The 144,179-nt window shown below is 38.5% G+C and overlaps 3 protein-coding genes across 6 annotated transcripts in view; 2 read left to right on the forward strand and 1 right to left on the reverse strand.

The window, feature by feature from the left end:
* The first annotated feature begins 24,098 nt into the window (after positions 1-24,098).
* Positions 24,099-117,103, forward strand: trps1 (trichorhinophalangeal syndrome I). Of its 4 annotated transcripts, none has more exons than XM_063013196.1 (6): positions 24,099-24,148; positions 30,759-31,077; positions 60,673-61,499; positions 65,242-66,314; positions 78,426-79,023; positions 116,930-117,103. In XM_063013196.1, the coding sequence occupies exons 2-6, from the start codon at positions 31,065-31,067 to the stop codon at positions 116,978-116,980; spliced, it is 2,562 nt and encodes an 853-aa protein (XP_062869266.1). In that variant the 5' UTR covers positions 24,099-24,148; positions 30,759-31,064; the 3' UTR covers positions 116,981-117,103. The 4 variants fall into 4 exon arrangements, with proteins under 4 accessions (XP_062869266.1, XP_062869258.1, XP_062869251.1 ...); XM_063013188.1 differs by having other exon boundaries at positions 24,123-24,152; XM_063013181.1 differs by lacking the exon at positions 24,099-24,148 and adding an exon at positions 24,495-24,566.
* Positions 117,104-128,118: 11,015 nt separating this feature from the next.
* On the reverse strand, positions 128,119-136,226 carry LOC134301285 (uncharacterized). The gene is made up of 3 exons (XM_062985939.1): positions 134,943-136,226; positions 133,686-134,543; positions 128,119-128,340 (listed from the first exon to the last, which is right to left on the reverse strand). Exons 1-3 carry the CDS (start codon positions 136,224-136,226, stop codon positions 128,119-128,121), a joined length of 2,364 nt encoding a protein of 787 aa, XP_062842009.1.
* Positions 136,227-141,160: 4,934 nt separating this feature from the next.
* LOC134301295 (zinc finger transcription factor Trps1-like) overlaps positions 141,161-144,179 on the forward strand; it is a 14,861-nt gene continuing 11,842 nt past the window's right edge. The window contains exon 1 of the mRNA XM_062985949.1: positions 141,161-141,166. Coding sequence (XP_062842019.1) covers positions 141,161-141,166 — 6 coding nt within the window. The remainder of the gene's footprint in view (positions 141,167-144,179) is intronic.

Consider the following 144,179-nt stretch of genomic DNA (forward strand, 5'->3'; position numbering starts at 1 on the left):
GTTCATTTAAATCACAGATTAATCAGTCAGGCAATGAGGTACAGCCAATGGTACAGGACATAAAATGAGATGAGGTGAGTAGTTGTGTAGTAGATTACACCAGGCCATTGGTAGAAAAAATGACCAGTCTTGACTGGAATATTGGATTACAGTGTGGAATACTCACAACAGAAAACCACAAAACATATTTAAGCCTAAAAAGTAGGATCATGGCATTTTTTTCTGGCAGGAAAGGTAAAAATAGCTCTCGTCCCAACTAAAGGTGAGATAAAACTTACTTCCAGCAGAATGGATGAGAGAAATATGGGACATTTCTGCAGGTGACAGGAAACTGCAGATGCTGCGTCTGCGATCAGTGAGGAAGAGGCCCCAGATGATGCCATATGTATTTTTTTTTTTAGTCATGTAGAAATTGCAAACACAAATCCCATTGCTGCTATATCATAATGCACAATACAGCCGTATACAAGTGAACTTGAAACTGTCTGGGTGCTAATAAATTACTACCTTATCTTGATCATTCAAAATAACAATAAGACACAGTCAACACTTTCTCTCAACAGACCCACTTTCTAACTTCTTACCTAGCCTGTTTAAAAACCATGAATTTAAATTTTATTTAAAAAGCAATGTTTTTATTTAGAGAAGTTACCACAAGGTTCTGGTGCTAAACTGCTAAATGGCCGCTAGAGTGCAGATCCCAGCTCTTACTTTTGACTTACCAACAGTCATTGGCCTCCCTAGCATGACATAAGTATGGTTAATGCAGGCACACCCATCTCCTATAAACAGGGTCCTTGGTCCTTTGTTAACTTTGGTTGATTTTTAAAAAGTGTTTTACTGTCCAAAAACACCCTGATGGAGGGAGTTCATTTAGTATTCGGCCTGCAACCTACTTGTTCATACATGGTTTAAATACTTTGGTTCATTTGCATGATCCATTTAAAGCTAGTTTGGGAAAGGGCATCATCATTACATGTGTTTGCATAAACACAGTCAAGATGAACCACATCATATTTACATAACTGCATTATATCATGTTGAATGTGCAGAAAAACTGTAAAATGTGTAATAAAATGTTTTCGTCTTATTATTATTATTTTTTTTTTACATTGCTTGCCATTAAACAACCATTTGTGTGAAGTATTTTGTTAAAGCTGAACATTTACCATCAAACACTGGGCGCAAGGCAGGAATACCCTAAACAGCTCGCCAGGCCATCACAGGGTTTCACCACTCTCTTCAGTTATAGCCAGTCATGCCTGGTCGGCCATTAGAATGTTGTGGTGAGCTTAGAGTTTTTGAAGAAGTATTTTGATAAATTATTTATAAGCACAATTTAACAGTCCTAAGTCATATTGTAACTTTTTCTTAATGTGAATTTAGTTCTGCTCTTTTTTGTAATTGACCATTTAGATTGTATGAGTTATAGCTCTAAAAATTCAGTTCATAAATACTAGAAATAACAGAAAACAAACATATACACAACATACCTGTCAAGTCTCCAGTTTTGGCCGGGAAACTACCGTATTTTACCCCTCTTTCCCGCCGTCCTCCCGTATTAGTATTTTCCCGTAAATTTCCCGTATTATATTATAATTTTAAAAAACATTCCTGTGCCTCTCCAAACTGAAATGTCACTAACCTCGCGAGAACTGCCACCCAGGCTGCTGCAAGTGGCAGTTCTCGCGAGGTTAGTGCGGACAGCGGGAACAAACCTGGAACAGGAAGAGATGGATGGATGCAAGGAGAGAGAGGGCATTCCTGCCAAAAAAGTGTTAAAGGATGCAAAGTCTGCAACAACTCTGTATAATAAGTCAGTGAATGCCAGAGAACCACATGAGTGAACATGAGATACTAAAAATGTGTCATGAAAATAAAATGTGTTTCATATGTGTATATATGCTGAAAATATGTAAAATAAATAAATGTGCTTCAATTCCCTTTTGTGTTTTCATTTAGGCTGTATTATAAGAATAACATATGTAGGAATGTCCACAGCATTTCAGTGTCAACAAAGGTAGGCCTATCAGATTCTGATCATCTAATTGTAGTTTGTAAGTGGTTCACAGGTGGTTATTTTAGATTTCTTGTAAACCTGTCTTAAAATTTAAGGGATACTGAACCTCGGTTGGGCTGGTGAGACGGCTCGAAGCGCGCGGCGGAATGTTTCCCTTATTTTTAAATCCAAAACTTCACAGGTATGATACACAATAACTTATATATCACCTTGAAAAAATAACTAGGCATTGTCTACATTATAATTAGTACTTACTAAGGACTCTGGATGAAATTTTGGCCAGCTAGGTAGGAGTGCTGCTTGGAACTTTTGAACAATATTCTCAGTGATGTCTTAAGGAATGCTCAAGGTCTTAGGAACCTTTTATCTATTGCCCTTTTGTGCCAGTTCCTTAGTTTTCACCACTGTTGTGTCACACCTTGAACACATCTCTCCCTCCCAAAAAAAAGATGTTGTACTGAAAATGAAAAAAGTTCAGCACAGTACTACAATGTAGTGTAGTGGTGCATGCTAATCCAAAGAACAGCTGATTAGACTTAAATCTTAATTAAGGCCAGGGTTGAGGTCTGGGTCCAGATTGATTTTGATCTGGAACACATGTCACACAATCTTGCACTAAAATGCACGCGCACACACAGTCAATTTGTATTTCCACTCATTTGTGTATTACTGTAGCTTAAAAGCTGGTGAAACCAAGCATTGTGGATGCCACAACATTTAAAGCATTTCACTTACAGTATATTATATAACTGATTTTATACACCTGTTAGTAATGAATGTGGCTGAAACACCTGAACTCAATATTTGTTTAAATAAATGATATTTATTTTATTTAGCATTTAGTTGTTAACCAAAGCCAAATACTAATTACAACTTTATTTGGGCCATTGTTTTATGTTTATACATAGACTATGGTAAGATTTTTTTTCATAATGGAGAGCACTTAGAGCAAGAAGACACTTATAATGTGTAGAATTATCAAGGGTCGTATCAGCTATCCTGGAACCCTTTATAATTCAGTTACAGTCTGCAGGGCCTGGAGAGTTGGCCTGGCAGCTCCTTAAGCCCCCCTCCCAATCCCTTCTGTGCGTCAGACAGCTACGAGCATATTTTCTGCATTAGCACGAATATGTGCCTCCACCACCAGTGAGGATTCTCCCTCCTGATGCACTATGATGACCTACACAAGGAACTATTCAGTGTGCATGGGTCACCTATGCTAATGACAGCCTTTTCGAGCATGAGCGAGGCTCTCTGCTGAATCCTCTCCTGATATGGAGGCACAGTCTCTGTTTCTGTGATGCTGTTTTCTTTCACACTTTCAAACAAACACAAGCAAAGGCATTACTAGTAGTTTAAATGATTTACAGAGGCAAGAAAGCTACCTTGATTTTTCTAATAATTACTGTAATATTACTACAATTATTGTAATGATTTTGATGAGTATTGGGTGTGTGGTGTCATGTCTAAACAGAAATTCTGCCTTGCATTTAGTGCCTACAAGGCACCTGACTCACCACAAGCCTTCTCAGGATACAACAGTTTGTAAAGATAAATTAACTCATGAACTTACAACTAAATTCATTTGCAGATGTGATTCCAAATATCCACCACTTGGTGTCTGTTCACTTCTGAGAATATTCAGTCCCAGTGTCTTAAAATGAAGGGCTAGTATTCAGGGGCGATTCAATGCACGGGCTTACCTGGGCTTCAGCCCAGGGGCCCCGAATAATTGAGGGCCCCGGATTGGCTGTTTTATTTTTTATTTATTTCGTTAATTATTTTGGTTAATAAGGATGGGGAAGCTTACAAACCAATGATTATTCATGTTTCTGACTGTTGATTGGCCAGATAAACGAGCTGCTGTAATTCTGATTGGTGGTTTCAGTTAAGCAACGTGAACATTAGAGCTAGTATGTGAGTGACATTCAGCTCAGCCAATCAGAATGCAGCACCAGGTTTATACATGTGCGTTCGGACGTTCTGCAGTTAGTTTTGTATATGAGGCTCACATTATGGTCCCAGCATTGAAGTTCGGGTTCTGGAACTAGGCAGTCTAAAGTGTTGTAACGCTCATTGAAGTCCTGACTAAACAGTTAAAGTGACTCTACCCTGTCGTGTGTCTTTATTTCCACACCTCCACCACCGCACAGCAAAAGACCCATGCATCCCCACCAGACAGCGGCTAGGTGAGCAAGTGGCTAATGCTAGCGGTAAAGTAAAAACAAAAACAGTAAAAAAAAGTAAAAACACGACAATATTTTCGTTAAGTAAAATATAAAAATAACTAAAAGACAATGAAATATCAGAATACATGTAATCACAATACACAGTGAGTGCACAGCAAGGGATTTTGGGAATCTGTGTAACCTGCTTAACGTTACTAGTCCTATATATAGAGGAGGGCCCAAAATTATTTTTTGCACTGGGGCCCACGAGCTCCTAGTTATGCCACTGAACTCTGTTGTCTTGCGTTTTGTACTGATTTTATGAAAACTATACGTGGGGGCCCACAACCAGCCGTAGCCCCTGGGCCCACAGGCAGGTTAAATCGCATAGTATTACATGTATGTGTATTCCATGACAGAAAGTTTAATGGGATGCTATTTATTGTGGTGCTTTGCCCCATATGTTAGCACAGTAGCCAAGCGTAGTGATTGAATAGTATGACAAATAAAACACTGCTGCTTTATTGTCCTTGGGAATTTGCCAAATGCTAAGCAACCATGCCTTTCCTTAACTGGAACACTCAGCATAGCAACTAAGCCATAATGATCAATGAATTTGCTCTTTAATTGCTGTTAAATTTTAAACACAGTTCTAGATCTGACTACATAAAGAGAGAAAGATGAGAGGAGACTGAGATTCATTAAGACGTCTAACCAAATGCCTCTGCTAATCTATTCCCTTGATTTATCACTGCTGAATTATTTCATATTTTATTGTGTCCTTGTGATTTATTTTGATGAACATGAAGGCAAGTGTCTATATTTCATATCCACCTTGTTTTACCAGAACAGACAAATACACATCACAATACCATACACCAATTAGGCATAAGATTATGACCACCTTCCTAATATTGTCTTCGTCCCCCTTTTGCTGCCAAAACAGCCCTGACTTGTCGAGGCATGGACTCCACTAGACCCCTGAAGGTGTGCTGTGGTATCTGGCACCAAGATGTTAGCAGAAGATCCTTTAACTTCTCTAAGTTGCGAGGTGGGGCCTCCATGGATCTGACTTGTTTGTCCAGCACATCCACACAGATGATTAATTGGACTGAGATCTGGGGAATTTGGAGGCCAAGTCAACACCTCAAACTCGTTGTTCTGCTCCTCAAACCATTCCTGAACCATTTTTGCTTTGTGGCAGGGAGCATTATCCTGTTGAAAGAGGCCACAGCCATCAGGGAATACCGTTTCCATGAAAGTGTGTACATGGTCTGCAACAATGCTTAGGTAGGTGGTACGTGTCAAAGTAACATCCACATGGATGGCAGGACCCAAGGTTTCCCAGCAGAACATTGCCCAAAGCATCACACTGCCTCCGCCGGCTTGCCTTTTTCCCATAGTGCATCCTGGTGCCATGTGTTCCCAGGTAAGTGACGCACACGCACCCGGCCATCCACATGATGTAAAAAAAAACATGATTCATCAGACCTTCTTTCATTGGTCCGTTGTCCAGTTCCGATGCTCACGTGCCCATTGTTGGTGCTTTCGGCGGTGGACAGGGGTCAGCATGGGCACCCTGACTGGTCTGTGGCTATGCAGCCCCATACGCAACAAACTGCAATGCACTGTGTATTCTTACACCTTTCTATCAGAACCAGCATTAACTTCTTCAGCAATTTGAGCTACAGCAGCTCATCTGTTGGATCAGACCACACAGGCCAGCCTTCGCTCCCCACGTGCATCAATGAGCCTTGACCACCCATGACCCCATTGCCAGTTTACCACAGTTCTTTCCTTGGACCATTTTTGATAGATACTGACCACTGCAGACTGGGAACACCCCACAAGAGATGCAGTTTTGGAGATGCTCTGACCGAGTCGTCTAGCCACAATTTTGCCCTTGTCAAACTTTCTCAAATTCTTGTGCTTGCCCATTTTTCCTGCTTCTAACTCATCAACTTTGAGGATAAAATGTTCACTTGCTGCCTAATATATCCCACCCACTAACAGGTGCCGTGATGAAAAGATAATCAGTGTTATTCACTTCACCTGTCAGTGCTCATAATGTTATGCCTGGTTGGTGTATACATTACACATATAGATGCTTCCTGATTCTGTTTTAGGATGATTTACACTGTGAATAATTTTCCTTCCAAAACATTAATTCTGTTTAGATTTTGGGTGTTTGGTAAATCTGGTAAATTTCATTCTGGGCTTTGGCTTATTGGCCTCCTGCAAAAATCAATTACATCCAAGCTTCAGCTCACAGCAGGTAAACTTAAAGTCCTTTTAAGCTTTATTGTGGGTTTCCCTCGGGTAATCTGTTTTTTTTTTAACAACTTCCAAAATATAGAAAATGGAATAGCTACTTTTAATTGGAGACTCAACTCAACCCTGACCAGGATGAAGTAATAGGCAAAAATGGTTGATGGTCAAAGCACTTGTGCAAATGTTGGTAGAACCAAATATATGTTCAGGAAGGATAATGACTGTAATGGAAGGTAGAGAAGATAGTCTGTAACATTATCTAACATTAGATCCCAAGCAAATTCATTTTCAGTGGAATAATAAATGGATTAGGTACATGATTTTTTTTGTGTCCAAGTTTTTTTTCATTTTAAAAATAATGTAAGAAATAATAGATAAATAGCACATGATTCTGCAGTGCTTTCTTCATGTGAAGACAATGCATTGATTTATCTTCAGTAATAGCTTAGATATTGCTCCAGTGCTTATCCCAGAACCACTGGGCACAAGGCAGGACACTCTGGACAAGGCACCAATAAATCACAGTATTAATGTATCACACCCTCTCTCAATAACTAGGCACAGTTTAGAGAAGCAACAAACCTGGGCCCATATAGCTGTATGGCACCAACACACACTACCTGATAATACCTCGCATTGATAAATAAGGATTTTTATATATGATTTAGGTCATGTATTGGGTCATGTTTGTATTGGGTATTCCACTGTGAGCAGCCAATTTTAAATTGATTCAAATCACCCTAGGATGTTTAAATATTTTATTTTGGCATTGTGTATATAATATATATTCATTTAATATTTTAAAGCCTATCACAAAAACACATTGTATGAGGCAGGAACACACCCTGGATATCAGTCCTACACATGGACCCACATGGACCTCACACATTTTAGAGTAGCCAATACCCTTTCTGGCTTATTTTTGAGAGGTTACATAAAATCAATATTAATAGAGTTAGGAAAACAATGCTAAACTTGACATAGTAACTGGAGGCAGCACCAGCTGTATGTGCTTATGGGTTTAGTCGTGTTAAATTCATGTTGTAGTTATTGCAACATTATTTATGTCTAACATTATTTGTCAATGTTGATTATTTTGTTTCCAAATCAACTTTTGCCATCAAGAAAAAAAGTTACATGGGGAAATGTGAAATGACTTGTCAATTCAAATATTCAAGGCCTGATCATTATCTCAAACAGAAGAGCAAGAATATTTAATGTTTTGAAATGACAGATCTTTGTAATAAGTTTTAGAAATAATGGTTTAGTGCAATATTGTCTGTGTGACCCTTTAGTTGTTTTGCAGCACAATTATTAAAAAAAAAATGTTAATCTTTGTTTAAAATCTGTTTAAAATTAATTTGCATGACTTTTTTTCTTATTTATCTATTTTGCTTCTATCGTTTGTATCTCACATTTTGTTGTGACATTTACTATCTCAATTTGATCTTATTTTAAACTATGTTTAATTGTTAACATACACATATCAGAAACATGTACAGTGTAATCACAAAAGTGAGTACACCCCTCACATTTCTGCAAATATTTCATTATATCTTTTCATGGGACAACACTATAGACATGAAACTTGGATATAACTTAGAGTAGTCAGTGTACAACTTGTATGGCAGTGTAGATTTACTGTCTTCTGAAAATAACTCAACACACAGCCATTAATGTCTAAATAGCTGGCAACATAAGTGAGTACACCCCACAGTGAACATGTCCAAATTGTGTCCAAATTGTGCCCAAATGTGTCGTTGTCCCTCCCTGGTGTCATGTGTCAAGGTCCCAGGTGTAAATGGGGAGCAGGGCTGTTAAATTTGGTGTTTTGGGTACAATTCTCTCATACTGGCCACTGGATATTCAACATGGCACCTCATGGCAAAGAACTCTCTGAGGATGTGAGAAATAGAATTGTTGCTCTCCACAAAGATGGCCTGGGCTATAAGAAGATTGCTAACACCCTGAAACTGAGCTACAGCATGGTGGCCAAGGTCATACAGCGGTTTTCCAGGACAGGTTCCACTCGGAACAGGCTTCGCCAGGGTCGACCAAAGAAGTTGAGTCCACGTGTTCGGCGTCATATCCAGAGGTTGGCTTTAAAAAATAGACACATGAGTGCTGCCAGCATTGCTGCAGAGGTTGAAGACGTGGGAGGTCAGCCTGTCAGTGCTCAGACCATACGCCGCACACTGCATCAACTCGGTCTGCATGGTCGTCATCCCAGAAGGAAGCTGACGCATAAGAAAGCCCACAAACAGTTTGCTGAAGACAAGCAGTCCAAGAACATGGATTACTGGAATGCCCTGTGGTCTGACGAGACCAAGATAAACTTGTTTGGCTCAGATGGTGTCCAGCATGTGTGGCGGCGCCCTGGTGAGAAGTACCAAGACTACTGTATCTTGCCTACAGTCAAGCATGGTGGTGGTAGCATCATGGTCTTGGGCTGCATGAGTGTTGCTGGCACTGGGGAGCTGCGGTTCATTGAGGGAAACATGAATTCCAACATGTACTGTGACATTCTGAAACAGAGCATGATCCCCTCCCTTCGAAAACTGGGCCTCATGGCAGTTTTCCAACAGGATAACGACCCCAAACACAACCTCCAAGATGACAACTGCCTTGCTGAGGAAGCTGAAGGTAAAGGTGATGGACTAAACCCAATTGAGCACCTGTGGCGCATCCTCAAGTGGAAGGTGGAGGAGTTCAAGGTGTCTAACATCCACCAGCTCCGTGATGTCATCATGGAGGAGTGGAAGAGGATTCCAGTAGCAACCTGTGCAGCTCTGGTGAATTCCATGCCCAGGAGGGTTAAGGCAGTGCTGCATAATAATGGTGGTCACACAAAATATTGACACTTTGGGCACAATTTGGACATGTTCACTGTGGGGTGTACTCACTTATGTTGCCAGCCATTTAGACATTAATGGCTGTGTGTTGAGTTATTTTCAGAAGACAGTAAATCTACACTGCTATACAAGTTGTACACTGACTACTCTTAAGTTATATCCAAGTTTTATTTCTATAGTGTTGTCCCATGAAAAGATATAATACAATATTTGCAGAAATGTGAGGGGTGTACTCACTTTTGTGATACACTGTATGTAATTGGCAGTCTTGGAATCTTGGACTGAATGGTTAAAATGTAATTATTTGTCAAGAAATAATTACATACATCAAATTAGACTGTTAATTTAACTGTATAGAAAGTTGTATAATGTTTAGCTTTTTGACATGGCCTCCTAAATCCTTGTTAGTAGTTGACCTTTACTCTAGCTGGTGACTTTTCTGTGCTCATGTAAATATCACTAGTTTGACTGCACCAATTAAAAATCCATAAAAAGTGTCCTCCCAGAGTGAGAATAAATACAAACTGTTACTTTATACTGAGGGGTGAAAAACATAATCCATCAAAAGTAACATCTGCAGTGTATTATAACTAGTGGAACATGGGGGACTCCTTGACAGTGGACAATGTCTAGCAGCTTTTTATTTATGGTGGAGCCGTTTTGTGGTTTTTTTGTGTCATTTATCACATGTGGCCATCTGGAGAATTAGTTTGTTTGCATAAGGGGACATACAATTTACCCCTGACTTTAATTGTAAATATTGTCTACTTTGCTCAAGAAAGATGAGTCAGTTTTAAATTTTGACTTGTTAAGATTTTTCACTCATAGTGTTTGAGAAGATTGTACTTTTCTTGTCTGTCTCTCTGCAAAGATGCTTTTAGGAAATAATGCAGAGCAATAAAAACAACATTGATAGATAGATAGATAGATAGATAGATAGATAGATAGATAGATAGATAGATAGATAGATAGATAGATAGATAGATAGATAGATAGATAGATAGATAGATAGATAGATAGATAGATAGATAGATAGATAGATAGATAGATAGATCTGAGTCTTATCTATAGTCTTCTGGTGCATGCATAGCATACAAAAATGTAGGAATTTATTATTAGTTATTATGAATTATTATGAATTTTTATAAATTGTTGAACAGTCTGATTGCAGTTGTAAGGCAAGATTTCCTGTAGTGTTCAGTCCTGCATTTAGGAGGAATCAGTCTATGACTGAAGGTGCTCTGTCGAAACACCTCCAGGACATGAAGTGGGTGTGAAGGGTTTGTGATTATCGAGTTAAGCTTTGTGAGCATGAACTGAGTCCTGTTCAGACCCCACTATGGAGCTGGGCTTCTTGATAAGTTTGTTTACTCACCCCAGCAAACCACTCCAAAGAAAAGAGCACTGGCCACCACAGACTGATAAAAGGTGCACAAAAGGGGACATACAAATAAATTTGCCCAGAAATTCATTTACATTGCTAGAATTTATAGTTTCATAAGATATACATTTGCATGTATAAAACTATTTAACTTTTACCTTAAAATGTAAATAAGCATAATTAGGAGGGTGAAGAGTTTTTGCCCCAAAACATGTACAATTTCAATGTATATATGTCTATATATATATGTTATATATAATATATAACTATTACTTAGTTATAGAAAAAAAAACAGTGGCGGAAATTATTGCAAAATAAAAAATACAAACATACAAATGTATGTAAAGTGTATTTGACTGGAGAAAAGAGTCTTTTTATTAATTTAAAGTTTTATTTAAACTAAATGTCTTTTAAGGTGAACCAAAAAACAAAACACTCAACACTTATAAAACACATTGTACTACTGGCAAAAATATTCACTATAATGGAGGCTAAGAGCAAATGATTAGCTGTAATGGGCATTGAGAAACAGGCATAAATAGACATAGCGACTAGACAGACCAAAGTGCTCCCTGAATTGGGACCAGGTCTTCATGGAATGTGATACCACAGGATTCTGGTAGAACTGAGGAATTTGTAAAGACAGAGATGGGCAAAAAAGAGCAGATGTAGCCTGGCAGAAATATCTGAAGCAGATGCATTGTATCAGCAATATTATAAACTTTTGTTGTTACTTGCCCATATTTAGACATTTGCTCAAGTCAGATGGCTTAAGTCTTTGAAACATGAGCACAAAAGCTGGAGTTGTATTATTATAACACTAATAGCACCTTTGGCTGTCGTTCTCTGTTACTAGATGCAGTAAAGATGTCTGGATGGTAGATAGAATGTATATGGAATTTCTTAACCTCCCGCAGTGTCTGAATGTTTCAACAAGACAGAGAAAGCAACAAGCCTGTGAGTTGATCTGTGCTATGATTAAGTATAAGTGTTCTTTAAGTGCCTATCCATCAGTTACAGTCACATGGGTTTATATGAGGACAGTTTTTAAAGAAACATTTTAAATTTTTATATTTTGTTGAGTACAACTCTCCGTCTATGCTCTCATTAGGAAAAGAGAAGAGGCATTGGGAGAATACAGGGGTACATATGGTTTTAGGCATATTTGATGCTTTTTTTCAGTCCCATGCAGACGAATGTTCAACAGTTGACAGGTCTGTGGAGCTCTGAAAGCAATTTGGCTACACCTTATGTTCAGTGCCTTGCGGTGTAAAATGCTCTTGGGTTTATTTGAATAATTCAAATGGTGTTTCTGACCTTTTTAGCAGGTCTGCTAAAATCATCCCAGACTATTCAAAAGTGGTTACAATTCCCAGCATGTTAATTATATAAACTCTGTGTAGCTCTAGTTTAGCAGTCCTAACAGGACAAGCTATTTTTTTTTAATTTTCTAGTTCATTTTTAATGGATAAAGTGTAATAGATGAATAATGTCTCTTACTATGTGGTTTTCATGCTGAGTTTACCTGCACACACTTTTTGTGGCACATGCATGGAAGTATTAGCAGAGTTTTGAGAAGATAAAAAGCTGCAGTATTGACTATTAAGGAAAGCAAAAGGCCAAATATATAAATTTATGGAATGAATTTGTACTCAGACTTTATGGGGCAGTGTTGTCTTCTTAAGTTTGAATATTACATAAGTCAGCATTGATTGCAACCCTCAAATACATTTTCAGTTGCAAAGGCTTTGGTAACACTATACTTAAAATGAATGTTTATTAAGCTACTTGACATTTACACAAGCTCTTAATGACAGCTGACGTAAAGCTGCATAAACATTTAGAAAAGCTTAATCCCAAAGACATCAGTTCTCCCCAAGATTAATTTGATTCCCATAACTCCTCATCTGTTACTTGTCAGGTAACAGATCTTTGTTAACACAAGTTTGCTTTTGACACTTTATGGTGTGTTTAACATGATTTAGTTTTATTGCTCTGTAAACTGTGTAAATGTGACAGTAAAGAAACTAAGGAGACAGTAAAAGCAGAGAAACAATCATTACTTTTTCAAGCCATTTTAGTTTGTAAGCAAGATAAAGCTACACACTATATAAGACTCATTTATGGTTGTACAATATTTTTATTATTCAATAATTAACAGGCACATTTACAAAATGAAACATGGTAAGGTGGTGAGGCTTAAAGAGTGAGATCTGCATAGCAGCATGTATCCTGTGGACCTGGCTTTGATCCTTTTTGCCAGTCACTGTGAGTAGTTTGGATTGTTCTCCCTGTGCCCATTTCTTTTGGTACCTCCAATTTCCTCCTTAAATTGCCCTTAGAATGACACCCTGTCTAGATTGTCCTGCTTGGCCCCAAAACCACCACTACACTGATGGAAATGGTAGTGAAAAAATAGGTATGTTGGGAAATGTAATATCATTTAATTTTTTTCACTTACTGTTTTAACCTGGTCAGGGTAGTGGTGTCACATCTGTGCCAGCATGCCACTCTCTAGTCAGAATACATAATCTACTAAAAAATAATATATCCCTAATCTAAATGATCACTGATATGTTTGTTTTCGAGTAAGAAAAACTATATACAATAATATGATTTTCAAAAAATATGATTTAATTACATAGTGTGGCTGCAGTGTCAGAGCCAATCAGCATCAGACATTATTTTCTTCTTTTTATTATTTTTTGGAGGTCTGAGTGTTCCATTTTAACCGCTGTTATGAGGCAGATGTTTAAAAGAAACTCCTTATTCTTGAATCCGATTTGATCTTTACATACAATTCCACTAAATCAGGATTTTCAAGTGGCTAGACTAGCCCAAAACAGAAAGTGTGTCTTTCATTTAGTCATGTCTTAACTCATCTATAGATTTTTGTAAGTGCTTAAATTAAGTTTGCTCTCATACAGACGTTTTTAGAAAATATATGTCCTAAATTACAGAGTTAACCAAAGATTCTTTGTGAACTTAAATTCACTCAGTTCTACAGTAAGTTCTAAATATTTTGCAGTCTGCAGAGTTCTTGTTGATTTAGTCAATGTCAATAATTATTTTATTTCTGCATGATTACTTTTAACAGGAGTGAGCGTAGATTTTTTAAATAATGGCAGTAAGTTAACTACTTGGCTGTAAGATGATTTAGTATTCTCTGAATTCCAGACTAAATAAGAAAATCTCTGTAAGCTTAGAAGCTCACTTTATAACATGGTAAACATTAAAATACAAGTTCATTTATTAAAATGATTTGTTCTGCATTTGCCATTCCACAAAATAAACTGGAAGTTTTGCAGTGGTCACCTATTGGTGTTTTATTTCTATGTTCATGCTTGTTAAAATTAGACGTGCCTTTCTTCAGACAGGCAATTTTCACAAAGTTCCAAGTTTGATTATAATCATGGATTTGAAACTGAGCTGGGACTTTTTATTAGGGTGCACCCAAGTGCAGACTGAATTAAAGAATGTTCATATTATTATTATTATTATTATTATTATTATATTAATATTAAATGTTCACTTTAACATCTAAAATCAAACTGTTACACAGATTCTTATTTTCAGTTTGTTAAAACTTTAAATGGAAAGCTGTACACCACCGAATGCAAATGTTTATACTTAATTATTATTTATTTATTTTTCTTATTCATTTTTCCTATGTCTGCACGAATGAAACTGTGCTCAGATGGAAAACTTTGTACTGTACATTTCTTTATTTATTTAAACCTAGACTGATGGCATTGCTCCACTTTGTCACTCAGTCTCTAACTATTCTAACTATGGTTAGAAAATAGGCCTCTAAATTCCACACATAACACAATAAGATCATGTTTTCTAGCTAATGGAAATGACTGGTTTTAGCAGCATACAAATACCAAGTTTTCCATCCATGTTTTTGCTATTAAATAAAGAGAATGTGCAGTGGGAGCTGCACTAGCAGGCTTTGATCTTTGCCTCATGTCACTGTCTTTAAGGAGTTTGGTATGTTCTGTGTGGGTTTCTTCCAGTTATTTTGCTTTTCTCCCACCTCCTAAACACATAGCAGAAGTCAGATTGTCTACTCTAAATTGCCCCTAGGTACACCCTTTCTAGGCTATATTCCTATATTGTGCCCAGTGTTTCTGTTCAGGATCAGAAGCAGTTTGAAATAAATAACAAGTGAGTGTAATGGTTTAGGATAACCAATGTTACTTGCATTGTAGCAATGGTCCAAATCCACAGAACATCCCACACAGTCATTTTAAATATGGAATAAACACTGGACTAGAATACTCTTGCACTAATTTACAAGATAAATTAACTATTCTTTATTGACTTTAAATGGCCATTACACATTACTAATTCTGACAGCCTCCCTATTGTAAATTATTTCTGCATGCTCGTGTGGCATTCTCCCTTCAAATTTCCTGTACTACAAACTAAAGATGTTTAATAAATGTAATTTTGATTTAATCTGTGCTTTAAATAAAGTCATTATAACAAATTATTCTTTGTTATACTTTGGGCTAATTTTATGGAAGGATTAGTTTTCAATTAGTTTGTATGGTAATTCTTATTTAGTCACTGTTTGATCAGTAACAAATTCATCCTCTTCAAGTTTGCAGTCCAGATCACATCCCAGAAACAGTGGCAGAATGAGGAAACCTAGTCTCGACAGGTCCCAAATCATTTTAGGCATCGCACACTCACCCACTCAGTCACACACATCTAGAGGAAATACAAAGTTGTTCATTCACACACTGCCAGGTTTTAAAAGATGGTAGGAAACCAGTGTACCTGGATCTCAGGGTCTCCAATTACATGACCAGGACAAAATGACATATGGTTAATGGCACGGTGTTGTGACAGGGTTGGTTAATGTCTGTTAATGCTGAGTCACTTTAAGGCTCGAGAACAGGGACTTCTAAATTCCTTTTAGTATGAAGATTTTCTGTGCTATTTAAATCTGAAAACTGAGAAGGCCACTCCAGGATAGTCCTGGACTGATTGCCTAATCAAGCTTTGGTTGACTTGGAAGTGTGCTTAGGATCATTGGGTCTTGCTGGAAGGTCAAATTATTAGAATGGTTTAATTTTACCACAGAGGGCAAAATATTCCTCCTCAAAATTCATTGGTGTTTCTGTGAATCCATAATGGCAGTCACACTGTCAAGATTGCCAGTTCCTACAGAAGAAAAAACTACAATGTCTACATCATCAAACTGTACATCATCACTGACCCACCTACATACTTGACCATAGGGATAGTATTCTTTATAAGCCATAAGCTTATTTTAGTTATAAGCCTAGCCCTTGTTGCACCAGTCTTGCACCAGCCTTTCTTGCTAATCCATATGGCCAAACAGTTCCAGTTTTAAATTGTCACTACATGTCCGAGAACTCTGCAGGCCTATCCAAATTCCCTCTGGTGTAATGGCTGCCACTGACACATTTGTCCCAGCTTTCATCAGGTCGTCATGTAAATATTTTGCAGTAATATGAAGGTTTTTCTAAATTGTCTTGATGAGATTGTTAAAGCCTCTGGATTAAACTTCAAGGTCGTGGAAATCTTCTTATACCTATTGCCCTTTTGGTGCAATTAAAGTATCTCCTCTCTTAACTTTTGCGCTCTGACTTAAGCTTTCAAAGACACTGGGATATGCGGATAAAGAATTTAATAGCACTGTACATGTGTATATGTATATATGACAAATAAAGGCATTCTATTTGCCTTTATTAAATTAGATTGGATTAGATTAGATAGGATTTTGAGACATCTCCTTAGTTTTTTTATCCAGGGTGCAACACACCTTTAACACATCTCTGAGTGGTGTTTATGTAACACATCAAAGCTAAAGCAAATTAATGTCTTTTTGAAGTTCCCAAAGGTTTAATAATGTTGTGACCCAACTTTAGGTCAGTGGGTTTTAAATAATTTTAAGCAATATTACTTAAGGGTTAAATGATTGTGACATGGCTGTATTGACAAAATATCCTGCTACAGTAAAATATTACATCATTTATTTACTTTGTTCATTTGCTGTATTGTTTAAATTATAAAGACATTTAAAGCAAAATCTAGCTCTGCAGAAAAGTTTGGAGTTATTTCTTATTCAGTTTGTGAGGTTAAATATCTCTGATTATATATTGAACAATATCTTTATATCTTTAATAACAGGCCCATTCTCTAGAAAGTGAAATGAATATTAACTTTTATTTCATTTTAGTTAAGAATAAAACAGGATGTTGACTTATTTAATAAGTAGATAGGTATAATTTTACTAGTCACAGCTTTGATTAGAAAAAAAAAACTTTGAGTAAAAAGCTTCTCAAGGGCTAATGGCCTGTTCTAAATATGACACAGAGAGACGGAAGGCTATACTGAAACAGTACCAAGCTCAGATAGGTGACAGTGGTTAGGCAAGCTTGCCTGGTCTCAAATATGCCTTGCAGGGTATTGCTCCCCAAACTAAAAATATTTCAGTGACGACCACATCATGGCATGATATCTCTTAAGAGAGATAGACAGCTTTGATTTCACTCACAGCATTTCTTCTGGCCTGCCTTATAGCAATAAGAGATTATCGTAGGGGGAGAAGCAAAGCTTTAAAAATGACTTTAGAGGTAAAAGTAGATCCCTGGTGAGCTTAAAAAATATTCTTGGAAAAATGTCATCAAATACACAACATTTTTCCATAAAATGCTATTTTTAAAGCCTTCCTGACTGCCTACTGATGTCCTCTTGTACTTGTATCTTGGGTTGTTAATGACCAAAAATGTTTTCTCCTTTTTTTTTCCTTGTCACTGATGCATTTGGCTTGCTCATTTGAGGACAAGACCTGGAGCTTTGTAAAGCTGTGGACAGGGTTGCCTGTTCATCACAGGACACACACACACAAACACCACACACACACACACACACACATTTAATCACTCACACAGAGCAATTTTAAGAGCTCCAGTTGGCCTGACTGAATGTCTTTTGGACTTATGGGAGGAAACCAAAGCAACCCAAGAAAACCCATGCCGACACATGAAGAACATGCAAAGTCCACACAGAAAGGACCCTGACCTTAAACACCACAAGTAAATTAGGGCATAATAAGTCTTATTTTTCTGCTGTAACTGATCTTTATCAAGTGCATGATACAGCAAATGATAAAAGAAAGTGAATGGTGTAGTATTTAAGAGTAGAAGGATATTTTGTTGATATTGCCATGTCACTATTAAACCCCAACATAATATTGCTGATGCTAAATCCTACTGCTAGTCTGTAAGAACTAAATCTGTATTATTTCATGAATTAACTATGTTGTAGGCATTCATTTAAGAATTGGCATATGTTAAAATAATCAATAATGTTAGTAATGTAAAAAATTCAATATGTTTCAATTTTGCATTAAATATAGTTTACAAGTTATTGCTTGCTTTTTAATTTACTTTTAACTGCCTTATCTTTTTGGAATTGAGTTTGGTTGCACATGATATTGTTGTGTCGCACAGTTCCAGCAACCCAAGTTAAATCTCTGATTCTGGTTAAATTGCTCACATACAGCTAATTAACATTGTTTAATGTCAGAACTTTACAAAAATATATATATTTTTTTACAGAAACATTTGCATCAAAAGACCAGAGAAAACTTGACCAATTACATCACAGCGTTTATACCATGCTACTAGAGAGGTCTCTAACTCAACACTTTATAATCAGGGGAATAGTATAACCTAAAAGGTTCATGGTTTATCACTTTTATGCAAATTATAAGACTGTGAAATCACTCTTATATCCTCTAGGTTTCCACTAATCCTGTATTCTTTTGAAGAGTAATACTAATTATTTAAAATGGTAAAAAAAAAAATATATATATTGACATTTCATAATAGATGTACTGATTTAAGGATGGGCTCAATAAAAATAAGTTAGAGGTGTAACAATCACTAAAAACCAGAGATATGCATTTAGGTTTTTTTTTTAAATAAAGGTGTTAAAGAAAGTTCTTAATGAAATGGCATTGCAAAATATATTTTAATTTATTTTTTTGTCTTTTGATTACTTACTAAATGTTTAATGTCTTTAATAGCACATTTATTAAACTTATTATAGTGTCATCCGTAAAAGTATCTTTAGAGAAACCAAATATAGTTCTTATCAAACCTTTTAAATTGCAGCAAAAAGCTTATTTATTGCATTTTTATTTTAAAAATAATAAATTCTGTTTAAAAAGTGCACATTTTGTTAAAAGTGTTCATCCAGTGTAACTTTTTAATTAGTGTTTTCGGTAGCAGTTAATTTCATTAGTCATGGGATTTTTTTAAAGAAAGGAGACAATTTTAAGGTTTAAATAATTTTTATATGTGCAATAGTTCAAATAAATACACAGCAAATGTTTTCTTTTTTTTCTTTTCTATTCAATCAACAAAGAAAAAGTGTATATTCTCACTGGAGGGCTGGAAAAACCTGCTGCCCCACGCTCCATTTGATTTTTCCTCTCACTAAAATATTATTTTGAATTCTCCTTGAACAAAGATGGAGTCATTTATGGAGACTAAAAAAGCACTTATATTTGCAGAACTGTACTGGAGGCTTACATAGCATTTATATTAAATTAGTGATTTAAGTCTTATATATACGTATTGTAAAAAATAATTTTAGATGCATTTTGAATCTACAATAATCCACTTGACGTATTTATATTTTAAAATTGTATGAAGTAATTTTTCAACAGGATCAATAATTTCAGGACTACAGTCATGAGCCTAAAGTTATTTTTCTCTTTCAAAACATTTTAACTAATCTGTTGCTGTGCCTACATTAAATACAGTTGTTAAAGATTATACTATTTTTCATTCACATGGTAAAGTTGGATTTTTTTTTTAATATTCTGTGGTCAGATCACATGACAGCATAAATTAAACCCAGCTTAACCATCAGAAATGTTGGTGGAAGGTTTGCTGACTTGCACTTGCCATCTTCAACATAATGCAGTACTTTGTCATAATGTACATTTCAGTTAGCAAAATACTTTTAAAATGTATAATTTACCATCAGCTAAATGTATATGTGTTTTCATTGCATATGTTATTGTTACAATAATGTTAGAACGCAAAAATGCATAAAATGAATAATTTTGATGCATTGAAAATGTGTTAATGTGTGTTAATTTAAGTAACAACACTAATGTCATATAAGCAGCAAGATTTTGCAGTCATATGGTACTTTTATTCTGATTTTTCATTTAATACAATTCATTATTAATATATTTTTTTCATTTTTGCATGTTCATATTTATGTTAAATAGCAAAAAGTAAATAATTGTACATTATTTATATGCATAAAACATTTTTATTTTTTACTAATACACTACTTTGCTCTTAATGTGTGTTTGGTTGATTGTTTCGTGCCAATTAACATTTAACATTGTTTTTTAATATTTAACATTGATGTGTTAAATTAATTTCCATGTAAAAATTTCAAATAATATTATAACATAAATGACTTTGTGTTACACTCTTAATAGATTACATTTTGTGCTGCCATTCTTGCCAGTATTGTATAAATCCTGGTTTGTTTTATCGAGTCATAAATTGATGTATTCCTGAACATGCATTTCAGGCAGAATTATGTAATTAAGTGGTCTGACTGAGCTATGTGTTAAATGTATTTTTTATTTATACAGCAGACAATGTATTTTAGCTCACAATTTGAATATGTAAAAAATAGCTGTCTGATAAGAGCTTAAGTCACTGGTACAACCATACATATTTAAAACAGGCTAGTGAGGTTGCTGGTTTTCAACCCACCAGTAAAATCTCATTCCACTTGTTAATCAAACAAAGCCTCTGGCTGGATGGTATTAAAACCTGCAGCCACACTGGCTCTTTCTGGATAAGAGAAAACACCACTAACCAAAGTGCTGTAAGTGTGGTTTTGCTATTTGTAAATGGAGATTGGGGCTGTGCATACTGTGCAGCTGAAGGTTAAGCACACTCTTCCACTTGTTTAATCAGTTAGCCTTGCTCCTAAAACGACTTGTTGTATCGGGTAAAGCTCCTGGCCAATTTACATGACATTAAAGCAGTTTGTAGCTGGATGAAAGTGAACTCACGTATCAACTGAAAGGGACATAAGACATAAAATTCCCAGTAACCAGATTTTATTTGTATGGTGGGTTGTTCTCAGCACTACAGTGAAACTCACAAGACAGTGACATACAAGACAATATATAGCTAATAGCATTCTATGTTCAGATTAGCATCCACTGATAAACAAATAGAAGATTAAGATACGTTGTGCTTAAAAAAAGAAAATAGCTTTAATGTCTTGCTGCAGGTTTTCTCCTTTTAGAGAATCCGTCTAATTATGCACCATGTTATCTGAAGCTAAATTTGGACAAAAGAAGTATTAGCAAATTTGTATAATTAAAAAATTAAAGCAGCACTGGTAGCCCAGTAATGAGTCATAATGAGAAATCATTTGTGAGTAGCTAGCAAGTAAATAACCTTTAAAATGTGAGTCAGGCCTTTTTGACCATCATCAGGGTCTGACCACACATAGGCAGAAATTCCCACAGACACAGATCAAAGTTGTGTGGAAATCGTCCCACAAGTGCTGTTAGGGTGAGGGTACTACATATTGATACTGATGGTTTTGGAATGTGATGTTTAACAGGCTCATGTTTAACAAGTGTCCACATACTTTTGGACATATACACTGACTGCTGTTGTAGTTCACTTTGTAAACACTAGAGCCTAAATTCTACGCAATGCAACTTAAATACCCGGGTAAATGTTCATGTGTGAGGTGTTGGATGAAGCACCCGGGCTGGCCGGTGTCTCTGGTAGGGGTGGGCTAATCGATCCAAATATCGATAGTATCGATACCAACATTGGTATTGTAATCGGATCGATACTAGCGTGATGGGATCGATACTTTGGGTTCTGTTTCTTTTCGCTACATTTAGTACGTTCCTCATATTTCTTTAGAAAGTACATCTTACATACACACTTTACTTCTTCTCTCCTGCTCTGCTGAGAGAAAATACATGTACAGTAATGTACAGTAGTTTTATTTTATTATATCTTTGTTTCTGAACAAAAACCTCTAACTAAAAAACTTAGTTATTTAATAATTTTGTGTACTTTGTTTTACAAAACGCCAAAAAAGTGCAATAAAAGGGAGACATTGTGTTTTGTTATTATATAAATGTTTCTGAACAAAAACCTCAGACTTAGTTCATTAATTTACTTTTTATTTGCCTGAAAACTTGTCTGTGTTTGTCCTGGGTTTAAACATGCATATGAATAACTAATTAACAGTAGAAAGCAAAAATCACAAAATCATGTAGTGGTTATAGCATATTGATGATACATTCACTCATAAACTGTAAGGGTGGCAGGGTGGCACGGTGGCTCAGTGGGTAGCACTGTCTCCTCACAGCAAGAAGGTCCTGGATTCGATCTCCAGGTGGGGCGGTCTGGGTCCTTTCTGTGTGGAGTTTGCATGTTCTCCCCCGTGTCTGTGTGGGTTACATCCCACAGTCCAAAGACATGCAAGAGAGGTAAATTGGAGATATGAAATTGTCCATGACTGTGTGTTGTGAACTGATGAATAGTAATTGCATAGCATAGCTAATTTTTTCTATAATTTCCTTTTTTTTTTTTTTTTTTTCTACTCCAATAAAGGAATCTTATCTTATCTTATCTTTTGTAAAGGGTAACTACTGTTTCTGTCATGAATGTAACCACAGTGTGTAAAACATGATGTTAAAATCCTAATCAATCAATCGTAAACCATAACACACTACTCTCCCCTATAAGCTGTTTTATCAATAAAAAGTATCGGTATTTGGGTGATTCTTCAATTGCGGGCTCTTTTGACCATCTTAACTTTTGAAAAATAAAATTAGGAATAATTTAGTTTGAATTATGTCAAGATAATGCTAGAGCAAATACTTAATGATGGCTACAATTGAGCTTATATAGAATTTTAATATTTCATATTTATTAGCGAAGTGGCATAGCAAAATGTCATTATGTGTTGGTAATGACGTGTTGCGGTAATGACAATTTTTACTTTTTTTAAGAAAAAAACTAGATAGGCCATGGATTTGCTAAAGCTAGTCAACAGCTAGTACAAGATGCACTTTAAATACATATAAATAATGTGTAAATTTCTTCTTTTTTTTTTGGTAAAGTACTGCCATACTGATGTAAAAGGTAATGACGCTGAATAAATATACTCTATGATCAGGAGGAATACATGATTAAATTACTCACATTTCCAGACATTAAAATGTTAATCTTCTCTCATGGCTGGCATGTGCTTCCTTGCAAGTCTTTGTTTCCATGGTTACAACATAAACAAGTGTTACCTTCAAATGATTCCCTACAGAAACCATACACTGTTACGGTAATGACGATAATGCTGGGGACAGTAATATATTGCTCAAAAATATGCATAGGTTGTACAAATATGAAGAAAAAAAATACATTTTGTTTCTTTTTAAGTTATTATAAATTTTATTAGAGCAGAGAAGTTTTAAAGTCTGGGTTGGGGACATGGCCAAAGTAGCAAAATATTGATGTTTAAATCATCATAAAAAATGGAAATCATAATTATTTTGGTATCTAATTTTTTTTAGTGATGCAATGAATGATCTTTTTAATACCTAAAATATTTGTTTTGTAATAAAGTATTTTTAACACAAATTTATAACTTAGGGACGTAAAAGTCCCCCAATTGAAGAATCACCCAGATACTTGGTATCGGATCGATATCAAATCTTGCGGTATCGCACACTACTTGTCTCTGGCCCTTTAAGAGCGCGCGCTCTGGGGTGGCGCTTCTCTCCGCCACTGCTTCTTGATATTAATAGTGTTGGTGTCTTGAAACTGACGTAATGCTTGGAGTCTGAGGTCCTGACATGCGATAACGTTTCTGATCAAAAAGAACCGAGATCACTTCTGCTAACCGCTTTTTCTCTAACCAATCAGAGCAATATTAAACACAGTCACCCCGATCTCACGTATTATACAGGAGCAGTTTGAAATTTGAAATCCCCACCAAGCAAAAGAAATCATTCCCGAGCTGAACAAACAAACACAAAGACGCTGTCATCACGGTTTACGCCAAAAGGTCCACCATCTTTCAGATCGCAGGGGCTAATGCTATTTAATCAACAGGTAAGGAGAAATCAAGCGAATCAATCAGCGTTGCAGTTGGTTACCATAGTTCCTTTTCATTGTGAATGTTATGTAATGGGAAGGAGAGTGGAATGGGATTGCAGTAAATCAGTGGCGGGGAGAAGCGGAGCGGGGCTGCTCGGTTTTCACACGGTGTTGAACTGCTTTATTGGGTTAAACGCGTGAGAAATTGCAGTGGGCTCTGTCCTGTTTAGCAGCAGCAGCAGTAGCAGTAGTACCAGCAGCAGCAGCAGACACGAGGAAGAAAACATGAGCTCTCTCCAGTAGGTCAGATCTTTTGCTTGTAATTTCCTAATCATAACGCGCTCAGGGTGATGCACTGGGTGGTGGTGCAGGATACACCGAGGATCGATACGTGAAGGGATTTATCAGGGATTTACCAGTATACTCTCTTCACCGCGGTGAAGTCGGTGTAAACGCTTGTGTGTTTCTTAACCTGTGTCAGAAAATGCATGGTAGGATGTGTGTGATCAGAAAGTTGAATTAGAAGCTTGTTGGTTTGAAGCGTTTATGTTTGTGTGTGAAACGCCTGGTTTAAATCAGGTTAGCGCTGTGCGATCAACTTGAAAAACTTTCCGTAAGTGATGTAAGATAAAGCGCGTAGGCATGGCAACGTGCTCGACTCTCGATAGTATTCGGCTGAAGAGCCAGCGTTTATTTATATACAAAAAAGACCATAAAGTGAGTTCTTCTTACGGAATTAACTCTTTTATATTGTTATTTAATTTATTTTTCGCCTAGTTAGTTTTCTTTTGTACGTTTTTAAATAATTGTAGAATTCTTTCAGACTTAGACAAGGTTTTAGAGGTTTGTGAACGGCGGTGTTTGTGTTTCTATAAAGTAAAAGCCTATACAAGTAGCACATGGCTTACTACATTCTCTAGGTTTACATGACTAACTTAAATCTTTAAGGCTGTTTACACATTTTTACTATGCTACAGAAACCAAATAGCGTAATTAGAATAGACATTACAACTATAAGACTCCTAAAATTCCATCTATAACCAACTTTCAGCTATCAAGTACAGTAAAATCACTGTCACATTATTCTATACAGGTAAACTTTATCAAGTAGTTATAATCATATTATTTAAAGTAAAACTTAAATAGACGGGTTGCAATCAACTATTATTGTTTTTAAATTACCTTAATGTTAATACATAATTTTCATATCAGTCAGTGTTTTAGTTTACTTCCATACTTGCATATATACAAAAACATATACAGTCATTTGGCTATTGTAAAAGCTGTCCTTACACTGTCGGAATAAGGGGCTGTAAACAAATTTTGAAGTTACAAAGACCATTTAGAATAATTAGTAGACATTAGATGACAGCACTTTTCTCTGCTGATAACCTGTTATAGTGAACTTGCTTTCGTTAGTGCTTTATGTACTTGTTTGGCTACTTTAAAAACTTTCTTTGCACTTTATGGGACTGTAAGACTAGACTTAATCATAACACTACATCTTTAAAATATCAAAAGTAAAGTATGCTTACTGTATTCTGTAAGTCACAGCATGGTATTTACTGTTTTATTAACCTTGTTGTATTCCGTATAAAACTGTTCCTCCAGTTTAGTTAACTGGGCTTTTCTTACACTGTGGAACTCTAAGCCTTTTCTTTATCTTTAACCTACAGAGACCAAATGCAATACTTGATATAGTCAATAAAAAATAATCAGTACTAGTACTAAAAATTATTAGTCATTTTGTAGAACTAAGAGTCCACAAATTTCTTTCAAGCTGCAAGATCCAAACAAGTTTGAGCTTTCTTTAAGAATTGTCACATGACACCTTTCAGAAATCACAGCAGAGTAAGGCCAGTGTCACAGTGTTTTATACAGTTTAGCTTTATTACCAAGTTTTATAAAAATGTAAATAAAAATGTTTCCCGATTTAGGAATATCTGTGCACTTTACAGTGGTGTATATTTGTTTTATTAATCTATATGTATAGAATATTATATCACCTACAGCTCTGAGACTGTTTAAGCAGGCACGTAAATATTGACATAGAAATTGCTTTCAAAAGTGCAGCATAACGTCTTTCAGATATTAAAATAGAAAAGGATCGTTGTTATATACAGTTAAACTTGAGGTTTATTGGACTGAATTAGAATGCTTTTAGAGTTACTTAGATTGTATTTAATTCATACAACCCTTGATGAACTTGACTGTACCGAGTACAGTGACGTGAATAATAGTTACCTAGTTTAAATGCTTGACTTTAACTTTAAAGGCTTTGATTTTAGTTAACTTAGATGCATTGAGTTTTTTGTCTCATTTAAGTGTTTGGAAACCCCAGATGAAATTCCATGTTCAGTTGTTTTCTAAAAATGAAATAAGGTAATACATCCTCTACAGAGAACAAACATTGTTCTCATTTTAATTCACAGTTTGTAGATATGTAGAAGTTGTGTTAACTTTAAAAATAAACAAAACATATGCAATAACCAGAGGTGTTACACTAAACAACTTTGAGTATTAATAAGGCTGTTCTTCCAAATAGGATTATTATAATAGATTTTTTAAAAATATCTTTAGAACAAAGTAATGTTTCAGTATTTGCGCATTACTGTGGTCAATACAGTTCAACTTTACGTGAGTTTCTTAATATTAATATATACCAAAACTCCATATTTTTGTGACAGTAATATTCATAGTTATGTAATTGTGTAATGGGATTATTAATATAGCCATTGAAAACTAATTTAAAATAGTTTTCAGAATTGTCATGCACAGGCTTTTATATAACGGGGTATAATCAGGTCTCTGTAGTAGTAAGTCACAATGTTACAGTTTTTTTTTTTAATTAATTTAAGTAAAACCGTGAGCTGTCATTTCTAAAGATGAAAGTAGTACATGCATAATAACATAACTAACACAAAGTTTAATGACAAACTCGATTGTATTAAATTTTATGTGGTTACTTGGCCACTTTCAATATAAAAACAATCACGATTTGCAGTGATATTTATCAATTTAAATAGCTTGGATATAATTAATACAAAACTTTTGTGTTTTAGTTAAAATTAATTTTCTACTAAACTTTATGCTTAATAAAAGTAATTAGATGTTAATTGCTTTGAGTTATATAAAGTAAACCACCTGTATTGCAAAAAAACTTTCTTATTTATTTATTTACTTTATAATACTTTTTATTATAGTTTGTTTTTGCAACCACACATTTGGACGATAAAGCAGGTGGGCTAATAGACTCAATTGCAAGGGTATCGAGGGCCATTAGGGTAATTAAAAATATGCAACTATTTTTTTCAGTTTTGTTAAAATGTATTTATTCATTTTTTTATTATTTTCTAAATTTAGACTAGAAAATGAGCTGCTTAAAGCATCATACCCAGGGGGCAACTTTAGTTGCTGGATAAAATATAAAAAAAACTTAATTAGAAATTGGTTTGTTCAGTTTCTACCAGTAAAATTTCAGAGTAAGTCCAATATCCATTGGCTGGGGCGCTGCATAGATTAATACCAATTAATATTAATTAGTATCTACTGTATGGAACACTTCGTGGCTTATACAGTGTATATAATACAGTGTCGTCACATTGCAAAGTTTCATTGAATTAACAACTTTCCCAGTTTGTACTGTTGCTTCTTCTGTAGCTTGTTTTTTTTTAAGTTCTGAAGCACAGCAATGCATTACTGGTAGCTTTAAGTGGGTGGAAAAATGTTTAACCTGAGATAAAAATCACCCGTCTTTTCACTTTAACTCGCACCTCTGAAGCAGAACCCACATCTGATTGTCGTGACATAAAATTCCCAGGCTGCTTCCAGTAGACGGCTCGTGCTGTTTCCTGTAAGCCGACAACGCAGGCGCTGTCGGGCAGTTTGGAAATGATGCGCCCTTGGCCTGCTGTAAGGCTGCTTTCTTGTCAGTGAAAGTTTCTTAATGACAAAGGCCCGAGGAAACCAACGTGCTCATTACTCGAGGAGAAGAGACTCACAAGTGTAAACAAAAGTTTCAGATAGCGTCAGCCAGGAGCCTCTGCTTTGTCATCTGTATTGTTCTACAGTCACAGCTGTGCCAATTTTTCATAATGTTCATGTGAATCCTAGATTTAAAAAAAGTTTTTAATCTTTATGTTTCTTGCATTTTGGCATTGATAAGTTGGCATATTACTATCCTGAGCCAGCTTTGTCCAGCATTTTTAGCGTATAATTTTCTTTAATGGTTTGTACTTCATTGAAAAAGTGATCTGGGCTATTTTGACTTTGGTTATTGGGTGTGTGTGTGTGTGTGTGTGTGTGTGTTTGTGTTTAATATTCGTTCACCGCATTCAGTTGCGTTGTGAAAAGAAAGAATGAGATCTGTGTGGGTTGTCTGATAAGGGCTGTTTGAAGTGATTGAAATGGTTGAGGTAGATTTCACATGTAAATAGGCATGCATCTGTGAGCCCTTTGGGCGGGATGCAATAGATCAACGCTGTATAGTGGAGAACTTTACGGCTGACAGATGAATTTGGGCCTTGGAGCTCGGAGAAAGCACCAGCGGGGGGGCTTGCATTTGTTCTACACGGCTTTTGAGTTCCACAACTTCTTTTTGGACTTGCTTCTTATCACAGCAAGATGAGCGCTACACTCTGTCTCTTCCCTGCAGATTTATGTGTGTGTGCTGTTGAATGAGAAGCCTGTTGAGAGAAGAAAAGTGTTTGAAGGGAGTTTTTTTTGTTAAACAGGTACAATTGGTCTGTTAAGTCTCTGTCTTGACTGTGGTAGAAAATACAAATTAAGCTCCTTAATTGAGGCAACTGATAAAAACTAGTCTGCTTGGAATGATTTTGAAGGGACAGTTGTGTGATATGCATGCAGTAATTAATAACTCTTGATGTAGTAAATTCTATACTAAATTCTTTAGGTTTATTTACACACATAGTACATTATGTATTATGTTTACTTGGAGAAAAATTAAAAGTAGAATATGTTACCTTTCTGCATGCGTTTTATTTATTCTCACCACTGACTTTAACAAACATGACTTTTTATATGCTTGAGTGTTTACAGAAAACTTTTCCATACCTATTTACCTAAATTTGTGGTACAGTCAGCAAACAAAAACACAACGTTCTGTAAACTGTCATGGGTTTTGAAACTTTAAATGAGTCATAGTTGGTTTTGGAAAATTATTATTATTTTTTTTTTTACTTTGATTCTTTTAAATGTCTTTAAATGCAGTGGGAAGAATATTCAGAAAGCACGTACTGTGTAATGGAAACTTAATTTTCGGTAATTTTCTGCCACAATAAAGTGAAAAAAGAGAAAAAAAGGTGCTCTGTGGTTGCACTGCTCAAAACACAACACACTTGAGTCATCTTACTTTCAGTCACAGTCAGAGCACAGATAACTGAATTTTTACTGATAACGTTTAACTGATGACTGATGAAATATAGATTAATACATAGGTGTTCTGTCTTGTGCTGTTTTTTTTTTTCTTTCTAGGATTGTGCTGTTGATATTTGACTTTGTGTATTGTCAACTACTGTGTGTGCCTGGAAGTAGGCAACGTTTTATCTGCTGTTGTTATTTTTACTATGTTTGATTGATTAGGTTTTAAAATATTATGCTGCTTGGTCAGCTTATTAACATATTGCTCCTTTAAATTAATAAAACCGTTGTTAACTCATCTGACAACTCAGTGTTGTCTTGACAGATTATTCTAGTAAATAGAGATAAATGTTCTTGTATTTATTTTTTTTAATGCATTTTTGCATTGAGAATACTTTTTATAGACATGATAAAGATTTTCCTTTCTTGTTATTTTATTCTGGCTCTTTTTAAATAAGGCTTAACTTTAGTAAGTATAAATAGATGTTTTATCCTTATAGTGTGTGAAACTAAGTACAAATATAGATCTGATTTTTTGTGCTTTTAACAGAAACAGCTTTAAACAGCAGAGTATTTGACATGTAAAACCTTTAATCAGACAGTAGCAGTGCAGAGATTACAACTACAATTGGCTTGCGTGATTACCAGTGTTTAACCGACTCCTTTTCAATACGGTTTGTCTGTAAGAGTTGATTTGAGAAGCGCCGCTCATGAGTTGCCTTTGCACTGTGTTCCTGCTGCTCGTCTAGGAAACTTTACGAAACCTTTCGGAAACTTCTGGAATTCTGTGTCACTGCCCGCTTCTTCTTCGGTTCTGACTTTGCCGTGGCGGGTTTTGTGCCATCAGTACACACAGCCTCAGCTCTTTTGGAACAGCGATGAGTCAGTTTAGCCTTTTCCGCTCCTATCTGAGTTATGGTGCGTGCTCCCTTACCACACGTTTTCAGTTTTCTTTTTTCTCTCTTTTTTTGTACCCCCCTCCCCATTGTGGCTAAGTATTCCTTTTCCATCTGTGTGGTCTGAAGGCTTGTGTTGTGGCTATAGCATAGACTTCTACATTGTTCAAGACAGATCGGACAGAATGAGTCGGAGCGAAGGAGGAGTTGGAGGGAGGACTGGAGGAGTTTTCCTTGAGAATGTTTGTTTTCCTGTTTCCAATTTGGTCGGCCAGAGGGCCTGTTCTGTCAGTGCTCCCATTCACAGAGCCTGCTGCGAGGATGCCTGACTACGCCATACACAGCCGCTCGCTCTCTGTGGATGTTTATTGCGGTTTCTGTGTTGCATTTATCACAGCAGTGCTGTTTGAGTTTATCCAAAATTGTTGTTCTGTGTTGCCGGCCCTATGGTAAACTGTTCGGTAGGCCACAATGATTTTCTTTCATAGTTGGAAATTCTGCCGCAGACTGTTATAGGATCACTGTATATGTGCATTTCCGTTATAGCTGTGTGTGTAATAAAAGTGGGGCTTGAAGTGTGTGTGTGTTAAAGTTTGCCATTCATAACCCATGTTTGCATCTGTGTGTGTTTCAGGCCAGGCTTAGCAGTGATTGTGCCGAACAGTGCGATGCACCCTGGACTCTCATTCAGGATCATCGGTGAGCACCTCTGAAGAAAAGATATTGGAAGTACAGCACATTTCATGAGCAACGAATGTAGAGACTGTGTAGTGCAAGTGAACTCTGCTTTTGTAAATGGAAACGATGGAATAAGCTGAAGGACAGGAGGGCATGGACGTGGAATAAAGGATACCTCGGAGGCAGGGCAAGGACTTTGGATGTTCTGCCAAATCTAATATCTGCCTCTCTGTGGAAGTGGTGCTGATAATGCTCTAACCCAATGCTCAGCAGAGGTACAGTATGTATACACATCATACATGCTAGAAAGTACAGGAATTTGACATGTATTGGGGTATGCATGTGTGACTATAACGCAGATATATAGTCGTTTTTTATTGGACCAAACTTCTAGACTGAAGAGATTAAACAAGATTATTAGACTGGTTTCTGTAATTCTAAACCTTTAATGGTCAGTTACAATAAAGTCTGTCTTCTAGTTTTCTTTACTGAATTTGGATGATAAACTTAATTAACCCTAGTTAGGGTCATTGATTTACACTCATTTTTTTTAATTGTCATATTTGTTAAACAGAAATCTTCTTGACATCCTATCCTGTGACGGCCTTGACTCAATTTCTTTTCAGTTGTAATATTATGGGTCACACGAGTCATATGATGTATCATTTTATGCTCTGAATGTGCTATTTTAAACTGATCCACATGTGTAGATTGGTTATACTTTTGCATTTACTGACAACCGTGACAAATATATGTGTAACACTATTATTGCCAGTGCATTAGTACAAATCCTGTAGCATAAAACTGGCTTTGTGGCATCAATAGCTTAATCCTTTTTACTTGTAAATGTTAAACAGCATTATGTTGATGGCTTTTTTTTTGTTTGTTTTGGAAATGTCCCGTCCCTTATTTTGGCAGTCGTCTTTTATGCTTGTATTTGAATATTGTTGCCATGTTATAAGCTGACATCTCGTCTTGACTCAGAAATCAAGTTCATATGATTTGCTGATTTGAAATTGTTGATGTGATTTTTACCTACACAGTATTCTGCAATGCTTTCAAATTTGTATTTTAGCTGGTGATTTAAATGATAACAAAGCCACAATTACTGTAGAAATACAGTGATTTCATTAAGGTTTGGATACGATAGTTTACTTGGTGGTTTAAATCTTCAGTCGAGGTTGATCCTGAGTGAAAGAACGCGAAAGAAGTTCGCAAGCTGACTCAATTGACTGCCTTTCACATGTGAAGACGTGCATATTAAACACCCTATAAGGAGCTCTGATAACAATAGCTTTACTTTGTTAACGCTGCAGAAATAGCGAATTTTTACGGTGCCGTGTGAATTCAGCTCAGCAGATTAGTGTCATTTTAAACATATGCTACATTTTTCAGACATGTTTTAGAGAAAAAATTTATTTGTGCTTTCACACTTGCCTTTCTGATCAGGACTGGGAACTCTGCTTCAGCTGCATGCTTTTGTTATATCTCGGTAGTTGTGCAGGGATTCTAAGAGGGGATGTTAGGATTAACCTCTGTGTATTCTTCCCTCACAAAAGTCTTACAAAAACTCCAAGGTCAAAGGTCATCTGACATCTCTTACTACTAAGATGAGGACCTAGAGGCCCCTGGTATGTCCTGTTGAATGGCTTTGTATTTTTTTCAAATGACAAGCAGAAGATCTTTGATATTTTACTTGCTCTTCACTTGTTGTTTTTGTTCAGATTGGACCGCTTATTCACAAGCTTGGTAGATGAACAAAAAGTAATGAATGGAATTCCAGTTTCCCAAAGCCTGGATTGTTTGAATTTTTTTATTGTTTGCCCTCTACTAAAACTTTATTTAAATATTCCTTTTTTGAATATTGTGTGACGGTGAAGTAGACCAGTGATGATTATGAAATTTGACTTACTATTAGTTACAGTCTTATAGCTGTTAGCCAATTGTGTATGCCACTTATTAAAAGCATCACTATAGTGTCATCATACACATGCACTAAACATGTAAGTCAACCACATGGTATTGTTTATTAGGTAGGATAGAATGAACAGGGAGTTTGCAGAATGTTTAACCATATATTATGTGTAATCATAGACTTGTGCTGTGGAATTCTGTTACCTCTAATAATCCTAATCGGCATGTACAATTTGAGAACATGGACAATATTGACAGACCTGCTGCATGTGCAGTATTAATGTATCTGTCAGGAATCATGTATATAAAGGTTTTCTACTGTTAAACTGGTTTGTTCAGTATGCTAAATACTTTGGGTATAAGTCTTCTTGTCTCATCTATACGTGTTGTTTTACTTGTGGTAAGAATTTTTAAGCATATAGTCTGCAAACTTTCCTGTTAAGTGCATGTTGAGCCAGTTTATTAGGTTGTGATCTATAAAGAAAAAATCCCTAATGATCATTTCAGTGTTTACAGTTTCTCTAAAGTTATTTGCCCACTATTTATCACAGGCATGTTTTACTGTCTGGCTGGCTTAGAGACCAGCCGCTTTACTTATATAATACAGTTCGAGAAGGTCCACAATCGCTACACAACATCATGCTACTGTAAACTAGCATGCCAAGTAGATGTGCAATTTACAGTTTACATGTATCTGTGATCAGACCTCTGTTAAGAAGTTATAAATCCAGACTAACAGATCCTCACCTATGTGACATTCTACACATCACAACATCGGCTAACACTGAATGCTGAAGTTTAACTTTGCGCTGTGCCTACATAATATCAGAAGATTTCATTTTTCTTTAGTCTCCAGGTTTTAAAGTTTGTTTGTGTTTGAAAGAAATTGTTCTTTAGAATTTTAAGACTAAAAGTCTAAGCAATGCTTTAATTAAAATGTTTTAATATAAGTTATTTTATTTTTAATTGTTTTAAATAATATTAAACAAAATAGTTTAGGAACAATTTATAACTTTTTATTTTTAAGATTTATCATAGTTTTTTTAAATGCTAATTTCCATATACTGTTTCGGCAAACAGTTCAGTTATTTTAGTATGAAGTCCAGCCTTAAATGAAAGAAAATGTTGACACCTCTAATTCGATCCGTTTCTTTGTGTGTTTGAAAAGACACTATTTTAGGCTTTTTAATCTACTTTTTTAGGTGTGTGTTGGACTAAATCACTTATAATATCAATAGCAAATGATTAAATACAGTGTATGTGCTCAGCCGATGCAGCGGTCGATTACACTAGCCCTGGTTTGAACCTCAGTGTGTCTACACAGACATGATTGCTTATGTCTGGGGGAAAGGCAGGTGGCCCTGCGAATGAATGGCACCTTGTCCAGGGTATACTTGCTTTGCACCAAGTGTTTCCTGGAGGAACTGGACCTGCCGCAACCTTGACCAGGATGAAGTATAAGATGAAAACAAAAAATTAAGTCCTTGCAGTTATGGGAAAACATTTATTCATTTATTCGATGTTTGTATTACCACCGCTTTTCCCTATATATGGTTGCGGTTGGCGGAAGGCAGGAAAGACCCCGGACAGTCTTTCTTCATCTGTATTTAAAATTTAAATAACTGAGGAAAAAAAAAATGAAGATTCTACTTTGTAAGTCAGTTTTAAGCATGCTTAATACAGTGCCTTAGTATTTGGTTACTTACCTATACTTTGGTCAAATCTGCTAATGGGCAGAATCGACTAAATATGCAAAATGTTAGATTACTGGCTGCTTGAATATAATGAAAGAAGTAAACCGGAAGATTGAGAAAGAGGGGGCTGCGTCTGTCCGTTTTTTTGTTTTTTTTAAGCACATTCTCACACTAATGCCAAACACATCATTCAGTTATTATAATTAAATGGAAAACATAAAATAAGCCACTAACAGAGTTAAAAATTAAGATGGTTATCAGCTCAACATCTAAAACTTAACCCCAGCAAGACTTAGCTGATATATTTTCCTGAAGACCTAAGACTTTAAGTCATTTCTCTTAATAACTCTCAGATAGAACCATTTGATAATTTACGAAACCTCACTGTTGTCTAGGATTTTCAGCTATACTTCTCCGCTCTTGTAGCTAACATGACAAGATTATGCTGGCTGCTTGTCTACAACATCAGGAAGATTTGACCATTTCTCTCTGTCAGCCAGTCCAATCACTTGTCATATCGATGCTGGACAACTGCAACTGAATTAAAATACAGCCGCCTGCCTGGTTTTCAACCAGCTCAAACACTGCCACATCATCCCACAGCTGTGTTCTCTTCACTGGCATCTTGTAGCTGCTTTAATTCAGTTTAAAACAATGATGCTCACCTAAAAAGCCAAAACTGGAACAGCTCCAGTCTACCTTAGGGAAATCATAAAACTCCCTTCTGTACCAGGCAACCTTCGAGCCTGAAGTCTCGCTTAACTCAAGGAAGACAGACATTAAAGCTATTTTCTGTACTAGCATCAAAATTATGGAGTGTCTGAGTCTCTCGCCATCTTTAAGAGATGATTAGAGACCAATTCGAAAACTAACATGCACTTCTATATATCAGAAAAAGAAAAAAAATGGAAAATGTAAATTTGTTGTTAACAGGATTTTAGCGTATTTGTGTTTTAGACTTTTGTCTGCTTGTACTACAGTAAGAAAAAGTTTACTGTGGAAGTACTTCAGTGAGTCGCTCTGGATAAGAGCGTCTGCTAAATGCCGAAAATGTCAATGTAGGAGCAAATCTTTGTATTGCAGTGGCTGAATACAGGTCTGTTGTTTTTAGTGGATTGTTACCATAAGGCCTGCAGCATATGGTGGTGGAAAAAGGCCTCTGAAAAGGGGGTATAGAAAGGAGTCTGGACACAGTGGAGCTGCAAAAACAAAACATTGCAAGTCAACCCTGGTGAAATAGAGGGCTAATAGGGAGCACTGCACTTGCATGTTGTTTATTTAATAAGCCAAGCTGCATTAATCAACGTCTTCATCATTGACTCTCGCAAATGAAATAAATGCTTTTTTTACTCATTTTTTAGTTCTTAATAATTGCCAATAAAAACATTTACCAGTAGAAAAGAGTTCTTCCGACTCCATGTTCACACCTTTATCGAGTTCTGCACAGCATCACATACAAATCTGGTCCATGGCCCAAAGCCTACACTCCACCCTCTGCACTGTGTAACTGGCAATTCGGTGTTAGCTCATGGTTTAGTGAACAATGTGTGTTGTATTTATTGCAAAGGTCTTTCTCTGAAAAACACTGTGACCATGAAGTTACCTTGGGAGACACTAGTCACTGGTCAGGTCATTAGCATTTCCTGTCTTACATGGTGGTTAGAGACCTGATGTTATAAGCCCCTGTGGCTGATTTTAACCTCCTTAAATTGAAAGCCAAAAGACTCTATGCATCCAGGCTGTGTTGCTGGTAAATGCAAACAAGAGCCTTTTAAATACTCTCCATTTGTTAAGCTGAAGCCCCAGAGACTTGTCCCAAACCCCAGCCCCCTTCACCTGAGGCTATCAAATGTTTCCCTCATACAAGGAGGGCAATTCACGAATGAATGTGTTGTTAAAACATGGATGAAACAACAGGTAGTGTGTTAAAACAGTACTTCAGCCTGCTGCAAAGAGGATCAGGTCTCTAGTTTTAGTCCAACAAATAAAAAAGGAGGATCCGTACAAGCTTTGAGTACAGTCTCAGATACAGTTTCTCGCTTAGCATTGATGAATTAACTTTAAAAGTGCACTGCTTAGTTTCTGGATGTAATTTCGGTAACAGGTGGCTTTATTTTAGTTTTGTGATTGCACCTTCAGTTAATGAAGAACACTGTTTAATGATCTCCTCCTAATTTGTAGTCTTAATTAAAAACAGATGAATGACTATATTAAATTGAGGAAAATAATTCTAGTCACTAGTTCTCAAAATATTTTGACTTCTTCATGTTAAGCTCCCACATACCTGTAGCATGCCAGCTACAGTCATTTCCATCCTCTTGTAGCTATCAGATAGGCATCAGCCTGCAGGGATGCTCTGCTCTAAAACACAGTGGCGGAGGGGTCGGACAGGACTATCTGTGTCTCTTGGTCTAAACCTTGCAGGCTGCACTTTGTCTCTGTCAGGCAGAGATGGAGGACAAGAATCCCGTCGGGCCTCTCTCCCCTCTTCTCCCCACTGAAGAGTTATGCTCTGTGGAGCCGGGCCTAGAGCCGGTCCTCCAACCATGGTGCTCGCCACACTCAGCACCTATTATGGTCAACTGGCCCAGGAGCCTGTCAGGTCCCACCGTCTTTTTGATTCACAGCTCGCTTCAAATTCCGCCCGCAATCCCCCCATCCTTTTCCTCGCAGTGTCCTTAACTTCCAGATAGGAGATAAAAATATCCATAAACAGCACTTGAAAGAGAATGTAAATGTTTATAGGCTTCTTGCAAGACTTATCTGATATTGTTCTTATTTATACGTCAGGGCTTGTTGATTTCAAGGCAGACGGGACCGGCCCAAATCTGAGCCAAATGGCTTTAAGTGCTGCGTCGGTGCTGCTTTGCCAATGGGGGAGGATTTTAAGTGGACAGTTGGACGGTGGAGGAGCTAGCCAGTGACACCAGGCTGGAAAGAATGCATAGACAATACAGCGCTGAATCCTTTCAGCTCCTCAACACGGCTGCCAAACAATCAGCAAAATTTCACCTCACTAATCCAACAAACTGCAGACATCGGGGTGTGTTGTTTAGACCAAACTGGTGCTTACTACTTTTATTTTTATTTTCTTGATCAGTGGGCTGTAATAGCTATTGGGATAGATATATTGGGGACAAATCATGTCATCCAAATCACGTCAGTGTGCAGTGTCCACTAGCTAACTACAGTTTTCAAGTGCCCAGGTGGGAGGCAGTTTTGTTTAAAGTAAGTGTTGATGAAGCTGAAAGACCTACACACAGTTTTTTCCCTTTATTTTTAGAATAATATTTAATATATATGCGATTATAATGTCACAAGACATGTGCATGATAAAGGTTTGAATAATAATGGCTAAGCTTTTACTTTATATTATAGTCATTCATTATATCCATCAAAATATACATATATATTATATACATCAAAAGCATATCCTTAATGTAAAACGTAAATCTGTGAATCAATCAGTGAAGATGTTGAAAAGATTTTTTATTGTATCCCTTAAAGAAACATATTGATTGGAATCTGGAACATCAAACCATAGAAGACATCTTCTTCTGTATACACATTTGCTAATATAATCTTGTGATTGCAAGAATCTGCACAAATCCTCAACCAATCAACCATCAACCAACCTTTGCAGTATTTGCCAAGGCTCACAATTTAGTCTAGCTGTCTTGCTGATTTTACTCCAAAAAGCAATTTGGTGAAAAAAAAAAAAAAAGTTTTGTAAGCGTGTATCCTAGGCTAGGTTAATCCAGAGAAAAGATCATTTGTCTACAAATATTGTAGCTAAAACCTGGAGAAACTAATTCTTGAATGTTTGTTTTGTTCTATCAAGAATCCTTAAAAAAGACAGCAAGAGGGGTTTTTAAAAAATCAAGCAAATGATCAGTGAATGCAAATTTCACTAGGCCAGTTTCTTTTAACCGATTGCTGATCATCATTAGGCAACAATTAACGAACAAACTGGTAGTGTCCCATCAATACATTAATCACAGTTTTATATCAACAAGTCTTCATGCTGATTTTAGTGAATAACAGCCTAACTTGACAGAGTAATTTGTGATTTAAAAGCATAATAGTTCTGTAGTTTATGTTTTACGTTTTATGGTTCAGCTTAGAATGGCAGTGTTCTGTAAACGCACATGTGCATTAAAAGTGGGTGAGGACAAGGTTTAAATTTATATTGCTTCTGCACGCTACAACTCTGTAGTTTACTCTCGATGTATATCAAGCATCAGCTGTTTCAAATAAATTTAAATGACATTTAACCACCAGACAATATTTTTTCTTTATTTTTAATCATTAGCATCCCTGAAAACATGCAGATGTCCTGCTGATTTAAAGGCAAATAAAAAAATATTACTTTTATCATTATAAGTGATAAAGGATAAATGTGAATCAATCACTGTGTGCTAAGTGTAGTAATGAAAGAGTTCTATGGTAAAATGTACTTTCACTACGAACCTCTGCTGGTCTTAAGTACTTCACATGCACTAATTCTTAAGAATTTTTGTAGTCCGTTCACACCACCATCTTACCAGTGGTAACACCGATAGATGAAAGAGATGCACGTTTTATTATTTGTTATTTTTTTTGCAGAGTACTTTTTTGAAAGCATTCAGGATCTGTAAAAATCCTCACCTCTAATTTATTCAAGAGTCAAAGAGTGCTACAAAATGTCTTAGCGAAATAAGCTAATAATCAGTAATGGTACCATAAGCATATAACTCTAAAATAGTGACACAAAATAACAGTAGGGTTCTGCTGAGAACAATTATTAGTGCTGGTTTAAATGTAATTTACTGGGACAGTGGTAGCCTAGTGGGTAGATCTGTGGTTTTGAATCCTGTGAGTTTGAATCCTGGCTCTTCCATGCAGTCACTGTTGGGCCCTTGAGCAAGGCTCTTAACCCTCTCGGCCCCAGCTTCTTATGTGGAAAAATAATATTGTACTGTATATGTGTATATGTATATATGACAAATAAAGGTGTTTCATCTGCCCTAGAGTATTATTATTATTATTATATGAATGTGTTTTACTAAAAAAAATTAAAATCCACAGTTGAATGCAAACGTGTCAATGATATTAAATTGTTATAATGGTATCTTAGATTTTACAGCTTTAGTAATCTCCTTTTGTAGGAAATGATATGATCCATGAGTCTATCGATGTGAACGAAGATATTGCGATGCTAGTTTAACATTTAGGCTACTATATGACTGTGACCCAGACTGTGCACAGTACTCTTCTCCATGATTGACTTTCTTTTACCCCTTGTAACAGTAAAATACTTAAGGTCATGAAATACGGCATACTATATTAGGTTTTTTGTAGGGGATTATTTTGATGACAAAATGTAATGTAAATATACTGGAGACATCACTGCAGCATCACGTTATTGTTTTTTCATGTCCAGTTGTATCTTGCTGCATATGTGCTTCTGCTTTTCACTTCATTTCTTTGTTTGTGTTTTATGTGTGTTATGAAAGGTAACGTACATTACCATAAATGTAGATTAATTGGTGGAAAATGATCTTAACCCATAATTTAGCTGGTTCTTGTCTAGTTTTCTGGGTGTGAACAAAATAAAGTGCCTGATTGGGCTTTGCATGTGTGTTTGTTTTGTGCTTCTAATAATTAGTTTGATAATCTCCTAACCTGGTGGTGGTTCTTTAACTGGTGTTTCCACTTTTGCTTTGCGATGGTTGGTACAGTCATATTTGTAAGCTTGACCTGGAATTTAGTAATAATTAAAATGATAGTATCAAGTAAATATTGCAATAAAGGTGTATTTGTACCTTTATTCGCACCCATATGCCTATATGCAGATCTAGTCAGCAGAAATATGAGCACATCCGTGGAGTAGGAGCTTGTGTGTGTGTTCATTTATCAAATATAGAATAGCAAAGAACAAATCACACTAAATTATATCTCATTTATTTTCCATGTTCTGTTTATATAAAGTACTGTACAAGAGTTCTAATAACCCTTTATGTTATCCTTAATTATATGCAACATTTTAAGTCACTCTAGCGATGGTTTAATAAACATGCAAAAATCCAAACATTTCAAGTGACTCAAAAAGTGCTAATATAAAAATGTAAATACCAGCACGTAAAATTATTTTTATTTTCTTCAACAGCTTTATCCTGATCAGTGTCACTGCAGGTCTAGTTTCATCGAGAAACACTGGATGCAGGGTAGAAATACCCTAAACAGGTCACCAAACCATTACAAGTCTTCAGACAACCCCCCACACATAGCTAATCATGTCTGTGCCCATCTGGTCGAAGCAGCGCTGACATTTCAACCAGGAACTTAGCATTTGTGGGCAAGGACCACTACGCCACACAAGTGCCTGCATAATATGATGGCATAGATGAGCAGCTCAGGATGGCCTGGGAATAAAATAGACATGATTTAGAATTTAGAAGCCTTAAAAAAACTGGAGCAAAAACTCCTAAATGGAGTTTTAGGAGGTAAAGCTGTTGTACCTGTAAGTGTTTGAAAAGCAACAGAAATGATCATTATATTTTAATAATATTAAACAAGACTATGAAAAAAGCATGTTGAAAACAGAAGCATGTGAATGAGCTGATGAGAATAATAAGATGGGTTAATGACTCAGCCTTAATAAGAAGGCTGTTCCCATGATAAGTAAGACACTCATGCAGGCTTTGTTGTTCTAGCTATTATAGATGGTATAGCTCAGGGTGTGGCTGCTTTATCAAACATGCTAGGATGACTAATCAGTCCTAGGGCTAGAAGGCATATGAAAGGGGAATCTTTGTGCAAAGCAAATAGTGGAATCTTGTGAAACCTATGGGAAGTTCTGTACACTCAGAAAAGTCTGAACAGCTATACTAAATGCTAAACTTTTCCTCTTAAAGACGGTGCACTTGTTTTGATAACGAGGGGTTAGAAGTGCATGTGGTGTGAAGGCGTTAAAGAGACATAGAGGTAAAAACAAGCAAAATAAGAGAAACGGTCTGGGTGATCTTGATGTTTATCACTCCTGCGTCCAATAACCAGGCAAGTGGCTTTTCCAAAGAGTCTCTCTCTTGTCCAGTTCATGCCAAATATCTGCCTGCAGAAATGTTCGAAGTATGAGCTAAGGTATTCGGAAACATTAGACAAAAATGAAGTTTATAAAGTCTTGAGAGGAAGCGCATTCTATACAAGCTTATCAAAGTTTGAAAAATCACAGCCATCTTGCTGAAGGAACTCAAGATGTAAGCCAAGATGTAATCTAAAGCTTTGTGATACTAAGGTGTTGATAGGTGGTGACAGCCTGAATTTCCGTAACTAATGCTTTCCTTCATCGTAGATCTTATCAAACTGACGAACGCTTTAGTACACAAGAGGCCAAAGAGGGTCAGCAAATGAGCTCACATTGACACCAAACCTTATCAGTACACACTCGTTCACTTCAGCTTGAGCTTATTCATCGTCATACTCTTTTGCTCTGGGCTAAATGCCTAAGACAGATTGTTTACAAACATAGTCAGCTATTACAGTAGGATGATGGAAAATTGGTAGTAGTTGCAGGAAGGGTTTGTGGATCCTCCTCACATGATCTGTGAAATTGTATGCTGTGTTGCTGGCTCAATGACTAATAAATAGTTATAGTGACCGCTGTTGAAAATGCCATGGAATCATGTTTGGTTCCCTGAAGAACATTTGCTTGACGGTTCTTTAAGTTCTTGATGATGCTACATCACCTTTTCTAGTTATTAAACTGATGATACTACTTCTTGTAATTTTACAAGTGGTATTTTTGCCCTGTGTTGCATTTTACAAATGTCTCAACATGTCCAGAAATATGGGTTGTATAGAGCTGCCTGTTTGGTACACTGCTGTGATCTAGGGTTTAAATCTCCTGTGGTGCTATTGGCAGGTCGGACATCTACTGTACATACAGACACAGGGCGGCACGGTGACTAAGTGGGTAGCTCTGTCGCCTCACAGCAAGAAGGTCCCGGGTTTGATTCCCAGGTGGGGCAGTCCGGGTCCTTTCTGTGTGGAGTTTGCATGCTCTCCCCGTGTCTGCGTGAGTTTCCTGCGGGAGCTCCGGTTTCCTCCCACAGTCCAAATACATGCAAGTGAGGTAAATTGGAGTAATGTGTGTAATTGTGTGTAATGAGTAACTACCGTTCCTGTCATGAATGTAACCAAAGTGAGTAAAACATGACGTTAAAATCCTAATAAAAACAAACAAAACAAACATACAGACATAATTGGCTATGTCCTGGGGACCGGACCCACTGCGATCTGACCATGATGATAATGATGATGGTTTTTATCAAACAATGTATATATAATTATCCACATTTGACTGTAAATAAAAGAAAGCCCTTCTTTTTGTTGTAAACTATTTAATTTATTATAGTAGTAACAATATAAAGTGAATTAAACTTAAGGGTTTTTCTATATTATCAGTTTAAAGAATCTTTCATAGCGCCTTAAAGCTTATATATATATATATATATACAGGTATATACAGTATATATAATTCATTGTTTTTTTTTTTTTTCATCAACCACTTTATCCTGATCAGGGGTTGGTCTGGTTTAACTGGATTCACTGGAATATCATGGACAATGCTCTAATTTGTTGCATTTTTGTTATATACAATGCAAAAATGCTTAAACTGAATTTCAAATTCATTAAAAATGGGATCTACTAGGAAGCTATTGTAATGTGCTATTATGGGTTTTTTTCCAAGCTATTCTAAAGACAAAAGTTGACTCAGGATTGCACATCATGTTACTAAACCTCTCTGCCTTTGGGTTATTTTATTATTGGCAAGGTAACCTTCAAGACTTATTGATTTAGGCCTACTAGCGTTTCTTGTCAACTTTTTGAATCATTTGTCCCATCATTATCTCTAAATGTTGAAAGATTGAAAGATTTCCATTTGTCTACTGTTTTAGCCAAGGAACATGTAGGTTCTTGATGTTTTTGTTTTAATTAAAAATGGTTGGTGTCTGAGAATGAGGTAAGGGTGTCTCCTTTAGAGAAACTGTAGCTGTGTCGCAATGCTGTGTGACTTTTACTCAGAGGGGAAATGCATCTGAGTCTGTGGTTTGATGTTGGTTTCACACTGTAGCTGCAACAGCCTGCTTTGAATTGTAGGAAAATCTTTGCACCGCAGCAGTGGAATCAATTCGATTTTGAACTGTTGTTTTTAATAACAGTATGAATGCTCGGATTTTAGCGTCACCCCCTACCGTTGGGGACCTGAAAGTTTCTGCACATGTTTATCCTTGAAGATTTGTCAAGATGTTGGCACATCGCTCATAATGTGCTGTTTCCTCCTGGCTGGAAGAGAGACAGAGGTGACAGCTCATAAATAAACCTTTATAATCATTTCAGAAATCTGTTGTTCTGCCTGCAGGGCTAGTCTGTCTGAGATTTTTCATAGGAAAGTTTATCGCTAGAATGCCAGCCAGGATCGGAGCGGGAGAAAGGAAGTGCCCAAACAGAAGTGCTTTCTCATCTAACACGCAGGGCAGTGTATTGAGCAATAAACTGTCGCATCAGGCTTTTTCCTGTTGCTAAATGCTGGTATTTTTAGGTAGCTAGCTTGGTTATTTGTGTTAAAAAATCACAAATGTAAAAGAATAAACCCTATCAAAAATAACATTGATTCCTTTTAACCTCTATATTTATGTATAATAATGTAAAGTTACTGAAGGTTTAAACTGTAGCTTTGGTGAATGTGTCGTGTTTTTGATATGTAGTAAAACGAAGTGTAATTATTGTGCAATTTCCTCTTTATATAACCACATTTTAAATGCATCAAAAAGATTTATATATACGGTTGCAATTTCAAATGAGTAATTAGAGAATAATCATTCTTGAAACATTTTGATAAGCTGACATACTTTTGAGTTGAAATTAAAAAAAAAAAACATCTAGATCTCTTGACAAATGTCCATATGCACTATCATTCAACTACCAGTCTCCCAGTCTCAGCACTTGGTGGAACATCATTTTGCCTTAATAAACTATAATAATTAATTAATAATTTTCTATAGGATTTAAATCTGGAGGCTGAGAAGAACTTCAGGATCTTCCAGGACTGATTATGTAACCAAGCCCTGGTTAACTTGACAGTGTGCTTGGGTTCACTATCTTGCAGAAAAGTCTGAGTATCACTAAGGATCAATTTAATCACAGAAGGCAAAACATTGCTCCTTAAAATGCCTTGGTAGTTCTGAGAATCTATGATGCTTATCACATGGTCAAGATTGCCAGTTCCTGCACCAGAAAAAAACATCCCCACATCATGACTGACCCACCTCCATGCTTGGCCGTAAGGATAGTATTCCTCGGGTCATAAACCTCACCTTGTTTGCACCAGACAAACTGCTGATCCATATGGCCAAACGGTGTCAGTTTTCATTCGTTCCTTTATAGAACTGTGTTGCAGAACTATCTGCTTGACCCTTCCTGTGCTTTTTTGTCAAGAGTGGTGTTTTGTGGAGTGTGGCTATAAAGTCCTTAGTTAAGTGACATTGTTATGGTTGCCACTGACACATTTGTCCCAGCCTTTGTTGTAATAATATAACAATATCTATGCAATGCATTAAATAGCATAAATGCATTAAATATAATTTATCAGATCATAATATGATATATAATTTACAAATAATTTAAAATATCTATTATGTAAATATTATTTATTATACATAATATGATAATATAATGATATTAAATAAATGAATATAATGTTTTTGTTTTGAACACTGATTGAATGTAAACATTGATAAGATTCATTATTTTATTATAGAAATATATTTATACAAATTAAGTTAAACAAATATGAATACATCAACTAGATTATTGCAAAAGCAAAAATTCATTTAATTTTTGAATTTTTTATTTGAGTTTTTATTTATTTTTACATTTATTAAACAATATTTTTATATTTTTAGGTATTATTATTATTATTATTATTATACTAGTGCTATTTTACATAAATAAGTCAGACGTTCTTGTATTTTTTCCTTTTTTTCCTTTGTTATCTCTTTCTTTTTTTAATGTCTTTCATTTTCTCTCTTTCCGTCAACCCTTCACGGCGTTGGCGGAAGTCTGTTATCTGCTGCTCTCTCTGCAGAGCGTGATCTCTGGCCCAGGCTGGCAGCTCCGGCCCTGTGATCACAGGAAGTGTAAGGGAAGCAGTTGTTCTGTGTTGTCTCCGGTTGCAGGGTGCGCTGATTGAGTGCATAGAGGCCAGGTCGTTGAGACTAGACCCCCAACTAACCCCAGTCACCCCCACTGCTTTCCTACTGAAGGGCGATAGCTGGATAGCAGCACAGGGGGAGGGGACATAAGGGGTGGCCTGCAAAAAGCCTTCTCTTTAGTTTTTGCTCTTAATTGCTGCTCTGTGTAGAGCAGTCTTTGAACTGAGTGAATTAGGCAGGTAGTTGTGAAGGAGCACGTGAATGAGGTGACTCCAGTATAGTGCTGCTGATGTAATGTGTTCAATGAAAGGGAAGCATTGTTACTGGTGTGTGCAAACTGGTGAGAAGACTTTCTCCCCTAAATGCGAAGTCATTTTGATGTGGGACTTTGCAAGGCTTTCTAGTTGTGGCAGTAAATTTAACAATTTAGGACTGAGATGAAAGCAACCAAATTACAGCGATACAGCATTCCTTTATATGTATTTATGTCATATATGATGTTGTGGTTTTTTATTTTATGTGCTTGACTTGTAAAACACCAGGACAAAATACCAGAGTCACTTCTGCTTTTAGGCATTGTGGTCTGTTGTGATCTCGCAAACCTTGGATGGGAGATACAGTATGTGTAATTATGTGTAAAGCAGAATGAAGGGCTTGTAAGTGACATTTAAACTATCTCAGATTTAGTAATTTAGTAATTGTACCTCCACACAAAAAATACATTATGATATTTTATTGACACTATTCATTACATGCATACTTACAATCCGGTCGTGATCAGAATTCAGCGGTCACCTGATTAATGAAGTGTTTCTGTAAACGACATGCTTCAGTACCCTACAGTGGAGTAAACCTTTATAAGATTCCATAAAGTTCTTTAAAGCCAACTCAAATGTAGAACAGTATTTGGCATATTTAGATGATAAAATACTTTTAGATCTGTTAGTTTTAATAACTGCGCAGACACATGAAAGACAAATGTTTGACTTAGGCTGTGTACCAAACCACATACAGTGACTAAATAGTATGCTGAATTAGTGACATCATCAAAATTGTCATTTAGGAATGAAGGTAATCAAAATATTATCTGATACTGTTACAGATCTGACACAGTAACTTTGCTGCCTGACTCCAAGCTAGTTTGCAGGAGTGGGTGTATGGGATTTGCTTTAAAAGTACAGTCAAGTACACACAATCTGTTTCTACAAAAGCCACGTTGTTGTAGCGTGTGCAGAATGAGGTCTTGCTGAAATAATCATGGACCTTGCAGGAAAAGACACCACCTTGATGGCAGCATGTGTCTTTCCAAAATCCCAATATACACCTCAGCATTAATGTTACTTTCACACATGCAAGTCACCATGCTGTGGGCACTGATGCACCACCATACCGTGACAGTTCGGTTTTGAACCTTTCACTGATAACAGTCCGTAGGGTCCTTTTCTTTTTTGTTTTGGAGAATTCGACCAAAAGCACGCTGAAATGTGGACTCATCTGACCACAGCACACATTTCCACTGTCTGAAATAAGCTGTAGATAGACTGAGATCTCTTCAGAATATTTGTGTAATATTTTGTATAGTAGATAATGAAAGTAATGTGTTGTTGTATTGAGAAATGTTCTCTTTGAACTGATTGACAATTCTCTTGTGAAGTTTGACACAAAGTGGTGACTTACAACATTTTTTTGGTGGATCCTCTTTCTATGCCCGTATATATTATTATTCTTCCAGAGTAGGTGTGATAGCTTCTTAATGAGCTGATGAACAGATGGCTTCATGCTGGACGCAGGGTGCGTTAGCTGGTGGAGTGGCTGCTCTGATCCTAATATAGCCGCTGCTGGATTTTATGTGTTCCTTTCTATTCATTTGTATATATTTTTGAGAACTTGGTTGTCACAGGATGGTGGACTGAGTAGCTGGCTTATTTGTGACAAGTTTTCTTCTGAATCTTATCCACGATGGTTCTTCAAAAACTCCATTTATAAAGAATTTCAAAAACAAATGACATCACTTTTCTACATAGTCACCTTCCCTTGCGATGCATTTTTCCCAGTGTCGTGCCATTTTAATGCCATCAGCAAAAATGTTTTTCACATCATAATCATAAAGCTTCTTTGAGCGGTCCAGAAAGGTGGAAATCATATGCCGCTAAATCTGGACTATAAGCATCTCTCAGTCTCTCAGACACGACAGTCTCTCATTACCACTTCTCCCACCCTCACCGTTTCCAACCAACTTGTTAAAGATCTCTCATATTTTTTTTTCTACTTTTCACTGTGATTGTATATTTTACTAGGGAGTTATTGGTGATGACCCCAGGGTATTCCTGCCTTGCGCCCAGTGTTATCTGGTGGAAGGCCATTCGATTACAGGTATTCATGTGATAAAAACCATATTATTGTTTAAGCCTCCAGGTGGATTCATTACATTTCTTGAAATCGACATATTGCAACCCTAACTGAGTCTGAAAGGCTGAACATCATGATTAGAAGGAAGATGGGAGCCTTGCATTGGCCATGCTGCCAAAGGCACAATTCTTAGCATGGATTCTTTGATGTTCATACGTGCTCATGAATAAACATGACTTGTCCTGCCTGTGTGAGAAATAGAAACCTGTTTTTTTATTTTACTTGATGCCACATAAAAGTCACAGAGAAGCTGTTAGTCACAGCCTATTCTTATTAAGCCTGGCATCCTTTTACACTCTTGCAGGAAAAAAGGAAAAGAAAACAGTAGTATAAAGAATTATGGGAAAAGCTTTTTATATCTGATGTGCCAATCAGTCCACCCTCCCTTCTCTGTAAGCTCTTACACTCTTAATCTCTTTCTCTTATTTTTTTTCCTTCTGTGCCATCTTTGAGCATGCTCACAGCTTTAGGCAGTGGGCTTTCACTGTCACAGACTTGTTTATCAGACTGTGTGGGCTTATCAGCTTCACCTACCCAACCTGCTTCTCTTTGTGTGTGTGTGTGTGTGTGTGTGTGTGTGTGTGTTTGAGTGTGAATGTAAGTGTTGGAGACATTCAACGCTGGACCTTTCCAACACAAACACACAAGAATGAAATCCCAATCATGCCCTGCAGGCTTTTAGCTCTCTCAACTTCAAAGGATTGTCTGAAGCTTAGAAAAACCATTCGAAGAGGAAGAAGCTTGTAGGCAGGTAGTCAATGTGTCAAAGCTAACAGATATTGCTGCGTGCTTGAAGGAGCAGACTTTTGAAAGTTTGACTTGACCCATGAATTGTTTTTGCCTCATATTTCTATTTCACGCCTCACTTTGAACTTTGCGAAGTAAGTGTCACGCTGGTGCAGTTCCCTATATTTCATACGAGGTTTTGTAAAGGCCGGGAGGATTGTGCATGCTGTAAGTGTGGTTAGCATTTATCCAGGGCTGGGGATTAGATGATGTTATACATTTCTGTCAGCAGGAATTTGACTCTGCTCTTTTTACACTCACCAGTCACATTATTAGATTTCCATATCAGATATCTGTATTCATTGGCTACACCTACCATATACAAACACCTTGTGGGTATACAGTTACTGACTGTAGCCCATCTGTTGCTCTGTATGCTTTGTCGTTTTTTTACCCCATTTAATAATTGTAAGAGAACCTCATAGAACCCCAATGACCAGGTGTTATTTAGGTGGTGAACCATTCACAGCACTGCAGTGACACTTTCATGGTATTAATATTGTAGTGTATGTTTTTGGTATGACTGTAACAGGTTCAGCAGTGTTGTTGGGATTTGTATTGTCAATGCTGGAAAAATAGTGGTCCAAGCAAAAAAAAAAAACTGTTTCTAATTGTGTTCTCATGTGTTACTGATAAAACGGCCATCCAAGCATTATGTGCTTAGTGGGGGTCACATCTGATTGTTAAATAGGATATAGGGGTGAAAGTGCACAGAGCAAGATGTGGCCTACGGTCAGTAGTTGTATAATTGTGATAAAATCAACAATCAATGTATGTACCAAATAGGTTTAGCTAATAAAGTGCTTGGTGAGTGGACACAGATTTAAGTATATACATGTACATACAACTCCAAATCAGAAAAAAAGTTGAGACAGGATGGAAAATGCAAATACTTCTACTACTAATAATAATAATTCATTTTCCAATTTTTATTTTCATCAACAGCTTTTCCTAATCAGGATTGTGGTGGATCTGGTTTCATCCTGGACCACTGGGCACATGACAGGAGTACCCTGGACAGGGCTCCAATCCATTGCAGGGCTTTGGCTATTCCTCCCTCCCTCAGACACAGCCAATCATGTTGAATTTCAATCACAGTTGAGATTCAAACTCCAGATCTCAGTGATAGTGGTTTAGCATATTTTACCACTGTGCCACTTGAGCTCCAGACTTACAGCGGTTTTGATCGCTGAAGCAAGTTTAAAAATATGAATAAATAATAAATCAAATAATAAAATTAGTGAGCTGTAATGCCAAATGCCATCATGTCAATGACCCTTATGTAAAACCAGAGGAAGACAGTAATGTTTTGCTTATTTGGAGTGATTTTCAGCAGAGAGATTTGTAAATGCCTGAAACATCAGGGGGTTGTGCAGACTGGTGAGTCAGAACGCCTTTGTGGAGACTGATTCTGGCAGTCCGACCTCCTTCAAAGGCCTCAGTGCTACTGTGGCAGGGCTGAATGTATTCTTTAGCACTCTCTGTGAAGGAGATTAGCATAGTTTCTCCTACAGGTTCTCTCTCTCTTTATCTCTCTTTCTCTTTATCTCTCTGTGTCTGTGTGAAGAAAGCTAACTCCATGCAGACCTGTTCAATAAAAGTCCTTGGAATTGGATTGCTTATGAAGAACTATGCATCTTCTCAGTGGCTCTTTACGTTGAGAGGCTTTAGCTCTTCATTGTGTATTTAATATTTGAATGAGCTACATTATCAAAGCATATTAAACTGCAGACATACTTTTATTTTGGCTTTGAAAATAAAATATAATAGGAATAGGTTTATAGGGCCAAGCTTCTGTTTGAATTTGAACAAAGTATGTGTATCCCATTTCTGTGTTTTAAATGAAAGTATTTATAATAAGGATAATCAAGGGCAGATTAAATTCATTTGTCATATGTAAATTTTTACATGTACAGCACAATAGAATTCTTATTCCGCATATGCCATCTTATTTGGAGGCTGGGGTCAGAGCGCATGGGTAGCTATTGTATAGGGCCCCTGGAGCCGAGAGGGTTAGGGGCCTTGTTCAAAATCCCAACAGTGGCTGCATTGCAGAGCCATATTCAAACCCACAGCCTTCCGATTGATAGCCCAAAGCTCTACCCACTAAGCTACCACTGTCCACTTACCATATTAAAAAGTAGGATCAAGGGCAGATTAAATGCATTTGTCAAATGTACATTTTTAAGTGTACAGTACAATTAAATGCTTATTCCACATATGCCAGCTTGTTTGGAAGCTGGGGTCAGAGCGCTTGGGGAGTCATTGTTCGGTACCCCTGGAGCCAAGAGGGTTAGGGGCCTTCCTCAAGAGCCCAACAGTGGCTGTATTGCAGAGCCATATTCAAACCCACAACCTTCTGATTGATAGTCCAAAGCTCTACCCACTGTCCACCTACCTTATTAAAAAGTAGGATCACTTATAAGTATTATTTTTAGTGATTGAGCAGTTGAGTTGCGTTTAAATGCCTTCCTCCTCATTTCGAAAAGGCAGTATAGTTCATCACTGAATGAAAAGCTGGAAAAAGGAGGTAATTTGACAAATTTAACCAAACCCATGATTGGTTGTCAGGCCAGCGAGCAAAAAACACCCTTCAAACAGGAATCAGTCTGCACCTGAAATCACATGAACTGAACAGCATTATTCATCAGTTGCTTTTACACTTACCCAAATGTACCAAACTCTCAGTTCAAACAGATGGTGTAACGCCAGTTTGAAAATACACTTAATGCCAACCTTTATTATATGACTCTTACTATGCATTAGCCTATACCAAGCATTGACTCACCCCATTCTCCATCCTGTACATCTGCATTTATGTTTAGAAATGTTAACAGTACAGAGTGGATGTGTGTTTTTTTAAGGTTTTTTTTTTTTAAAGTAATTGAGTCACTTCATCAGCGTGATTAATGCAGTGCATAAGTTAGAGGAAAAAGGTCTTTTGCTTTATGGGACTCAGCAATCATCTGTAATGCTCTGAGACAAAGGGAGCACTTGCAGTATGTAGACGCAGCGTTAGTGCATAGTGATTATCCTGTTTTATGTGTGGGGAGGGGGAGACCTAGCCAGATTTGTCCTCTTGACATTTGGCTTAATGATAATTAATTGCAGCCTGTATATCTGGGATCCTGCCTGTGTGTTTTTCACAGACCCTACACATGCTCGTTGCATTCCTGCTCAGACATTAATTTGATTTATTCCGTTATTCCATAATGTTCCAAATGAGATTAAACACCAGAGGGAGACAGATTGGGGTGCTCAGAGTCCCTCTCTACCGCAGACTCTGTGTCTGTGACATCATGAACGATGGGAGGGATAATAACCGAGACATTGCAAAGGTACTGTTGTGGAATCGTAGGGGGAACACTTTTATGACGGCACACTTTTATGACAGCTGAGACGTGACCGCACGCACATGGTATGCTGGACTAAGTAGAAAGGGGGCCACTTGCCATGCGTGCTGCTTAGTGCGCTATAGTACTCAGGCCTGTAATAATTTCTTGCTATCAGCCTCTAAAACAGTTCATGTAGAGTGGGCATTGCAGTGGGTGTCTTAAAGTTGTATTGGTCACTATTTTATTCCTCTTACTCTTACTAATAAGGTGGAAATATCATCAAGTCAAAAGTTTACATACGCTTTTAGAGGATGTGCATGCCATGGCAGACTTGCAAATTCAATGACTTCTGCAATTGTGCTTGTGACTAAATGTGTGGAAAACATACTTCCTTTGTTTAAAAATGTTCACAAATTTATGTTCCGCTATAAGTTTATTGTGATCAAAACATTTAGAACTACATGGAACAGTGGTCTCTTACTCAGACCAGGAAAACTCATACTGCCACTTCATGCACAGAGGAAATCTGTCTGGATAGTTAGATGTGATTATAAATAGCATTAACAAGTCTGCTGTGTAATAGAAGCTGCTGGTAATGGGTTTCATAATTGTCTGCAGACAAGCAAGCTTATTATTCTCGTGGATTTATAAGCTGCCTTGCAGAAAAAAAATCTCTTTCCAAAAATCTCAAATGACGGTTAACAAACTAAACTTTTTTTTTTTTTTTTTTTTGCTGATCTCATGGGAAAAAAATGAGCAGTTGATCTTTTCTAGCACAACAGTCTATGCTTGCTTGACTGTGAGAAGTGTTACCCATGTTTTATGTTTTTTGGTGTTTTTTGTATTACATACGACCATTCTGACTATTTATATGGGGTAAGAAACAAGAATTAGGACACTATGTCTCAGAGCTAAATAACATTCTACAGTAGAACTTTCTATACCAACAAATTACCTCTAAAGTTGCTGTATGTAGATTTTTGACTTACAATAAATTTAACAAAGGCTGGTAACATGTCCCTTTCATACGAGTGTATGTAAACATTTGTCATCAGTTAATATCATAAATTGCAAACTCCAAAAATTTTTATTTTATTATTTTATCTTATCTAAAATGTTATTTAATGTAAAATGAGAGTTATTGTAAAATAAGACTTATTTAGTTATTTAGTTATACAACGAAACTTTGTTTGGTAGCTCTCAGTGAGACCAGCAGCAATAATAAAATATATATAACTATGTACAACACAAAATAAGACAAAATATATAAAATATAAATTGAACAAATAGAACAATATAGAAAATATAGAATATTTACATGGTGATAAATGTATACACAGAGTGTTTGTAAAATAAACTCTGCTGTATAACTGAGAGCTCTGAGCCGTTGCGTCTGCACACACCACAATTTCATGAAAAGAACATTATAGATAATATAAAACATAAAACTAAAATTGTAAACAAGAAATGCAGTATAAGTGACCACATGCAATATAACCTGGTTGGGTGCTACTTTGTTCTCATGCATTTTTAGTTTTAACAAAGCAGCACTGGCCATGCATGGGGTGACGCAGTGATGTCAGTGTTTCAAAAAGTTGCATTTTACCTATTTACACCAAAAAGGCAAAGAAAATTAGAGTTTTCCAAAATCTTAAACTTAAGGCATATTTTAGTGACCTAAACTGCCAGTTTCCTGTGGATAGAAAACCAAAACCCAGAAAAATATGAATATCTGTATTCATATGGAAAAGGCCTTCATCAGGCCTTCATCGTGTCATCGATCCTGTAGATTTTTTTTAAAGCAGAACTTCATGTACATGTTCATAGATAAGAGTTTGGGGATGTATACAAATTGCTAGAGTTAAAATTCTACCAGTCAGTCACTGTAATTGTGAATGAGTGTTGGGTTTTTATAGGGCTATAATACTTAAAGTCCGGGTCACATAGCAGCCACACATAGAAGCTTGCAGGCAATTTATCACTGCTCACAAATATGAATTTGCGTACACAAACTAATATTTTTATATTAAGGTTTAGTACTGCTGCTAAGATCCTGAGAGTTATTGATTTTGTAATGTAGAGCAGAAGTCAATCATGTTATATTTCTTTATCACTTCATTTTATGAGACAACTGAATAAAAGATGCAGAATTACTCCCATCATCCACGGAACCTGGAATCCCAGTTCTCTGCCTGACTGATCATTACAACACAGGTGTTTGTGTGTGTATTTGTGTATATAGAAGTAAAGGAGGACTTTATTTAGATCCCCCCTTAATCTTGCTCATTGGATTTAAAGAACAGAGCTCAATTATGAGGAGCTGCTTGTGGTAATGTTAGTTTAAAAAACTTAGAGCTGAAACTGGGCTGGCTTGCTCCCGCAGGCTCTCTTGCTCAGTGGGATTCCACAGCTGAGAATATTATACACAAATCCCATTTTTGCTTGGGACATTTAATGAAATGCAGTAAAAATAAGAATCTGTGATTTGTTAATGCCCTATGACCTTATTTAAACTGACATGAAAAGTACAACTGACTGAAAAGTACAAAGAAATGTTTTCTATGACCAACTTAATTGTATTTTGTAAATATTATTTTGCTTTCAACACAAAAAATAAAAGTGAAATGTTTATTCAAATTACACAACATTTTGAAATGTTTCACAATAAGCAGGTAACAGATGAAGGTTTTATAATTGGGTATAAAAAAGAATCCATCAAATGCTTAGTCTTTCCAAGCAAAGTGATGTCGTGGCTTACCACTTAAGCCACTTAACAAACTTAATTACAAAATTCCAGTTCAAAAAGAATATTTCCTAATGAAATTTTGCAATCTTTCACTATCTACCATGCACAAGTGTGAAAAGTTAACAGTAATACATTTACATTTTTATATTTACATTTGGCCTTGCTCAGGGGACACTTAACAGTGGCCACTTAGCAGTGGTGGGGCTAAAACCAGCACCCTTCTGATTACTAGTCCAGTACCTTTACAGTTGAGCTACCACTGCTCTACAAAAATACAAAAAAAATCTTAGTCTGTGTAGGGCAAGACCAGAAACCACTGTTAATTCACATGGGTTTGGGAGTACCTCAGAAAATTGTTGTTATGTAACACAATGTACCGTTGCATCAAAGAACTGTTATGCAAAAAGAATGCTGTTCCCTGGGTCTGTCTCAAAAGTGATAAGTGTTGCAGGCATCAAATTCTAAATGTGTGTGTGTTTTTTTTGGACAAAATACAATTAATTTGGTCAGTGCAAATTAGAGAAACAAAAATGGGACATATATTATTGCCACATTTAGTATGTAGGCCTAAAGCTTTGTTACTATGTCCTGGCTTGTTAAGGTGAAATGGTTAGCCACTGTCAGATGTTTTACTGAAAAATAATGAAACAATTGAGACTATTTTTTCATATGTATGATTACAGCCTGACACACATTACACAAATTCAAATCATGAATGTCTGCCTTTCATGAGAAGGATGTTTTGTCCTAACTGCTGCCATTAGTGATCTGAATTATCTTGAATCACATTCCCCAGGTCATAGCATTATTCTGATTAACATGTTAATATCAAAATGGCAAGATCTGACAGTCATAATAAGGCCTTACATTCTTCACAGAGTCAACAAACTTGGATGAGCGAGTACTTTGAATGCAAATAAAAAAAGAAAGCTCTGAGGTTAAAGTTGATCATTCCCTTCTTAGTGCTTATTTAATTGTTGGCTCTGATTAAGTACAGGAATTTCCCCATGCTTATAATTTTGCACCCCAGACTTGCTGAAGCCAGATAAAGATTTGCCTACAGGGTTAGGGATTAAACAATCGTGCCCTTTTGCTTGTTTGTTTCAGAGATACACAAAGAGAAATGAATGAACTAAACTGCTGTGTTTAATGAATTATACAAGTCTGAATGGACCTTTTATTTTTCCTGGAAAATATCTAAGAGGCCGACTCATCATACAACAGTATACTATTTTTCTTCTGCATCAGTCTATAGTGCTTCTGGGTGTTGTTGATATATGCTGTCTACTATGCATAGTGCACTGCCTCATTTACTTACTCACTTAACTTGGGCGGCACTGTGGCTCAGTCGGTAGCACTGTCGCCTCACAGCAAGAAGACCCTGGGTTCAATCCCCTGGTGGAGTGGTCTGGGTCCTTTCTGTGTGGAGTTTTGCATGTTCTCCCTGTGTGGGTTTCCTCTGGGAGCTCCGGTTTCCTTCCACAGTCTAAAGACATGCAAGTGAGGTGAATTGGAGATACAAAATTGTCCATGACTGTGTTTGATATTAAACTTGTGAACTGATGAATCTTGTGTAACCAGTAATTACACCAGTTCATAGCGCCAACCTTGGAGTGTTGTATTTGCATTGTATGTGTTATAATTTCCTTCGGGATTAATAAAGATAATAAAATATCTATCTATATATCTATCTATCTATCTATCTATCTATCTATCTATCTATCTATCTATCTATCTATCTATCTATCTATCTATCTATCTATCTATCTATCTATCTATCTATCTATCTATCTATCTATCTATCTATCTAATCTAATCTAATCTATTCATCTATCTATAAAAATCCCAATTTTATTGTAATGTGTATCACCATAGCCTTCTTTTTGCATGTCCTGCAATGTAGGACATGTATGCTAGTAGTTCAACACACTAGGTTGTCCTGTTCAAAGCACACACATTTGTTTTCTGAATATATTAGAATGCTGTCATGTTTCCAAAAGTTTGGTATTCTCACACATTGGTGTGTTTATAACTTTGTCTTTTCTGCTGTTTTACAAATGTCAGTGCTTCTGCTCAGGCCTGTAAGCTCACAGAGAAAGAACAGATGATTTCAGTAGGTCTGGATGATATTTACAAGATTTACTGCTGTCATGACACGGTTTTCTTGCTGTGGTACTCGTGAGAGTTGTCAGCTTCTGTAAGATGTTAAAATAGTGTGAGTATAGTGCAAGTATACTGAAGTTATTGTTTAGAATCTGTGCAGGTATCAGTAAATTTGTTGTTTATTTATAATTATCTCAAATTAAAAGAAGTCGCCAAACCAGTCCAGTCTTAAAGATGATACGGCCTGCAAAACTTAAATGCATGTATAGTACAGTACTCTTACTTTTGAGTAATCTAGATATTGTTTAGAAATCATACAGGAACCATCAAGACAACGAGCGCCTTTCAAATCAAGTTATTTTGTAATTAAAAAGAAACCAGTGCTATTCAAAGAAAAACAGCCTGTGACTTCCTTTGTTTTGTCATGAGTACCAAAGTATGAATGCAAGTTAAAAATACTTTGGGCTTGTTGATCTTGACTTCCGAGCTTTTGACGCTGTATGAGCATTGACTTGCCCCATTGTCAGGTTTGATGAGTGTACACACCTTTTGTACCAATAGTTAATCCTTCTAATGCCTCCTTTTAACCTGTCACTGTGTCAGTAATGAAAAACCTGTCAGCAGGTGGATTTTACTTCTAATAAAGTTAGCATGGTGACATCACCTTCCTGTTTATCTACTGCGCTGTAGTTAAAGAATTGGTTTTTATTGGAGTCATTAGATAAGCTGTACTTCAGAACAGATGTTTCAGTAAGAAAATTGATTGTTTTATGGTTTCTAACAGTAAAATACTTTAATAAGCTCTTCAACTAGCCCAGTATTAAATTAAGAGCAGTATAGGATAAAGAAGACCACTGCCATTTGATACTGGACTGAAATGTAACGTCTCACACCTCCTCCTGGAGTTTAAACAGAATTGTTTGGTATATCACTTTTGCGCACTTTTAGGCATTCATCCATTCTAATAATCATGTTTAGCTCTATGTAAATTTAAAAAATAAAACAACTGAGGCACTAAGCTGATTTGGGTAATAAGCCATGCCTAGAGGTACACAAATCATAGTAAACCCTTCAATGTTATATTTAAACACAACAACATCAATTATGGAATGACATCATATATTATTGTTATTATTATTATTATTATTAATAATAATAATAACAATAAAATTAGCAATAATAACAACAACAATAATAATAATAATAATAACAGATTATAATCTATAACCTATTATATACTATTATTATTATTTGTATTAGTATTTTTATTGATAATTATTTTATTATATAATGATGCTTATCTTCATTATGTAGTTGTATTTATATAATATATATTATTCACATTATTATATTTAAACACAACAACATCAATTATGGAATGACATCATATATTATTGTTATTATTATTATTATTATTATTAATAATTAATTAATTAATAATAATAATAATAACAATAATAATAATAAGTGATATTATGGTGATTGAGGTCTTGTGACTGATGGATTGGCTTCCTGTCCAGGGTATGTTTTTGCATTGCACCCAGTGATTCCTAATCGGACTCACCATGATCCTGACTATGATAAAGCAATGGTAAAAACATGTAAATTATTGGCTTAATGAATGAATGATAAATAATAATAAATGATTATTATTACTATTATTATTATGTATATAATTTACATTATATAAATTGTTATCTGTACTAGAATACAGAGCACTCATGTCACACAAGTCTCAGAAGTATTACAATAAAAAATGATTGTACCTGTTTTAAAGGGGGAGATGGAATAAATGTTCTGTTTATGCACAGCTTCTCACGACTGGCAGTCATTTTAGATCAGTCATCATGGCACTAATGTGGGTTTATCTTGCCCTGCAGAAATGACCTTAATGTGATGCTTTGTATCATGGCACTAATAATGTGTAGCTAAAACTTTCTGAGTGTAGGAATTTTATAACTACAGTAAAAATCGCACTTTTATAACTACAGTTAAATTTTTGATATTGACTAATTCTATTTCTGACATTCAACTCTACATGTATGATAGACAGACACCCGCACTAGGGTTCTTATTTGTGGGCATGTGTGTAGTTGTAATGTTGGTGTGGGTGAGATTGAAAAACTGTTTCAGATGGAATTTCCATAAGGCTTACATTAACACAACCCAGGATTAAACATAACAAAACATTAATTGTTTAATGAGCATGTGTAATGACCATTTGCGTAACAAAAATGTAAAAATTGCTCATTTGCTTTTCAAATGACACCAGGCCAATTTTGGTAAATTATGTAATTGAGAAAAAAGTAGGACACACACACACACACACACACACACACACACAGCTTTGAATTCTTTTTAAGTGGACTACCTAAAAGTTGGAACCTCATATAATCTTGATCAGGAACTATTCATGTCAAGTAATATTTTTTGAAATTCTAATAGCAGGAACATCTACAATGATTTCCTTCTTTTGCAATAAGATTAAGAGCAATAGTTATGATAGTAATGATAATATCTAATGTGTGAGTTAAGCAAAGAAAAAATTATTAAGACACACAAATACACACAAAGGACACCACAGTTAAAAAAAAAACGCAAAACAAACACTACCGTATCTTATTTAATTCTTACTTAGATAATAAGTTACATAAGCAGCCAAATCAGTTAAAGCCCCAATTCCCAGAGCCTACATTCCAAATTACCTCCAGATTCTACAATTTTCCTACACAAAAGAAGTAAACCAAGGATGGTTAACTAAATGCGTTACATTTGAAAAATATTGTGGTTAATAGAAAGTTTAGATTTAGCTTGGGAACTGTTGTGAAGCTCAGTATTAAGTGATAGAAATAATTAGCATCTGCCAAGCAATACCCTAGCAACCATCGTACACGCACAATCACCTATCTCAGCAAAAGTATTAACACCCTTACCAAACACATGCTTGCACACACACAATCATATATCTCACCTAAGGAATTCAACCCACCACATGCTCTACCACTGCTGAGCTGCAATCACACTCACGTTTTTGCCAGAAAATGCACCTTTCTAGTTAAAGATGTTTAATAAGTGCACCTACTATAGTAACTACAGTTTTTTTTTTTTTTTTTTTAGTTTTAAGGCTTTAAAATACAACCTTTTTGTATTTTTCTGGTAGGAGGTAATCACAAAAATAGATTAATTTGTGGAAAATGCAATGTGGTGTTCAGTTGGTGACTTATTCAGTGTAGCTTATGTTGAGACAGAAAAAAATCTTTATGTATTGTCTTTGTTTGACACAATGTTGTTATTTAATCTTAGTTGTCTGTTAGAAGCACGTGTGTCTTTTACCTCATTAAATATTGATGGTAATTCCTTGTCACGAAGCAGGTTATAAATCTTCCCTGTCTGCTCTTGGTGAATTGATGCAGTGGGTAAAATGCATGTCCATATTCCACATCCATGACATGAATAAACATGTCTTAGTCATTAAAATAGCATTAACAAAGCCCCTGTGCCTGCCAGAGTTACTGATATTAGATGTGTATGAGTTGGACTGGAAGGACTGTTAACAAATCATTTCTTTGAAAAATAGCTTTAATGAATTAAAGAACAATTGAGAAACCTATATTGTGGGGAAAACTACATTTATTATTATTTAACCCTAACAAATCGCCTAATTTTGCACTCTCTTAATTATTTACAGATATGGTGCGGAAAAAGAATCCCCCTTTGAGAAGTTTTGGTGGCGAGGAAGAAGAAGGCGAAGCAGCCATGGTAGCCGAGGCTGCAGGTCCAGAGAGAGGCGAAACTGCAGGCAGTGAGGCCTCAATTCCAGAGGAGCGCTCAGAGCCTGGCTCCCCAGGCCCCACCAGACCAGACATGCCTGGTTTTCATTATCAGCAGGCAGGAAATACAGACGCCTCCCCAACACATTCAGATCCAGGCCAAAGTCCTAATGGTGAGGGTGAAGCCATCAGCGGTGCAGTGGAGGCCCAAAGACATTCGTCATCGTGCAGGGAGCCAGAGACTTGTGTCACTGTGCAGAGCTTTACCAGCAACGGCGAGGAAAGAGAGCCTACCCACAGCCCTTTGGTGCCGCCAGGTTCTGAAAGCCTCCACGCCGAGGGGGAGGAGGGTTCTGAGCCCACTCGAGCCCCTGTTCACCCGCTCCATACACAAAAGCCCAGCGACGAGGCCTCCAGCCCTCCGAGAGCTGAGAGTGGGGCTCCCCCACCTTCCTCTTCTTCCTCCACCTCCTCCTCACCCAAGCTGCAAGACTTTAAGTGCAACATCTGTGGGTACGGCTACTACGGCAACGACCCGGCCGACCTGATCAAGCACTTCCGCAAGTACCACCTGGGCTTGCACAACCGCACGCGGCATGACGCCGAGCTCGACAGCAGGATCCTCGCACTGCATAACATGCCTCAGTTTCAGAACCAGGCCAGAGATGGCAGCAGGACTCCAGCCATCACTGCTGAACCAGGTTCACCCAGAGCTTTGACACTCAATGGAACCTATGATGTTCAGGTAATTACAAATACCTGTCTTTTAATTTCCGTTCATTTCATTTGATTTTTTACCTCCGGGTTATCCAGGTTAGGGTCACGGTGGGCCTGTTTATACTGGAATCAATGGGTGCATTGCATTAACTCAGCCTGGACAGGACTCCATTGCAGGGCCTCAGACACCCCCTTAGACACAGCCAATCATGTCTGTTTGTTCACACCTGATAGCACCACTGGGGATTGTAACCCTGAATCACAGCTGCGCCACCTCTTTATTTTTGTACCGTTAAGGTACTGTTAAGAACATCTCTTGTAAAAGGGCAGTTGTAATCTAGCAGTTAAGGTACTGGACTAGTAATCAGTAGGTTGCTGGTTCAAGCCCCACCACTGCCAGGTTGCCACTGTTGGGCCCTTGAGCGTGGAGATTCACCCTCAGTTGCTTAAACTGTGTATTGTAAGTCGCTTTGGATAAAAGCGTCTGCTAAATGCTGAAAATGTAAATGTTGTAAAAGCCCTACTGTTGGACCCCTGATCAGGATCCTTAACCCTTAATTGCTTGCATTGGATCTGATTACACTTGAGTACGTCTCTTTGGATAACAGTGCCTGCTAAATGCTGTAAATGTAAAAACATCATTGCTGAGGATCCTGGCTGACAGTGAAAAACAAATCCCATAGTGTAGTCCTTGCTAGCTTAAGCCCTGAATATGCCTCAAAATTTATGTGTTTTGGAAGTGGTAGCTAATTATTGTTTGGAGGCTGGGGTCAGAACACAGGGTCAGCCATTGTACGGCACCCCTGGAGCAGAGAGGGTTAAAGGCCTTGCTCAAGGGCCCAACAGTAGCTGCATGGCAGAGCTGAGTTTCGAGCTCTCAACCACTAGGCTACCACTGTCCCTATTAATTAATTAAAAAGCAGGAGCAGGGTCAGTTGTCTTTAAACGGGGACACTCCAAGGCATGTTAATTTAGCCTGACTGGACAGTGTCACTCATATATCTGCAGCTTTAAATTTATGGCAAATCTGTATTTGGTTGTTGTTGAAAATTTTTCTTAGCATGAAAACAGTCAAACTAGCCTTGTTATATGGGCTCATCTTATTTACATAAAGAGTCTGTTTTAAAAATGCAACAAATTCATATTTATTAAGCAATTATTTGTTATGTTTATATCATTTGTCCTGAACATGAATCAGTTTATATTCAAGTTTAAACATCATGCATCATTAAATCTTTTAGAAACACTTTGATCAGGGTGGTGAACTCAGAGCCACCGAGGACAAGGTACCAACCCACCACAGACCACCACCTAGTCACTTCCTTCCACAAAGGAACAGTTTACAGAAGCCAGTCCAACAACAGTCATGTTTTAGGGGTTGAAAAGAAACAGCAAAAGTCAGTAGGAAAAAGCCCACATGGACATAAGAGTATCATGCAAAACTCCTTAAAGACAATAACCAAGGTTTAATAGTCAAGGTTTAATCCCAGGTCCTCCAGGTTGAAATTGAAATTAAAAAAACCCACAGGCATACGTTTGGTAAAATCCTTACTGAAGTGTGGAGAAACGTGTGCAGTTCAAATATGCAACTTTGGTTTGAGCCATTTCAGATTAAATTCTCGCTATACGTTCACAACTTTGCTTTGTATCCAAAATAAGGTAATGCCATCCCAGACTAATCATTTTACACTGAGGAGTGGAATATATTATACTCAAATTACGTTGTTCTTCTTACATTGTTTGTATTATTCCTGTCAGAAATATACCATATCTTGTTTTTCTTTGATGACCAATCATGACTATTCTATGAGAAAACATGCAGTCATGGTCTTCTCTGCTAACATATTTGTTATTTTAACACATATAAATGTCTAAAGTCATATTTTTACACCTAATTTGAAAAGTAGAAAAACTGTGGGGATTTTTCCTCTTTTTGCCGTCTCTCTTTTGCAATGCAATTTCCAGGCACTCAAACCGTTGTTAGGCTGTACAAACCTTCAAAAATGAATAATAAATCTTTATTCAACATTCATTCTGAGTGGAATTTTCCATGCAGTAATATCAACGACTGTGATTTCTCATTTATCCAATGTATTGGTAGTGTTGGGGGGGGGAGTCGGGCAAAGGAAGCCAGTAAAAACAGGGGAGTCGATTTATTTTAAACGATGGGTAATGAACAGATGTCATAGCTATTTATCTGCCCAGCTTTCTCTGTGGTTTTGCTCTGCACTTTACTAATGTCATATTTACAATTCAGCTGGCTTATTTAACTCCAGTCTTCCAGAGTAAGCCACATATGGAGGCGTTTGGCTTTTGCCATGCTGGGGCGATTTGGCAGTGGTTTGGACTAACAGAACATAATGGCTTTAATGTTACTCTTCTAAAGCTGACCAACTCATGCCAACATTTACTTCTTTCTGCTATACAAAATAAATCATTAATGTTATTACAAATAGATTTTTGTGTGACCTAACAATGTATTTCTGTTTAAAACTGACTTCTGTCATATCTAAATTAAAATATCTAAAAACATTTTTATCAATAGGTCAGAAGTAGGCCTGCTGCTATCTTTTTGATTAATTGTATTTTTAGCCTAGTAAGATTATTTAAGATGATGCAAATAATAAATAGATTTTACAGTTTTAGGTTTTAATATAGGATTTTATGATGCTAAAATTTTAAAAGCCCCATCATTCCCCATCCTTTTGAGATCCAAGTTTGAATCTACACCGGGTGTACAAAGATACAATTGGCTATATCTGTTGGGATAGAGAGTCAAGTTTATTCCTCGTTACTGCTACAGTTGTGGCCTCTGCTGACTTGTCGAAGGTGTCTGCACGGAGATGAGGGGCATGTGTTAGGTATGGTACTCCTTGGTTCAGGGTTTTGGGTTCAGGGTTCAGACAGCGGTTTTGAGCTAATTGGAAACTTTCACAAAGTTTGGCACAAAGTGCTGAGCCATGACCCATCATTGCTTGTAAAGTCTGATCTTTTGGTGGATCCTTTTATACCCAATTATGATTCCCTCACCAGTTACCAATTCATCTGCTTATTGTGGAATTTATTTATTTAGTATTTTAGATTTTCTATAAACTTTTCACTCTTCTTTAAAAATGTGTTGCATCAAGTTCAGAATTTGTATTTACAAAATACATTGATCAGTGAAAACATTGGAAATCGTCTGTTATAATCTTATTATAATATATAAGCTTCTCGTACTTTTGTTAGTTAAATAAAGATTTAAAAGAATTAACATCATGGATTCTTGTTTTTATTGCATTTCACAAAATGTCCCTGCTTCTCTGGAAATTGGGCTGGTGTGTTTTTTTATGGTCTGTTAGAAATTATAATGATAAATAATGATGATGATGAGATTTGGGTCCATTCATCTACAAATGCAGTATTTTATATTACTTAGTACATCGGTTTAATTTTAACGACTGTGTATAATAAAAAGAAACAGTGCTGATTTGCTTTAAAATGCTGCTTAATGCCTAGGCATATTTGAATAGCTTCATGTTTTTGCTATGCTGCTTACTGAATGCTATTTGAATTCTGTGCAGTGAGAAGTGCAGAACATAAAAAGCAGAAATTAACAGCTGTTTTCTCCGCTAGATTGAAGATATTATGGAAAACTAACCATCTATTATCTGCAGCATTATTTCTTTGTTCTTCTAACTGCACACATCATTTATCATCACTGTTTTACATTCACTTTATTCAGCTTCTTTTGCCAATAATTTTTTCTACCTCTGTCCTTTTTCTCACAGGTGACATTAGCAGGGACCTTTATCGGCATTGGCAGAAAGACGCCGGACTGCCAGGGTAACACCAAGTACTTTCGCTGCAAGTTCTGCAACTTCACCTATATGGGGAGTTCATCAGTGGAGCTGGAACAGCACTTCCTGGCTGCCCACCCAAATAAAATGAAGAATCCATCGCTGGCCACTGTCAATGCTGAAGACAAAGTTCTGGAGACGAAGGGCAACTGTGCACCCTGGGCAGGAATTGAGGAACAGGGCACGTGGGCTGAGCGGGTGGCAGTCAGAGCAGAGGATGACTCTGTGGCCGGGTATTCGGTGCCAGTCCGACCCGTGGGCACTGACATTCCAGCAGCATATTACTGGTGCAAATACTGTAGCTTCAGTTGTGAGGCGTCCAGCTCCTCCAAACTGCTGGAGCACTACGAAAAGAGGCACTGCCAAGTCACAGGGCCAGAGAGCAGCCCTGGTGAAAGGGAGCGAAAGACCAGAGATGGAGAGAGAGGAGATACAAATTCAAGGAGGAAAGAAAACCAGAGTGGCAAGGCAGGCGCAGGCACGGACTCTGAGACGGTAGTGACCAGCTACAATTGCCAGTTCTGTGACTTCCGCTACTCCATGAATCACGGGCCGGACGTAATCGTGGTGGCACCATTGCTGCGCCATTACCAGCGGGCGCACAGCATTCACAAGTGTGCCATAAAACATTGCCCGCTGTGCCCACGTGGCCTTTGCACACCTGACAAACATCTGGGTGACGTCTCATACCCATTCGCCTGCCGTAGGAGCTCATGCCCACATTGTGCACTGCTTCTGCTTCAGCTGACGCCTGCAGGCGGTGCTACACCAGCACCTAGGGCCACTGTCACCCACCTGTGTGATCAATGTGCCTTCACCTCAACTGATGTGGACTTGCTACTGCTGCACTACGACAGTGCCCACGCTCCTCGTACCCTTTTGGAAGCCAAGGCTGAGGAGGAGGCAGCTGGTGAAGGAGGGGGGCAAGGCCAGCACACAGAGTACAACTGCACCAAGTGCCACTTCTTCACTGAGGTGGAGGAGGAATTTTTTCGTCACTACAGGTAACAACACACTGTGAATTAAGTTTGTAGTATTTTAGGCAAGCCCCTTTTATTCTAACCCTTTAAAACATGAATTCTTCACGTGGGCTCAGGACTCAAAGTAGTGCTAAAAATATATTGTTATTATACTTATAATGAATAATAATAATAAATTAATGATTAAGGCAATAAATAAAACAGAGCTATACCATATGGCCAAAGGTATTTGGGAACCCATATTTATACTCATATTTATAAAATGAAGATATTTCAGCCATACCCAGCAAGTAACAGGTGTATAAAATAATTCATTCATTCATTCATTTTTTATTTGGTTTTGGTTATATTGGGTCTGATTAATTAAGCAAAGGTTAGAAAACACCCTGGACAGGTCACCAGTCCATCACAGGGCACACACACACAAACATTCTTACATGCACATTTAAGCAAATTTTGTATCTCCAGTTAATCGGACTGCATGTCTTTGAACTTGTGGGGGAAACCCGGAGTACCCTGAGGAAACCAACACAGACACAGGGAAAACATGAAAACTCCACACATAAATGACCCTGGTTGCCCAACCTCTTGCTGCTGTGAGATGACAGCGCTACACAGTGTCGCCCTGTATATAAAATCAATTATATTACATCATTTGTATCCCTACATCTTTATGGTCAGTTAAAAGACCCTCATCTTTATCTGTGCCTCCGTGCACAAAGCAAGGTAAATGAAGAATGGATAGATAAATTGACATGTTGATTGTGAGCCCAACCTTAATGTCCAACACCAGTGCCCACACACACAAGCCTTTCCAAAGGAGTAAGTGTAGGGAATGGGGATCATGAGTTCACAATGTATATGGTTTTGAAATAAGATGTCCAACAAGCTAACTGCCAGGTGTCCACATACTTTTAGTCATGTAGTGTATATAAGTTACTAGTAAAAAGAGGAACCTTGAACAAATTGTTTCAGATTTTAGATTTTTTAGATTTAAGTTGGCTTTTTCTGTGGCAAGCAACTCTGGCTCTGACTCACTGATTCTCTAAGGCAATGAATCACTGTCTCACTGATTCTGTTCATGCATCAAATTATCATCAAAGAGAATTATGTATTAAATAACAATAAAATTTTGTGCTTGTCAAAAATGACAAGGATAATTTGAGTTGTTTCAGTTTTACAAGACCTGTTGTGACAGAACCTTTCATAATATCAAACAAGATAAAAATATCTTCTATTCCACATGCATGAAGTGAAAGTTAAGACTGCACACTGCTGATAACATTTCTTTGTTATTTTTTGCATATATGTATACATATCACACTGTACTACAGTGGGGCCAAAAAGTATTTAGTCAGCCACTGATTGTGCAGGTTCTCCTACTTAGAAATATGAGAGAGGTCTGTAATTTTCATCATAGGTACACTTCAACTATGAGAGACAAAATGAGAAAAAAAAAATCCAGGAAATCACATTGTAGGATTTTTAAAGAATTTATTTGTAAATTATGGTGGAAAATAAGTATTTGGTCAATAGCAAAAGTTCAACTCAATACTTTGTAACATAACCTTTGTTGGCAATGACAGAGGTTAAACGTTTCCTGTAAGTCTTCACCAGGTTTGCACACACTGTAGCTGGTATTTTGGCCCATTCCTCCATGCAGATCTCCTCTAGAGCAGTGATGTTTTGGGGCTGTCGCTGGGCAACACGGACTCCACAAATTTTCTATGGGGTTGAGGTCTGGAGACTGGCTAGGCCTCTCCAGGACCTTGAAATGCTTTTTACGGAGCCACTCCTTCGTTGCCCGAGCGGTGTGTTTGGGATCATTGTCATGCTGGAAGACCCAGCCACGTTCCGTCTTCAATGCTCTCACTGATGGAAGGAGGTTTTGGCTTAAAATCTCATGATACATGGTCCCGTTCATTCTTCCCTTAACACGGATCAGTCGTCCTGTCCCCTTTGCAGAAAAACAGCCCCAAAGCATGATGTTTCCACCCCCATGCTTCACAGTAGGTATGGTGTTCTTGGGTTCTTCTTCTTCCTCCAAACACGACGAGTTGAGTTTTTACCAAAAAGTTCCATTTTGGTTTCATCTGACCACATGATATTCTCCCAATCCTCTTCTGGATCATCCATATGCTCTCTGGCAAACATCAGATGGGCCTGGACATGTACTGGCTTAAGCAGGGGGACACGCCTGGCACTGCAGGATTTGAGTCCCTCTCGGCGTAGTGTGTTACTGATGGTAGCCTTTGTTACTTTGGTCCCAGCTCTCTGCAGGTCATTCATCAGGTCCCTCCGTGTAGTTCTGGGATTTTTGCTCACCGTTCTCATGATCATTTTGACCCCACGGGATGAGATCTTGACCCCAAGGGAGATTATCAATGGTCTTGTATGTCTTCCATTTTCTTACAATTGCTCCCACAGTTGATTTATTCACACCAACCTGCTTGCCTATTGTAGATTCGATCTTCCCAGCCTGGTGCAGGTCTACAATTTTCTTCCTGGTGTCCTTCAACAGCTCTTTGGTCTTGGCCATGGTTGAGTTTGGAGTCTTACTGTTTGAGGCTGTGGACAGGTGTCTTTTATACAGATAACGAGGTCAAACAGGTGCCATTAATACAGGTAACGAGTGGAGGACAGAAGAGCTTCTTAAAGAAGAAGTTACAGGTCTGTGAGAGCCAGAAATCTTGCTTGTTTGTGGGTGACCAAATACTTATTTTCCACCATAATTTACGAATAAATTCTTTAAAAATCCTACAATGTGATTTCCTGGATTTTTTTTTCTCATTTTGTCTCTCATAGTTGAAGTGTACCTACGATGAAAATTACAGACCTCTCTCATCTTTCTAAGTAGGAGAACCTGCACAATCAGTGGCTGACTAAATACTTTTTGACCCCACTGTATATTAGCACTAAATTGTGAGGGTTAACAAACATAGTTATGTTTTATACATTCATCTCTCAATACTATTAAAGTACTTTCTTTTTTCATTTCATTTATTCTGTTAAGGCAGATTCTATTACATAATCAGAGTCAGTTCAGTCATCGAGTCTCTGTGAGGCTACGGCCATTGTTAAGATTACACATAATCAAATCATGCATGATGTGATTAGACTATCTGTTGTTGTGATGCACCAGTATTTCTTTCTTACTAATAAGCAGCAGATTTTCCTCACTGTTGCTCCATGCCTTAAGTTAAGCAACAGAGCCGAATAAATTCAGAATTTTAAACATCAGGTAATCCTATCTCTCTTTAAAACATTCCCTTCTTGGTTTTGATTTAACTTTGCCTTTAAGCCAACTATGTATGTGTGTCAGAGAGGATTTTCTGTATGAAAACACTTAAGCCATTATGGAGAAATTCTTTCTCTTCATACTAGCTTAATGGGAATGGTTTCTCCAAGCATGGGCATTGTCGTGCCCTACCTTAACATAAGATCCCAATTATTGGGTATTTTCTGCCATTCTTTACAGGCATGCTGGGCTTTGATTTTTTGGTTTCAAATCCTCCAGTTTTATACTTGTTTGTTTGAGTTTAGAGCAGAAGGTCAAGAAAAACTTCTTGCGAAAACCAACATATATTTTCAGTCATTACTTTCCTATCTACTTAAACTAAAGTTTGTGACAGAGTTGCTTTTTTGAAATATAATACTTTTTCATAAACTGTTTATATATTTTTAATGTAGTAAGATTTTAAGGCTTACCTTTTATTAAACCATCTAACCATCTTCTCCTAACAATTAAATAGCTTTTTTTTTTTTACTATTTCTCATATGTAATCTTTAAAGTGCTTAACAATGAACTGGATAATCATGTCTGAACTAGTATATATTATATAACATTAATTTGTGCCACACAGCAACATAGTTCCTAAGGCTCTGGGTTAAATCCTAGTGCCTGGTCATTGTCTGTGAAAAGTTTAGCATGTTCTCCTTATGTCCATGTAGGTGTTTTCTTCGAGTCTTGAATGTATGCGTTGTGCCCGTTGTTTCCGGGTAGTGCTGGACCCACTGCAACCTTGACACGAACAAAGTTGTTAATGAAAATAAGTAAATATTATCTAATGTAATGTAATACAAAAAAACTATAAGCAAACAAAAAAGAGTAGATTACATAAAAAATATACGAACACATTCTAAAAACTTGGGACATTGTAAATTAAGACTAGGAATGCTATGAAATGTCTAAAACCAGTGGCCCAGTTTTTTACGAGCAAGGATGGATTAAAGTTTGCAAAAAGAACTGCATGGATAAACAGCTTCTAACACATACTGGCAGGGAATTTAGGGAATTCATTACAGCACTACAATAAATCTCTGCACACAAAGGGAAAGGCTATAAGACATTATAGAATACTTGTGACCCTTGATCCCTCAGACAGCACCGCTGACAATTTGTCACTGCATCCACAAATGCAAGTTGAGTCTCTTATATGCAAAGTGGAGGCCATATGTCAACAACATCCAGAAACACTGCCAAATTCTCTGGGCTCAAGTCATCTTGGATGGACTGATGCAAAGTGGAAATGTGTGCTCAGGTCTAAAAAGTCCATCTTTTAAATTGTTTTTTGATTTAATAGGCATTATGTTCTCCAGACCAATCTCAATTATTACCTCTGCAAAGTTCAAAAGCCAGTGTCTGTCATGGTATGGGGGTATAAAATGGTTCATGAAAAAGAAAACAAAATAAAATGGTTTCATTGAGAAAATAAGTATCATTCCTCATTGCAAATGCTTTTTAACAGATCAAACAGAACATACAAATCATTATTAGGGTTGTATAATATAATTCATGCCATGGCAACAAAAAAGTCAATAAACTTTTTAGTGTGGTTATTTGTATGACACAACTGTCAGCTAAATGGTATAAACCTGACACACCTAGTTTAATGGATCTCTTGCTTAACGATTCACAAAAGGGTCTGTCTGAATGTTTGCGGCAAATACTGATGTTGTTTCAGCTTGTTATCAGTGTACATACAGGAAGAACACCCGTACCCCACATTTACGTCACAGAGTGTGTGTATGAGGTGCTTGTGTGTCTCTACGGCTGGTTATTCCAGGTGGCTGCAGTGCCATGCTGGGCTGAGTGCAGTATCTGTGTTTCCAGCTGGTATAAGTGGGCATGCTGAATAAGGCTCCGTTTGTATTCGAGCCTCTAGCAGGGTGAGAGGAATAAGACCTTTACAGCCTCTTTGGAACTGGCCCACTCCTCACCTCACACTGTATGGTGTGAGCATAAACTTGTTGATTTTTAATGTACAGAGTGAGTGGGTGTAAAAGCTTTCCGCTTCTGTGTTTGTGCATGCATTCTGATGTATCACTGGTGGTATATTACAGCCCAGTACATGCATATGAATGGCAGGTTTAGTGCAAAGTGAGTGTGTTCTTCTGTAGGCTTAAATTTATGAGCAATGAGCCACCCACTGATCTCCACGCCTTTAACCACCCACCACAAACATGAACGTGATACTCATGTTGCAGCCTCCTCCAGCCTTTGCCCACTTCACCCAGAGCAAGACATACCACATACATCAGCACAGAGAGAAGAACTTTAAATGCAGACGTATAAAACAAATAATACCAGAAAGAATCACTTTCCTTATAGGCTATTTTGATGATGGGTTGTAACTGACTGACATTCACATATAAATCAATCAATAATAATTTTTTCTATCAAATAATTAAGAATCTTTTTGTAAATGATTTATGCCTAGTTTACACTTTTTGCCCTGATGTTTGCTACAGAAAAATTGTTTCAATCAGAATACATCGGCATACACACAAGTTTTACAGTATTTGTGACCTTATCGTTAATGGAATCCATAATACCAACGATACTAAGAACAGATGATCTCTGCTGGCCATGATTCACCCAGATTCTTTTCTTTTTCGCTACATACAGTATTTCGATCACTCGCTTCTTGCTGACGTTCATTTTTAGAAGGAAAAAACCTGGCGTGTGTTTTCTTGACAAAAACAGACTCATCTGTGATTCCTCCTGTTGAAAGATTGTGTAGTGTGTGACCCCTTATTGCCAATCATATGTGTAGTGTGAAAACAATGACTTAAAAGACTCCTGATTACAAGAGATCAAGTTGTGTAATGTGAACTGTAGAGCGATCTGAACACTTTGAAAGTTGTGTAGTGTTCTAACTTAGCATTAGAATTAATATAATGCATATAAACATTTCATTTTCACATTATAGTTTCACATAAATAGTTTTCTAATGTATGTTTTTTAGTCACCTGCTCATACAAACATGTCTTGATTGCCTATAATAAGTACAGACTGGTCTGTACTGGTCACCTTTAAAGTGGTCAAATAGTGCTTCCAGTCTTGAAGCCTCAACAGGCTCATTGAGCAATCGAGTCTGAGAAGAAGTTAGTGTTCCTTGTCACAGTTGTCAGTGGGGTTTAGCTAACTGTGCTTTTCATAACTGTCTGATTCCATAAGTTTAAAGAAGGGAAAAAGACATACTGGGACACCAGCAAGGTCTACACTCATAGCTCAGTGTTATAATGCCTTTAAAATTGCTTATAGGATTGTGAGCAGCATACCCAGGTTTTTTAACCTGTTGCTTTTATGAAGTTGTATTTGTATTAAGGCTGTGAGTGATGGCAGCTGATATCTTGCATTAAAAGAAAAAACAGTAATGAATAACCTATTTGGTTCACATTTGTGAATGGTTCCCAGGCTAGAGGCAAGTCATGTGTGTTAGGAAAGCATGTGCATATGGTGAACATCTGTCTTTTGTCTCAGATTTATGTGTAAATGTGTGTTTATATGTGTTTTACAGTTACTATTTGTATAAGTGTGTGTCCATTCTGTATAAGCATGCGTACATGTGCTTGTGCAGAAAGCCAGATGTTTGATAACTGTGTTGATATAGTTTCTATATATTTTTATCAAATTTGTAAGTTATTATTATTATTATTTACAATAATAATAATAATGTTGTATTTTTACCTTTTACCTTTTGTGTTTTGGCAGATTTTGTGTTAGTTTTAATTTGTTTTATTTACTGCATGAATCAAATGCAGATGCTAGGAACAGAATTTGGCATAATCAACATGAATAAATGGTCACAAAGCCTTTATGTCAAAAGCTCAGACTGCTGGTGATGTAATTGTGTGGGGAATGTTTACTTGGCACACCAAATACCAATCAAGCATTTTTTTAATTACAAAAATTTTGCACTAGGTATAGCCCTATACTTGCAATAACTGAAAATGAACCCAATTTGTACAATACTGTGGTCAAAAAGCCACAAGCAAAAAAGATAAATGGATAATAAAAGCAGTGGTCAAAATAACAGAAACATCAGCAGCCCACAAAGTGAAAGTGGCTAGAAAAGGGTTAGTGCAGAAATGAAAACTGGTTGTCACATAATGGCAAGCTGCTTCAGCCGCCTGTGACGACCAAGTTCTTGGAAAAGACTAAAGAAAAGGAAACCCAGGACAAGCCGGGGATGGCAAAGCACTAGCAGCACACCACCCCACCAACTGGTGCAGCCTGCACTTCAGTGTGTATCCATACGTTCCAGAAAGGGCTGTCTTAGGCAACTTGTTCATCCAGGGTGGTTCTCTTAGGAAAGGTATCGCAACACCCACTATGTAAACGACCAGCCAATAACACTGCTGACAATGAACCGCATATATGTATTTTCTGGCTGCGTCACTTAAACACTTATGTGAAAATGTGTTAACCATGTTTAAAAATGAATAATCCCCCTATAATCTTCAAATTCTAGAAATGGAAAGAAAGTCTTTTTTTTATTTTTGAGGATTCAGCAGCACTGTGGTTTATGATTTTTTTTATCATTTTACTTGACTATAATGACCCTGGTTCCTCTCTCCCCAAATTGTACCTCATGTGGAGGTGTATGCAGGGGTTGTGTAAACATTGCTGTATGGTTCTGTAAAATGAAGCATTTGATTTGCCTCTGCCACTCTGTGTCTAATAAGAACCCATTTTTACCAGGCATGCTGGGAAGGGTGGACAGCAGCACTGATGAAAAGCAGTTTTCCTGCCTGTCCCTCATTTAGTGCTGAGCAGGGTTGACGTGCATAGGCTGTTTAGCTTTTTCGTTTTCCACCCCCTCTTTCCTCTCATTTTCTGTCCTACACTGTGTCCGACTATAAGAGGCAGATTATTGGATAACCGATCTCAGCTGTCACTTCTTCCTGTTTAGTCAGGCTCAATCACATCAATCATATTCACAAAATGAGGAAGAATCTCTGCCTCATCTCTATCGCGCTCTCTCTCTCTGTCTGTCTGAGTAGGTCTTTTGGGCCTGATGTTGCCTAGTGAGCACTAAGACTGTAGTCCTGGCCTGCTTTGGCTTTTGTTAACTACCTAAAAAATCTTTGTGATGGATTAGTATTTACTCTCTTTATCTCTTCTTCTGTATCTTTTGTATTTCTTATGTTTGTTCACACTGGGTCCTTTTACGATGGGTGCTGCATGGAGCTTTTACACTTCACAGGGTTAATATGAGTAAATATAATAAAGAGGAAGCACTCCCATAAGGGAATATGTGTTTGATTGGTATAGAGAATTGATTGACATTCCTAAAGCTTAGATCCTCAAATCAGTGCTGAATGAATCAGTGCCACATAGCAATTATTCCTTGTTGTATTTAATTCTTGCCCTCAGTTGCCTCTCTACTCTGACTGATTAAGCTGGTTGGTGGTAGACGTTCCAAACTACTTCAAAGCTGCCCAGGCCAAGTGCTAAATTAGACCTCAAGATACTTCATGCAGGCAGACAGATTTTGGGTGCAATGCCAACATCAGCCATAAAAAGAACTATGATAAGTCAACTCTTGCAGATATGTTCAGGGATACAACTTTGATGATAGTGTTCAGGGTCATTTGTGTTTGTGCTTTGTATTTAAAAACGTTGTGATATGCGTTTTATGTATTTGACCAGGGTACTGTATAATTTAACTTAGTGGTACTATAAAATATGAATTGAAGGGTAAAAAAGAATTAGACTGGCTTTTTAAACTGCAGCTCATGCTTCCCAGTTGGAATCACACTGAAGGATGTAAAGCAGGGGTATTCAACTAAAATTTGAAGAGGTCCAGTTAGAGAAAATTTCTTGAAACAAAGGTCCGGAATGTTTAACTATATATACAGTATATATATATATATAGCATTTAGCGGACACTTTTATCCAAAGCGACTTGCACAATGAGCAACTGAGTGTTAAGGGCCTTACTCAGGGACCCAACAGTGGCAACTTGGTGGTGGTGGGGCTTGAACCGGCAACCTTCTGTTTATTAGTCCAGTACCTTAACCACTGAGCTATCATTGCATAATATATAATATATATATTGATATATATTATATATAAGTAGCCTAGTAGTTGTATCAACATCTGCATGTAATCAATAACTGACTGTCAAATCAAATGTCTGTTTATTAGGATTATAACGTCATGTTTTACACTTTGGTTACATCATGACAGGAACGGTAATTATTCATTACACAAGACTCATCAGTTCACAAGTTTATATCCAACACAGTCATGGACAATTCAGTGTCTCCAATTCACCTCACTTGCACGTCTTTGTACTGTGGGAGGAAACCCATGCAGACACGGGGAGAACATGCAAACTCCACACAGAGAGGACACGGACCACCCCACCTTATCAAACCTTTCTCTTATCAAATTAGGAGAAAATAAAAATAAATTGTGCTCCAGTGGGAAGTAAGAACAGAGATGAGTCTCTCCATCACGGATTAAATGCTGTATTTTTGCTGTACACGTTTCTTTTTTGGAGAGCGTCATTTGTCTCCTGTCTCACTCGTCTTTTCTCAACTTTCTCCTGCACAGTCGTCTGTATCTCTCCCTTCGTTTGTTCTACGTTCGCTATCTTTCTTTTTCTTTCCACCGTCTTTTCACATGTAACTCGCCTCTAACTCTCTCATCTGTAGAGTTGCGGTGTTTACCGACTGGAATGCACAGACTTGATTGGCTGAGTGGTGTCACGTGATCTCTGGTGTCTGTGCGTTTTCTCATCCACTAAACCGCTACCGTAAATGGTACAGAAGCTGCGCCGGTTAAAATAGAAGCGCTCCGTCAGGTTTCAAATCCTAACTTTATGTTTTGGCTGTAGGTCCGGGTCCGTATGGGACAGCTTCTGGGTCCGGACCCGGACCGCGGTCCGCCTGTTAGTGACCTCTGATGTAAAGGATAGACTGTTTCTGATATTGGCAAAAAGATCATACTTTCTATCTAGACCTATCTTGCTGGACCATTCATGTTCTCTTGGTTGTTCGGACACTGATGACTTTGGTATTAGTAGGTATTAAAACTCAGGAGCACAAAACCATATTTTTTATGTTTTTTATTATTACATTTTCATGTTTCACCCCAACTGTACCTTGGCCAGGCTCGTGGTAGGTCTGATTTTCCCAGAATCGTTGCCCGCAATGCGGTAACACAACCTGGACAGGAACCAAGAAATAGCCAAATATATCTGTTTTGCTGATAGCACTGCAGGAGATCCAAACTGGTAGTGGTCCAAACTGGTTACCGCTGCGCAACCTTCTTTTTTTTTCCTTTAAGCTGAGGATGTCAGGCAGTAAGTCTCTCTATATATAAGGTTGTCTCCAGGAATTTCTCCTTAAAAAAATCTTTCATTGAACTTCAGTTCTTCACTGCTGTGCTTTCAAATTCAAAACTTAAAGATATTGATTAGTGGCAAGAGTCCATCTGTACATATTGATGATTATAAAATAAATAACACTCTGCAAGCCAGGTTTGATTTTTTTTCCGGTTTGTTTGTTTGCTGAATTTAGATGAGAATTTAGTTGTATTGGCATGCAGCGATCGATGAAAGACAGGAAAGCCAGGCTCAGAGAAAGTCATTGTAAATTCTGGAGTAATATTACACTCATTTACTTAAAGTTCAGCACTGTTCATTTACTTTAGCTATGTGGTAAATGATAGCTCTCTCTCTCTCTCTCTCTCTCTCTCTCTCTCTCTCTCTCTCTCTCTCTCTCTCTGGCTCTTGTTGCAGTTCTCTCTCTATCAAAATGAAATAGAACAAAGAATCATTATGCAGGTGAAAAGAGCTGACCAAGCGCTACTTATAGTGCATTAGAGTAATTCAGGCAGGACTCAAAGCTAAACATAATCAACAACACAAATGACAGATCATTTACTTTGCTTCCCTGGTGGTTGTTTCTCTGGAATGACTAAGTATGTGCAGGGTAAAAGAGTGAGTTTTTGTTTATGCTAAAACCACCACATTGAAAATACCTACACATTTCATTTCACACACTTCTACCTCATGCAGATTTATTGTGGATCCAATCACAATAGTTTGAGCTGGTCTGAAAGACAAGGGCTAGGTGTCACCAAGGTCAAAATCCTTGGTAGACTGATTGCAGTTTACTTGGTTAATTTCTGAGTTAATTACGTGTCGACACTTGATGAGCCCTTTTAAATGAAAATCTTAGCTCAGTGAAGAGACAAGAAAAATAATAGTCTTTTTTTTTTTACACATGTATTTTCCAGACATGTTAGGACATTTGTAAAGACTAACGCCTTTGGCTGAATTATGCTTGAGAATAATTAGACTGCATGGTTGTAACATGAAAATCAGTTTTGTACTAGAAAACGTCCTTTTTATGTTCAACTTATGTTAAACTTAACATTTGGTTTAGCAACATAAAAGAGGGTTGTTTGGAGTGTATCTATACTTTAGAATAAGCATTATACACATACCTGTTTTTCATGAGAGAATATTTACCAACACACCAGATGACAGGACATTTTTTAACCAGGTACATTTTACAGCCTGTTTTATAGTCAGTAATAATTTACTGACTGTATTAAAACAAGCAGTCTGTGAGCTAGCTTGGTAGAGTCCTAAGAACCTTGGTTTGATCCTCTTCTCCAGTTATTGCCTGTGGAAAATTTTCTCCTACCTTCAAAATACAGAGGATTCATTAGACACTAGATACTTTGTGCTTGGAATCTGTGTGCAATCAGTCTCATTGGAGAGACCTGGCAACCCGATAATTACCTGGATTTTTAGTGTCTAAGGGGCTTAAGCTTTTACTCATGATTAAGCTGCCTTCATTCACAAACATCCTTTCTTCTTTCCTGTGCAGGAGGGTTCATGGTTGCTGTCGGTGTCGCCATTGCAGCTTCACAGCTGCCGACACCACGGCCCTGTTGGACCACTTCAACTCGGTGCACTGCCAGGACTCTGTTGATCCGAGAACCACCCCCAGTAATGGCTGTTCTGCCCCTTCCACCCTTCGCATTAAGGAAGAGAGTAAAGGTGACTTGAAGATCTACAGTCTGGTTCCCCCGGAAGCTAGACCGGCAGAGGTCGTCAAGACGGAGACCCCTGACGACAAAGAGAAGGAAAAGGCCTGGTCTGGGGCTCGAGCAGGGACAGAGCAGCAGGTCCAGGGCATGCTTTGGGTACCCAAGGAGCGAGTGGCAGAGGTGCTGAGGGGAAGTCCCTCTCCATTCCCTCATGCTCCACTGGGGCTGAGTGCCTCGTCAGGGCCACAGGAGCAGCAGCAGAAAGGTGCCACCATGCTGAGAGACTCGCCAGGGCTGGTGTTCAGCCTGAGCACTGATGCCAAGGGCTATCTTCAGGGGACACAAGTGGGCACGCCAGTTGAGAAGCCAGGGCAGCAGTACCCTGGTTCTACAGAAGGCAAGAGTTCCAAGGAGGAGTCCCAGTCACTCCTGCGGGTAAGTTCCTCTTTAGTATCTATCTGTCCTTTGAGCACCACACTGTCTTACCTTTTTTCTTTACTTTTTAAAATTGGCAGTTATTTCCAAGCATTTGAGCATTAACTTTACTGACCATAAATCTGTGCAATGTTACTGGCATGCGACCACTGGAATTTTTGGTTAGGTTAAGAAACGTTGATGTGAAACATGCTGTAGAGTAGCAATCAATTATTACTCTCCAGTTCTTGCCCTGAAGTCCTGGCTTAAGTTTTGTAGATCCCAAGCCTGCTCTCTCTCTCTCTCTCTCTCTCTCTCTCTCTCTCTCTCTCTCTCTTGTTCTCTCTCTCTCTTGTTCTCTCATTCTCCTATATCTTGTGTATGTACAGTGTATCACAAAAGTGAGTACACCCCTCACATTTCTGCAGATATTTAAGTATATCTTTTCATGGGACAACACTGACAAAATGACACTTTGACACAATGAAAAGTAGTCTGTGTGCAGCTTATATAACAGTGTAAATTTATTCTTCCCTCAAAATAACTCAATATACAGCCATTAATGTCTAAACCACCGGCAACAAAAGTGAGTACACCCCTTAGTGAAAGTTCCTGAAGTGTCAATATTTTGTGTGGCCACCATTATTTCCCAGAACTGCCTTAACTCTCCTGGGCATGGAGTTTATCAGAGCTTCACAGGTTGCCACTGGAATGCTTTTCCACTCCTCCATGACGACATCACGGAGCTGGCGGATATTCGAGACTTTGCGCTCCTCCACCTTCCGCTTGAGGATGCCCCAAAGATGTTCTATTGGGTTTAGGTCTGGAGACATGCTTGGCCAGTCCATCACCTTTACCCTCAGCCTCTTCAATAAAGCAGTGGTCGTCTTAGAGGTGTGTTTGGGGTCATTATCATGCTGGAACACTGCCCTGCGACCCAGTTTCCGGAGGGAGGGGATCATGCTCTGCTTCAGTATTTCACAGTACATATTGGAGTTCATGTGTCCCTCAATGAAATGTAACTCCCCAACACCTGCTGCACTCATGCAGCCCCAGACCATGGCATTCCCACCACCATGCTTGACTGTAGGCATGACACACTTATCTTTGTACTCCTCACCTGATTGCCGCCACACATGCTTGAGACCATCTGAACCAAACAAATTAATCTTGGTCTCATCAGACCATAGGACATGGTTCCAGTAATCCATGTCCTTTGTTGACATGTCTTCAGCAAACTGTTTGCGGGCTTTCTTGTGTAGAGACTTCAGAAGAGGCTTCCTTCTGGGGTGACAGCCATGCAGACCAATTTGATGTAGTGTGCGGCGTATGGTCTGAGCACTGACAGGCTGACCCCCCACCTTTTCAATCTCTGCAGCAATGCTGACAGCACTCCTGCGCCTATCTTTCAAAGACAGCAGTTGGATGTGACGCTGAGCACGTGCACTCAGCTTCTTTGGACGACCAACGCGAGGTCTGTTCTGAAAGGACCCTGCTCTTTTAAAACGCTGGATGATCTTGGCCACTGTGCTGCAGCTTAGTTTCAGGGTGTTGGCAATCTTCTTGTAGCCTTGGCCATCTTCATGTAGCGCAACAATTCGTCTTTTAAGATCCTCAGAGAGTTCTTTGCCATGAGGTGCCATGTTGGAACTTTCAGTGACCAGTATGAGAGAGTGTGAGAGCTGTACTACTAAACTGCTCCCTATGCACACCTGAGACCTAGTAACACTAACAAATCACATGACATTTTGGAGGGAAAATGACAAGCAGTGCTCAATTTGGACATTTAGGGGTGTAGTCTCTTAGGGGTGTACTCACTTTTGTTGCCGGTGGTTTAGACATTAATGGCTGTATATTGAGTTATTTTGAGGGAAGAATAAATTTACACTGTTATATAAGCTGCACACAGACTACTTTTCATTGTGTCAAAGTGTCATTTTGTCAGTGTTGTCCCATGAAAAGATATACTTAAATATCTGCAGAAATGTGAGGGGTGTACTCACTTTTGTGATACACTGTATGTGTGTGTGTGTGTGTGTGTGTTTTCCTTTTCGGTTTTCAGTGAGGTCAGTTGTTTGCAGAGGTTCTTTTGTTGCTCACTCTTGCCCTCAAATGTTTGGTGCTTCTAACTGAGATAGGTAACCTGAGAGCAGTCAACATACAAATAAATATGCTGCCTTCTTTTTTAGCTCAAGCAGTAACAAAAAGCAGCACACGTCCCTGTTTTGGCATGTCAGAAATGAAAATGGGAGCTGTGGCTCATAGTGAATTGGTTTTGTGGGCTGGTTTGTATGTGCATACACTTGCTGCAAGGTAGTAGTGAGTGGAAAGATTTATCTGCTAATAAATCATTTAAATGTAAAGTTTCTCACAGAATTACACCACCGTTCACAACTCTTGACACAAAGCCGTTGGATTTATGCCATTCACACCAAATTTTGACCATTTTGTTTGCATGTTGCAGCAAAAATGCTGCGAGATTCATCAGACTAGTCAACATTTCCTAGTTTTCATAAATTAAAACCTGTAAACTGAAACCTGATGTGGTCTTTTGCTGTTGCAACCTATCTGCCTCAATGTTTGATGCGGGGGGCGTTATGGGGCTGCATTCACATAACAAGCCTTTTGCACTATGTTGACCACTACACGACAAGCTTAAACAATTAATATTTTTAAAAAAATTGCATTTTGGATATGGAAATATGGATATGGATATGGAGCTCTGGATATGGAAAAATCAGGTAGGTTCAGTCAGGTCAGCAAAGTGGGGAATCTGTGTGCTGTTTGGTCTAAGGTAGGTTCTTAGACCAAACATCAGAAAAATGCTTTACTCCATCAGAAAAAAAAAATAGCATAGTCAGTGCAAAAGCAGTTTAGCCATGTATCATGTGACTGCATGCATGATACTTATTATTACTTAACCAGGTTTTAAAGAGAGTTTACTATAGTGTTTCTTTTGCATCAATAAGGCATTCTATTAGCAGAGCTGCCACTCACTGGATGATTTTTTGGGTGATTTATTCTGTATAAACTGTATAAACTGTTGAAGCTGCAGTGAATAAATATTCCATGAAATTAGTCTATGCCATAAAATGATTTACTATTGATTGATAAATTTTCAAGAACCTCTTTATCCTGGTCAGGGTTGCCACAGGGCCTGTTTGACCAGAAAACACTTGGCTTCTTTGGACATTCCCACCACCACATACATAGCCAATAGTGTCTGTGTAGACACCCAGTCGGACACTAGCAGCGGTAGCTGTACTAGATCTCTACACCACCCTGAGTGCCTCTGGTGTTTGATGTGAGCACTAACTAAAGCTCTTGAATCTGGTCTGTATGTTGCAAGCATTGTGCTGCTGCCACATGACTGGCTGATGTAATAATTACACAAATGTTCCGAATACAGTGGTCAGAGCATGTCAATTGTTATTGTATAATGCCCTCACTTGCAATAACGATGCCCGTTGTCCAGTCTCTGAGGTTAGTCCACATTTTAATCTGACCAGCTAATACAGAGAATCTGCCCTGGCCCTTAATACCCAGTGGTGCATGTGATCAGATGAGGAAAAAAAGAATACCCGCTAGTTGCGTGATCTATACCACTTTTTGTTAAAAATGTCTACAGATTGAAGTATACTTATTCAATTAAGAGCATCTTGAACTTGAATAACTAAATAAATTCTGAGTCAGTGAGTAAGGACTGATCAGCAGACACGTCTACTAGTGGAATCTTTCCTTGGCACTTTGCTGCATGCCTCCCCAGATGGCTTTCGAGGCTGGCTGGCAGACACGAGGCCGGGGTGTGGTGCTCTCTGTGGTTAAGTCATTAGCTGAGGCGTGTCGCTGAGTGTATGAACGCATTGAAGCGGGGGTGGAGGCTCTGGTCCAGCTTTTAGGAAACATTGAATCAGATTATAAAAAGTATTCTTTGTGCCAGCTTGGGCTTAATGGGACTCAGAAAAGATTGAAGGTCCATCACAATATTTTTGAAGTTACCATGACTTAGCGTGTGAGTCACCACAGAGTTTATAAAACCAGGCTCAACCAGGGAGGGGCCATTTATTGAAAAACCGGAAGAACCCAGACAGGAGCCAAAGCTCCAATAAGCTTCTCTGGTGTAAGATTACTGAGGAATTTAATTGTAAATGTGGTATCACCAGCAGATATATGACTCCCCATAAAAACCTAGGTGCATTTTTATTTGCATTTAGTCCACATTCCAGCCACAAAGCTGATATTAAAAATCAGTTAAAAGCTGTAGGTTGCATGGCTGTAGTAGTAGCTTTGTGGTCCTATGTTTGATCCCCACTTTAGATTTCTGTGTGGGGTTAGGCATGTTCCCACCTTTAAAAAAACACCAGAGTTGGGAATTGTCTCATTTAAATTCTTGCTAGGTTTGAGTCTAAAATAACGAGAGAAAATTAGGATTAAACACTGAGTAAATATGGGGTAAGGGCAGCATGACAGAGCTGCTGGTAGTGTGAGTGCCTTGCAGCCTCAGGGTCCTGTTAACCTGAGTTTAAACTTTGCATAAAACATGGATTTTCCATGTGTGTGTGGTTTTTACCAGGTACTCTGAGCTTGTAATAGAATAGTGATATGCTAAGGCTGTATTTCCACCTTGCATCTTGTGTTACCTTAATTAGGATGAAGCATACATAATTAGTCAGTGGTAATTTTATGATTAGTATGCATCAGTACTGGAGTAATTGTAGTTTTTACATTGTATACGGTGCTCAGGTTCTATTATGCAAACCCACCACCACTGAGATTCGGGATTGAATCATTATTACTATTGGCCAACTGGACATCTTCACAGACATAATTGGCTACGTCTGAGGAGGGAATGGCCAAAGCCTTATGATGGATTGGTGCCCTGTCCAGACCTTCTACGACCCTGACCAGGATAAGGTGGTTGATGGAACTTAATGAAATGAAATAAAATAAAAAACAGTATATAAATATATAATGAATACTGGATATGATTTTTTTTTTCAGACAGACACCCCTTTGCAAAAAATTATTGTCCCCCTCTCTTAAATTTAATCTATATTATATGTATTTTAGCAGCCCCCTACCAAAACACAAAAAGTGCAAGGACACAGTGAGTAACCAAACCATCACGCAGCATCTGGCTTAGAGGACTAAACACCAGAAAGAGGGTTTAATTTATTTATTCATCCCTAAGGGACTCTTCGTTAGAAAAGCAGGCTGTTGGCTTTTAATTATGTTTTGTAATGCCAGTGTGCATGCTCATTACTATTTGCTTATTGCTTTTCTGTCTATCTCGGTGCGCTCTTTTCAAATGTTTATTTTGTTTCTGCTTCGTAAAATGAAGTTATCGAGTCCGTATTGCACATCAATGATTCCATTACTCCCCCAGATGTCCTCTCCTCTCTGTAGCTTCTCTTCATTTCCTGAGTTTTTAGGTCTCCCAGGAAATGGTTTGCTTTAACTGCTAAGCTAATGGAATGTATATTTCTAAATTTACAGCCTTTTCTATATTTTAAGATTGAATTAAGTAAATGGTTCTCAGACATTTAGTCATCGTGATTTGGCAAAAAGAGAACTTCTCTGGTTAAAATCATAATTTTTCTAAGCAAGAGTTTCCTTAAATGATGAATCACGCTGTCATTTGTCATGGCAACCAAGCTGCGAGCTTTATTATATGTGAAGGCCAAGTCTCTCATATCATGTGACCTGATCATTTCCAGTATCACAGTGTACATGATGAAACACTTCGCCTGCTGTTCATACAGCATTTTCTTCAATCAGCAAACCTATAACAGCCTTGTTACAAATTCTCAATGCTGCCTGCAGTCTGCACTTTCTTGGTCCCCTGACTTTTTATCAGAAAATTACTTTCTATGCGTCTCTCATTGAAAAAATTTTACTAATGTGTTTGTCCAGACGTTTGCTTGTTTTTTGTTTGTAAGCACCTTCTTTTTTCTAAAGAAATGCTTTTTTTTAGTGCATTTTAATAAAGTGCTGAATGTGACAGTTATTGATTAACCTACTAAACAGTAACCAACAAATATGCTGTATACGTGTAGGAAGCACATTCATTTATTTATTATGTCATCCTTTATTTATTATTAATAAATATTCACCTATGCACCTCAGAGAAAACTCATAGACAAAGACTAGAGACAGTGACATAAGGCAGAGAGAGTGTCTGTAGACGGGGTAACTACAAAAGGTATTTCTGTACACATGAATAACTAGAGATGGTGACTAAACTGGATGACTAGAGACAGGGTTTTTCTAGACTGGATGACTAGAGACCGGGTTTTTCTAGACTGGATGACTAGAGACCGGGTTTTTCTAGACTGGATGACTAGAGACAGGGTTTTTCTAGACTGGATGACTAGAGACAGGGTTCCTCTAGACTGGATGACTAGAGACAGGGTTCCTCTAGACTGGATGACTAGAGACAGGGTTTTTCTAGACTGGATGACTAGAGACAGGGTTTTTCTAGACTGGATGACTAGAGACAGGGTTCCTCTAGACTGGATGACTAGAGACAGGGTTCCTCTAGACTGGATGACTAGAGACTGGGTTTCTCTAGACTGGATGACTAGAGACAGGGTTTCTCTAAACTGGATGACTAGAGACAGGGTTCCTCTAGACTGGATGACTAGAGACAGGGTTCCTCTAGACTGGATGACTAGAGACTGGGTTTCTCTAGACTGGATGACTAGAGACAGGGTTTCTCTAAACTGGATGACTAGAGACAGGGTTTCTCTAAACTGGATGACTAGAGACAGGGTTTTTCTAGACTGGATGACTAGAGACAGGGTTTCTCTAGACTGGATGACTAGAGACAGGGTTTTTCTAGACTGGATGACTAGAGACAGGGTTCCTCTAGACTGGATGACTAGAGACAGGGTTCCTCTAGACTGGATGACTAGAGACTGGGTTTCTCTAGACTGGATGACTAGAGACAGGGTTTCTCTAAACTGGATGACTAGAGACTGGGTTTCTCTAGACTGGATGACTAGAGACAGGGTTTCTCTAGACTGGATGACTAGAGACAGGGTTTCTCTAAACTGGATGACTAGAGACAGGGTTTTTCTAGACTGGATGACTAGAGACAGGGTTTCTCTAGACTGGATGACTAGAGACAGGGTTTTTCTAGACTGGATGACTAGAGACAGCCACTAGAGCAATGGTGGCTTAGTGTTTAAGGTACTTAAATAGTTATCAGACGGACACTGGTTTAAATCCCACCGCTACCAATTTGCTTTTGGGCCCCTGAGCAAGGCCCTTAAGGCTCAGTTTCTTGCATTGCTCTGGTGCCCTGGAGAATCCACATTTAGCACATGAAAGATTTATAAAACTTTATTTAAATTTGCAATGATTTATCAATTTCATTTATAAATTTGTTGATTAATAATAAATTATTCAGTTATAATTTAGCCTAACCAGGATTCCTTTGGCATATTCTGTTTTTATTTTTTCACCCGTGTGTTGACCTCCAGCAATGATTTGTCTTTCCATTCTGCATTTCTTAGTTCTTATTACTATTTAAATGGGGCTTGCCCACCCTCCTGATCTTGATGTAGGCCTAGGTCAGACCTTACTACAAAAAAGGCACAGTAGGCAGTACTCAAGGGGAACACAAGCAAAGTCTTTTAAAAGTGACTTTTTTGGCTTTTTCTTAGTTTTTTATATGCAGTTCTAGAACGCCTTCTTGGGCGGTTCAGCAAACGTTAGTCCAGCAATAGGTTGATGTGTGGTATGCTGTTTAGAATAGACAGAAGAAAACAACCATGGTGGAAAGGAGTGGATTGCTGATGAGCATGCTTTTGCGGCCTAATGTAGAAACAGCTGACTTAATAGCTTAAGCTGGAGAGTGGCACAGTGACACTGATCGGGTCTGCAGATTTGGGGAATGGCACAGGAGATGGAGGTTTAGCAATAAAACATGATGACGGGGAGCAGGAAGTGGGGAGATGGAGGCCTCTAAACAAACACAAAAACAACAACAGCTGTTGCTGGCAGTAGGCGAATGCTTGATTACCTTGTGGAATGTGGCAGAGATTATTTGAAACTGGCCACTTGGGACAATGACAGACATGCAAGGTACTCCAGCTGCAACAGTGCCAGTCTTAATACTCTCCCACTTCAACTGATGATCTGTCAAGTCTGGATTCTCCAGCTTTAGGAACTCACAGCTTGTTTGAAGAGCTATTGTGATGCAGTACTTGTGTGCTCAACCTGGAGCACTGGCAAGGCAAATGACCTAAAGGAGGTGCACATGCACATGGGATTTTGAATGAGTAGCAGTGTGTGGTGGAAAACCTGGTGCCTAATGTTGGCTCACTTTTGGTGCCAGCTAAGTGAAGTGGCCCAGGTGATCCTGCCCAGCTGTGCTGTTAAAAGATGGCCTTTCCCCGGAGAGTCTGAACTTAAGTAACCTAGCACTTCTAACTTTCATCACCTCATTCTGCTGATGTGGCTGCCAGCTCCCATATGCTGCCAGGAGAAAAAAGGGCTATTCTGCCCACCTTAGTCCCCAGGCACTGTGCATGTCACTGGCCCTGAGACCTCAGCTTCTGTCCTTCTGTAGGTGAGAGACTAGCCTGCTTGGTGTCATCTTCTGCTGCTGATCCCAACAACTCCAATTAATTTCCCTTTGTCTGCCTTTATCCTGTTCAGGGTTGTGGCGGTTCTGCGGGCTGTCACAGGGACACTGGGCACAGAAAGACAATTAGATGCAGTTATTAGCATTTTTAATTTTTTTAAATAATTGTGCAGCAGGTAGTGTTTGTCCCAAATAGTTCTATCATAATGGCTTTGATCCCAAGGTTTGTTTTTCCATATACATACCACCATTACCTAGACATTTTTTGTGCCTGATATATTTTTGTCCTCTGTATTTGACAAAAGTTTACCACAAACTTGTGTCCATTCTATAAAAGCAGAATAATACAAGAGTTAGGGCTACTTCTTACCAAGTGTTAAAATTCATCGTAGAGAAAATGAAAAGGAGTCTATGCGTTTCTATTAACAAGAATATTTGAAAGAAATGTCTAAATCGTTTAGCCATTCTAATCTCCTAACCTTCTTCCTGGCAAAAAATGTACCTGCCTCTGTCCCTTTGCCATCTTCCTGATTGGCTCATGGACAGACCAGACCAGAGCAGGAAGTTGGAGCAGATGTTTGTAGGCTTTGTTCAAGGTCTGTCCATTTAAAGCACAAGCCACAGGATACAGGGTGAATCTCAAAGCTGACTTGGCACACAGATTTTTTGCAACACTGGTGTTTTATTATAGTACTTTATTGTGGTTCACTGACTAGGGAGACATGAAATAGAACCTCTTCCTGAAAAAAATGACCTTAGTGGTTATACTAAGCTTTATTCTAATTCTATGCTTTAAATTGTTATGCTGGATTTGATAATTTCTGAAGTTTTATAGCTAAATGTTAATAGTGACCTCCTAACATGTCTGTATATTTAACAAGCTGTTATATATCTCAGTTCTCTTGTATAGTTTATGTACCAGTGTATCAATAAGACAGTGCTGGGCATTAGCAGATATGTAGCTTACCTGCCCTTTGAGGAAATAGAGTTATGATTATTTGTTTGTATAGTAACATGTACGCAGTTTTATAAATAATTCAGGAGTAATTGCACATTTTAGCCCACAATCAATTACTTTCATAATTTAGTAGGTGAACAACAACAAGTGGGCAGTTAGGTAGCCAGGAACTGGGTGCGTTTTAGTAAAGACCTGTTGGAAATTGCCAGTTTCCTAGCAGCATGGAGTACAATATGAGAACAAGCAGTACCCAAAAACAGTGCACAACAAACCACAGACAAGGTGGAAAGCAGTGATTAGTAGTGCTTATTTAGATGTACACTCCTTTAAACCAATATACCAGTGTTACATTTAATTTGAAGGCAACAGTTTGAATATGTTGGACCACCAACATAGATCAAGCACTGCCAATTTGGACGAGAAATCAAAATGAACAGGTTCTGAGATCCTATTTTTAGTTGTTTTTATGTGTGCTACCAATGAGTTGGCTTCACTTGTGCCACCTTCAGATTAGGCTTGTGTGTTATAATAGCTACATGTTGATTGTCTGGAACATTATATACAAACCTGAAAGCTAATACAAACTATTAACTAAGTTGTTGTTTCTGCTTGACACTCCAGTTTGGTTTATGTAAGATGGTGCATCATCATTGTGGTATTTTATACTATTCTAATGCTGCACACATGGATGGCAATGCTTCATAGAACAGAACTTTGCAGTCTAGACGAAGTTGTAAACGTATAAAACATTTAGTAGTAAATATAAATACCTTTAAAATGTCATGGTTCTTTAAATCTCATAGTTCTTCATGTTTGTTTTTATTTTCATCAACTGCTTTATCTGCAAAAAAACATGTCTGGATTACTGGGAACACTGGGCGCAAGGCAGGAATACCCTGAACAGGGTGCCAATCCATCATGGGGCTTCGGCCATCCCCTCTCAGCCAATCTTCTCATACCAATAGCACTGCTGAGATTCGAATAATAATCTCAGTGGTGGTGGGCTAGCCTAATAGACCGCTGCACCATCCAAGCGCCTTGCTTTATTCATAAAGCTATGATAACTGTGTAGTTATTAGGTAAACAAAACACTGACATATGGACATTTTATTTTATTTTCATCATGACTTTATGCTGGTCAGCGTCTGTGAATTTTCCCTCTGTGGGACTAATAAAGGATTATCTTGTCTTATCTGATGGGTCAGATTCACCGGGAAACACTGGGCGCAAGGCAGGAATACTTTGGACAGAGTGCCAATCCATCACAGGAATTCAGCCATCCCTTTTCCAGAAAGCCAATCATCAAACTGCTGAGATTCGAACACGTATTGGTGGGCTAGCTTAATAAACTGCTGTGCCACCCAGATGTCATTAACAAATTCTGCTGTTTAATGTCCTCCCTGTTCCTTTTGGAAGCTTATCCTGGCCACTCTGCCTGTTTAAGTAGATGCATCTTGCTCTGTAGTGGCTCTGGGGTTTAACATGACATTAAAAAGTTACTCTCGTTAGCATATCGGGAGTTTCTAACACACTGCTGTAAACCCCTACCATGCACTCCTTCATGGATGTGCACTTTCTAGTAAACTGAATTGTCAGTGTAAATAGGATTTTTAACCAGCGACTGTATTATTTTATTTATTCCCCGGCGTATTCAGTGCTTTATTATTCTTTCCTATGTATATGTGTACATTAGCTTTTTTTCTTTCATACCCTGTGTGTTTATGTTTTCGCCTCGGTGCATCTCGCTAAGTTTGTATACCCAGGCGCGCTTGTTAGTTCCACGACTGCTCCGAAAGGAAATGGAAAAAGCTTCTAGCGCCGCTTTTATTTGAATTCTGAAACAAAGTGTCACATTTTACAGACGGCAAGAGAGAGGAAGGAAAGGAAAGGGGGGAGAGAAGAAAGAAAAAGGATTTTGACTACCTGCCCCAGTCTGTGGGCTGCAGGAGTTCAGCGGATGACCTCACCGTCTGAGGGGGTGGAATACAGTGAGCCGTTTCAACCGCCTTCCAGGACGCCCTTGTTTATTTTTGTCTCTGAGATGATGGGAAATTTGACTGCTGCAGAAACAAACTGACACCCCGGTGCAGCCTCCCTGCCAGGCCAGACCAGCCTGGGCGGGGGTGGGTGGGGTGCGTGTATGAGAGTGAAAGACTGTGTGTAGGCTCTGTTTCTGGGGTTTGGCTTCTGCACTGAAAGTCGAATGGAAAAGATGGTGAGGCCGTTTGCAAAGTTTGTTGTTTCATGAGCTGTAATGGTCAAACTGTGTTTAAAGTAAAAATGGGGATGAATAGAAGGCAATTTGTGTGTGTGTGTGTGTGTCTGTGTGTGTGTCTGTGTGTGTGTGTGTGTGTGTGTGTGTGTGTGTGTGATCTGTCACATCCTGATTCTGCTGCAGTCATGGCCCTCTGTTGGGCCTGTTTATACAGTGTTTGCATATATTAGTAGGAGGTACAGTCTTGAACTTATATCATCGCAGCTGCTGCACATCTTTTTACGATTCTCATCAGGAACAGCTCAGATGGCAAACAGGGCGCCCACACACCCACCTTGTGCTTTATAGAAATGTACAGTTACCAGGCTCTCTTTATTAAAACAAGACCCATACTCCGACTGTGTGCCAAAATCAAACAAGGTTCCAGTTAACCTCAGCGCTCTGAGTAGCGGCTGTACAGTATTCCCGTCTCTCCTGCTTTCTTTCCACCGCTCTCCGAATCAGTTTGTTTAATAGGCATGTGTGGACTGGTATGCCACTTTTATACCACCCACAGCTGGTTTCGAAAGATAAAAAAGTATGCCTATCAAGGCCCTTATGCTGACTTCTCTATATTTAATCCCAAGCAAAACATTACATGAAACTGAATAACGTGTATAGGCGTTTCACTGGAAATACATCATATGACTAAAAGTATGTAGTCCTCCACCCTACACTGGCTTTCACACTCCACTCCTAAGGTTTTGGAGTGTGTCTGTGGGAATTTCTAGCAGATTAGTCCAAAGAGCATTTAATGTGAGTTTGATTAAAGCTTGGTATGTATGGATTAGCAGTGTGCAAAGGGCATATTCATAAAGGGACTGAGGGGGGCCTTCCCCAAACTGTTGTGGCATGTATTTCATTGCTGTGTTTAAAAAATGCTAACACAAAAAAGTAAAGACTAGAAATTAGGTTTTATTAGACATCAGCTTACTTTGCACATAGACTTGCTAAAAATAAATAGACTACACTATGAGGCTTCTTCAAAAAGTTTCCGCACTTTTTTAAACCCTATGTATTAAGAATTTCAAAAGTAAATTTAATCACTTTTCTACACAGTCGCCTTCCAGTGTATTTTTCCCGGGTCGTACCAATGTTTTAATGTCATCAGCAAAAAATGTTTTTGGTTAACCACTGATGCACCGCTGCTTTCACATCATCATCACATGAAAATCTTCTTCCCCTTAAAGCTTCTTTGAGCAGTCCAAAAAGGTGGAAATCAGATGGCGCTAAATCTGCACTATAAGCTCTCTCTCAGTCTCTCAGACACGACCAATCACTACTCCTGCCACCCTCACCGTTTCCAACCAAAATATAAAAGTGCGGAAACTTTTTGAAGATCCCTTGTATATTACTTACAAATTGTAGTTGTTAGCAGATTTCCCTGCTGAGTGGTCTACAAACTCATCCATTCATTCCTCAGTGTGCCATGTATTGCATAATTTAGTTCTGTAGCATATTGTGTATCAGGTGACACTGTGTAGCAAATGCAAATCACAAGCACCTCAGTTCACCTCATTTATTAATTCATTAATCTTTTGTAACTGATTAATTCTGATCAGGATAACTGTGAATTTAGGGCTGCAATAGAATGTAGAAGTGCTCCCTAGAAAAGGAAATACCTTGAGGCATTACTCAGTAGCCAGTAGCCAGTTCACTTACGGTAATATTTTTGGGAGGTGAGAAAATCCTGATTCACAGACAGCATGCCAAACTATTTACAAATACCTTGAGGTGTGGTTTCTTAAAGTGCGATCAATCTGTCACCATGCCCTCCCCAGTGTATTGCTACTATACGCAATAAGTGCCACACAGCAACATGGGTCCTTTAAACCTGTGTTTGATTGTTGAACAATTCTTTATGTTTTTTATTCATCTGCATTGGTTTCTTCCATGACATTTGGTTTTAGCCCATTGCTGCAAAACATTCAAGAGGTGGTATGGCTACTCTAAATTACTTCTAGGTGTAAGTGAATGTGCGTGTTGCCCTGTAATTGAATGTAGCGTTGGATGAAGCTAAATATAGTGGTTGCCTAGTGGGTAGAGCTTTGGGCTATCAATCAAATGATTGTGGGTTTGAATCTCGATTTTGCCATGCAGTCGTTCTTGGGTTCTTAAGGAAGTTCCTCAACCCTCTCGACTCCAGGGGTGCCGTACAGTGTCTGACCCTGCGCTCTGACCCCAGCTACAAACTGGGATTTACTGAAGAAGAATATCATTGTACTGTACACGTGTATACACTGATCAGCCATAACATTAAAACCACCTCTTTGTTTCTACACCCACTGTCCTTTTTTCAGCTCTACTTACCATATAGAAGCACTTTGTAGTTCTACAATTACTGACTGTAGTCCATCTGTTTTTCTGTATGCTTTTTTAACTTGCTTTTACTCTGTTCTTCAATGGTCAGGACCCCCACAGGACCACCACAGAGCAGGTATTATTTAGGTGGTGGATCATTCTCAGCACTGCAGTGACAATGACATGGTGGTGGTGTGTTAGTGTGTGTTGTGCGGTATGAGTGGATCAGACACAGCAGCGCTGCTGGAGTTTTTAAATATCATGTCCACTCACTGTCCACTCTACTAGACACTCCTACCTAGTTGGTCCACTCTGTAGATGTGAAGTCAGAGACGTTCGCTCATATATTGTTCTCAGTCCACCAGTGACAGTGAGGTGTTTAAAAACTCCAGCAGCGCTGCTGTGTCTTATCCACTCATACCAGCACAACACACACTAACACACCACCACCATGTCAGTATCACTGCAGTGCTCTGAATGGTCCACCACCCACCTACTCTGTGGTGGTCCTGGAAGAGTCCTGACCATTGAAGAACAGCATGAAAGGGGGCTAACAAAGCATGCAGAGAAACAGATAGACTACAGTCAGTAATTGTAGAACTACAAAGTGCTTCTATATGGTCAGTGGAGCTGATAACATAGACAGTGTGTGTAGAAACAAGGAGGTGGTTTTAATGTTATGGCTGATCGGTGTATGTATATATGACAAAGAAAAACATTCTATTCCAAGATGAAGTGGATTTTGTCATATTCTGTCTTTAAATTGATGACTTTTGTTTGAGGTAAACAAAGTACAATCACCTCCCAATTTTCTCCCAATCTAGTCATATCCAGTTACTCAATTTGTTTTTAGGCCTCTACTGGTGCAATCTTTCACTTCTGATCTTAGGAGAGCCACAACCATCGCAAAACGTTTTCAACATGTGCACGGAGGCGGCTGTTTCTTTTCGTCCACACAAGCCAGGTTCATATGGGGATCAATATTGCGTACGGAGAGTCACGAACCAATCCCCATTATCCCTCATCTCATTGTACAGGCGCCCTTGATCAACCAGCAGAGGTTATTCCTGCAGTCATAAGGAATCCTTTCTAACAATTCCACCCCACAGACGGGCTTCGATTAGAACTCAGCTTGTTTTACCGCTGTGCCCCCCAAGCGCCTGTAAGCCTTCATCTTTCTGGGGAACACTTGCAACTTACCCGTCTCAGTTTTAATGCAGTGTGTCATTCCTTTCATATAAAAATAGTGTAGACAGCTGAGAAAAACAAACCACATCACATCTCTGATATATATTCACAACTATTTTAATAGTGCACAGAGGTTCTCTCTGCTTTTATTCTGCTTATGGAAATCTCATTACTCACTTTCCCCTGAAGAAATGGTTATTTAGGATTGAAATCTATTTTATGCAGCATCTAGACAAAATTTTGATTGACAGAATGCCATAAAATCTCATGCCTTAGGCTAATGAGGAAACCATTGCCTATGCAGTGTGTCACTCACAATGGGTTCCCGCCCCTTCAGCCCTGCCAGAATAGTCCAGGTGGCCCTAATAATCCGAGCGGGGACTGAAACCAGAACCCAAACCGAGTTATTTATGACTTGGAAAAGTAAAAAAAAAAGGAGGACTCCTTTTCTCGGCAGCATAATTTAAACGTTTACATGAATTACGTGTTTGATTCGGTGACCAAAGCGCTATTGCTTGCTTGTTTGAACACAGTGGCCTCTGCTGTTTTATATATGCGCCTTACGAGTCATTGACCCGACAGGAGCATTAACAACCCCTCTTTCATTCATTCTGTCCACATCCCTGTCTGATTCATTCTTCCTGTACTGGCTCTTTGGCCATGGTGTTGGACAGCAGCTATGAGGGTGGGAGGGAGAGAGAGAGAAAGAGAGAGAGAGAGCATTCGCGTGTAGATGAGTCCTTGTGCTCTGTGCCCGGCTGCAAATGAACATCTGGATGGCATATTGGTTCCATGTGTGAAAATGAGATCAGCTCAAATAGTGACCAGACGCTGAAGAAAGACAAATGCATGCTGGTCATGATTTGCTCGACAGTGCAAATTGGCAGCACCTTGCGTAATTAGGGAGCAATTGGCTAGGATTAGATGGGCTTCAGACCTTGACCAGTCATTAATTAGGAGCCCCGTTTTAAGTCCGCTCCCCCTTAGTATTTCCCGTTGGCCTTGTCTGTTTTTGCCAAAGCGCTATGATCTGGTAGCTATTTGTCAGGATAACCAATCCCCCCACCCTTAATCTACCCACCCACCTCTGTATGGACCATAATTGTTTTAGACAAACAGGCAAGCTTGTGGCTTAGGCTTTTTACACAGGAAAACATGACTTCTTTGATCCTCGCAATATTGCTTAGTCGGGCCTCTGAGCTATTTACTGAAGAGATTTATTCACAGGCATTTCAGAGACTGTTCCAGGCTCAAAATGGACACTTTGACGGGAGAAGCGGAATACACAGTTAGTCTTAGTGGTTTATGGTTACTAGAAGGAAGCGAATCACAAGGCTCTCAGTTGTACTTATTGTATGTCTTTCTGTTTTGTTTGCATCAGACATAATTTGGAGGTGTTTATTTTAACAATCCAGGTACTGTTTGAGGGGTACGTGGCTAAATATTTTCACGAATGCTGACGCTAGCAGCTATGCGTCATAAGGTCTCATTCTTTGTTTAAGAAGAGGAAAACTTCTCTTTCCACAGTTCATCAGCAGAATCCAAAGCGAACAGAGCTGGGATGGTGGCAAGTGCAGTATTGCCAGTTTTTACTTTTTGGTGCCACATCCTAATAATTTGCTGGAAACAAGGCAGGCTTCAGGAAGCGATAAAGAGAACCGCTTCTGATTGTTTACATTACATGGCTGGGAAAGCGATGGTGTGAATGAACAGACTGAGTAGGGTCCATTTTGCTCCTGCCTACCACATGTATCTCAGCCTTACTGAAACGTGGGCAAATCCATGTGTGCGATTGTATAGGTCTGTTAACAGCTTGCAGCCAGTACCTGCTGCAATTACTAAATTTATATTAATCACAACAAGATGGACCCACGGCAGACAGTCTGTGACGACGTACAAGCACGGCTTTCCACCCTTCACTGCATGGCAGCACATATGGAAGTTCAATCAGTGATGTTAATTGCTTCATTCGTGAAGCTTAGACACTGAGAATGTCCTGGAATAAACGGTGTAATACAAATAACCTGTTGTATGTTCGAAGTGGGTGGTATACATGGCTTTGTGCACATGCGCTGGACTACTGTATTCACCTCCAGCAGCAGGAGCCGTTCCTTTCTGCCCTCTCTTCTCAATAATCGAACCCTGCACAGCCTATGGGCAGCAGAGCCACACCTTTAGGGCCACACCTATAGTAGCACTTTTGTACTCTTAGCCCTGTTCATGTTTTAGCATGTTTCTGCTTTTTTATGTATGATGTTTGCACTTTCTCTCTCTTTATCTACTGCTTTGTCTCTAATACACGATGCCTATATGCTTCAGCTCAAGTTGTTCTCTTGAGAGTTATTCTCAGAAGGTGTGTCTACATGCACAGAATTAGATAACTGCCAGAAGTCAGATTTTGACATTTATTTAGTGATTAAGGTGTAAATGCAGCCCTCAGAAATCTAATTATGGATAGAGTTTGCAAGAGTTAGTAACTTGACTTTTTGATTCTTAAGATGTGAGACAAAATTTGTCCTACACCAAGAGTCTTTAACACATTTTAAAATCTAGTTAATAATAATAGTAATTTAAAAGTCAGAAGGACCACTGTATACTCATCAATCACATATATTTTAAATAATTGTATCAGAATAGGTTCAAATGGTCTGTATCTAATGAGTACATGTACCTCTGTTTTCAGAGTCACAATAATATTAATTTAAATGATTAAGAAATTACATCATTCATAAAGTGAACTTTCAATGATATTTTCCATATGAAACTGTCCTCATATATTTTTTAAACCAGGCGATGCCATGGTCAGCTAGAACCCTGAGGAACACTTTTCCACTTTCATTAGTTTTTTAATGCCATTACATCGTAGTCTCTTGATGGTTGCCTGATCATCCCATTGCCAGGTACACATAAATATGCAAACAGTTATGAACCCTTTACTGAAAGAAGGACACTGGTTAAATTGATCATATAACATAAATGACAAAAATCAAGCTACAAAGTGAATAAATGTAATTTTTTATATTTTAAAAAAGTATTTAAATAAAAAAGCACCTGTTTTACAAGGCTGGTTAGCTGAGACCTTTGTCTATAAATACATCCCCTTCAGAGTAATATAATATTAAAATAAATTTCAATAGTTTCTCTGTTGTGTCTCTGCTGTATAGTAAAACTGTTGAATCATATTTTCACTATTAGAGTAGTATGATTTTTAGTAAACTTAATAGATCATTACCTGTCGAACTATGAGAAATTATTTAAATATGTTTCTTTTCCAGTATGTTTCTTTTGCTATCATGTGTACTCTGATTTTTTAGTGACAGACCTGAGAATACACCGTCATGTTATCAATTATAAAAACCACATAAGCATAACAGTGGCAAGATCATGTCCAGATAAATCACAATTTAAAAGGGGAAAATGAAAAGTTTTAAAAAGTAAAAGTGGACAACACGGAGTGCATATTGCACAAAAAGAACATGATATATTTTTCCATCTATAACTGTTATTCCACTGGAAGAATGTTTGTCTAACATGTGTATATTAGTATGAATTAATGTAAACAATTAATAGTTGGTATTGTACATGTTTGCTTGTTCAAACAATGCTACTTAGTTTAGCGATGGCTTAGTGCACCACACATTCCATACCGGTGAATACAAAAAAAAGCCTTTGTAACAGCAGTCACATGGTGTAACACTAGCACACGTACTTTCATGACCTGTGTTTATAAGCAGGTATAGAGTCACAAGTGGAGTCTGGTGTACAGGGTGGTTTCTTTAGAGTATCTTTTTAGTGAGTCATATCAATTGGGTTAGCCAATTTAAAATATTCTGTGTAAGAGAGAGCAAATTTATTTTAAATAAAAACATAGCTTTTGTATGCATCCTATTAAAATAAATACACATACTGTCTAATATTTTATTACACTGGAGTCTGGTGTACAGGGTGGTTTCTTTAGAGTATTTTAGAGGCTCTTTTTAGTGAATTATATCAATTGACTTAGCTTAACAATAAGAGCTGACTCTTTTGGCTTAGCCTGGGTTTTTCTGTGTTATCCATTTTTAATGAATTTTATTGGTCTATATTCTATTCTTATACAAAAGCTTTGGGATTCCTTTTGTTTTCATTACTCTTAGAGATCTTTTGCAAATAATTAATTACTGGTTTCTGCAAACACCCTAGTTAGATATATTTTGTGGTTTTAATTTAATTTCAGTAATTAGAGTATGCTGTTTATGTGAGCCTTTAAACAATAACTGTAGATATTTCATGATGAGATTATTAATGTGCATGTAAACACTCACTTATCTCTGTGGCTTTGTTTACACAGGGACAATGGAAACAGAACAAGAGAGGATTATGTTATCAAAAGATTTTATTCAGAAATATGTATATTAGTTGTGGATTGTTTCCTTTTTGCAGCTTTTTACCCAGGTTTTTAGATCAAGGGCCCAGTGTAAGAGAGCAAACGTTTAAGAGACATTTTACTTACTAGTTTTCTTTTCTTTTTCAGCTTTTTTTATTTATTTATTTTGCACTGTTGCAATTTGGAGATTACAGCCAATTTTGGCTGTTAAGTTATTACACTATGATTCATAGTAGTTAATGATGAATGTTACTAAATGTAACTTAAATTAGCTTAAATTATAAAGCAGTTGCTTGAGATGATTTCACTTATTAAGAACCCAAAATGGGTTTAAAAAAAGGTAAAATTGGTTGATTTATTTTATAAATAATTTGTAACAAGCCCATAATGGGAAATACAATAACTAGTCTCTTATGAGCATGACAGACCTGTACTACTTTATTGTGACATTTTAGAATTTTTTGACATTTTAAATTCTATGCATCCTCTCACTGTGCAAAATAAGAATCCGATTAGTATCCACCCAATTATACAAAATTACACACACACGCACACGCAAACGCATACACACGCACACAAACACACAATCTGTTTTCTTAAAATGATCTCCAGGTGACTCTACAGGTGCTGCATTTCTTTATTTGCATTGACAACTCTTTATATTTAGCATCCCAAATTCTCAGCATCCTTATTATGCTTTGCTAACATTTATTGTGTGCTTGTCAAGACAGGCTTTGCTTTTTTTGTTCTGTGGAGCCAAAATTCACACTTTCTTTATACTGTTTACTCTGATCCCCTAACAGAAGTTATTGAGCAGCTTGTAAAACTCATTTGTGAACAAATGTGCACACGGTTCTGGGTGTCCCTCCCTGCCCAAGCCTGCAGGCTTTGGAACTTGCAAAGATCTAAAAACATGGTATTCATTTTCACTTTTATAGAGGCCCTCATTAGTGAGTTGTGTGTTTTCACAAACAGGTTGTTCATAGCTACAGATGTTGAGCTTCCTCTGAGTCTGTTACATTTGGCCCATGGGTTTAGAGTGTGACAGTGTTTACACATGACACTGTTTCCTGTCCATCTGACAAACTTCTACCTTGCAGATGCTGTATGTATTATCTGTGTCATAGGTAGTTTTGAGCAGCTAATCCACCCACTGCGTGTTTCTGCAAAGTGAAAAAAACTGGAGATACTGGATTTCTCACAGACATTAAGAAGAGAATGAAACCCAGGATTATAGGAGGCACCCACTCTACCAGCTGTGCCACTCTGCCACTCATGTATTTAGTGGCAAAATGGACCTGTTCTTTTTGAGTGTGGCGCCGTGCATCAGAATTGAAGAATCCTAGTTACACTGGTGTGTGTATTTCCATGTGTGTGCATTTGTGTGAATGTCGTGTTTGTTGGGGAAGAGATAGGGTCTGCCTTTAATAGGACCCCTGACACATGTAACAGGAAAAAATAGGTCCAGGGCTCCTCCTGAGCGGCAACTTATTTTTAACCTCATTGTTGTAAAGAGTGGTTCAGTATCGGCTGCCATCCTGCCAGCCGCTCTTTTATCTGCCAAGACATTCCTGAGGAAAACACCTCTACCGTACAAAGCAGGGTGTCTTCTTTTGGACACTAAAGCATGGCCTGTCCTTATCCCTTTATTGTTTAGACATTCATGAAACCTTTTAACTGATGTGGTGTTGCTTTCATTTGATACTGTTTACATCTGGGTTTTTTTTCTTTCTGCTTCCTAGAGGAGTTACCCTATTAAGGGAAACTGCCTTGTGATGATGGCACTTGGCTTAGACTACATTTCCAACACTCAGGGCAACATTTACCACAGATGAAAGACATCACTCTTGCTTTTCCGCCCTATGAAAAAAATTCATTACTGACATAGGAAATATTTTTTATTCGTAGATTCTACTTAAGCTGAATTAGCTGATTATGGAAGATTCTGTCTCTCCTGCAGTGATGAGCATTCATACCACTTAAATGAGTACATGAATGAATCACGAATCGTGGATTTGGTTATTTGTGAGTTTGCCATTGATAATTTAATGGGAATTTTTAATGGGAGATTTGTGGCAAGTACACATCTACAAAAACTTTTGCAGAATTATAGATAGAATAGGTTTTAGCGGACAGGTTGAGAATCTGGTGAGTGAGTTGGGGATTATGGATCAGTAAATGTCATAGTATCTGGAGGAAATGATTGGTTGATTGGCAGCAAGGAAGGAGGGGCTACCGTAAAGCTAGCGTGGCTCTGTAGCACACTGTAAACATCGAAGAACAACTGTAGTATTAAATCGCATAATTAAAAAAATAATGAATATTGCTTAAGAATAAGAACCAAAACTGCACTTGTATATAAATTATTAATTCAGTGCAAAGCCTGGGTGCTCAGTGGCGCAGCGGTAAATTACTCGAGCCAACTACTGCTGGGAACCAGAGTTTGAATCACTAGCACTGCTAGCCAATATACAGACATGATTGGCTATATCTGAGGGAAAGTGACCGAGGCCCCCTGATAAATTGGCGTCCAATTTGGGGTGTGTTACTGCATTGCACCTAGTCATTCAAGGGAAACCGGATCCACCATGACCCTGACCAGGATAAAGCAGTAGTAAAACATGAAAATGAAATGAAATCAGTGCAAAGTTGCTGGTATGGCGGTCATAATGTCTGGCTAACATGAAACCTAGTGATTTATAATCAATTACTTTAAACCTATCATCAACTTTAGGGTTAACGGTTTACTCTTGGCTGAGTATGAATGGTTAGCCATGTGGCATTCCCAGTTTTTTTTTCACTTAAAAGTACATATTCCTTTATTTACAGTACCTTTAATTATATTTTTGGGGTCTCTGCCCACCTTTTCTAACTGAAAATGCCTTATTGAAATAAGAGTGAATTATGAGTTAACAGGTATTTACAGTATTAAATAAATGTGCCTATCTGACACTGGACTAAATCATCAGACCTAGTCTTGCTAATTCGACAGGAATAGAGTATGCACTGCTAATGTGGATACTCACATGCACACTTCCTAATTAGTCTTGATCAAGCAAAGGTTAGGATTGACCCTTTCTGTTAGATTTCTTTCAAAAAGAAATCATTTGTAGGTATTTCATATTTAAATTTTGATCTCATTTCTAATTCATCCATTTCAAGTCCACGTGGCTCTTCTCTCAGGTGCAGAGATGTGTTTTATGAATATGGATATCCATGTGTTCTTTTCCCAGGCGACAACAGGCTTCTCATTTCTCACATTTCCAAAAATGGCAGGCTCCTCCACCTTGGCCCGTTCCCTCAGAGCCACTAACGTCTGATGAATATCTGTCTGGCTGAGACTGTGCAGGGTTTGTAGCTTCAGGCCAGCTCATGCTCGGTGGAGCAGAGAAGAGAGAGAAGGCAGGGGGAAGGAGGTACAGAGGTAAAGAGGGTCTGAATTAGGCTCAGGGAAGGGATCTTTGCCAGGAATCTCATCATCACTGAGTCACTTTGTGATAGCTCGGTTGTGCCCAGGTTCAGGAGGAAGTGGAGCATGGTTCTGTTCCCGGACTGAACATGACAAGGCACCTTTGGCTTTGGGTCATTTCTCTACGGCTGTTCCAAGTCGGGGCTGTTTGCCTGTCGTAAAGGCGCCACGTTGTGGATTTGCGTACACGTACAAGTCTATTTTAAAAGCAGAATGAAGCTGAGCCTATGAAAGAGTTAGTGTTGTATAAAGTTGCTTTAGATTGGCACTCTTTCTCTATTCCTGAACAGTGCGCTCTGTTCCTGTTTTGGTGAAAGAGTCTTTTATGGCGGTACAACAAGATGTTTCCAGTCAGGTGCTAAAAACAATGCCACTGAAAGGAAATGTGTTTCCTGAGGTTGTTTTCCATCTTTACTGTTTTAGCACAGTATGATTGTATGATAAGTGTGCATGCCTGCACGCCTTAGTTAGTAAACTTTTTAGGTACTCCTTAAGGCCAATCAGATTTGGACAAATCAGCAGCCTGGGTGCATGGGGTGAGAACATTTGTGTTCGAGCTTTTAGTGCTGTAGTCAGCAAAGTGACTCAGTTAATTGAGAACACTTAATTTATAAAATACAGTGAGGGAGCAGATTTTTTTATTTCTGTTTTTTTATATATTTCTAGTGTAAATATCCTCTTTACATGGACCTACAATATCATTTGTCTTTGTACCCCTGAATGAATACTGTCCTGTTAGGAGTCGTCACAGCAAATTATTCGACAGCTCATTCGATTCTACACTGGATACCCTTTCAAGCACAACCCTCCTATATATCCAGTCCCAGTGGCTAGGTATACATACCACCATTCTCCTTGGGAAACCCTGAGACTCAGGCACTGCTGATACAAACATCATGGCTCTTACCATTATGCCACTCAAGCTTATTATCTTTATACCTTTAAATCCAAAAAATATGTAGGCGCTCGGATAGCTCAGCATCCTATTACACGCTTACATTTCAGCTGTGTTGTCGACCAGCCAGGCTTCTGCACAGACATGATTGGCTATGTCTAAGCAGATGGGGAATGGCTGAAGCTCTGCAATTTATTGGTGAAATGTCCAGGGAAATCAATGCCTTGTGGCTTGTTCCCTGTGAAATTGGGCTGACCACGACACTGATAAGATTCAGTTAATAAAAAAAAAATTAAAATGATGAAATTTGAATTTACTAGCATAAATGTTTTTAAAATGTTCAAAAATTACATGTAAAGAAGATTACAATATATGTAAAGGTTATATGCAAATCAATGAGTTTTTTGAAAAAACTGCTGAAATAAAATAAAAGCACCTAAAACATCCTACGAGTCCTAAAAAATAATTAAACTCTGAAATGAAAGAAGGTACAGAACCATAGCTAAACATCTCTGTCAGCATGATTAGTTTGATAATCCACAAATGGAAAAGTTTATGAAAGCACAAGCAATCATTTCTGGACAGGTTGTGCCACTCCCGATTTTACAACGGCTGGTATTTTGGGCTCAGATTAAAGGCACTCAGGTGGTGCAGCGGTGAAGTATGCTAAACCACTGCTGCTGTGATCTGGGGATCCAGGGTTCAAATCTCAGCGGTGCTATGTTCTGCCCAAACATGACTGGCTAATGTCCAAGAGGGTGGGATGGCCAAAGCAGCCTAGCCATTGGGAGGTGCACTGGTGTGCTTTCAGTGCAGGTCCCAAGCCCAAATAAAAATAGGCGGGTTGTGTCAGGAAAGGCACCCAGCTTAAAATCTGTGGCCAGTCTGGTATGCGGACCAGATCCGCTGTGGTGACCCCTAAATACAGATGTAGCTAAAGAAAAAAAAAATAGGTCTCAGATCAGTCAGCAAAATACTTGCAGTGCCTTTATTACACACTGATGATTTAGTTCATGTGTTCAATACTGTATAGGCCAAATATATTCACTGGGTTTGTCTTTAATTCTCCTTCTGTCCTTTCCCCTCTTTTATTTACTTTTATTTTGTTTATTTTTATGTCTTCCTCTTCTCAGACTCTAACCATAACTGTTAGACATGAGATTAACTTGCAGCCATATTTAATCACTGCAAAAAAGCTACAGAAACTAAAGCTGATTGATACCAGACAAGCCCTGCTGTTGAAAGCAGTGTTTACATTCTCTTAAAAATCAAATGAGAGACCGATTCCTTTCACTGAGCTTCTAACATTCTCAAAAATTTTGTGAAATTGTGTCTTCAGATTTCAAATGATATATAATAATTATTCACTTTTAGACCTACCATATTTCTAAATAATACTTCATTTAATACCAGTCTGCATTTTCGAATAGAGTTTATTTCATGTAAAATATTAGCTCCTGAGTTATATAATATCAAGAACAATATAATAACAATATATGATAAGCCAGCAGTCACTGGAAAAGAGTTGTAGGATGACTTTAAAACAGCAGAAACAAACAATAGTTGCAAGCAAGCATTTAGCATTTTGGAGCAATACAATAGTTGAGCGTGTTATGTTTAGAGAGAAAGTGGTATGGTGTGTTCAGTTGAACGCTTGTGTTAGATTTAGAATGGGTTCATTTGAAATGTCTCTGCAAGTTATATTCCTTGTCTATTAAAACACTGCCTGATAGCAACATAAAAATAAAAAAAATTATCTTTTAAAAAAAATGTTTGAGTAAAAGGCAACAGGCAGAACTCAATGTAGGTAATCTAGCGTGCTGGGCATGAGGAAGTGCCGAGGTACTTTGGTGTAAGTCTTGTCACATTGTTTTGTAGATTAATTATAATAAGAAGTTAACACTAATGTTTTGTACATAGATAGATCATTCTGATTAAGTAGCCTGAAGCATGCAAAATGATAAACCGATTATTCTTTTTTTTTAAATTGATCATTCAATAAGATTTAATCAGGGACAGTAAAGTTTATAAAAGAACCAGGTTTGATTTATGAACCTCTAATTCAATAGCTCTGATTTTCTCAGTGTTATTTACATAAATGTACTTAAACATGTCAAAATTCTAACTTCTCCTACTTACTCTCCTCATTTACACACTACAGTACGATTGTTCTCAAATCCTTAATGTTTACGCCTCATTAAAACTTGATGATTTAGGTATTTGGAACACATGACCTTAATGATTGCTGCAAATGACCTGTGAGTCTGCACTGTTGATACAGTGGCAGGCACAAATGTTTGAAAGTAAACCTTGGGCCAAACATGAAGGATTACAATTAGCTTCATTCAGATCTGCATGTTCACAAAAATAGGAAAGTCCAAGGTAATCAAGCAGCCTTTTTAAAACGCCATTCTGTTGAATTTCCATTTTGTCGGTTCAGCCTAAGCAATCTGAGCCTTGGATTTCCCTTAAATTATAATCAGGCCTTTGGTATCAACGTCTGTCACGCTTAACTGACTAATTATGTGCAGTTCTGTTAATTAGACCACATGACAACCGGATTGCACATGTATGGTTTACATGCCTGAAGTACTATGCACGACTGCATGTTTAAAGAACGAGAAAAGACGAATGGCTGAAGTAAAAGTAGAAATTACAGCTCGTGCCTCACTCACTTCTGTCTGCTCTCTTAGGGGGTTGTTTTAACTCACTCAACCGTTTCCGAATGCAGTCCATATGCAGTGTCACAGCAGATTTGCTGGGTCTTATTAAGGTCTTTATTGACTTTGACTGGTACGAAGCAGGCATATTCACAGCGGTATAACCTGACTCCGTGTAGTACAGCCATTTAAACTTTATTACAGTCTGGCTTGTATCTTGTATATTTCTTTAACAATTTTAAATGCACGACTTCTGGGAAAAAAAAACAAGTACTGCGTTACGTATAACATCGGATCCAATAAGACATTACATGTAACATTACATGTAAATAAATCCAAACAAATATTATTTTAAGCTACAGTATGAAATGTTTTGTGAATAGAGAGACTATGATGGAAGTAAATTGTAAAAGAACATTTTGTATTACTAGTTGCAGCCCACCTCTTCCATCTGTATTTGCTGAGCTGAGACTTAATGTAATGCGTCTGTGCAATAGAAACTGGATAATTATATATGGGGGGGTGGGGTTAGGAGGGCCTCTCTCTGGAAGCCTAGAGGGCCCAGACGGTTGGCGCGAATACTTGCTAGCAGTGAACTGCGGGTGACGAGTGAAATCATGTCTCATTTTAAAGATCAATGTGGTTACCAAAATCAGAAAGAAAGAAACTAAAACAAAAGACAGAAAAGAAAAGAAAGAGTAGAAGATACCTTTGTCACTTTTCTTATTGAGAGTACCAGTCTTCAATCAAATAGTGAACTATGCTGTACCATCCCTGACAGCGGTAGTACCCATGATTACAGCAATAGCAAACATAGTGTATGCCACACTGTTCCACTATGACTTTCCTGTGGAATATTCATGTTGGCATTAAGCTAACTGACTGTCTTCTATCTCCTTCTCACTACTCTGTGTAGGTACCTTTGCTATTACTATAGCAACAAGCTGGCTACAGGAGCAAAAGGAACTACAGACAACTCCTTTTTGGATTAAAAAATCTCAGCACCAAAATACAAATACAAAAAGAAATCCAAAAGTGTACCTTAGTTTGTGTTATTTAGAATTGATGTGTTGTTCCATTAGGAATATAAAGAAACAAAAATTAGGACAAAAGCTCAGCCTTACAAATAGATCACACAAGTTCTGTTTTAGGCCAGAGTTCAAAACACATGAAATACCTGCCCACGAGGCTCTGCAGACAGATATTATTGCAGCTGGCACAGCTTGTCAAAAAGTTAGCAATAACAGATTAAATAGGCAGGTATGAAGGATTTATTTGCTTAGATTTGTATTTGTTTAAATATAGATTTTTAAATTATGAGTAGATAAAGTAAAATTAGAACCAAACACATTATATAATTTCCTCCTTAATTTCCTTTAGGATTTTTTAATTTCCTTCAGGATTAATAAAGTATTTATATGTCTATCTGTCTGTCTATCTGTCTGTCTGTCTATCTATCTATCCATCCATCCATCCATCTATACAAATTATTTTGAAATATCTTAGGCTCTCTCTGAGCATATAGGGGGCCCTGATGGCTCCCCTCTGGATGAAGAAATTAGTAAAATGAATAAATGAGTGAATGAATGAATGAAATACTAGTAAAATGTTAAGGACATGCAACAAAGTTGCATATTACTACCTACCACTGTCCATTTTCTATGCAGACAGTGTTCATAAAATAACAAGAGTATATTACAAGTGCTACTGTCAACAGCTGCACATGTGTTTACCATCTGTATCCAGTACAGTTAGCAACTCAGGTGTTTCATTACACTTTATGCACATAAAAATGCATGGAGCAGATTTATTTCAGTGCACACATTTAATAGCTTAAGGTTTTATCAGAAACATATTTTCCTCTACACACTGATAAAAAGTCTGATTTTAGGACTGTTATTAGTTTTAAACTATGCTTTTTAAAGACTCAATCTGTTTCTGTTTTAGAGATTTTCAGTTCTGTACGGGATCTCATTTTAATTTGTGTTCACAAACTATAATTTCTTCAGCGGAGAACTACACACATGGCATCCACACATCCACACACACACATGCAGAGCTCCTGCCATGCTGGAAATGAATCAGCTAGTGTCTCCAGATTGATGGAGCGATAAAGCAGCATTTTTTCTGCTTTAGAAAAGACTAGAGTGAACATGTGTTTTAAATAAAAGCTTCAAGGCAAAGCCCCAAAGCCAGTGTAACATTACAAGTAGGAGAAGATTAAAATGCAGAGGGAAAAAAACCATGCTCCGACATATTTTTTTATCTCTCCTTATCACGTTCCAGCTGGAGGTCTGCTGCATTTAAACTCTTCACTGAGAACCCATCGCTCTTCTTTAATCAGCACAAAAATGATACGTGTGTATGCAGTCTGACTGAAACCCCACAAAGCCGAAGCTGAATAGAACGTGTGTACACTTAAACCTCTTTTCTGCCCTCCTCTGTGGCTCTTAAGCTCCTGTGTGTGGGTACTGGGCCTACAGATGCAAAGGAAGCTAATAGGTTTAGAGGTGACTTATTCCATTACCTCTCTTTTATCTTTTTTTCTTTTTCTATTTTTACCCTTTGTTTCTTTGTCAAAATAAAGGTTGGGAGGTGCTCTATCCTTTTTCACAGTGAAGCAGTAAAAAGGAAGCTTTCAATTTGTTTCTTTTTTTTTAAGGAAGAAAGCAAATGCTTTTGATTTAGTCTTATATAATTTTCTGACTCAGAGTCCTTGGATTCATAGTCCATTCGTGCATTCACATAAAATTCATTTATTCTCTTCTCTCTGACTATGTGTGGTTTCTACTCTATTTGTCAGAATCAAGACAACTTGTTTTTAATATGTGCCTGTTGTGGGGAAAATTATTATAAGATGTGATAGATAAGAATTAGAGTATTTCAATTTCTCTTGCTTGTAATGGCGGTGAGAGTTGAGTAGTAATGTTGAAAAGCTGCCTTGGCTGCCGAAAACTCTTACATAACCAAAGAACTCTAACCTATCCTGCAATTTATGTAACTTATTAGTGTAAACATGGTGTTAAAATAATAAATTATTTAAATATTAAGTAACTAAATTATAATGCAGATAACTTGGACAACAGCGGTCCAGTTCCATCAGAAAACACTGGAAGCAAGGCGGGAGTACCCTGGGCAGGACGCCAATCCATTGCAATTGGGTTTTGGCCATCCCCCTCAGACTAAGCCAGTCATGTCTGTGTGGACACCCGGATCTCAGCGAACCAGGATCTCAGCAATGTTGGGCTAATGTAATGGATCTTTGCGCCACCCGAGCACTCATTCATTCATTCATTCACCTTCTTTAACCACTTCATTTTTTTCAGGATTTTAGGAAAACACCTTGGGCAGGGTACCAGTCCAGCAACAGGCATCATACACCTACACTAACCTATACTTCCTACCTAATCACAGCCATGGGAAATTTAAAGCATCCAGTCAACCAAGTAGAATTTTAGGGCGGTAGAAAAAAACTGTCTGAAAAATCCTTGAATAAGCCCACACAGGGGTCCTCGAGTGGCAAAGCTGTAAATTGTGCTAGTCTGCTGCTGCTGGAATCCAGAGTTTAAATCCCTAGCAGTGCTATGGGCCAGTCTGGCATCTATATACAGACACGATTGGCTGTGTCGGGGAAGGGAAAGGATAACCGAGGCCCAGCGATGGAGTGGCTTTCTGTCAGGGGTGAAACATTAGGTAAATTTAAAAGGACTGTTTTAGTACCTACAGTAAAATAATCCTCTAGCAGTGTTACAGGGTGCATGTGAGGCAAACACTACTGTTAGAAAGAATTACAGATTATTAGACATCTGTGTCTTTGTTGAGCATGTCATTTCTTATCAAGTCTGTTTTTTACAGGCTGTGTGTCATCTCTTGTTTTTGTTCATATCAATTTTATACAAACATTCCGCCAGTAAAAATTCTGTCGTATTAAAACTGAAGCTCACTGTAAACATTTACATACTCCCTATTACACTGACTAATTTAAACGTGGATTTTAGCCAATTGTGGATGGCAGCACTGTTCACAGCTGTTGCCCTTTTACACCCCCCCTTTCCTACAGCTTGTTTGGACTCCTGTACAAAAGTGCCCTGACCCCACTTTAGGCTTTGGCTCCCTGTGCTCTCACTAAGTCAAGAAAGCTGTCTGCTTTGTCTTGCCTGCTAATGAAAGTCTTGTTCTCCGTGTGCAACAAACTGTATCAACCCAGTGCATTACCAGTGACGGGCATCCTCACACATGGTTAATGCTTAATACCTCCCTGACATTTGTTGCCTCACAGAGTAAAGCTTAGGACCTGTTTCTTTCTATGAATAAAACTTTTAAGAGAAATGAGAGATGGGGAAGATCTTGTTCCAAATGAAAAATGCTGTGTGGGCTACTGTTAAGCAGCTGCTGCCTACCAACACTCACACTCGTCTCACTCTCACTTATCTCACTCTCACTTATGTCATTATAGCAGTAACTGTGAGGTCGATTCTCCCGGGAATCCCTTTTCCATGTCATGCTTTGCCCTGCGTCTAGATATACACCCTCTTCAGCGACTGAGCTATGTGTTAGTAATGGAGGAATGAGCACACTTCTGTCATTAGCTTTTTGTCAAGCTAATCCACTTGAGCTGACATCAGCCGATAGGAGGAGGAGGAGAAGGTCTGAGCTATACACCGTTTCAAGGAGAAAAACAACAACAAGACTCCCACACACCTTCCCTCCTACAAGATTTCCGGTAGTGCCATTTTTCCATGTAAAGCTGTCAAAACAATGTGATCAGTTCATGTATTATTTTTTAATAACATTCATGAATAATTTATTGATAAATTATTCATTAGCATAACTGGACACTTGAATTGCCAACAACAACAACAATGGCAGCTGACTAAAAATACTGGTTGCAAGGCAGAAACACCCTGGAAGGGGTGCCAATCCCTCGCTAATTCCCCTCAGACATAATATGCTGGATGTTTTGGAGACAGAGTTAGGGAGGTGAGATTGAGATGGTGAGTTTTATTGGGAAAAGGGTGCTGAGGATGGAGCCGTCAGATAGGAGGAGAGAAGGAAGACCAAAGAAATAGGTTCATGGATGCACTGAGGGAGGACATGTTTCTTGGGTGGTGTGATGAAAAAAAGATGATGCTGATTATGATGCAGCCACAATTTAGGATTTGCTTGCATTAAACACTAAACAGTACACATGAGTATAATATGGATAAAAGTTCTGTATAGTATTTATTAAACAATATTGAGCTCCGCCTGTCTCAGTTATTATATAATTATTAATCCTAATTATTTTTACAAAATTCCGACTTTGTTATTGAGTCAGCATTCAGTCTTCTTTTTTATTTTCTTAGCATTCAGCCCTTTTCTTATTTCAGTTTAGCTACTTCATCTGTAAATTATGCTACAAGTGAATAGAATTAGTAAGTCAATATCTGTTTAAAGCCTGAAACCCATGCCAGAACACAAAGCTGAATCTCACTTTCACGGTTTCCTGCACAGAAGTATATAATAAAAGAACAAATCTTTTTTTTTCTTTTATTTGTTCTTTATAAGTGCCTATTGAAAGGAAGGTTGGCATAACCAGAATTGACTTTAATCCTTGCTAAATGCTAACTTGGGCTGTGTTTAAAGATAAATAGCATGGTGAGTTTGCTGTGATTAAACCGGAGCTTCAAGCAAAGCTAATGTAGCATGAGATGGTACGGAGCGCTTTTTCAACAAAAAAAAGCTAATAAAAGCTAATAAAAGCTCATTATATTGGAGCTGCAATAAGCAGGGGCTTTTTTTTTGTTAGCCTGAAATGCTCTACAGAATCCCAGCTGGTAACATACATCCATGTTTTGCAGTTAATTTAGTGTAATTAACTTTGATTTATTTATTTTTTAATTAATTTGTTTGTTTACTTATTTATTTTTAAAAAGGGTGCAAAATGTTGCAGAACGGCGATGTGCACATGTGACATTTATGACCCGTGGATGAGAATTTTCACCTATGATACTGTAGTAATCATTAAAATGTGGCATAGCACTCGCCAAAACTCGCTGAAGAATTAAAAAGCAAACGCTTACAGAACATATGCGAGTAGCAGGCGGTATGTGCCCTGTAGAATGTGCATGTTCCCACGATAGTAAATTAAATCATCAGATCATCTGTTGTTTTGCTATTTAGCTGTATAATTAATGTTTTTGATCAGCTTTTTGTTCCATTCTACATAGCCTTTCAGTTATTTCAGGTACTTTCGGTTAGTTTGCTCATATACTGTTGTTCTTATAAATTGCTACAATTAAATAATACATTTGGACAACACTGGTACTTTTTAAATGGCTGACTCTGCCCTCTGACCCCAGCTTCCAAACCAGCTGGGATACGTGAAGAAAGAATTTCATTGTACTGCATCTGTGTATATGAAAAATGAAGGCGTTCTAAAGGCATTCTAAATGGAATATAAATTAGCAAAATGAATTAGGCTACACAGTAGAGGAAAAATAAATAATTTGTAGCTTTAGCATAAGTAAGCATAAGTATTCATAATGTCAGAACTGAAATACTGTTTACATCAATGTACGCTACACTTCACTTTTTCCAGTTCCAGCTACATTTCAGCAAGTGCCCACATAGCTTATAGAGAACTCTGCAGACCATAGCCACCATATCCCTAAGCAGCATACCCTCCAACTGCTCATTTCACAGGCAGTTGAGTGTCTCTCAGGCATAAGAAGGCGTCACCAGGCTCTACACAGCCTTCACGCGTTGCATTGCAGTTCTACAACAGAGTCTTCCAGTTAGCCAGCCCACCTTCCCTCTGGACTACAGAACAGATTACTTCATGCTAAACCAATTATGGCTACTAGCAATGTGCCGTTTGACCTGCTGCCCCTTTCTCACAACAATCATTTCTAGTTTTGTTTTCGTATATTAACGTGTTGCATTCTGTTTATTTACTTTGACCAGCTTTTTTGGGGAGAGGGGTGCAAAAACAAAAAAAGAGGGCTATTGGCAAAGTGATAACATCTGTTTGGAGTTCGGGAGTGAAAATGGTTTCCTCTCGTCTGGGCCAGCTAGCGGCTGATGATGTGCAGATGTGCAGCTGGGCTCAGACTGTAAAAGTTCTAAGTATTGTCATAACATTGTTTGACTTCTCCAGTATTTCCTGTCTTCTCTTTAGCACGTTATTACCGATACTGGATGGCCTCCAGCCCAGGAACGCTCACGGAGGGTAGAAGAGACTAGAAATATTTGGCTGCGCCAGTGTTCAGACGTTTTTTTCCCCCTCAGCTTTTGATAACGCCTAATCTGTTGGTTTAACAGTGCTGGAGCGGCTCAGAGACAGCACAGGGAGAAAGAAAATGATTGAGATGAATGGTAAAGAAATGATCAAGCTGACAGACATGTCTACAGAAAATGATCAGGTGAAGGGAAGAATGGGAATCCTCTTTCTCTCTTCCTCTCCCTCACTGTGGGAACTGAAGGACAGAAAGCGGTGTGATCTCCAGCTGATTCAGTCAGAGCTTTTGTTCATTTCCTGTGTAAGATGCTGTCTGCAGACAAGGACAGAAAAGGGCTTTTCTTTCTCTCTGGACTCATACTGAACTCTTTTGCTGTCTCGCTTCTCCCTCACTCTCTCTCCCACTGTCAAAACACACACACACAGCACACACCCTCTGTGTGTCTGGAAAACTCACCCACAATGTTAAACACTTGTCCACCAGCCTTTTTATTTACATTTTAAAATGTCAATTAAAAAAAATTTGAAATCTAAAATGCAAATATTTAGCTGCAATATTGCAAAATAAGTCTATGTCTGGTTCAAGTGGGTTCAAACAACTAATGGAAAAAAACTGATGAAAAAGGATTTTGCTATATGAACATGTGGGCCCATGGGAGCAATGAATACCAGTACTTCAATAGACAGTGACCACTTTTGCTTTAAAAATGCCAACAAATGCTGTTAATAATTGTAATAATTAGGGATGTCCCGATCACGTTTTTTTGTTCCCGATCCCGATCTTTAATTTTGATCCCAATACGATACCGAGTCTCAAACCGATACTTGTATTTTCTAGATATTGTCTAGATAAGAACTAGATAATACTGTTCACACAGTGCACACTTCAAGTACATTACAGTTATTGAAATTAATCCAATGTATATGAACAATAGCTCAGTACAACTGAATAGCTCTGCAGTGCTGTAGGAAAAAAATTGCCTGCCGTGTTGTAACTGTAACAAACTTTTCTGTGGTTGTATTGTGACAATGGTTTGATGGACGTTTAGAAGTGAGTGTGTTTTTACCCTTTGGGGCTTCCATAGTGCATGGAATAGCGTGCTTGGCTAACGCGATGACTCTAGCTGTCTGCTATTCAGTACCGTAACAGAAGAAGTTAATAAAGTGTTATGCTCCCGAAAAATTTGTGAATATACCGTGTATTTATTTCTTTATTATACAACAGTTAGTTCTGACCTTACAATCTAATTGGTTGAGAAGCGTTGTAACCGTGCTGATATTCGTGATAACAGCACGGCCTTTTCACACCACAACCGTATTACTCCGCTGACGCGTTGCCAGTAACAACAAGCTACATGCACACAAACGCGCACGCAGGCAACACAGACTTTATTCCCGATCGCGGTTTAAATCCGTTATCTGATATACAATCTAGCACACTGTGTAGGGAACATAAATCCGCGATCTGATACACAATCTAGTGCACTATGTAGGGAACATAAATCCGTGTTCTGATACACAATCTAGTGCATTATGTAGGGAACATAAATCCGCGATCTGATACACTATCTAGTGCACTATGTAGGGAACATAAATCCACGATCTGATACACTATCTAGTGCACTATGTAGGGAACATAAATCCACGATCTGATACACTATCTAGTGCACTATGTAGGGAACATAAATCCGCGATCTGATACACAATCTAGTGCACTATGTACGGAACTTTAATGTGTTTGTAATGCAAACAGTTAGCTTAATAGCCCAGTTAGCAGCTCCTAAGAGTTCTGTTATCACCCATATCCTTTGGTGTGTGTGAGAGGTTTTTTTATTTCTTTTTTTCCCTTCGGAGGTTCTTGCTTTCTTCTTCTTGTTGTTCTTACCTCCCTAAAATGAGTTTTTGCAACTTGGGATGTCTGCTTTGTAGTGTTAAACTTTATATTCGGTGTGGAACTACTTTTTGGCGGAAGGTATTGTCAATATTAAAGCATATTTAATATGAAATTCAGGGCTTCTTTGATTTATTTTCTTAATTTATTTTGTAAAAACTGTTGTATAAAAGCAATAGAACACTTGAGGTTAATTAAGCAATGGAACACGAGAGGGAGTGTGTTATCGCAAATAACATCACGGCTGTGATTTGGTCGCAGGCACAAGCCGAAGGCGCGTTATGCGCTATAACACACTCCCTCTCGTGTTCCATTGCTTAATTAAGCAAGTGCATCACTACGACGCTCGGTTACATAACTAAGCCAATCAGAGTGCTTGATACTGAGATGTCGTTCAGTCTTGTAACACATAAACTCATAAAAGCTGTATGTTATGGTACCAAAGTTTTCATACTCTGATTAAAAGATATTGTTTTGTAAACCGGAGTGATCCTTTACTCACACACCATATAAATAGTAAAATTCTACAGTAATGAACGCAGCTCTGCTACTACCGCCTCGTGAAACGCTCGCATTGCAGACATTACACTTCACTGTTGGACTTGTTTCACTTTCCAATTTAAAGTATTTCCACACAGCGGACATGCTGACGTAAAACAAAGGATCGGGATTAGGATCGGCTTTAGTAAAGCCGATACCGATCAGTTAAAAAATGCCTTGATCGGCCCCGATTCCGATCTTTGAGATAGGATCGGGACATCCCTAGTAATAATTATTACCTAATATTATTTATGAATAATATTCCCGCTTTAACCTGGTTAGAGTTACAGTGATTTTTGTGATTTTAGTTTTACCAGAATTACTGGGCACAATGCAGTAATAAACCCTAGCCAACCAAATACAGCACCTCGGCCATCCTCTTCTTCCATGACATAGCCAACCATATCTGTTTGTAGATGTTCCCAGCTTGTTCTGGGTTTACTTGAGCAGCCTGCCATTCTCAGTTTACCGCTATCCCTTTTTATTCCTTTTCCACCCATTGCAGGCTGTTTTTGTGTCTTTTGTTTGTTACTTTGTTTGTTTCTGGTATTTTGGCCACTGCTTTACTTTACTCTTTACCCTTTTTATTTGTGGCTTTTTATGTACTGTATTGTTCCACCTTGGTTAAGCATCCTGCAAACTGTGTTCACTTTCAATTCTTGCAGGTGCGGGGCTACACCTAGTGCCTCAATGGCAAGGCACAACCCGCCTCATTACAAAGATAGTCATTAGTACTGGGAGAACAGTACAACCAGTTGATACAATGAAATAATCTGAATAATCTGATTCATGGAAAAAACGAAATAAGACTTAAAAGCACATTTACTCTGAGTATTTAATGTTTATTAAATTAATAAATTGATCAATTTTACTAGCCCAAAACAAAAGAGGAGAAGTAAATACGAACAATTATCAGACGATTATAGAATAAAGAACTAAAAAAATCTTCAGTCAGTAGATGACTCAGCTTTAACAGGCTCTGCTAACTTGTTCCATAACCAAGGTCAGAAGCTAGAGCCCAGCACAGTTTGGTAATTTTCCCGCTTCATCACACCTAATAAACCTGGAAACAGAGTGATGAGTGGAAAAATAACCAATTCCCGTAATCGTTCTCATTGTTACTCTCTGAGCATGCACACCTCGTTACACAAAGTCTATGGCCAGTTTGTGCAGTGTATTGCTACTTAATCCTCAGTACCAGCCATGTAATTTAGTCTTTTCTACAGAAATAACTCCAGTATTTTCACAGAACAGCAGTTAAAAGAAGAACAGGTTCATTATTACTTTATCTTCCTCACTTTTGTAAAAGTTTCCAAACATTTGAATGGAAGTCTGCACTTTATCAACAAAATATATTGTCACTAACAAGCATGTCTACCAGACCTGCACACTAAACACCCCGGTTTCCCTTAGCCCGCAGATAAGCAGACCAGATGCATGCAGATAAATGACAAAATTCCTTTTTTCCTGAGTTTGCCAGGTACTCCGATCTGCTTCATTTCTAAACATCTGCTCCAGATGCTTTAAATGATAAGCATGATAATCCCTGCAGTGCAAGCATAAATTGTTGATCATCTCAGACGTTCTTCCTAACAGGCCTGGTGTAGCGAGGACTCTTGGGCTGTCAGTCAAGCTTCCTGCCAGTAAATATGATTTGTAACACTGTGAGATGGGAAATGGATGTCAGGCTTGGCATGGGTTGGAAGCAATCTCTATTACAATCCAGACTTCATGAAGATGTTACTCTCTGAATTCACCGTACCGGCTGAAGGCGGTTTAATAATACAATTGTTGTATGAATAAAAATTACAATAGCTATTATTTATTCTTATCTTTTACAGTACTATATATTATATACTTTGATTAATTGCAACATTATTTGGCTATAAATAATAAGTGAAAAAAAATAATAAGTACTTGCCAGGAAATAATCAGCTGTAACTCGAGCTGACTTCCAGTGTGAATTGGACAAAATAGAATAGAATAGAATAGAATAGAAGACTTTATTTGTCATATATACATACACACATGTACAGTACAACTTTTTTTGCATATCCCAGCTTGTCTGGAAGCTGGGGTCAGAGCACAGAGTCAGCCATTGTGCGGTGCCCCTGGAGCTGAGAGGGCCTTGCTTAAGGACCTAGCAGTGGCTGCATGGCAGAGCTGGGATTCGAATTCTCAACCTTTTAATTGATAGCCCAAAACTCTACCCCCTAGGCTACCACTGTCCAAAATCGTGGATCCATACATTATTCACAGTAACATTTTACTACATTTGATCACTGCATTTTTTAGCACTTGGCCGTGTCTGAGTGAGGGAGGCTGGATTATAGGTCTCCTGCTGTCCCTGGACTCTGCATCTGTCCGGGGGCCATACATGTGTGGCAGTGAAATAATGAATAACAGTATTATCAACAGATCCTCCTCATGCTCCATGTGCAATCAGGAAAACAAAATTAATCCAGGCTTTAAGGTGCTTATTTTGGAGTGGTGGCTTCATTTTTGGTTGGCTGCCTTTAAACTCATGGAAATGTACAACTCACTTGACTGTAGACAGTATCATCTGCGTTCCAGTAGCTTTTAATTTATAACATTCATGTTTTTGGTTGTTCTTGGAATACGTCTGAAAATTCAGACAAATTCCTCTGAGCTTAAGCATTCTTGGCCCAAAGACCATCATTCTATGGGTTTTGGACTTGGACAGTTATTTGTACAGATGATCTATGGATCTGAAGCTGCTTATAATTGGCTCCAAGTGACTTCTATGAAAATCTATGATCTGTATGAGATCTATACAGAGCTCCCTAGTTGAATGGATGAGTGTAATGGATGTAGTCAAATTAACCCTAATTTATATGGGCATAGAGAAGTCACAAGCTGTGGTCAATCATGATTACTAATGATGAATAAGGAGGTAATGTGACCTCCTTGTGACATAGGTTCTGCACCACCAACTTATAATTCTAAGCTGTATGAATATCGTAGACGGTGTGCCAATCATTGTAGGGCTGACTGGCTGATAGCTCAGCTGAACCCAGATCTCAGCAGTGCTGTGCTAACATAATAGACCTTATTAGACCACAACAAAAAAAGAAGTATAAATCTAGGGTTTCCTTGACATGGCTATTATTATAAAGTTGCCCCCCTATTACTTTAATAACAGCCCCCACTCTTCTGGCAAAGCTTTCCGTAAGATTTTGGAGTGTGCTCATTTAGTCTAAAGATCATTTGTGAGGTCAGGCTGATTTTGGACGAGAAGGCCTGGCTCACAGTGTTCCAATTTCTTCCAAAGGTGTTTGGATGAGTTCAGGGCTCTGTGCAGGCCACTGGAGTTCCTCCACACCAAACTCATTACACCATGTGTTCATTGACCTTTCTTTGTGCACAGGTTAAGAACAATGGGTGTGGCTGAGACACTTGATTTCATTAGTTAGCATGGGGGTCCACATACTCTGGAACTCGTTCATTGCAAGTATACGTAAACTTTTAACTGTCCAGAGTGATTGCTCCTTCTTTCATTTTTCCTCACTGCCGGACTGTTTATAAAGTGGATTTTAATAATGAAGGAGCGTATTTCAGTATTTCATCTGATACTACTAAGCTCCCCTCTGGCATCGACAAAAGATTGCTAAATAGTCCTGCTGCAACTGTGCCTTTCCAGCTTCTATTTTCATTTTGTTTTTTCTTCCTCAGTGCTCTCTTGCTTCCACTATTGTGTCTTGATTTTTGAATGTAATCCCCTTTATTACTTGACAAATGTATTGCAGGGATAAAGCTATAAAATTTGGGTTAGTCCCTGAGCCTCTCTTCTGCCTTTCCTAACTGTATCTTGCAATAATTCATTGTATCAAATTACTTTTGCTTCTCACAAACAACTCCTCAATGGCTTGATTGAGTAGAAAGATTGTATTGTTCCTGTGGATACAAATTTTTTTAAATAATTTTTTATATATGGATATTCTATCTAAATAAAATGTGCACACCTTAGTCTGTTTTTTAACAAAAAACCCATAATGCTATTTACTGCATCTCTCCATTGCTTTATCTCTTAAAGCTAAAATCCAGAAATCAAAGATGAAAGCTGCTGGCTAATGTAGCTTTGGGTGTTGAGTGTTTTTGTCCTATTTAAAGAATTGTTTGTGAGATTCTGTGAGAGAGAGAGAGAGAGAGAGAGAGAGAGAGAGAGAGAGAGAGTGGTTTTAATCATTCATCACACATTTTCGCTGTTTGCTTCAGCCAGTGAATGTAACACATGGGGGTGGCGCAGCAACACCGCTGCTAGAATGATAAACCACAGCATTATGGATCGTAGGTGTTAATAAGTGAGTGAATCTAAGAGTCAGAGGTGTTCTTCGATAGACAGGCACCCTGTGCCCCCCTGCAGCCAGTGTTTTTGGGGGTGATGGATCCATTGTGGCCTGTAGTCAAAAGGAATGAACAAATAAATGTTAACACATTCTATTAGTAAATGCTTTACAGATGTGTGTCTCTGTGGGTGATTACAGCTGTTTTATACAAATGGAAAAGTGAAGAAAGGTTATATTAGTCAAGATTAACAGTTTTGATTAGGTCTTGTAGCTTTGTAATGAGCATTACAATTTCCTCCCACAAGTCCAAAAACATGCAGTCAGGCCAACTGAAGCAACTAAAAACTGCCCTGAGTATCAGTGTGTGTGTCTGCCCAGTGATGGACTGGTGACCTGTCCGGGGTGTTTCCTGTCTTTTGCCCAATGAATCAGATCCACTGCAACCCTGACTAGGATAAAGCTGTGGTAAAACAGACAACGATTGAATGAATCAGTGAATTAATAAATGAATCTAAAGATTGTTTTAAATTAGAAAACAAGCCTCAATTTATTTTAAGAAATTAAATGGATCGTAAACTAGTAATAGCTGTACACCAACAACCTCTAAATAAGCTTGTAGTACCATTTATCTGTATGCATACCCAGCTATTCCTGATAAATGAAGAGAAAATAGGAGTTCTTAAGCAATTTGTTACTACTGGGTCGTCTTACTCAGCTGAGTTGGTGTATTGATTGTTTCTTTTGGTTGAAAAGTGGTGCTTTTGGGGTGATTTACTAAAAGCTATATCATTGGTTTGTGCATTTATATTGTGAATTTTCTAGACCATTTCAGCCCTAAAAGACAGCTTGTTCTCCCTCATTGTACAACATGTTTTATTGGTGCGAGACACGGTTGCTTACCTAGTACAGTGTGTGATGCAAGAGTTTGAATCTAGCCCAAGTTTTATATGTTCTTCTATTTTTATATTGGTTTCTTCTGAGTACTCTAGTTTCCTTTCACCTCTAACAGGTAGCTTGGCTATAATAAATCTGTTCATAGATGTGAGAGACTTAGTAAATTGTTATTAATGTTATTGAAATTTAGAAGGACAACATTTGCTACATTTTCTATTTTTTTTTTTTAAACATTACTTTACGAAAAGCTAAACATTTTTTCTTTTCTTTCAAGTTCAAGTTCCTATTGCAGACCTGCACTGCCCCCATCAACACAGAGAGCCATATGACCTACAGTGATTCTATGTTTTGTGTTTCTTTGCTACTTGTGCCAGCATCTAAAAAAGATAGTTCACAGGTCACTGTTGCAGCAGCAGTGAGAGAAAACCCTGTCCGACCTTCCCTCCCTTAAGCACGGCCAATTTTGTCGGGTCAGGTCAAATTTGCTTGTATAGGGCTTTTTACAATGGACATTGTCTCAAAGCAACTTTACACAATCCAGGTCCAAAAATCCCTAATGAGCAAGCTAAGGTCAACTGTGGCAGGGAAAAAATATTGATAGTACCCTTGTTGGGCATCTGTTGATGACTGGACCACAGAGGGCTGAATGTAATTGCTTACATTTATTATTTTTTGCACACAATCATTCTGCCACTGCTCTCCAGTATATGTGTTTGACTTTCACCCACCTCATTAAAAAATAAGTGAAATTCACTAGACAGTGACTCTCTTTGTAATCTCCCTGATCGCAGGCAGCAACATCCAATAAGATTTACAGCACCAGTGTTAATGAAATGACCAGTGCTTTTGTATTTAAAAGATTGGATGGGTAATTAACAGGGGCTTGTGTTTGCCCTAACCAGTTGCAGAGGTCTGAGAGGGCAAAGTGATTTGTGGGGAAGAAATGGATGGAGACGCAGCGAACATGTTGTTTTTTGCCATTAAATGGGTCAAGGCTAAAATTACAGTAAGCAGTGGACGTATGTATCTTTAGATGACAAATGGTACAGTCACATAATTCCCAGGGGAGGATGTGGGGAGGGTTCTGCACTTCTCAGATTTACAGTACTTAGTTATGGTCCTCAGTTCCATAAGCACTTATTAATGGTAAGTAGTGCCTGGCCATTAATACACAGACTGTGTTTGGAGGCTAGCCAGGATACACCTTTTATGGAAATAATGGAAAACATACAAGCACTTAACTAAACAACGAGTCACATGTAACTGCTAATTTCATTGAGCTTCTTGATGCATTAAAATGGTTACAGTTTTTTTTCTTTAGGCTGCTCGTGTTTAGGGAACACCACAGCAAATTGTTCTGATCTGCATACCTGATTTGGCACAGTTTTACACTGGACGCCTTTTCTGACAAAACCCTTCGTATTTTGTCTGGGCTTGGGACCTGCACTGAGAGCACACTGACAAAGGCACTTTCTAATGGGCAGGCAGCACAGACATAGCCAACCATGTCTGTGTAAACGCTTGAAAACCCGGCTTAGGTCACAATTTAGTGCACTATATTCATTTTGGTGACTCCTCTGCCATTAGGTATCTGCATTAATGACAGAATGATGATATTTAAAGCATAGTTACTTTGTGTAGCCTATTTTCTTTGGCATTGAAGAGTGTTGGTCAGGGTTGAGTGCAGTAACGGTACCATCTAAAATCTATGTATGTAATGTTAGACTTGCAAATATTATATAAAATAAATGTTGAAGTCTACGGCAAGCAGAATGCTAATTGATCATATAAAACACATGCAACTAATTCTGTATTGCAGCACCAATAAGTGCCCTCACAGCTTTCATTATCCCATACATTATTTAAGTTCTGCCTGTCACATGAGCACCAGAGTAATTTGATTGATACCCCAATGCATTTACTATCCCAATCTGTAATATCTACTCAAACACTCTAATAAAATACAGAACTGAGTTCTCCACGCTTCCCTTTGACATGTCTTTAAGCATGGACTTCCTTTAAGCTAGGCTTTATAAACCCAATGTTCACCCTTTCCAATCAGCATTTGAGTTTTTATGAAGCCCATTAAGTTAATAACTCGTCCCACTGATGGAGGTTTTGCCCTCTTTAACTGAGATGTACTTTCCACTGTTCCATATTCAGGCAATTTAGTCCAGGAGTTAATACAATAAAGTGCCATTCATTGCTTCTCTCACTGAAGCCTCCCATAATTATCCAATTTATGCACAAAGAAATGTGCTTCTCATGTCTCTGGCCCTTTACTTCCTCAGTTATTCATTCCCAAAACCTACTAATCCAAGGTTGTTAGACTGTTAATACCTCTAGCACTGGGTTTGGATGCTAAACTAGTCTTTTTGATTAGCATTCTTTTTTTATGTATTATTTACCAAGATCCTAATCCAGGATATATTGAACAAAATTAATATATTACATTTTAATATTTATTAAAAACTGATGCTTGTGTAATGTGTACAGACTGTTGTAAAATAAATGTGTGCAATAAAACCTTCTTGCATAGTTTGCAACTTTTTTTTCTTTAATATGATGAGTCAGCTAGGCATCCACATCTGTGGGGAAAATGCTAAAATGCTAATTGAAAAGATGATTGAAACACTTGGGTGGTGCAGCAGTTTATTACTCCAGTGCACCAATGCAGAAATCTGGGTTTGAATCTCAGCGTTGCTTTCAGTTGGCAGGGCATCTACTAACGTATGATTGGCTATGTCTGAGGGGGGAATGGCTGAAGCCCTGTAATAGATTGGAGCCCTGTCCAGGGTATTCCTGCCTTGCGCTCAGTTTTCGGGTGATCTGGACCCCTCACGACCAGGATTTTAAGATCTTGCATCCTTTGGGTTGTACGTCACTCCATGTATTCCCTAGGAATCGGCCTCACTAGAAAGTCTTGAATGTTTTTTTCACGTCCGTTATTGAGTTTTGTTTTTTTGTTTTTTTACCTCTGGGTTCCTCTTGAGAAGTTTTGAATGTTTCTTCTATGTCTGTGTAATCCATTTGCCTTACATCTTCCAAACAATGCTGAAGGTGGATTTGCTTGTTTTGAATTGTCCTCAGGGGTGAGTAAATGTGTGTGTGCTTGCCTACAGTGAACTGGTCTCCTGTCTAAAACGCATTTCTGCTTCAACCCGAGCATTTCCAGGATGAAGCATTTAGGAAAAATGAATTAATAAATGAATGATACAACAGATTAGTAAATTAATTATTAATTGAATGTGCTGTTATACTAGCTCCTTAAAACATAGTATATGGCTTATTTAAAAAATTTAGGTAGACTTTTGGTTTGTTATGCTTCTGTGGCCTCCTGTCGTCATTAATTAGTAAGGATATTGATAATGGCAAGATTGTGTCTTCATAATGTCATTTTTTCTGACTAGAAGTTTGTAGTTACATGCATCAACATCTTTGTTTGGGGATGTGGGCTATGTTCACAATTTATCAGGTGCGTGGAATTACACAATGCTTTCTTAAAACTAACCAGTTGGCTAGTACTTCAAACCAGCCTCCAAACTGGTTTGGAAAAAATAAAACCTGCACTTTTGCCCATTTCTAGTATTCTTTTTTATGTGACCCATTACAGCTTTAACAGTAAGTGTTCGACAGTGGCCTAACAGGCTTTTTAGCATGTAGATTCATGCATTCATGACTACATGGCTTTGCAGCTAGCTTAGTATTTAATGGCAACTGTGTGATAGTGCTTGACCATTTCAGGCATCATTAGGACCATTCATTAATTTGCCATTTCCCTCTCTGCATCACTGAACAATAAGCGATCAAGGCCGTGTCAGGCGATCGTCTCTGTAGGCTGGTAAGTTTACTACTGGCAGCCGCAGCTAAATAGAGCAATTTGACCAGACTTTTGCTCACAAATGTGCATAATCAAATAAAGTATAAGATAAATAAAGACCTTGAATCCTCATAGCTGTAAGAAGTGGAATGCAGTGCATTGAGAATAGGGAATTTAAAAGGAATGCAGATTGATATTGCTGCATAGTTAACACACTGCAGATAATCAGCAAAAAAATGGTCAATTTCTTGTGGGAGTTTAAGATAAAGTTGGAGTCCCATAGGACCACTGACTTATGTATGGAAAATAGTTCAATTAAATAAATGATATTTTTAACTTCTCAGAACACTTTCTGCAGGTAAAATATTTTATTTTTATTTGCTGAACTACAACATCATGGGGTATTATTTTTAAAGGTGTCTGCATTTACAATCTACATCGACCGTTTTCTATTTGTGGTTCTGAAGAATTATTTATGAAGCTCTGTATGAAGAAAACATTCTGTCTGTTAGCTTCACCTGAAGAACACCATTACATATACAGCTATTGTGGCTTAAAATTTTCCAAACAAACCCCTTGTTAGCTGTTTGTAACTCTGTGAATGGATGGATGGCTAAATGGTTGGATGAATGGATGGGTGGGTCAGATGAAGGCATTGTTGGTACTAGGTGGGTAGATAGGTAAATAGATAGTGAGTTGTGTCATTACTGCTTGTTTATCTGTTTATTGTTTCACATTGGTCTGTACTAACCTTAGGCAGTACAGGGGTACAGTAGTGTGGTTGCCACAGAACACTAGGGCAACCTAGGAACTCCTTGAAACCTGGGATCCACCCTAACCTCCAGACACTGTCTTTGAAATGTTTAGTGTTAAGAATGACAAAAAGAAAGAACAGATGGGGAGGAGAGGAATGTATGTGGATATCCAGGGAAATGGTGGGTGTAGAATAAAGTATTAAATATAATTTACTTTATGGGTATGATGAATGTGGCAAATAGATGTGACAACAAATATTTTATACCACCAGGCTATTAACTGTAGAGGTTTCTCTTGGGATATTAATGTTTATTGCCTTCTGTATATAGAAGATAATATTTTCTCAAAAATTGAACAATAAATAAATAAAAAGTGAAAGAATGTACTTGGTTGGCTGTCAATCTTTTTGTTATGCTATCCAAGTGTATGTTCAGCCACTTATTTGAGAAGGCTTCTCACAACACTTTAAAGTATTTCTGTGGAAATTTGTTCCCATTCAGTCAAAAAAGCATTTGATGTTGATCAAGGAAGTCTCAATTGATGTTCTAGGTCATTACAAAGCTGTTCATTGGGGCTGAGGTCAGGGTTCTGTGCAGACCACTGGAGTTTCTTAAAACTAAGCTTTCCTTTATGTTTTATAGACCCTGCTTTGTGCATATAGACACAGTCATTCTGGAACAGGAAAGGGCCCTCCCTACACTGGTGTTGCAAAGTTAGAAGCAAATAATTTTCTTTATATCATTGATTTTTTTATGCCTGTTAGCAATTGTTGTGGCTAAACACTTCAGTTCAAAAAAGGGTGTCCCAATACTTTTATCCATATAGTATATAAGAAAAAGTCTTATCCATATAAATGAGGATAAAAGTTAATTATATGAATGATTTATTAAGAAAACCAGGTCTAGATGCGTCATGGTTTCAGTATTGTGCTCACAATGTGTTTTGCATAGTTTTAATGAAAACTGCAGAATTACACAAAGCTTGCTGTTTCTAAAAAAATGTCATTATGAATATTTTAATATAGCTTTGCATTCATCCATTTTTAAACATTCTGGCACACAGAATATGCCTAGTTTTTTTAATGGGTACACTTTCAAATGTGGGTGCTCAGCTTGGTGCATGCAAATCCACAGTGTGTTTTTATTTATTTGTTCCAGTCATGTAGCACAACATCTGATCTCGCTAATTAGGTTCTCTTTGTTAAAGACATGTGCTCATTAGTGAAGTTAGTCTTCGTGGAGCAGCATAACTGGAACAAGTAACACACCACCATCGTAATGATGGTTCAGCTGACTTTCATTGTCCCAAAGTAGCTTCAACATTTAGTCGATTGATTTGGTTAAATAACCGCATATTTAAATGCCGACCTTATTCAACTTACCCATCTGCACACTTCCTGACTGCTAAGCCAAATGCTTTGGTGAGTATCAGCGTGGGCATCAGCCGGGTTGTCTGGTCATATTATTTAAGCGGTTAGGGATCGTGTATAGATTTCATCGAGACATGATCAGCCACCTACGCTTTACAGACCTGCGTAGTTGTTCAGGATGTTTTTATTAACTGGAATCACTACATTGGTCTCTGATCTCTATGCTGTGAGGGTTTCAGGATTCCTGAGGTTCCCTGTATTTTTTTAGCGATTGTCATATTGGAAGGCTTTAATCTAAATGTGTGTCACCATTTCAATACGATGCCATACTAATTAGGGCAAAAAGTACTTATTTTTTGTATTTCTGCACCATTCTAGTTCCTCAGCTGAACAGGATTTGTTTTTCAATTATTTGAGGCGAAACTTCCGATTTTGGTCACTATGGGCTATTTTTTGGTCATTATGGGTTATTTTGGGTATTAGCAATTAGCTTGTCACTTTACAGTTTGATTGTGACATGGGGCTGCATCCCAAATCACATCATCTTTACTATACAGTGTGTTGGTATACTTACATTTTGGCCTGCTTGGCTACTATTAAATGATTATATTACTGAAAATACGATGCCATAAATGCAGGTTAGCATACTCTCCAAAAGCTATTTTGGTATTTTCTTTGACACTATAAAACTTAAAAATTTATTATTTTATTATACATGGGTTCATGGTTACTTTAAACAGTTCAGGGTTTCTTTATAAAATAAAATAAAAAAAGAAATACCTTTTCAACATAAATGAAAGTTAAAACATGACCATTGTTTTAAAAGTCAGTGTTACCAGTGTCTTTTCATGATTTGGAGACGCCATCTACAGGCTACATGTTTGCACCTCAAACCAAATGGTGAGTCTTTTAATGTGTGCCCACAGTACAATTGGGACGGTTTTGGGGGCTCTACATTAGCTCTACTGACAATTGTAAAAGCTGTCCTGATTCAAGCTGATCTTAACTGTCTATCTTCTCAGGTAAACATGTGGTGTGGGGTCTCAACACTGGCTGAATCTTGGCTGCCACTGTGTCTTTTTATTCCCAGGAATTTCTGTTAGCTTAAGTTCTGAGTCTGGGTCTGTCAGAGCTTTGATTCATAGGGGGGATTTGATGTGTACTATTTAGTTCTGGTTTTATCCTATAATGTTAGGGAATGTTAATGGTTTTGTGGAAATTAACAAATTTTTTCATAGGTAGGGTATTTTACTATTTCCAAATCATTTAGGAGGGTACACATCTTGTACTGGGCACTCTGCTTAGCATTTCTGCATACAGCTTTGTGTTTTCCTGTTCATTTTGCCAGCATCACATGGATGCCCACCATAATTGATATGCATTAACTGTTTCTGTTTGCCCTTTAGTCAGTGTTCAGATTTGAATGACTTTTCACGGCATCAATTTCAATCTGTGTTCCCCCAACCCTTCCCCCACTTACGTCCATCCCTACACATTGTGATACACAAGGTTGTGTGGTATTGATGTCCTGGACTATTTGTAAGTTTGTACTGCTATTGTCTTAGGTCACTGATCTCACATTTTTTATGTCAGGCCATCAATGCCAGTTTGCCACAAACACCGGGCATCTGATTGAAGGCTAGAAGCGATGGTAACCGGGCAACGGATGACGTTTGAAATCTGGCTTTTGTGGAAGCATACAGGATGTGCCCTTGAAGCCTAAGAACTTGAGAGGATGCCGTATATCACAGGAAGCCTTTGATAGGAGAATCACTGAAGCGTCAAAAGGCGTAAAGTCTTGAAAATGGCTGAAGCACTGAAAAGCACTTTGTGAAATGATTTTTGGATATGTGAAGCCTTTCTGTAAATGTGGCAAAACAAGACATGTTTAAGACATGTTTATGACTTTTCAGAGCATAATTTTTCATCTGTATTGTAATATTTAATTGGGTGCTTGGGTGGTGCAGTAGTAAAGTTTGCTAACCAACTACAGCTGAGATCTGGTGATCCAGGGTTCAAATCTCGACGTTGCTATTGGCCGGTCGGACATTAGCCTAGCTTTTTGGGAGGTGTGCTCTCGTCAGTACACTCTCAAGCCCAGATAAAAATAGGAGGGTTGCATCTGAAAGGATATTCAGTGTAAAAACTGTGCCAAGTCTGGTATGTGGAGAGCAGCTGAAAGTAAGGGGAAAAAATTAGAATTTTTTTAAACAGCACTACATTGTGGCACATTGTACATTCTTAAATTGTCTGCATGGCTGTACTGTGCTGCCTCAGCACTGTGCTTTGGGATTTACAGTTAGGTTCTGTGCTGAATACAAAGTGAATATCATTGTTAGTATGTGTCGCCCCTCCTGTTCAGGTTCTGAAGTGCTCTATGCTGTTTCTAATGGTGCACTGGTCACACACACACACACACACACACACACATTCAGACAAATACTTGTGTGCTGTTGTCTTTGTGTTTTTTCCTCCAGGACACAGAAAGACTTTTAAAGTAAAATGGGACAAAATGTACCCATGGCCATTCTCAGGGTCTGTCTCCATATATTTACCAAGAATAAAAAAAAAGATCAAACATGTAAGCATGAATAGGAAAAACCGGCCGCTGTCTTTAACCTTATTTACACAAGTGTGCTGATCATGCACATCTTCTCCCCATCCTGAGAACCACTACACATTAGCATAAGGGTTGATTAAACAAAACATAGCTAGGCTTTGTACATGTGCTGGACATTAGGGAAAATTGCCACATTCAGTAAGTGATCAGGGTTGCAATGAGTCAGGTGGCACCTTAAAAGTCAAAAGTTCGACTTAGACAGGGTAACAGTTCATTGTAGGACAACACACACACACACATTTACTTACAAACTTACACCTCGGGGCATGTTTTTGAGGTGTAAGAAAAGAAATACTACCTGGAAGGGGTCATAATTGTACATTTTCGTCATATGCTTTTTTCAATGCAACTTACATTATACAGTCTAAGCAATTCAGCGTAAAGAGCCTTGCTCAAGGGTTCAACGGGGCAACCTGGCTGTAGTGGGGTTTGTACCAGCAACCTTTTGCTTACTAGTCCAGTACTTTAACCACTAGGCTACAACTGCCACAGACCAGAGACAAGAATGGAAGCCAAGTAGCCACTGTGCCATCATATAAAAACATTACTAAAAGTTGTATTTTAATTAGGGCTGTCAAACGATTAAAATTTTTAATCGCGATTAATCTCAGAATTTCATATAGTTAATCGCGATTAATCGCATTAAAAAAAATCTGTGTAAATGTTATAGAAAACAAGGATTTTTAAGTGAAATGTTACAATTAAAATGGTGAACACATTTTATGCTAAATGTACTGATGTTAAAAACTGCTGGGACAAGAGAAAACTGTAAGGGAGTTTATTCACTCACATACTAGGTAGTAATACTATCCAATGGTTTAATGGACGTTTCTACACGAAGTGAGTGTGTTTTGACCCTTTGGGGCTTCCATAGTTCATGGACAACGTGCTTGACTCAGCTGTCCGGTATTCTTTACCGTAACAGAATAAGTTAATAAAGTGTTCTGCTCCCGACAACTTGTGAATATAGCGTGTATTTATTTCTTTATTATGCAAGTGCAGATGCTACGACGCTCTTTTACATTTTGTTAACAAACCGCAAATGAAAAACGGTGACATGTCCGACATTAAAACGTTTGTTCTACCAGTCAAGTCTCAACATGAACTAGAATTTGCGTTAATGGCACTATTTATCTTAATCGCGTTAAATTGAGATTGCGTTAATGCGTTATTATCGCGTTAACTTCGACAGCCCTAATTTTAATATTAACAAAATTTGTTTCAACCTGTTCTGTCCAAATATATAGTCACAAGCATCCATTAGATTATAAATGCAGTTAACGTTTTCATTTAACACACCCAGCAAGACCAAAATGTCATTGACAGAAAAATTACCTTTAGCATAGAGCTCAGTGACTTTCAACTTGACACTTTCATTGCACACCACAGTCACAGCAACATTATTTTACCAGACGTCTGCCCTGCTAGACCTGCTAGACCTGCTTTAGTCTGCTGTAACTGCTTATAGTGTAAAAGTCTAGCCCGACACATAGTGTGTGTGCTAGGAAGTGTCTTAGTATTCTTTCAACCAGCTTTGTGATGCTTCTTCAACAGTCCTAATGGAGTACACACACATTTCAAAAATTGACATTATTATATACTCATGTCCATCAAAACACTTTCTGATACATGAGGATGTATGGTATTGATGTCCTGGCCTATTTGTAAGTTCCTGCTGCTATTGTTTCAGGCCATTGATCTCACATTTTGATGTCAGGCCATCAATGCCAGTTTGCTACAAACACCGGGGCATCTAATTGAAGGCTAGAAGCGATGGTAACCGGGCAACAGATGACATGTTTGAAAACTGGCTTTTGTGGAAGCAGACAGGAAGTGCCCCTGAAGCCAATGAATTTATGAGGATGCCATGTATCACAGGAAGCCTTTGATGGGAGACACTCAAATCAGTGAAGTGTCAAAAGACATAATGTCTTGAAAATGGCTGAAGCGTTGTAGGAGCACTGTAAGGAATCTTTTCAGGATATAAAAAGCCTTTCTGTTACTGTGGCAGAAGAAAGAAAGACATCTTTAAATAATAATAATTATTGATTTTTCCCAGTTCCAGACATAACCACCAATATGACTCCAATAATATAGACAAGCATTTCTAATATAATTTCAGCATTCATAATGAGGCATGATTACTGGTATGTCTTCAAAAGTTTTTATGTTTGCATGTTATTTTGCCTACAAACGTGACTAGACTGAATCTCTATATCTAACATCATACGCAGTTTGAAAGAATAGCAACTGATCTGAAGCCCTAATATCAATATGCCTACCATCTCCTCATAGGTGAAAGGTTAGAAATGAGCTCAGAGAAGAACCTTTTATTTGAAATTGTCTATTTCAACCTTCCGGGTTAGGTTAATAAAAATGTTGCAGAGAGATCAGGCCATCTGGGCCGAGTTAGTCCTGCTAAAGATACTTGTATTGCTTTTTAAATTTTCACCTTTTTTTTTTAGTAAAGCTCAGTACCAGTTTATCTATTTTAGTGTAAATTCCTATGATGCTGTCTCACAATATGTAGCTTTTTTAATAAGCAACTTATTATGTGTGTTTACACTCCGACAGCTAAAACTGAAGTACTGCTGTTTAGAGGAAATCTGTTTATATGATGCATGCACTGCGGAAATTTGAAAAAAAAAATCATTTTATTCTAATAACTAGTAAAATCAGTAACTTCACCAATAATGCAATTTCTATGCTGGCATACAAAACTCATATTTGAAGGTATGGGCAGGGTAAGTTAAGGGATTAAGCAAGTAAATTAGGCAAGGCAAGGTAGGTTAAAGCAAGGAGAGTCATTGTCAGTGTGTGACAATGAGAGTGCAGTGTCAGTCATTGTTCGGCACCCCTGGAGCTGAGAGGGTTAAGGGCCTTGCTCAAGGGCCCAACAGTGGCTGCATGGCAGAGCTGGAATTCAAACTCTCAACCTTTCAGTTAATTTCATTTCATTTTCATTTTCAGCATTTAGCAGACGCCTTTATCCACAGCGACTTACATTACAGTTACATTATACAGTCTGAGCAATTGAGGGTTAAGGGCCTTGCTCAAGTGCCCAACAGCAGCAACCTAGCAGTGGTGGGGCTTGAACCAGCAATCTTTGGATTACTAGTCCTGTGCCTTAACCACTAGGCTACGGCTTGCCCTAGCCTAGCAGTTGACAGCCCTAGCAGTTGACAGCCCAAAGATAAATAAATTAGGGCAAGGAAAGTCAACATCAAGGCAAGACGAAGGCAAGTTAAAGCAAAAAAAACTAGGTCAAGACAAGGTAGGTCAAGGTAAGGTAAGTTTAGGCAAGGTAAGGTAATTATGCACTATTTCATGAAGAAGACTTTAAGAATAAAACATTTAAACAACAGAGTGATTTCAGAGTGCCTTAATAAAAGCTAATAATGAGAGATAATTATGCTTTTAACCAGACAGCAAGATCTAAATAACATGATGGATTAAATACTGTAATACAAACATAATGTGCATTAAAGTTAATAAAACTGTGCATTACAGGTGCATTCATTCAAGTAGTGATAGACACCATCTAATTTAATTTAATCTATCTAATTTAATAACTTCACTTAATAAATGCTGCTGAATACGATAAGAGAGTTAAACTATACAAACACTATGATATTTTTTAAAAAGCTTCTTTAAACTGACACTGCTTTCAACTGTGGCTTACTTTTTTATCAGGAGCAGATTCAGAAGCTATGTAAATGGATGTAATTTTCCCTGCTTAATAGGCAGAAATGTGACCTCCCAAGTTTTAAGATTTCAGATTTTAATTAGAAATGATACATTAAACTTCAGCATACACAATTAGGACTACAATTTAGCTCTATTTGTGATTTGTGTAAACCTAGGATACCCTTGTGAAGTTGGACTTGATGGTTCGATATATCTAGAATTGTAACCAGATGTTAGTCATCAGCATTTAGATGGTGCTGCTTTAACAAGAGAATGTGGATGTAGAATTCCTGAAATTAAAATTGTCAGTAGAGGCTTGCCTAATTTCCAAGCAGCTGATTAAATAATTGTTTATTTAATGTAAGAGAGCATGTGGATTGCCTTAGTAAATGAAGTTTAATTTTATCACAGGGGTTTTGTGTTTAAAGTCTTTCTTTAAAACCCTGTTATCACTCTATCTGTGGAGTGCATGTTGAACTTATTGGTTTTGTTTATTGTAGAAATCTTCTCTCTTGATTAGAGTCAGGTTAAACGTATTCTCATGGTGAATCCTCTCACAGTGGAGCCTCGGCATTAACTCTGACATGTAATCATACAGTTAAGTTCTCTGCCACTAAGCATCTAAGAAGCCTATCAAATTAGTGTTAAATAAATCAGTGGCATCAAAAGAAATTCCTAAGAACTATGCTGAATACAGTAAACAAATAATGACACTTTATGGTAAATAATGACAGCACAAAGAATATGGGACATCCTGTGGTGCCCCTGTAGTTTTAGGGACCTTTAAAAGCAAAGCTGAGGATGACAGGTAACGGCAAGTCCCAGCCCAGTGAGAGATGTGGTCACTTTTTGGCCATTTCGATTCTTCTTCTTCCTCAGCCTTTGTCCCGTTCGGTTGCGGGGTCGGCTCGTCTGGATCGCAGTCGCCATTTTTCTCGGTCATGAGCTTGGTCTGGGTGGAGTCGTGCAGCGGCGAGGTCAATGTGCAGCGTGTCTGTCCAGCGCTGCTTTGGGCGGCCTTTTGGGCGCTTTCCGGGCACTTCAAGGCTGAAGCCGATGTGTGCAAGTGAGACGGCATCTGAACGAAGTACGTGGCCGTACCATCTGAGGCGTGCTTCACGCATCTTCTCTGTGATGTGAACGACGCCGTAACGCCGGCGAATGTCGTCGTTTCGGACGTGGTCGAAACGCGTGTTGCCGCTAATCCAGCGCAGCATCTTTGTCTCCATGACGGCGAGGCGGCACTCGATCTCCTTAGTGGTGGGCCAGCACTCTGAGCCGTAGAGAGCGACTGGGCGGATGACTGCGCGATAGATCTTTGACTTTAGGCGATCCTTCATGCGGTGGTCACAGAGCACCCCGGTAGTGGAGCGCCACTTCAGCCAAGCAGCATTGACCCGCGCGTTGGCTTCATGCTTCAGGCTACCATCAGCCGAGATCGACGAGCCAAGATATTTAAAGTGCTCTGTGCGGGTCAGATCAACACCGCTGACCTTGATTGTGCCGTATACGTTCACATCTGTTGTCAGGTACTCGGTCTTTTTGAGGTTCAGTCGCAGCCCATTTTGTGCAAGGCGATCGTGCCAGGTCTGGACGAGCAGCTGCAGGTCGGTCTTGTCGTGGGTGGCGAGGAGCACATCATCTGCATAGAGCATAGTATAGGGCGGCGTTCGTTGGAGGTCACGAGTGATGGTGTCCATGACGAGTATGAACAGCAAGGGTGAGAGGGCAGAGCCTTGGTGCACGCCTACAGAGATGTGCAGTGGCTTTGACGTTCCGGCAGCGCTTCGAACTCGAGTCTTTGGGTCGCGGTAGAGGAGCTGGACCCAGGTGACGAGTTCCTCAGGCACTTGGTGCTGGCGCAGCGCATGCCAGATCAGTTTGTGTGGGACCCGGTCAAAAGCTTTCTCAAGGTCAAGGAATGCGACGTGAAGCGGCCTCTGCTTCTCGCGATGCTTCTCAATGAGCAGTCGGGCAGCATGGATCGCGTCGGTCGTTCCGCAGCCTTTCACAAAGCCAGCCTGGTTAACTGTCAGCTGGATGAGATCACGGATCCGCTTGTCAAGGATGCGCTCAAACACCTTCATGGTGTGTGAGAGGAGGCGAATCGGCCTGTAGTTGGCGCAATCAGCGGGGCAGCCTTTTCGCTTCCAGATGGGCACTGTCATGCTTTGCTGCCAGTCGGCAGGTATTTTCCGCTCCTCGACGATGCGGTTGAACAACTTGGCAAGCCAAGGGGCGGGGTTCCAACTCCTGGATTTCCAGAGCTCTGCCACGATGTCATCAGGTCCTGCTGCCTTGCCGGACTTCATCCGCTGGAGTGCTTCAGCGACTTCTTCAGCATTGATGGGCAGGACAGGGCCGGGAACGGGATGTAGCTGGGGGATTGGCGGGTGCGGGAACTCCTCGGTGAAGATCTTTTCGAAGTGCTGTCGCCATCGCTCCACAGCGGCCTTCTTGTTGACGATCAGCTTGCCGTTCTCATCATTAACACAGTGGAACTGTTCGATATCCTGTGTTTGCTGATGTCGGCGCTTCACGAGACGGAAGAGGTCGCGTTCGCCCTCTCGCGTGTCGAGCTTCTCATAGATCTCGGTATAGTGAGCGGCCTTCTTCTTGGCAACGGCTTTCTTTGCTGCCTTCCTGGCTTCGCAGTAGGCCATCCACTTCGCAGCAGTCCTGTCATTGAGGAAAGCATGGTAGGTCCCCTTCTTCTCTCGGACCTTGGCCATTACATCCTCCGTCCACAGCCACGTATCACGTTTGATGAAGCGGGTGCCAGGCTTGGTGTTGCCGAGAGTAGCGCGGGCTGCTGTGTGGATTGCGTTCTTTGTCTTCTGCCATGTTTCCTCGACAGTCGTCACATCTGGCAGGCGAGTTTGTAAAATCATCTGCGTCTCCTTCTCACGCATTCGCCACCACTTAATGCGGGCAGGGCCTGTTCGTTCTTCTCGTGTCAGCTTTGGCGGCTTGATGCGGAGCGTTGCAATGATTGGCCGATGCTGTGTTGTTACCGTTTCGTAGGGCACGGCCTTCGCATCAGTGACGATCTTCAGGTCACGTCGTCGCACAAGGATGTAGTCGATTTGTGACTTTGTGCCGCCGCTGTAGTATGAGATGAGGTGGGAGGACCGCTTCTGGAACCAGGTGTTGGTGATGACGAGGTCATGGGCGTTGGCAAAGTCGAGGGCGCGGTTGCCATCGTCGTTGCGTAGGCCATAGCCCTTGCCGCCGTGGCTGCGGTTGCCGTCTGCTGTCTCACCGACATGGCCGTTGAAGTCACCGGCGAGGATGATGAGTGCGTCGGCGGGCACTTCACGGACCTCCTTGTCAAGCATCTTCCAAAAGGCGTCCTTCTCGGAGTTGCTGCGACCGGTCTGCGGGGCATAGGCCGAGAAGAAGTGAATTGTCTGCTCGAATGTGACAAGCACAATCTTCATCAGCCGGCCATTTCGATTATGCAGAATAAATCTTTAGCAAAATACCACAAATAGGTGTCTTGCTGCACCTTACAGTGTTAGTGACACACAGCTCAATAGTTTTAGGAAGCCAGGTTTGATCATTGTTATTGGCTTCTGTCTGCATGGGACAGCTGAGTCTTAGCATGTAAGGTACTGGACTATTAATTAAAATGTTTAGGGTTCAAAACCAACCACCTCCAAGCAGTCACTGCTGAGTCCATGAGTAAGGTTCTCCATTGCTTAAATTTTACTGTCTCAATTGTAAGTTACTTGAGATAAAATTATTTGCCAAATATAGAAATGTAATTAAGTATGAATTAGGGAAAGATAAACCATATATTAAATTATAAACCATATATTACATTTTGAATGGCTTTATTATGAACTGATATTTATCACACTTTAACCTTTGTTCATAGATGTTTGATTAGTATTTGCTTTATCCCAAAATGTTGTCTTTTACTTGGCTTCACTGTTCTGACTGCACCAGTTACTCTTTATATTAAATTACATTGCCCAATAGAAATAAATAAGCAAGTAATAGAGATGCAGTGGGATAAACTGGTGTCTTGTCCAAGGTGCATTTCAATTTTGCACTGTGTTTCTGAAACAGGCTTCAGAACCACTGCAGTTCAGACTGGGTTACAGTGCTTACTAGGAATGTAATTTACACCTTTTTACTATTCTCTTTACTGCACTGTCAACCTAGAGACTGATTACGACCACCTTGTACCTGAAAGCAGTAGAGCAGTGTGCTTAAACTTGGAATTAATGTTTTTTTTTTTTTTTTTAAATAAATAGCTGTAATTAGAGGCTTTTGGCTCTAATAACTTGAGATTTCCTTTATGGGGGCAAAAGTTGTGTCCCTTGAGCACCTATGGCTAGGCATTAATAATGAATTGCATTCAAATAGCACACACACACACACACACAAGGCTACACAAAAACCATCATAGCCATTTATCATAGCCTGTTATGCAAAAGCAGGGACCTGAAAATGTGTCCCTTCTACCTACCTTCCCTTTGCAGTCCAGTCTCCACTTGCAGGACGATTTTCCCTACAATATAATAACATAATGTTGCTTGTAATTACAACGGAGATATACAGGGGTTGGACAAAATAACTGAAACACCTGTCATTTTAGTGTGGGAGGTTTCATGGCTAAATTGGACCAGTCTGGTGGCCAATCTTCATTAATTGCACATTGCACCAGTAAGAGCAGAGTGTGAAGGTTCAATTAGCAGGGTAAGAGCACAGTTTTGCTCAAAATATTGCAATGCACACAACATTATGGGTGACATACCAGAGTTCAAAAGAGGACAAATTGTTGGTGCACGTCTTGCTGGCGCATCTGTGACCAAGACAGCAAGTCTTTGTGATGTATCAAGAGCTACGGTATCCAGGGTAATGTCAGCATACCACCAAGAAGGACAGACCACATCCGACAGGATTAACTGTGGACGCAAGAGGAAGCTGTCCGAAAGGGATGTTCGGGTGCTAACCCGGATTGTATCCAAAAAACATAAAACCACGGCTGCCCAAATCACGGCAGAATTGAATGTGCACCTCAACTCTCCTGTTTCCACCAGAACTGTCCGTCGGGAGCTCCACAGGGTCAATATACACGGCCGGGCTGCTATAGCCAAACCTTTGGTCACTCGTGCCAATGCCAAACGTCGGTTTCAATGGTGCAAGGAGCGCAAATCTTGGGCTGTGGACAATGTGAAACATGTATTGTTCTCTGATGAGTCCACCTTTACTGTTTTCCCCACATCCGGGAGAGTTACGGTGTGGAGAAGCCCCAAAGAAGCGTACCACCCAGACTGTTGCATGCCCAGAGTGAAGCATGGGGGTGGATCAGTGATGGTTTGGGCTGCCATATCATGGCATTCCCTTGGCCCGATACTTGTGCTAGATGGGCGCGTCACTGCCGAGGACTACCGAACCATTCTGGAGGACCATGTGCATCCAATGGTTCAAACATTGTATCCTGAAGGCGGTGCCGTGTATCAGGATGACAATGCACCGATACAGACAGCAAGACTGGTGAAAGATTGGTTTGATGAACATGAAAGTGAAGTTGAACATCTCCCATGGCCTGCACAGTCACCAGATCTAAATATTATTGAGCCACTTTGGGGTGTTTTGGAGAAGCGAGTCAGGAAACGTTTTCCTCCACCAGCATCACGTAGTGACCTGGCCACTATCCTGCAAGAAGAATGGCTTAAGATCCCTCTGACCACTGTGCAGGACTTGTATATGTCATTTCCAAGACGAATTGACGCTGTATTGGCCGCAAAAGGAGGCCCTACACCATACTAATAAATTATTGTGGTCTAAAACCAGGTGTTTCAGTTATTTTGTCCAACCCCTGTATATATACTGTATATATATATATATATATATATATATATATATATACAGTGTATCACAAAAGTGAGTACACCCCTCACATTTCTGCAAATATTTTATTATATCTTTTCATGGGACAACACTATAGAAATAAAACTTGGATATAACTTAGAGTAGTCAGTGTACAACTTGTATAGCAGTGTAGATTTACTGTCTTCTGAAAATAACTCAACACACAGCCATTAATGTCTAAATGGCTGGCAACATAAGTGAGTACACCCCACAGTGAACATGTCCAAATTGTGCCCAAAGTGTCAATATTTTGTGTGACCACCATTATTATCCAGCACTGCCTTAACCCTCCTGGGCATGGAATTCACCAGAGCTGCACAGGTTGCTACTGGAATCCTCTTCCACTCCTCCATGATGACATCACGGAGCTGGTGGATGTTAGACACCTTGAACTCTTCCACCTTCCACTTGAGGATGCGCCACAGGTGCTCAATTGGGTTTAGTCCATCACCTTTACCTTCAGCTTCCTCAGCAAGGCAGTTGTCATCTTGGAGGTTGTGTTTGGGGTCGTTATCCTGATGGAAAACTGCCATGAGGCCCAGTTTTCGAAGGGAGGGGATCATGCTCCGTTTCAGAATATCACAGTACATGTTGAAATTCATGTTTCCCTCAATGAACTGCAGCTCCCCAGTGCCAGCAACACTCATGCAGCCCAAGACCATGATGCTACCACCACCATGCTTGACTGTAGGCAAGATACAGTTGTCTTGGTACTTCTCACCAGGGCGCCGCCACACATGCTGGACACCATCTGAGCCAAACATGTTTATCTTGGTTTCGTCAGACCACAGGGCATTCCAGTAATCCATGTTCTTGGACTGCTTGTCTTCAGCAAACTGTTTGCTGGCTTTCTTGTGCGTCAGCTTCTCTCTGGGATGACGACCATGCAGACCGAGTTGATGCAGTGTGCGGCGTATGGTCTGAGCACTGACAGGCTGACCTCCCATGTCTTCAACCTCTGCAGCAATGCTGGCAGCACTCATGTGTCTATTTTTTAAAGCCAACCTCTGGATATGACGCCGAACACGTGGACTCAACTTCTTTGGTCGACCCTGGCGAAGCCTGTTCTGAGTGGAACCTGTCCTGGAAAACCGCTGTATGACCTTGGCCACCATGCTGTAGCTCAGTTTCAGGGTGTTAGCAATCTTCTTATAGCCCAGGCCATCTTTATGGAGAGCAACAATTCTATTTCTCACATCCTCAGAGAGTTCTTTGCCATGAGGTGCCATGTTGAACATCCAGTGGCCAGTATGAGAGAATTGTACCCAAAACACCAAATTTAACAGCCCTGCTCCCCATTTACACCTGGGACCTTGACACATGACACCAGGGAGGGACAACGACACATTTGGGCACAATTTGGACATGTTCACTGTGGGGTGTACTCACTTATGTTGCCAGCTATTTAGACATTAATGGCTGTGTGTTGAGTTATTTTCAGAAGACAGTAAATCTACACTGCTATACAAGCTGTACACTGACTACTCTAAGTTATATCCAAGTTTCATGTCTATAGTGTTGTCCCATGAAAAGATATAATGAAATATTTGCAGAAATGTGAGGGGTGTACTCACTTTTGTGATACACTGTATATATATAGATATAGATATAGATATATACTGTATATATATATATATATATATATATCCATATCCTCTTGGCACTGGCACAATGCTTTATGAACGGTACCATTAGTCGTATAGCCCAGGGTTTCTTGTAAGCCTTGTGTTTATTAGATGACAGAATGTAGCATGGAGGATGATGCATGGCACCGGGGGGAACACCATGACGAATGGTGTCTAACCAGTGCCTCGTAAGGACCAGATGCAATGCCGATTTGAAGTGAGTCAGGAAAGGGAAGGGCCCAGGTGCTTGGCTACCCCTCTCTGCATGTAAAGAAAAACAATACATTACCCTGTTGAGTGGTCAATGTGGCAAGCGAGGAAAATGGGCAAGCACTTAGGGAAAGCAAGAACAATCAGCTCTTTCTCTTCTTACTTCTTTCCTTATTTTCTTAAGAGAGCACCTGCAGCTATCCAGGAGAATATCCTAGGTTTTATTCTATTTGACTCCTCCAAGATGTAATGGCAGACTGAAGCCCGGCAAGATTTGGTATGTTAGTTTTTACAGATGGCAGAGCTGACTAGATTATAATTGAAATGGAAGTCTGGAAGTATAAGCCGTTGAACAGAAGGCAGCTATTTCGTTCTTTCCTGTGCAATTGACACTTGACTTGTTGAATTGACCACCCCCCTCCCGACACCTTTCAACCTCTCTTCCCTTGTGTTCATGCAAACGCACCTCCCGTCATGTTCCCTGCCTGCTCATTACAGCCCTCAATTGCACTGGCATATTTTATAGGTCAGATTTATGAATATATAGCTGTATGCACTATAAACACCTGGGTGCACACATTCAGCATGTGGTGCACAGTGTTTACACAGATGTAGATCCTTGACTCATAGCCAGAAATGTAGAGGTATACGCCATGCCTGTTAGTAAAAGCTGGAACAGGTAATGACTTTCTTTCAAAGCCTGCTTTTGTTCATGGAAGTTAGTTTTCTTTACTTCATTTGCAATCACTTGTCAGTTTATTTCTTGCTTACTTTGTCCATTTTTTAACTTAAAAATGCAAAATGCTGGTGGTTACAGGGAAAAAATTACCAAATATGCAAAATAGTCAATTTAGTTAATTTTGAATTTTGATTTTAGAGTTTAATTGCCATGTCTCCATAGATATTATGTGGACATTTGGACACTCCTGGTTAAATTCCATATTTTTTCAGTCTAAAAAAACCTTCTTAAAGAAACAAACCTCTACACATTACATTTACCAGGGGTGTTAACCAAATGAATTAGACTGTATTTGCACAATTATTACTTAGTGAATTCCCATCTTACAGCCTTAGCATTATTTTATATCAGGATTAATTAAGTTTGTCAAGATATTATCAGAATGGCCAGTATGCAGGAAAACCACACTCATTTTTACCAGTTATTCACCAGGTTAGAAGCACTGGTCGATAGTATCTTTAAACTCTGTGTAGCTCTATTGACAAATCTTCAAGGTTATAATAATATTAACTACAGTGCGTTTAATTCAATAGATTGATCTCAGACACTTTTGGACAGGTACCCAGACAGCTGTTAGAAAAAAATAGAAAGCCAGCACACACAAACCGGGCCTATATTACTGTTTAATAACAGTATAAAGAACCTCCTGTTGTGGCACTTTTGTGTGCAAACAGGTCAATTACAATCCAGCCCTGGACAAGCTTGCAGAGGCTTTTGGGCATTGGGCTTGGCTTTTCACTGGGAGAGGGAGTTTGGTTTGCTTTTATCTAACTAGGCACCTTTGGGCCTGGTTTCTGCCTGGCTTAACAATACCTGTTTTCAGGAGCTTTGACAAATGAACAGCAAAATCAGTGAGACAAATAGAGCCGGGAGAGGTGCGGGCTCTGTGAGCCGAGCCTGAACACATTAGCCGTGCTCTCAGCAGCTGTGCTAATACTGCGAGGAGAGACTGGGCAAAGGCAACACGTGTGAGTGATTTGGCTCAGAAGCCCAGAGGGCCAGAGAGAGAACTCCACTGAGCTGATGACGGACATTCTGTTTGCCTTGTAATGCTAGAACAGGATAGGAAAGAATAAATCAATCAATCATGGCATGCCTGTCAGGCATTGCATGTGGCCCTCTAAAAACCCACTGAGATGGGAAAATATATACATTCTTGCTTTAGGGCTGCAAAGGAGCCTTAGATTGAGCATACATTAGCTGTAATTTGATTTATAACTAATTTGTGAGAGGGTGTTGTTTTTAATGTCATTACTTTAATAACAGCACTACAAACGCAATTATTTCAACATCCTTAATAAGTTTTGAGTGTTTGTGTCTAGCCTTTTTTTCTCCACTCAGTATTCCTGAGTGGAAGAACGTGTGTCTGTGTTTGGATTTCTAAACGGAGGCCCTGTGGAGCAGAAAGATTTTTAAATCGCCTTTGGCTTGAAGCTTGCCCAGTCAGTCAGAGTAAGAATGCTGCTTTGTGGATGAAAAGGGCTATTGTCATAACAGCTTGCCGATAACCCACAAAAAATCATCCTATTAAATTATTGTCATCATTTGGTGGGCATGCAGGCTGTCGTCCCTCACTCGCTGTCATTTATTTTGACTTTGCATGGACGTGATTAATAGTAGATGCAGAATTGTAGAGTGAGCAGGTATTAGCAAATGTGAGATCATAATTAGTTTAGCTGACACAGGCCCCTTAGATAACGCCTGCATCTGGATGGAAAAAATAGCCCTGTAGGGAACTGGCTGCTCACCAAAACTTTTTACTGATACATTGAGAAACACCCGATGAATCAAGTGCCCTTTTACTGCCAAGAAAGCTCTCGGGCGTCTGCGCCAAAATTATGTCTGCAGAAAGCTTTCCATTTGAAATGTATCACAGCACAATTAGGAGCATTGTATTTTTCTGGCAGGGGAAACATACAGCCTGCACAAGTCCTCTGAAGGTAAATAAATCACGCACATTCTATAAGCGCAAATGAGTTTTACAGGGACCATAAGCTGGATAATTCTTGCTTGATGTCCTTGCTGACTTAAAGGCTGTTCATGGGATTCACTTGTAATTTTTGTCTCTGACAGGACTAGCACTCAACACATTATTAATGTGCCCATCGTTTTATGAGTAAGTAGATTACTTCTGTTGGGCTCGTGGGAAGAAATGTATATTGGCGTATAAGCATAAAGATTTAGGGTTGGGCAGAATACTGAATGCATTATTCTAATAGTATTCAGTTACATATTTTATTAAAATACCTAAAAACTGGAACGAATTCTGAATGAATTATTCACACCAAAAAGCCAGAACAATCAAGACTGTCTAAAGTAAAAATAGACACGAAGCAATTGGTACATGGTTATTTTATAATGCATAGTGATTGTGATAGAAACTTAGCCTAGAAACCCATGTTTAAAAAGCAGCTTATGGTCAGTGATCAGTTAAACAAGTATATAGGACAATCGTTATGCCTCACACTACTATATTAAACAGATCCAAAAAATGGCTTAAATATGTTGTAAAAAAAAAAGGTATAGCAATTAATAAGCAAAATGCATCCCTAATGTTTATTTCTAATGTTTATTCCTAATGTTTGAAACAGAAGCTGGGGCAGTGTGTAAAGGGGTTTCTCACCAACTATGACATTGCCAGTGTCTGCACTTTCCCCCTCCCATACAATCATCAATACTAAACCATGCAATATTATTGGGTAGAGCATGCCAAACATATGCTAACAGATGCTTTATTTTGATAAGCATCACATGACTAGCTGGAGAGCAGAGAGTGCTATAAGTTTAACCCTGAAAGCAGGGGCAGTCAGCACCCAGCCATGGATGGCCTGTGGCCACAACAGGGCTTAGACTTCCATGCGATAGTGTGGATGCTTTTCTGTTACCCTACTGAGGAGTATATCATTATCTATGGTTGTTCAGGATGAAGCAGT

The sequence above is a fragment of the Trichomycterus rosablanca genome, chromosome 2 (genome assembly GCF_030014385.1).
Source record: "Trichomycterus rosablanca isolate fTriRos1 chromosome 2, fTriRos1.hap1, whole genome shotgun sequence".
NCBI lineage: Eukaryota > Metazoa > Chordata > Actinopteri > Siluriformes > Trichomycteridae > Trichomycterus > Trichomycterus rosablanca.

What these genes read in the sequence shown, in the direction of transcription:
- trps1 (XM_063013196.1), top strand. An exon ending in GAATTTTTTCGTCACTACAG is followed by an intron (nt 66,315 to 78,425) that starts GTAACAACACAC and finishes TTTCCTGTGCAG; the next exon opens with GAGGGTTCATGGTTGCTGTC. An exon ending in AGTCCCAGTCACTCCTGCGG is followed by an intron (nt 79,024 to 116,929) that starts GTAAGTTCCTCT and finishes TCTTCCTAACAG; the next exon opens with GCCTGGTGTAGCGAGGACTC.
- LOC134301285 (XM_062985939.1), bottom strand. Translation starts at nt 136,226, where the DNA reads ATGAAGATTGTGCTTGTCACATTCGAGCAGACAATTCACTTCTTCTCG. An exon ending in AGCAAAGCATGACAGTGCCC is followed by an intron (nt 134,544 to 134,942) that starts ATCTGGAAGCGA and finishes AAGCCACTGCAC; the next exon opens with ATCTCTGTAGGCGTGCACCA. An exon ending in GATCCAGACGAGCCGACCCC is followed by an intron (nt 128,341 to 133,685) that starts GCAACCGAACGG and finishes CCACATTTACAG; the next exon opens with AAAGGCTTCACATATCCAAA.